This window comes from Narcine bancroftii, chromosome 1 (genome assembly GCF_036971445.1).
Source record: "Narcine bancroftii isolate sNarBan1 chromosome 1, sNarBan1.hap1, whole genome shotgun sequence".
NCBI classification, from domain to species: Eukaryota; Metazoa; Chordata; class Chondrichthyes; order Torpediniformes; family Narcinidae; genus Narcine; species Narcine bancroftii.
Window position 1 is genome coordinate 60839741 of NC_091469.1, and position 144179 is coordinate 60983919.

The window sequence follows — 144179 nt, forward strand, 5'->3', positions numbered from 1 at the left end:
ATGGCATAGGGATTGCTTAAGGTGATAGGTGAGTGGAAAGGAAAAAAAGTTTGAAAACTACTGATCTAAATGGACAGGTATGAGGAAACTTGGAGGCAGAGGATCTCCTTTGAAAGTTTGGCTTTTACTCCAGTCAGTAATCCAGGCAGACTTACAATGAACCTACACAAGAGCAAGAAGTCTCTTTCAGACTACAAGGGTTCCAAAGTAATGAGTAATCTAGTTCAATTCAGCAATATACTCCTGAGCATGTCTGCAGAATTTCGAGGAGCCCTGTGGTAATCCCAGAAAGATATGCAAGAGCAAGATGAAGGGGCAGAGGGAAAAGGGGGCAAAGTGAATGCTAATGTGCTGCCACCTGTCCAAAGTGTAGGCTATTCACCCCCCTCCCCCGCAGCAAGCACCATCTTTCAGTTTGATTATCAACGAGCTCGTTGTAACCAGGCTGACATGGCTGCTGGATCCATTAGAGCCCCCTCTAACACCATTCCTTACCCTTCCCTATCCCCTTACTCCTCTCCTTATTCTATCACTTTTGAGCTCACCCTTTCTTCCCACTCCTCTAACTCTCAGGCCCCCTCATCTCCTCCCTACTCTCCAGTGACATGCCTACCCTCCACTTCCCTCTCTAAATTCCCCCACCCTCCACTTCTTCTTCTGACCTCCCTTTCCCACAACTTCCTCCCTCTGATCTCCTCGACCTACCACCTCCACCCTCTGACCACCCCAACCTTTCACTTCTCCTTTCAGGTTTCCACAAATCTCTACTTCCCTCTTTGATCCTCCCAACCCTCCTCCACACTGACTTCCATTTTAAACCCTACTTAGTCTTTATCATCACCTCTGACCTTCCCTCACGAGATAGAGGCCTTACTTCTGTTCTCTTTCATGAGCCAAGATGCCAAAGTCTTCTTTTGTCGCCTCTGCCTCTGTGCCAACTTTCACAGCCAGGATTCTCTATCCATCACTTAAGACACCTTCTCCCACTTTAAGCTTTCTTCCTCCTCTCAGACACCTCATCCTGGCCAACTGCCCGCTCTGGATTTTTTTATTTCCAATGGCCGCCGAGACATCAACCTTCTGAACTTCACCACTCCCCTCCTTATTCAAATCTTACCTCCTCCGAACACTGTGCTCTCGATACTCTCTGCAACAATCCAAACTTCATGATCAAACCTGCAGACAAAGGTGGTGCTCTTGTGGTCTGGCACACTGACCCCTACATTACCAAGGCCAGACAACAGCTGTTAGATACCTCCTCCTCCTCCTTACCCCTTCAATAGGACCTCATCCATGAAATCAAGCCACTGTCTTTGGTACTCTCTCTAACTTAATCACCTCTGTTCATCTCCCTCCCACTGCTTCCAACCTCATTGCTTTCCATCCCTGTACTTCCCAGTTCTATCTTCTACTCGAGATACACAACCCAGTTATTTAGGTAGGTTTCTGTTTGACCCACTGAACCGGTATCATCTTACCTTGACTCCATTTTATTTTCCCTTGGTCCAGTCCCTCTCCACCTATATCTGTGATACCTCGCATGCTTTCAATCTTTTCAATGACTTCCAATTCCCTGTATTTAACTGCTTCATTTTCATTATGGACATCAAATCTCTTTACATCAGCATCCCCCAAACAGAAGGTCTTAAAGTCCTTCATTTCTTTCTTGACATGACACGTAACCAGTTCCCCTCCACCACCACCCTCCTCCGCCTGGCAGAACTTGTTCTCACCCTTTATAACTTCTCTTTTCATTCATTTCATTTTCTCCAAATCAAAGGAGTAGCCATAGATATAGCCCCAGCTATACATGCCTGTTTATAGCCTTTGTGGAGTAATCCATACCACAAACCTATGTGGGCAAGGGCCCTCAACTCTTCCACTACATTGATGACTACATCGGTGCTGCCTCATACACCCGTGATGAGCTCGTCAACTTTACACACTTTGCTGCTAAATTTCACCCCAACTTCAAATTCACCTGATCCTTCTCCAGTGACACTCACCCCTTTTTCTATGTCCATCTCAGGAGACAAACTTTCTACAGACATGTTTTACAAGCCCATTCATTCCCGCAACAACCTCAACTACACTTCTTATCACCTATTCCCTTGCAAGAATTCTATTCCTTTCTCTCAATTCTTCTGTCTCTGTCATTTCTGTTCCCAAGATGACGTCTTCTAGTCCAGATCATCCGAAATGTCCTCCTTTTTCCATAAATGTGGCTTCCCCTCCACCACCATCAACTCAGCCCTTCCCCACATCTCCTCCATTTCCTGCTCTTCTGCCCTGGCCTCCTTTGCTCCCAGGCACAATAAAAAGAGGATTCTCCTTGTCCTCACCAGCCACCCGCCAGCCTCCACATTAACCTCCATAATTTACATCACCTTCAACATGATCCCACCACCAGTCATATCTTCCCCTTTCCTCCCCTCTCTGCCTTCTGCAGGGTAAGCTCCCTCATGACTCCCTCATCCATTCATCCCTTCCCATTAATTGGCCACACAGCACCTTCCCTTGAAACCGCAGAAAGTGCCACACTTGTGCTCAAACGTCCTTTATCACCACTATTCGGGGCCCTAAAGAGTCCTTCAAAGTGAAGCAACACCTCACTTGTGAATCTGCAGGAGTCATCTACCACATTTGGTGGTCCTGTTGTGGCCTTCTCTACATCAGAGAGACTGTGTGCAGACCAGGAGATCACTTCACTGAGCACCTTTGCTCTGTTTGCATCAGTGACAGGGGTCACTCATTGGCCAACCATTTCAATTCTGCACCCCACACCTATGCTGACATGTCTATCTATGGCCTCATGTACAATCCCAGCAAGACCACCCGTAATTTAGAGGAGCAACATCTAATTTTCCATCTGGACACTCTCCAATCAGATGGCATTATCATCATCTTCTCCAGTTTCTGCTAGCCTACTCCCCATTTTTCCTCTCTCATCCTTCTGTCTTCTTTCCTCCAGCTCTCCAACCCCTCCCCTCTCCATTCACAGAGCCATCCCTCATCCCACTGTTTGCTTGTACCCTCCCTCCCTGATCCATCTGTGGGACTCTGTTTCTTCTCTGCTCCTCCCTCCACCATTTTGTTCAGGTGCCTGTCAACATTTGTCATTTATGGATGACGGGCTCAAACCCAAAATGTTGATTATGTATCTTTATCTTTGTTACATAAAGTACACTGTTTGACTTGCTGAGTTTCTACCAACATTGTACTTTTGCATCATGACGCTGTAGATTTTCGTGTTTTTCTCTAGCTGTAACCTTAACTCCACATTCCCTTGGATGGCAATATTTTACCCCTTAAGAAGAATTAATCTCCCTCTGTCAAAGAAATATTAAGACTCTGATGTTTTGGGAGTAAAAAAATAACAGCTTCCCCACAATAACAGCAACATCCCCACAACATCACACAATACTCCCTCCCCCCACAAATTCTGTCACTTGCAACAACATCTATTTCTCAAGACGCTCAACCTTTAATTTGTTTGAATTGTCTCATCTTTCTCTTCTAAACTGCAGTGGTTGCAAGCTAAACCTGTCCAACCTTTTCGCTTAAGAAAACACACCCAATGCAGGTATTAAGTAATGGCAACTTTTTCTCTTAACTGCTTTTAATATATAAATTTTCTCCCTTCAATAAGAAGATTGCAAGTTCAACTCTTACATGGTCTCACCAATACTTTATATAACTGAACATAACTTCCTTACTTTTGCATGGAATTCTACTAGTGATAAATAATTACATTTGGCTTGCTTTCTGAATAATTTGGGGATTTGTGAATCATGTATATCAACAATGCCACGTTCAATTTTTATCTGCCAAAGGAGACAATTCCATTTTTCCCATATTATGTCCAATGGACAGATCTTTACCCACTTCTGCATCATTTTGTAGCCTCCTTATAACCTCCCTAGACTTACTTTACAACTTATTTTGAATTATCAGCAATTTTAGCAACCTTTGTCATTGATTAGATTAGAGAGATTGCTTTAACCAAAGTCTCTCTATACCTTGCAAACCAAAAGTATTATCATTACAATTCAGTGTTTCCTCAATTTCTGAAAGCTCTCCAAGGCTATGTCCTCTGAAATAAAAATGGAAAATTCTGGAAATACTCAGCAGGTCAGACAGCATCTGTTGCAGAAGAAAAGGGCTAACATTTCAGGTTGAAGACCCTTTGTCAGTACTAGGAAAGAGACAAAAGAAGTGTGTTAAGTTGTAGGGATGGTGGGGGTGTCTCTGATGGGATCAAACTGGGGTGAATGTGAGGATGAAATATAATGTTGAGAAATGTACGGTTGTACAGGCAGATTATTATAAGGATGGGAAGAAAATTCAAAATTTGGAAGTGCAAATTGACTTGGGGGTCCTCATGCAGTATAATCTAATGGTCAACCACCAGGTTGGATCAGCAGTTTAAAAAAAAATGAATGCTATGTTGGCATTCATTTCAAGAGGAATAGCATATAAGAGTAAAATGGTGGTGTTGAGGCTCTCTGCGGCACTGGTGAGACCTCATTGAGGGTACTGTGTGTAGTTTTGGGCTCCTTATCTTAGAAGGGATGTAATAATATTGGAGAGAGTGCAGAGAAAATTTACTAGGATGATTCCTGGAATGCAAGGGTTAACAATTGAGGAATGTTTAGAGGCTCTTGGACTGTATTCATCGGAATATAGAAGAATGAGAGGAGACCGTATAAAATCATATTGAATGCTGAAAGGATTGGACAGAGTAGGAGTGATTAAGATGTTTCCCTTGGTAGGTGAATCCAGGACAAGAGGGCATAATCTTAGAATTAGAAGGTACCCATTTAAAACTGAGAAAAGGAGACATTTCTTTTGCCAGAAAGTCATGGATTGTGGAATTTGTTGCCACATATATCTGTGGAGGCCTGATCTTTGGGGGAGCTTAAAGGGGAGATTGGCAGGTATCTAATTAGTCAAGGTATCAAGGGACATGGGGAAAAGGCTGACATTTGGAACTAGATGTGAGAACAGTTTATCTCAGTGTGGATTTACAGAGCAGACTCAATGGGCCAAATGGCCTACTCCTGGTCCTTCATCTTGTAATCTGCTTTGTGGGGAAGTAGCCATGTGTTGAGTTAATAGCTCATTATCTCTGAGCAGCAGCCCCTGACATTACACAGCAAGTCCAAGATTTTCACCACTGAGAAACTGAAAGGAGGAAATCGATTACTCGGCCAATGGTTTAATCTTTCTCTTAGTTTTTAAAAATTCTATCTGTGGTTGTAATCCCAATATTGACCCAATATCTGCTCGTTACTAACATGGTGCCAGGTACGCCAATGTCAATGCTCTACATTGCAAACCTGAGCTGTTTCCCTATGATCTCCTATCTCTGTGTTGATCTTTGATTCTCCGTTGAACACCTTTATTTTAAAATAACCATCCTTATTTCCTTGTGTGATTGTATCTCAGAAATAAGAACATGGAAAAGTTTAAAACAGACTGTTATTTCACTCCTATCCTTCTTCCACTCTTACTCAAAGTTTTCAAGCTGTTCCACATTAATGCTTTTATTAAACTAAAATTAATACATTAATACTTTGTATTCATTTAAATTTAATTGCGATGTTAAATGTTGTTATTGCTATCAGAAGGGATAATGAATGATGTAAAAGCTGAGCTATTGGCAGTTAACAAAATACAATGGGGGTTTCTGTAAGGGAGTAGGGCAATCGAGATTGACAAAAACATTAATTTAACAGCAAATCTCATTTTGTACTGCTTTGGTGTGACCAGCTGGGAGAATAGTCTGCTAATTCAAATGGCTTCCAGCTTTCAAGTTTCTGATGAAAATGACGATAACCCTGAGGCAGTCAAATTTACACATGATTGCTATTATTCTACTCTCCAATTTAAACATTATTTCAACGCTTCAGATCAATGGGATTATAGTAGTTGGTGAAGTAGTTGTGAAAACCGTTCAAAGTCTTTTCACATCCATCATGTCACATCCATACATTTCCATCATTGTACATTCATTCTCTATTTAGCACCATTGAGCATCATTTAGCATCACTGTGGCAACTTTTGCAGTTGCTCTCCCCTCTGTTGTTTGAAGAACTTCACCTTGGTCTCAGTCCCTTAATGCCTGATAACGGAAGGGCTCCAGACTGTGGTCCTTCCCCACAGTATCCTTGTGTTGGCTGCACCAAGCCTCAGTGCATTCCTCAGCAAGCACCTCCCCATCCTGGAATGTGACAGATGTAGCCATGGAAAGCTATTGGCCCAGGAAAAGTCCCAGAATTTGTTCTGAGATCCACAACTCAACTAGCAGTGCATTCGCAGATATCTTTAAGCTCTCCCTGCAACAGGGCACAGTTCCCACTTGCTTCAAAAATGCCACCGTTATGCCCATACGAATGAAAATCACAATAATGGCCTAAATGACTATCAGCCAGTGGCCCCGACATCCACATGTTTTGAGAGCTTTGTCATGGCTCACATCAACTCTAACATCCCAGACAGGCTTGATCCACTTTAATTTGCCTTCTGGATAAACAGATGAATGACAGACACCATCTCCCTTCCTCTCCACTTGACCTTGGAGCACTTGGATGACAAGAACACTTCTGTCAGACTGCTACCCATGAACTACAGTTTCAATTCTGTACAATATTCTCTGGAAAGCTCATTCTCAAACTTTGAGATCCAGTCCTTAGTGCCCCTTTCTGTAAACAGGCTGCAATCAGTGAAGATGGGTAACAACATCTCCTCCATGATTACACTCAACACTGGCACTCCTCAAAGATGTGCACTCAATCCCGTACTATATTCCCTATACACCCAAAGCTGTACCGTCAAATATTGTTGCAACTTCCTCTTCAAGTCTGCTGACAATGCCACAGTAGAGGGCTGGCTATCAAATGATGGTGAGATGGAATACTTAAAAGACATTGAAAGTCTATTGAGATGGTGCCAAGATTACAACCTCTCAATAAGACCAAGGAGGTGATCAATGACATCAGGATAGGGTAAAGTTTACACCCCTCTCCACATTAATGGCAATAAAATGGAAAGAGTAAATAGCTTCAAGTTCTAGGGAATAAACATCACCAATGACCTGACTTAGGAAAAGCAATCATGAACATAACAGTAAAGAAAGTGAACCAATGCTTCAAATCTTACAGTAGAGTAAGAAAGTGTTGCATTTCCTCTTGTCCCTCAACAGATTCTGTTGTCGAACCATCAGAAGAAAACTTGCTGGATGCATCACAACATGATATGGGAGATGCTCTGCTCAAAATCAAAAGAATCTATGAAAGGTAGGAAATGTAGCTCAGAAAGCCACACAAACTTCCCTCCCTTTTATGTACTCTATCTACATCTCCACATATCTAGGAAAGACAGTCAACATACTGCACGGCCCATCACACCCAACCTACATCCTCTTCTTCTCCTCTCATCAGAGGGAAGACTCAAAAGTATGAAAGTGCACACCAACTGACTTAAAGACAGTTTCTTTTCCACAACCATCAGACTCCTGAATGAACCCAACATCAGTGTATTCATGCTGCCCATGCTTGGTACTAATTGTTATTTCTTATCATGATAAATGCTATATAAGTTGTGCCTTTTATATGACTGTATGACTGTTAGTGCTAACTTGTTAAAGGTTCCATTATTGTCAGTAAAACTACATTTAGAATGTAACATACATGAAATTCTTTAACTTTGTCTACTGTAAGGAAGACAGAAAGATGCTACTTTGTCCAGTGCCCCTCTCAGAAATGAGGCCCCAGCGAGGAACAAACTCATGATCCCTGCTTTACAAGACCAGTGCACTAACCTCTGAGCTCTCAGAGGCATGTTGGACTGCTCACAGAAGAAATCTTCCCTGCATTCATGTGACAAATAAACAAATGTTCCTTTGATAGCCAAGCACCAAACTGAATACAATAAAACTGAAATAATCTATTATCCCATTGTTGTTTAGAAATCCCTAATGTTCAGCTGTTTTCTGCATTCTCTTTAAACTCACCAGGATATCATATCCTGCACTTAGTTTAAACTTAAAAGAAGCTCAAATTCCATGTTCCTTTTCAACTCAATGGGCCTTGTTTCTTTTGCTTTATTTAAAATCAGTGCTATCAGTGTTTCATACTGAGATTCACAGTACTCCCAGGTATAAAATAAGACATGGAAGGAGAGATTTCAAGCAGAGTAAAAAGATTCAAAGACACATTTGATGCTTTCTTGAAGAAATGCAACTTCCCCACTGACTCCTGGGAACATCTGGCTCATAAATGTTCAATGTAGATCAAAATAATTCAGGAATCTATTGAGACCCTCAAGGACCCGTGTAAGTTTACCAATGAACTGCACCTCCACACAAACTACCAGTCACTCTGCTCCTTATGGTCTCCATTCTCTGGTTCCACATTGACCTCATCAGCCATGTTAGAAACAGTTGAAGTGGAAGTCATTCCTGATCCCAAAATGCCAAGATATAATTGTCATAAAACCTTGACTCTGAGCCTCCAATCTTTTGTAATGAACTCAAAAATATCATTTGTTTGCCTTCTTGTTTTCTGCACTTGGACAATAACTTTCAGTGACTGGGCTGGAAGGAAACCTCGGGGCTTTCAAATACATATATATTTCTCCCTCTCTTTCCTTTCTATTTCTCCTACTAAAGTTGAAACTTCTCATTGTCTTGTCCTTTCTTGTCCATTCACCTAACCTCTCTGTAATGCTTCACAGCTTCTCTACATCCTAATTATCTCAGTTTCCCAACAAGTGTTGCATATCAGAAAAAAACATACAATAAACTCACTTCCCTCATGTGTCATTATTACAGAATATACAGAAGGGGACCCAAGCACAGATCATTTGCAGATAATATTATAGATACAATTTGCAGACCTGAAGGTGAGCTGTTTATTTTATTGTTACACTACTAATGATCAAGATTCTATTTTAGTGCCATCTTCAAGTTTTGTGTTTTAGTGAATAATGATAAATAAAATTGAAATTTGAATGGGAGATGCTTAAATGAAGTTGCCACTTCTCTTATCACCCATTTTATATTTGTGGACAAGTTTAAATAATCCCCAGTGAATCAGCATGAGGGATGCTGCTAGTCAGTTATGTAATGAAACTGTGAGGTGAAGCTGGCCTCTGTCAATATCACAAAATGTAGAATAATGAATTGGCAGTCCATTTTCACACCGCACCCGATTTTCTTTTCCATTGAGGCTGATGGCATGCTTTCCAGGCACTTCTTGAGAAAACCACACATGTTGGTTGTGAAATCTATGCTAGCTGACATGTGTTGAAAGTTCCTTGGCTCATTCTTCCAATTATTCGTCCAGTCTCTCATGCTCCATAAACTTCCTTTCTAAAGCAATGCTGCATGCATCAGGATCTCTGTCTTCTCTGTCTATGGATGAATGTAGATAATACTTGGTCAGGTGCTCTTGGCTCTTCCACGTCCATCCACACCAATCCCTGCTATACTATTCTTTCTTCTTCTTCTAATCTTTTAGCCTTCATGTTTGAAACCCCCAGTCTTGATGGATTGCTGTAGTTCTATTCAATAAGGCTTGAGATATCTAATCCATAGAACCTGAAAACAGATTTTATCCACCCAGTTTACACTGAGGAAAAGGAATATTCCCTGTCTTTATTTTATTCTTTTCTGTTCAAGCAAGCGACACACCATTCTTTAAAACTTCAGCGAGTACAGAGCAGCTTTTTTTTAAGTCTCTCCACGTAGGACAGCTCCTCACCACAGGAACTGTTCCCATGAATTTATTTTCTGCTACTTCCAAAGGAAATATATCTTTCATTAGATCCACCACAAACCTTTGCAAATTTTTAGCTTCCTCCTCAAGGTTATCTCTCCTCATAGGTATCAAATAAGTGACAAGGAATACAGTAAAGAGATTGAACATTAGTTTGAATGCTAAGCTAAAAAACTCTATGAATAAGATGAATAATCATTGACTTCAGGAGAAGGGACAGAGTCACAACCCTGTCCATGTTAATAGCACTAAAGATGAAAGAGTAGATAGTTTCAAGTTCTCAGAAATAAATATCACCAATTACCTGGCCTGGGACAAGCACGCAGATAAGTTGATGTGATGGTCAATAAAGTGCTGATATGAATTAACAACCCTCTCAATTTTGTTCAGGACTAAAAATACTTTGTTAGCACTAAAAAAGGAACAGCAATAGAAAAAATTCACCAGACAATTGTAAATTCCAAAGTAATATTTTTATTAAACTATTTATAACATGACATTTCTAACTTAACTCTAACTGAAACCCTACCTTAAAACCCTACTATGAGCAAATGTAATTGTTTGTGTGTGTGTGTGTGTGTGTGTGTGTGTGTGTGTGTGTGTGTGTGTGTGTGTGTGTGTGTATTTTAAAGTCCCAAACTCTGAAAAGTCCATTTTAAAACTTCAGCATAATTTTGGTCTTGCTTGAAGGTCTCAACTTTTCAGTTCTGAAATAATTGTAAAGTCTTTTAAACATCATATCTTCAGGCCTCTTTGAACTCACAATTCTTTCAATAAGTTGTCCTTCAGAGAGATTTTTCTTCCTATGAGTGATTTCACAAACTTCCTCTTTTCTTGCCCAAGAGTTCCAGAGTCTGTTTACTTCTCTCGAATGAAGACTTTTGGAATCTGTGTTCCAAATGTTGAAACTGCCCTCTTTATCTTAAAGAGACAGTTTGAAGTGGCCATACTTATTCTGGTTCTCCTTTTCCAGGATTAACATAGGCAGCTTTATTCCCCTCTGCAGAAAATATTGCTACTGGCGAGTTCTGCATCTTAGCAGAATGGCAGGTTTTCTTCTACTGAACTTTTTGTCTCTCATTTCAATAATATATTTCTGGCAAATCTCTGACATGTGACATAATTTCTGCCTTTGAAGTTCATGTCTTTTCACATGGATGTGCTAAAAGTATCTAAGTTCACTTATGTCCGTGATGTCTGCTCACATGAGAGCAAAATGGTCATGCTTCTTAAATAACATCTATTGTTTTCAGTATCTCAAGAACCATCATAAATCTTTTAATCTCTTGGCTTCAACTGCAATCAGCAGCCATTCTATCTTCAAACTGGCTTCTGTGGTTAAAGGTGTTTAAAATGCAAATGCATTTGATGAAACTGGAGCCAATGACCAGCTGTAAAGGACCATGTGTCTCTGTTAAAATGCTAATGTGTTGTCTTTGTTTCCCTGACCACCCAAAACTAAATTATTAAATCATATCTCAGTAAAATATAGTTTTAACATTAAATTAAGAATTAATATTAACATAGATCCATTACAGTGCACCAAATGGATCTACTTCCTCAGAAGACTAAGGAAATTTCCCATTTCCCATTTCCCCTCAACTACCTCTACAGAAGCACCAGTGAAAGCATACGTTCTGCATCGGAGCATGATGTGTAGCTCGCTCTGCCCAAGATCGGAAGAAGGTATCGAAAGTAGAAATGCAGCTGAGAACATAACAGACATTTTGCTCTCCTCCATGGATCCCATCTACATCTCCCTCTATCTAGGAAAGGCAGTTAATCTACAGAAAGACCCTGGAAATGCTCTCTTCTCCCTCCTCCCATTGGGGAAAAACTTGAACAGTGCGAAAACACGTTATCAGGATTAAATAGTTTTTTACCTGCAGCCATTTGACTCCTGAATGAACCCTAGAAAATTGCTGTCATGTCCTTGGTGCCAATCAATCTTGTAATTCAATATTTCAGAAATTGTGCTCCTTAAATGGCTGTTTGAATGCTGGTGATAACTTGTTAGATTGGCCACAGAAGAACTCTTCTCACTGTACGAAGCATTTGGTGACAAATAAACTTAAACTCTGACATCTAATTTTACATCACCAAACCTGGATGCATTAAAATTCATCCTTTCATCTATGCCTGTCATCCTGGCTATGCTGTCTTCTTTGTACCTTCAGTTAGGAAGGTTCAGAAGCCTCAGATCCAGAAGCTTATGAACAAGTTTTTTTCCAACAATTATCAGGCCCATTACTACCCAAGGCATAAGACTAATTCATGACCACCTAAGATCTAACTTCCTGACTGATGCCGACCATGTTTTTAATTTTATGATCTTATTTTATCGACCTGAGAAGTTGCTGCAAGTAAGACTTCAATTGCATCTGTAGATTGTTCTATAAACTATAAACTTCATTCATTCATTCCTACTGCTGAAGGTTCATTGCTGATTCTTGTGACATCCTACTGGTAACTAACTACCTGCTTATAAAAAAAACCCTGCCTCATTCTTCTTTCTGTTCTTGTTACTGGGCTAATCTTTGTTGAATGTCAATATATTATCCAAAAACCTGTGAACCTTTTATGTGGTACTTTATTGAATTAATTGTGAAAAGCCAGTAAAACCATATCCATTGGTTTCTCTTTGTCTAACCTGATTGTACATTTTCAATGAGATATGGCCGTCATGATTCCTCTTTCATTCAACTATGTTGAGTTCATCTAATCTTAAGAAACAGATATTAGTATTTTGCAATTTTGATGTGAGATTAGTTGGTTTCTTCTTCTCTAATTTTTCCTTATCTCCTGTCTTGGGTAAACTTATACCTCTCATTTTGTTCATTTTAGATTGGTCACAGTGTCTGAGCTACCAAAAGGAAATAGACACACACACTGAGAGCAGTTCAGTTTATACAAATGTTTATTACAAATTCAAAAGCTGATTTCAAACTACAATATGCAAGCCCTTCCCAACTATACTTATCAACGCCTGGACTGGTCCCAAGTGCCGAAGCGAGGCAACGACTGCACACTTGTCAGGGCGCCGGTAGCAGCTTCTTCACCACCCCCAACCGGGACGTTGGCTGGACTCTAGAAGTTCTTCTTCTTCCTGAGAGATGTTGCCACCTCTCAGAGAGTCTCAACTTCAGCAGTGGGACCATGGCTTATATTACCCAAAAACTGCTTACCCAAGCACCTATTCCCAGCACAGCAAGAAAGATAAGCGAGCAAGCTAGCATGCTAGGTTTCTATCGAATAACATAATTTTCAGCTTATCACTTTGAATACAGTGGTTTATTTTGCATCAAGGCTAGGCCTCTGACAGTCTGTGACCAAAACAAGCAGGAAAAATGTTCTTGGTACACAGATGTCCTTTCGTCAGATAACAGCATCTCTGGCCCCTCAGTGGAATTTAGCTTATGTCTGCTGATTCTAAAAAAACAAGCAGGTTCTCAGCCTTGTAGAAGCAAAGGCTGCAAAAGTAAAAAAACAACACAGTTAGAATCTTCCATTACATCTCCATTCTTAAATTTCTGTGCCATGTTTGCTAATGTCCAATCTGCTGCTATTATTCCTTGGAATTTTGCAGTTAGTTCATGTTCAAGTTTATTATCATCTGACTGTATATATACAACCCAACAGAACAGCCTTTCTCCAGACCATGATGCACACACATACATGCTCAGCGGCAGCTTAGCCTAGAAGATGGAAAGGTGTGTGATCATGAGTGGCTTAATAAAAAGATCTAGCAATCAAAGGAAAAGTATTACAGCAATGCTTGAGGCTCCAAAGCAATTTTGTGCACAGCAGTGGATGTAGATTGTGAAGTTGGAACATAAGTAGCGGTGGTTGAACAACTACCTTTTTAAAGAAGTGCACTGCCATTTAAAAATGTACATTATATTCATACCAAATTTTAAGTTAATTCTTTGTCTGGGAACAGCCATTTAAAAAAAAAGTCAGATTGGAAATAATCCCCCTTCCATCACCGTCTGAAAAGAAATGCACCTGGAAATTCCACGGTAATTGTTTGTAGGGGAAAACAATCGTAATCCATGGAGAAGTAACATAGCCAACTAAACAATCCCATTCATGCAATTTCTCCAAGAGTTTGGCCGATCTCCTTCTGAACTTGCAGCAGGGGAGCTTGGAGGATCCCCATGGAAGTTCGGGGCCATAGTTTATTTCAAGAAGGCAGAATCATTATAATTGTTTGTGTTGCAGCAGGACATCACTTCTGGGGTTAAAACAGAAATGCTGGAGGACCTGGGCAGGTCTCACAGCTAAAGATATATAACTGATGTTTCAGGCCTGAGCCTTTCTTCAAGGTATATCTTTACCTCTTATGGTGACTGTAAGACTTGCTGAGTTCCTCCAGCAGTTCCAAGTTTTTGCAACAATCACAGAATGTGCAGACTTTTGTGTTTCACCTAATTCCTAGAGCTTTCAGTTTTCTTTTGTAGTCTGTGAGGAATTGCAAAAAAAACCCAAGTTTTTCAAAAAAACTCTTTTGCAATGTGAGCTGTGACAAAGGCTGTATAAAAAAGGCAACACCTCTTGTTTGGTGGTGTGGTGCGCTGTTAGACAGAATCAAACACACACAAGGTAAAGACTGTACAACAGGCTTTAATCCACAAAGACTTCCATAGAGCCAGGCTGGCTGTGGCTGCAGCAACTCTGAGTGAAGCCTCAGGAGGCCGGCACAGGCTTATATCCTGAAGGGTGATTGACACCCGACTGGGTGGGGCTTGATCCATTCAGGTCGACTGATTGACAGCCGGCCAGGTATTGTCCTATCCCCTTACACTCCTGCAGGTACAGAGGTTGCCCCCTGCAGTAGGCCGGTGGTGTACCACTACATTCACCCCCTTCTTTAAAATTTTCCTGGGGGGGCAGTGACAAGGAATTGCACCCACTATGTACTCAAAATATTTACAGGTTGAGACGATTCAGCGGCCGCTGGGGTCTCTGTGACCATCGTAGGACTGGCTCCTGGTCACTGGTCAGAGGGGAAGTGGGGGGGCTAGTGGCAGGGGTGTGTGTGGCTGGTGTGGTGCCGCGTGGAGGGGAGGCCAGGAGGGCCGGGGTCGACACATGCAGGTCGTATTGGATGGGTGGGGGGGGGGTGGGTTCGTCTCCTAAGGCTGAAGTGGGCCCCTGGTGGTCAAGGAGGCCCTGCGTACCCCATAGCTGCCTGGGGACGGGAATGTTTGCCCGGTCAGTGTCATCCTGGATTGAAAGGTGGCGTACTGTGGTGGGTGCTCCTGCTGGTGCAAGGTCCCTGCTTGAGACGGTGTCCTCCCTGCCACTGCCGAACCTAACGTAAGCGTAGTTATGGTTTGCATTAAGGAGTAAAACCTGCTCTACCATGCAGTGTGTGTCCGGACATGCTTAGGCAGAAGCACTGGTCCCGGGGATGTGAGCCATGCTGGGAGTGACATTCCAGTCACTGACCTCCTGGGGAATGAGAACAGATGTTCGTGAGGGCTCTTGTTGGTAGCCGTGCACAGCAGTGACCGAATGTCATGGAGCGCCTCAGGCAGGGCATCCTGCCAGTACTCAACGGCCCACCCTTTTGACCTGAGAGCCAGGAGGACTGCCTTCCATACCACCCCATTCTCGTGTTCCACTTTCCCGTTGCCTTTCAGGTTATAGCTTGTCATGCAACTGGTTGTGATGCCCCTCGCCGTCAGGTACTGCCGCAGCTCATCGCTCATTAATCTAGACCCCCGGTCGCTGTGGATGAAGGTGGGGTAGCCAAACATGGTGAAAATCTGCTCCGAGGCCCTGATGACAGTGGCTGTGTAGGAGTCCGGACAAGGGATGGCGAAAGGGAAGCGTGAGTACTCATCACTACCGTGAGGAAGTAGATGTTTCGGTTCATAGAAGGCATGTGTTCTTTGAAGTCCACGCCAAGACGCTCGAAAGGCCGAGTATCCTTTACAATGTGGGGCTGGTGTGGAGGGGTGGTGCGGAAGAAGCGGGGTTTACACTCCGCACAGACCCGACAGGCCTTGAGCATGTCCCTGACATCCCTGATGGTATACGGCAGATTTCGGGACTTAACGAAATAGTACAACCGGTGACACCCGGATGGCAGAAGGACTCATGCAATGCCTGCAACCTGTCACCATGCATAGACGCGCAGGTGCGAGAGAGGGCATCAGGGGAGTCGTTAAACTTCCCGGGGCGGTACTGGATGTCATAGCTGTAGGTTGCCAGCTCGACTCTCCAGCGCAGGATCTTGTCGTTCTTGATCTTGCTCTTGTGGGTAGTGTTAAACAGGAACGCCATGGCCTGCTGGTCTGTGAGGAGTGTGAATCGCCTGCTGGCCAGGTGGTGGCACCAGTGGCGGACGGCTTCCACAATTGCCTGGGCCTCCTTTTCAATGGTGGAGTGCCCTAGCTCAGAGCCGTGGAGGGTCCTGGAGAAGAAGGTGACAGGGCGCCCCCCCCCCCCCCTTGGTTGAGGGTAGCAGCAAGGGCCACCTCGGAGGCATCGTTGTCCACCAGGAAGGGGGAGTCCTTATCCACAGCCTGCATCTTGGTGTCCGCGATGTCTTGTCTGATGTGGGTGAAGGCTGCGTGTGCCTCAAGTGGAAGGGGATAAGTTGTGGCTTGGGCCAGTGGGCGGACCTTGTCCAAGAAGCAAGGGACCCACAGCGAGTAATAAGAGAACAGGCCCAGGCACCTGTGGAGGGCCTTTAGCGTGGGGGGAGGGGTAACTCCATTAATGGGCACATCCTTTCCGGATCTGGGCCGACGACTCCATGGGCCACGATGTACCCCAGGATGGCGAGGTGGGTGGTGCTGAACACACACTTCTCCTTGTTGTACATGAGGTTCAGCTCTGCAGCCATCTGGAGGAATGTTTCCAGGTTAGCATCGTGGTCCTGCTGGTCACGGCCACAGATAGTGACGTTATCCAGATACCAAACGTTGCCTTCAGCTTGTGCCGGTCTACCATGCGATCCATCTCCCGCTGGAAGACGGAAACCCCATTCGTGACCCCAAAAGGAACCCGGTGGAACTGGTACAGGCGCCCGTCCGCCTCAAAGACAGTGTAGGGCTCGTCCTTCGGGTGGATAGGGATTTGGTGATATGCCAACTTCAGGTCAATCGTGGAGAAAATCCATTGACCATGTCAGCGATCCTTGACGGGGGTAGGCATCCAGGTGGGTGTACCGATTAATGGTCTGCAGTAATCCACGACCATCCTTGGCTTACTTCCCCCTTTGACCACCAGGACTTATGCTCTCCAAGGGCTGTTACAGGAGTTGTCGCATCTCCACCTTGATGAAGTCCCTGTGTGCATTGCAATAACGCCTAGTTCTGGCGGCAATCAGCTTACAGCCTAGTGTAAGATGTGAAAAGAGCACTGGTGGGGTGATACGCAGTGTGGAGAGGCCACAGGTTGGCCAGGGCTGGTAGGTTGGCATGCTGTGCTGTGGAAGTTGGGGCCCGCTGAAGGCAAAGGTGACGCTCTGCAGGTGGCATTGGAAATCCAGGCCCAGGAGGAGTGGTGCTCCGAGTTTGGGCATGACCAGGAGCCTGAATCCTGTGTAAGTCTCCCCCCACCATTATATCGACTGAGCAGCACCCGAGGGTACCAACAGTCTTATCCTTGGTGGCGAGGGCGATCGAGCTGGTGATGGGGTGGTCCTTTAACTTTAGGGAGTGGGCCACGCTCGGGTGAACGAAGCTCTCGGTGCTGCCACTGTCCAACAGGCACTTTGTTACCTGCCCGTTGACTCGCACGTCCATCATCAAGCGTCCGAGATTTTGAGAGATGTCCCTGGTCAGCGTTGTGGAGGCCAGGGCCATCTCGGAGTCGGAGTTGTTGCTCTCCCGAGGGATGGGGAGTGTTGATAAGGCGGCCTGTTCATTGCCGAGTTGACCTCGTAGACATCGGTCGCTGGGTGCGGCATGCGGCAGCTGATGGCACCCGGAGACGTGGGGAGCGTCAGTAGGACAGCCTGGTCATTGCCCGTGTTGACCACATCGTTCTCAACGTCATCGGGGGCTCTCCGTGTCAGGCACTGCCTGGCCCAAGATGGCCTCCTTCCCCAGCCATGGCCACTGCACCGGGGAAGTGACGTCATCGTGGCTGGCAGCAGTGACATCGTTACATCAGCCGAAAGTGATGTCATGCCATGAGTCAGAAGGGACGTTGCTGTAGTTCTTAGTGAGTGGCACCGGCGAGGGTGGGGGCTGGTGCAGATGCTCGGGGCACACGTTGTGACAGTCGCTGGCGGGGCTGGATGTTGTGTGGTCGAAGTCGGGGAAGGGGGTATTCATTGCAGAGATAATGGTCCTGCCCGGCACGCACATGTGGGGGGGTCTGCAGGGGAGGTGGGGAGGTCATAGAGGGCCGCTGAGCTGCTGACAGGTTTAGAGAGGCACACTTTTGCATAGTGGCCTTTCTTGCCGCATTGGGAACAATACTAGTTCCTAGCTGGGCAGTTTTGTTGCGATCATTGATCTGACCGACATCAGGACCCACAGTACTTATAGGGGTGCTGGGCACCTGGCGCAGCAACATTCTCTCCCCAGCTAGGCCTGGGGCTGCACCTGCAGTGTGAAAAGGCCACGAGGGAACCTGGGGGAACCTGGAATCGAAGGCCTCGACATGCAAGGCTGTTGCTTCCAGGGTTTGGACCACTTTCACAGTCCTGGTTAGGGCATAGATGTTGTCTTCCAGCAGCTTCTGCCAGATTGGCCTCGAGCATAGCCCTTGGACGAAGGCATTCGGATCAGCCTTTCGCCCTCCTCTAAACCTACCCCAGATTCAGACAGACATGGTTCGGCCAACTCTCGCAAGTGTCCCAGGTAAGACTCAGCCATCTCCCCGGGTTGCTGGGTTCGGGTGTTGAGGAGGTACCTTGCACAGACCACATTCATGGAAGGCTTGTACAAGTTCTCGAGAGTGTCCATTGCGCTCTTGTACGAGGAGCAACCTTTGGTTATCTGGAAGGCGCGGGGACCCAGCTTTGACCGGAGTAGGACCAATCTCTTCCGATCGGAGTCCAGGATGTCACCCTTGTGTGCCTCGATGATTGCCTCGGACACCTGCTGCCAGATCTCAAAGCATGTCTGGGCTTCCGGGTGGCGTGGGTCGACTTCAAGGCACCCTGTGCACAGGAGTTTTTCCATGGCAGCCATGGGAAAATTTTGTGGATTAAATTGTGGTGCACTGTTAGACAGAATCAGACACACACAAGGTAAAGACTGTACAACAAGCTTTAATCCACAAAGACTTTCACAAAGCCAGGCTGGCTGTGGCTGCAGCAACTCTGAGTGAGGCCTCGGGAGACCTGCACAGGCTTATATCCCAGAGAGTGATTGACACCTGACTGGGTGGGGCTTGATCCATTCAGGCCGACTGATTGACAGCCAACCAGGTGTTGTCCTGTCCCCTTACACTCCTGCAAGTACAGAGATTCCCCCTGCAGTAGGCCGGTGGTGTACCAGCACAGGTGGTGAAACTTGAAATATGAAGAAAAGACAGAATAGTAAATTAATAAAATAAAGTATACTTCTAAGTCAATATCTGGTGAGTGTACAATTTATTGATATGCTGTAATATGCATTCGCTCACCAACAGTACCAGGAAACTCATTACTAGCCTGATTAACCACCTTCAGATGGCAATAAATCTGATTTACCTTTGAAAGGTGAAATCCAAGCCTTGCTGAATTAGCACAAATGTCAGTACAGGAAAACCCCTGGTATCTGGCACCTATAGGAATTGGTACATGCCGGATAAGTGTATTTTCCAGTTGCTTGAGTCTTAGTCTTACAATGCCTAACTAATACACCTGCATTAATAATAAACAGTTTAAAAGACAAAAATACTATACTGTACTTACAGTGAACAAATTTTGTTTGCATGAATAAATGAACCTTAAAGCATTTTACCTTATTTAAAAACATATAACTGTCATTACATCTGCAGGTTCCTTCCCCTCCATGGAGCTCCCTGAAAGACAAACCATAACATTATAGCTACTAAACCCTTCCTCCCCCCACCCCACCAAATTTACAGATAAAGCATCTGACCAGTATGACTCTTACTAAACAGAAACAAAGAGGCACGTTAAGTGAGTCGCCCCAATGGCGAGCAGAATCAACCAACTCTTCATCCTGTGCAATACCATTGCCGTTTTGCACAACTTGATTCAAACAGCTGCTGTGAGCAAAGCATGACCAAGGCCATCCACTGGCTGAATATTTGCTCCCATCTTCATCAAAGGTTTATGTGTCACTTCACAGAACATTTATTTTTACAGTTTTAAACTAGCATATTTTTTGCCTATTATTTCATTCTTATATATTTTAATTTTTAAAAGTTATTTTCCTCAGCCAGTAGCAGGGTTTTGCTCTTTTTTTTTATTTCACAAATTAATTATTAATCTTCTCTTTTGGATGAATTCAGAAAATAGAAAGCTAATGCCATGGCAGAGGGTGGCATCAGTCCATGAATATTAAGGAGTAAACATACTTGAACTAAGCATTTTAATGTTGTAGGAATACGCTATGAAGTGGTCTTTGTTTGTTGAGGGTTAGTCCCTTCTTGCCTATAAAATGTTCCTATTTTTACTGCCAAGATGGAAAAGAAAAAGTTCCAAGCTTTCCTCAAATCAATATTAGCGATGTCACTCAAACATGAGATTGTATTACTTCTGGTGCAGACTTTATTTTTGTACTTTCAAAATGTTGTAAATGTTGTACTTCAATAAAGTCCACCTATGAGAATACAAGGTACTGGCTATTAAGATAATGGATTTCTACTGCTTGAACATGTTTTCAATGAATTAAATCAAAGTGGTTCTATGTATCCAAATTTTCAATATTGGCTTTACAGTTTGAAATTGGCAGTTATTGTAAATATAAAGAGCATAGGCAGTAACATCAATGCAACTGTTACTTTCAAGATTTGTACACACACTTCTGTAAATTTCAAACTCCACCTTTGAAAAGCTATATGTGTGTGTACACACACACACACACACACACACGCACACACACACACACACACACACACGCACGCACACACACACACACACACACAAAACTTGAACAATTTGTGACAAGTCTGACTTTGAGTCTGTCTACAAATATCCCCACGGTTAGCAGGTGGCTCATCCAAACCAAGCCAACAATGTGGACTAACTGTACTATTGATAGCTCATACATCTTGAGGAGAGGTCAGACCACCCACTTAGAGAGCAAATAATTCACTGGGGAAATATTATGGAGTTGGAAGCTGACAAAGATTAAAGGGCTGGAACTCAACTTGGAAACAAAAGGAGTGCAAGGCAGCAAATAAACTATTTCATCTTAATACAGTGACTTAGGGAGGAGGGGTGATTTTGCAAGGTTATCAGCTATTGTCCAAGATCTGATTATTTTCAAAAAGCAATGTTAAGAACTGTAGATAAATGAGAAATTTCATGAATTATTAAATAAAATCTATGCATAATTAAAAGCTAACAAAAATAAATGTAATAAATCAAAGGCGACATTTACTGAGAGAGAAAGCTTTTACTTTTCAGCTTGATGGATTGTTGATCAGAAAAGTTAACTATGTTTTTCTCTCCACAAATTCCTGCCAATTTTTTTTTGTATTTGCTGTTTTAAATTCAGATATTCAGCATCTGCAGTTATAAAGCTTTTCAACTATTGATTAAACTGGTCTTTATCACAAAAGGTCCTAAAGTCATTGATGTTTTAGTTTGGATCCTTTTTCAAGATGAAGGTTTGAAGGGGAGATCACAAGTATAAAGGTGAGGGGAAGGGCTGATGGTGGGGGGGGGGTAGATGTAAGAAGGTGGGAGGTAGGGGAGGAGATCAGTGAGGTGTGGGGTGTTAAGGGCATAAGTACTGGAATAGAGTCAGAAAATAGGAGCAATACCATGTACATATGCACCAAAATGTATCAGAAAAATAGGCAGGTAGGGAGAGGGAGCAGCGTGGCTCTACTGGTAAGCAACAATATTAAATAGTAAATCATTGGAAAGAAGGGACATAGGATTAGAAGTGGAAGAATCCTTAGGAATTGAGTGAAGGAATAGTAAAGGTAAAAAGACATGAATGTCAGTCATATAAAGACCTCCAAACAGCAGCTGGGATATGGACTACAAAATAGAGCTGGAAATCTTGGAGCCTCATTGTATCTGCTTCCACCACCATCCCTGGCACCCCATTTCAGCTACGTCTCCTTTAAATTTTCCCCCTCACCTCAAATGCATGTCCTCCAGCTGTGACATTTTTACCCCAGGGGGAAAAGAAAACTCTCCCTGTCTGCCTCTCATTATTTTATAAACTTCTATCAGGTCTCCTTCAACAACCAACGCTCCAGGGGCCAACAGCTCATTTGACTAATCCCCTCCTTATAGCTCATACTCTCTCATCAAGGTATCAATTCCTCCATATCCCTCCTGTGATGGGGGCAACCAGAATTGCACAAAATACTTCATGTGGTCTCACCAAAGTTTATAGAGCTGTAACATGACACCTTTATTCTTATATTCAATGCTTCATCCAATGAAGCCATCATCTTTACCGTCCTATCCACAAGGAGCTTGGAGCTGTACCCCCCAGATCTCTGCACATTAATTTTTAAGAGTTTTAGGGTCCTGCCATTAATTGTTTACTTTCCTCTTACATTGGCCCTTCCAAAGGGCAACAACTCATACTTGTCTGGATTAAACTTAATTAGCTGTTCTCTGCCCATATCTGGACTAGCTATTTCTCTGCCCATATCTGTAACAGATCAATATCTCATTGGTAAACACAATCTGCTGGAGGAATTCAATGGATCAAGCAACATCAGTGGGAGAAAAAGAATAGAGGGTGTTTTGAGCTGAAACGCCTTCAGATTGTGTTTATTCCAGGATCTGCAGTCTCTTGTGTATATCCTGTTGTATGCTTCGTTAGCCCTCTACACTGCCCACAACTCTACCAATCTTAGTGTCATGTAAAAACTTTGTAACCCACCCACCTACTTTTTCATCTAAGTTATATGTATCACAAACAGCAGGGGCCCAAATGCCGATCCCTGCCAGTTGTTTTGAAGCTGAAATAGCTGTTAGAATAGTATCCAGTTCATTCCCTCAGACCCAATCTTTCCCTGTCATGATATAGATACATAAATACAATCAGACCAGGAAACTGTAATTAGCGCAGAGATTTCTGAGGTCTTTGCATAATGCTGAGTCCATTTCAGATCACATAATTGTGTCCCTGCACAAAAGTTGTGATTATGCTAGTCTTGCAGAGAAAATAAACTCCCATATCTAAACCTCATTTTTCACATTGCCTTTACATGTCAGATAGTGGTGTGCACATTTCACAAAATAATGAAGTCGTCAATTATAGAATGATCCAAAAAGATGTGTAAAAGAATTTTGATAGATGACTAAAGCTGATCCAATTTTGACTTATAATTTAGTCATTGCCATTCATTTCTCAGGAAACCATACTGGAGCCTGAACAAATCCCTCGTCTACACTAATGATTTAAGCAGCTGCACACATTGATAGAGTTGTTTTTCTCTGGGGACAGCGACATTAATATAACTAGAAGACCGCAGAGCCCACCTCACTGACAAAAGACAAAGGAGGAAAAACCCAACACCCAACCCCAACCATCCAATTTCCCCTTGCAACCGCTGCAACCGTGTCTGCCTGTCCCGCATCGGACTTGTCAGCCACCAACGAGCCTGCAGCTGACGTGGACATTACCCCTCCATAAATCTTCGTCCGCGAAGCCAAGCCAAAGAAGAAAGAAGACTTTCAATTGGATAAGCAAGAGTGTGAGAATCATCAGTCACAAAATTTGCAATCTACATCTGAAAAAAATGGCAATTCAGTTGTACTATTTCTTCTGCTTGAATTTATTGTTTTTTTTAAATTCTCTCCTGTTTCTCCCACCCCCCCCCCCATCACTTCAAAATTCCTTGATAAACCTGCCAGACAATTTTGACATGACAATGGCTATACTCTCTTTTGTGAATGTAGCTTGTGTAAAAGTAATGAAAAAAATATTACATGCCCCTACTTTGGGGTTTGGTGTAGGGCGCAAACATTCACAGATTTCATAACATTCTTACAGGCTTCATGGCACCATTGAGTGTTGACTATAAACAAAGTCATACTCTGGAAGAAGACAAAAGAACAATGGTTGTTTATCCAAGGAAAAACAGATGGGAAACTTATAGAGAGTCATATGATTATGAGTCATATATTTGGGACACTTAAAGAAACAATATGATCAGAACGCGATCTAAAACCACATAGGTAATAAAATGAGTCTGTGTGAAATGGACAATTCTACTGATTCTTCTTGTCAGAGGATGATCATTTTGATTGCCCAGTATCTGAGTAAAGGAAGCAGGATCATTCTTGTATTTGGATTGAGACTATTTTTATGGTGATTTCATCTGACCCCTGCCTGGATTTTGGGAGTTTATCATGGAAGTCACATGTTTTGTTTTCCCTACACAAGGAAGAGGGGAGTTGTGACAACCATTCATATGAAAATAATTTCTCTGGAAGAAACTCATCAATCCTTGTTGTTTTCTGCAGTCTGATCACACAATCTCTCTCTCACACATCTCCTCTGTATACCAGTCTAAATGTCAGAGTTTCAACACATTTCTAAGACTGAAATTTGAATTGACTTTCCCGAATTGTGCCTAAGCTGTAATGGTTTGGGTATTTTTCTCACACACACAAACTCATATTTATTTGTACGTAATTGTGGTCATGTTATATTATTAGCTGTTAATAAATAGTATTAAAAATGATATTGTCTTGGGGGTATATTTCTATTGCTGTTGGTCTGTGATGTAACACAATCCATTGCTGAAAATAATATCTATCAAATATCATGTTCAGTGGGGTACATGAAATGTCAAGGCAAATTGATAAAGGCACACTGGATATTGAACTTTTAAAACAGAGGTCTAAAATGTAAGTCCAAGAAAGTCATAATAATTTTTATAAATTATTGGTTTGGCCACAATTGAAGTGCTTAATCCAGTTCTGAACATGATATCTGTCATGAGCCGCTGCCGGTGCTCAGCTTGAGAGATCCACAGCAGACTGTGCCACCCAGGTTTCACAAGATTTTTCCACTACATAAGGGCTAACAACCTTCCTTATTCCCTTGAAGTCAGAAACTAACTAAAAGCTGTCCTGTTTGCGCAGAATGCCAACCGCAGTATTTTAAAGCTCCGGAAGCCACTCTCATCAAGGCAACCTGACCTTTTGAGAGGATCAGCTTAGATAGGGAACTGTATCCACACCACCAGTTCACGAGCTATGTGTCAGAGGGATCATTTAACCTGCCAGGTCTGTAAAGGATCTCATAATTGTAAGTTGAGAGTTCTATTCACCAGCGTGCCATCTTATCATTTTTAATTTTACTTTTGTGTTTAGTACTAAACATGTAGGCTACAGATTTCTGATCAGTGATCATGGTAAATTTTCTGCTGGCTAGAAAGTTTCTCCGGTAGCAAATAGCAAACAACTTCAATGATAGCCAGGGCTTCTTTTTCAATTGCCGGATGTTTTAGTTCAGGTCTGCGTAACGTGCAGGAGAAGAATGCCACAGATCTGCCCTTTTGATTCAGGGTTCCTGCCAAGGTACAATCTGAGGCATCAGTTTCCACTTGGAACAGGACATCCTCGTCAATGGACAAGAGTGCAGCTTTGGCAATATCTGCTTTAATTCTCTCAAAAGCTTTCAAAGCTGTTGGAGAGAGAGGGAAAGATTTTGTGTCAAACAGAGGGCCTGCTTTTGTAGCGTAGTCACATACCCATTTGCAGTAGAAGGAAAAGAATCCCATAGACCTTTTAAGGGCTTTTGCTAAGTCTGGGGGTGGTAACTTCTTAAGGGGAGCCATTCTTTCAGGATCTGGGCGGATTTCACCCTCGTGAACAATGTACCCCAGAATGGGTAACTCTGTTGCGTTGAAAACACATTTGCCCTAGTTGAATGTAAGGTTGAGTTTTTAGCTGTTGCTAGGAATTTTTTTTAAGTTGTCATCATGTTCAATCTGGGTCTTCCCACAGATAGTGACATTATCCAGATAGGGGAACGTACCCTGTAACTCATACATTCTAACAATCTTATCCATCTCCCTCTGAAACACTATACACCATTAGTGACTCCAAAAGGTACCCTTTTAAACTGGTATAACTCCCCATCAGCCTCAAAGGCCGTATAGGGTTGTTCCTTTTTTTAATAGGGATTTGGTGGTCAGCTGCCTTGAGGTCGATAGTCGAGTACACTCTGTATTGCGCTATCTGATTAATCATTTCATTGATGCATGGCAGGGGGTAGGCATCCATTAGTGTAATTGTTGATTGTCTGGCTGTAGTCAATAGCCAGTCATTTCTTAGTGTGATTTTTCACAACTACTACCTCGGATCTCCATGGACTCTTACGAGTTTCAATCACCCCCTCTTTAAGCAGTCTCTGGGTCTCAGGTTTAATAAATTTACGGTCCTCTTTGCTGTAAGAACGGCTCTTACTTGCAATCGGTCAACACTCAGGAGACAGATTACTGAACAGAGAGGGAGCTTTGATCTTTAGTGTGGACAGACCGCAGTAACTAGTGCGGGGGGTGGGGGGGGGGGGTGGTAATTGTGGGTAGTGGCCCATTGAAATTTAACACTACACTTTTCATCTGAGATTGAATATCCAACCCCAGTAACACAGGAGCACAGAGATCAGGCATTACAGAAAGCCAAACATCAGCAATCAATGTCCTTGCAAGTTCAAAGTAACTTTACACTTTTCCCTTATAGTTTTTGTAAGTTCACTACAAGCCATCGATATCTTTTGGTTCGGTGGATATCTCCACAAATTTAAGGCTTTGACAACCTTCTCGTGGATGTAGCTGTCAGTACGCCCTGAGTCTATCAGGCAATCGAGAGTCTCACCATTCACCTCCCCCTTCATGGTCGACCGTTCCAGTCTGTAACAACCTCCAAGCTTTACAGTCAGTTGAGCTATCACAGGGAAACTTTGTGTTGATCTCACCTCATCGTCACTTGAAGTTGATTCAGTTGGCTCGTCTGAAGATTCCTCCCTTTCATAGTTGTCTTCCATTCCTGCAGCTCCAGGTCTATGGGATTCTTTTCCTTCTACTGCAAATCGAGCCGGGCACTTCTGTCTGGGGTGCCAGCTCTTATCATAGAAGTAGCATTTGCCAGGGGTTCACCCCTTTTTCCCCTTTGGTGTTCCAGCACTCCTGGATGCTTCCCTTTCAGTTTCCAGCATTTCACCGGACTGTATAGCACTTCTCAGTGTTTTGGCTAGAGTGACTGCCTGGTCATAGGTTAGGGGCTCCATCTCTAGTAGCCTCTGATGGATGTAACTGGAGTCGATTCCATTGACAAAAGCATCCAGCTTCAAGGCATTGCAGTGTTGTTGCACATTGACTGCTCTGACATCGCATTCGTTTGCCAGCAAGTCGAGGGCCAGTGCATAGGCAGCATCACTTTCCCCGGGTTTCTGGCATCTGGTCAGCAACTGGTGTCGAGCAACACCACATTCCGTGGCACCGCATAGCAAGTGGTCAGACGTTCCCGGGCTATAGCCAGAGTTGCAGTTCCTTGCATTACAGCAAAAGGGATCTCACCCAGCAGCGAATTCAGGTGGCCCCACTGTCTCGCCTTATCGACCATATTGTTTAGAGCCATGTAGTAATTGAAACGAGCAATCCAGTGGTTTGAAAATTTCTCTGGCCCTCGGGGCAGGCGGGTCAATTATCAGTCGCTCTGGCTTGAGTGCTGCATCCATTTCTGCTAATAAAATTCAAGTGCCAGTGAAAGAAGTAGGCAAAGGTGGCATAGTCAATCAATAATCATGGCTTTTATTAGCAGAAACTAATGGTACAATAATGAAAGACAATGGGTGCATACACAGTTATACCTAAGAGGAGTGTCTTTAATGGTAGAGATAACACATGGCCAATGTCAGTAAAGCAGGGCTAGGCAAGTGGAAGGCTGACAGCTCAACATAGATTCACCACAATACCTTAATAAAGATAGAATTTAAGGTGCACAATTGTAGTTTTTTTTTAAATCATGAAGTACCTGTTTGGCTGTGGCAAATAAGAATATTGGGGTATGCAGCAACCTCCTTTGAAGAAGACCGCGGAGCCCACCTCACTTACAAAAGACAAAGGAGGAAAAACCCAACACCCAACCCCAACCAACCAATTTTCCCTTGCAACCACTGCAACCATGTCTGCCTGTCCTGCATCGGACTTGTCAGCCACAAACGAGCCTGCAGCTGACGTGGACATTTACCCCTTCATAAATCTTCATCCGCGAAGCCAAGCCAAAGAAGAAGAATATGACAATAAACTTATTATCATTTTTATAATTACAATTGAACCCAAATGTGACAGTCTGAATGATCTCCTTTCATACTGAAATGCATGGTCTGTGAAATGTAGATTCCAATTCATGGGAAATTGGCACCAATGTTGGGGAAGGTAATAACTGTTCAAAGGGGATCGAATGCATCTGAACAGTGATAAGTCCTGGATCCTGGCGAATGGCATAACTAGGACTGTGGACAGGGCTTTAAACCAAATAATAGGGGTTGTGGATAGGGGGGGGAGGGGGGTGGGGATTCAACAGATTGGAGAGGGATGGATAAAGTGAAAGAGTGTGGATAAAATAAAAGCAAAAGTAAAAAAAAAAGAGAAAAGTAACAGGGGGATAAAAATCAAGTGCAAAAGAGGCAAAGATTACCAGATTTTTAAAGCTCAATGGGTTGAAGGTCACATTATCTGAATGTCTGTATTATTTGAAGCAACACCAGTGAACGTGGCACAAATCAGCGCAAAGAGGTATAATTTAGTAGCCATGACAGAAACATGGGTGCAAGATGGAGAGAATTGGAAATTAAATTTCCAAAGATATCAGATGATAAACACGGACAAGCAGGAAGGTAAGGATTGAGACCACCCACAAATTGGAAGAACAACACCTCATCTTCCAAATGGGCATGATCTATCGACTTCTCTGATTTTCGTTAAACCACTCCCTCCTCCCTGCTCCCTGCTCACTTCTACACCCATCAGCTTCCCCTACTTTCTCTCTCCCTTCCATCTCCTTTCACACAAACGTGAAAAAATTCTTACTTCATCCCTGATCATATCCAATTAACACCTTTTGTTGGTCTGCATTCCTCCCCCAGCCATCATTGACTGAATTCTGACTGAGAGTTCCTGCTTCTGGCTTATTCTGCTTATTCCTTGAAGAAGGGCTCAGGCCCAAAATGTCGACAACATATTTTTAAAGCCCCTTTTACACCGCCAACCCTCCTAGGGAGCAGTAAACATACCAGGTATGCAGTACCCAGTAAGCCATTCACACTGGACCATGATTTTTCTGGTTCATCTGGATCTCTTAGATCTAAGAGGGGAACCAACTTCCAGCAGTGATGTCACAAGAGACATATACATTCTCAGGGCAGTGAAATTGTAGAGGAAATAAAGCACATATGTGCACAATTTATAAAAAACTAAGGGAAAAACACACACACAATTTAATAAGACATATGCGCTCAATGTACAAAAGACCATGGGAAAATCGACCACAGTCGGCTTCAGACTGTTCAAACCTAGGATAAACCCACAGACCGGCTTGTCATGATCCCCTATGCAATAAAGTATAACAACTATTTACATAGCATTACATTGTATTAGGTATTAAAAGTAATCTTGAGACTTTCAAATTCATCCCAATAAAATTAACCCACTATCAAATTCACTGACGGAAAAATTATTGACCATCAAATTCACTGACTTAATATATATTTTTAAGTTATTGTGAACTGTCCTTTAATAGAGCTTTAAATTAGGTATGCTTAGATCATTACTCCCACAGCTGTCCATGCTAGTTCTACTCCCTTGCCCCCCTCCCCCATGTGCACAGGGTAGTTTGCTGCTCTTTCTCCCCTCCTCTCGGGTTTGCATGGCTGGCTGCCAGTTTTGGACTGATTTTGTGCCACGGTCCACGTCTCCATTGATCCCCCTACCCCTAGTCTCTACGGTCGGGTGTCAGAAGGCAAGCCCATGGAAGAGCACCCTGTCAGCTTCACCTGCTGGAGAGGTGGTACTGAGAGGATGCACCGAGGACAGAGAAGAGCTGGCATGCATCCCCAGGGACCGTAGGCACTCTCCCCCACTCTACCCCCCCCCCCCCCCACACGCCAACCAACCTAATTCTTGTTTGGAGTGAGCGTTGATCTATCAACTCCGGATTTGGTTGGCCAGATGTGAACTGTCGACAATGGTTTGAGCCAAGGGAAGGCCGTTTGCTGCACCTCATCTCCCTTCTACTGCATCCCAGCTGAAAGGTGAAATGTAATTGATCATGTAATTTTTAAAACATTTTTAAATAACCTGACCAGTGTGTAAAAACTTATTAAGAGTGATAGCTCCTAATAGATCATTTAATTTTTATTGAATTTTTAAGTAATTCTGTGCACAGAGACAGGCTGCCAGGAGTATTCCCTCTCTCCCTCCCTCCCTCCCCCACTAGTCACCCCAAGAGAGATAGCTCTGTATTCGGGATGAGAGGGTGCACTAGTTTGCATCTCTCACGGTCCTAGTCTCTAAAGATCCAGAATTCTGCAATCGGAAGACAGCACATATCTCAACTCCAGAGTACATTGAACAGATGACAGGTAAATATTTTAATAAATTTTGAAGTTAATGAATTCAATCGTCAGTTATCTATTTCATCAGTAAATATTTATTTGGTGAATTATCTATCGGTTAATTAAATTGTTGGTGCTTTTTCTCGTCAGTGAATTTTTTCGTGATGAATTTTCCATCAGTGAATTTTCCGCATACCTTGAGATGATTTAAAGTACAAGGACACACTGACAGCCCTGCCGGCCATTCTCTGACAGCCCCATTGGCCTCCCTGTGAAATATTACTGTGCAGTTATATTTCACAGGTGGATAGTGGAGCTGACAGCACGTACCTGTTCTTTAAATCATCTCAAGGTTACTTATAATACTACCAGACTGACGCCCACACAGGTACTACATCATTAATGGTACCTGGTAAAGCTGGTTGAGCATTCACACCACCACAGAGTGAATAAAGGGTTAACTCGGCTGGGCTCTGATACTACTTCCCACCAAGAGTCAGAGCCCCATTGATTTTTATTCACTCTGCCTGGTAGGGACCTTTCACACCACCAGATTACTCGCTACAGACCTGCTAAATTGGCCAGTTCAACCCACTTTATTTGACAGTGTGAAAGGGGCTTAGACTCTTAAGGACACTGAAAAGACTGGCTGAGTTCTTTCAGTATTTTGGAGTGTTTTCACTACAATCACAGCATCTGTAAGGGAGGTGGGGTAATGCTTGGGCCAGTGCTCTTAGTTAAAGATGAGATCAGGTCAGTAGTGAGAGAAACACTATGTTGAATCCATTTGGGTAGAGATTAGAAATAGTAAAGGGAAAAAATAATCACTGATGGGAGTTGTTTATAATATTACAGTGGCACAGGCATGTAAGGATGGAACAGCAATTATCATAGAGGACTTTAACATGCACAGGTTGGTCATTTGGGGAACAGGGGTTGGTTGAGGAACAGTGGAAGACTTTCGGAGATTTTTTACGCTCCTCAACATAAGAATATTCCAGTTAAAAGCAAGGACAGTAAGGGTGGGGACAGCCAGCCCTGGATAACTAATGAAATAAAGGAAGGCATCAAACTAAAGGCTTGTATGTACAAGAGCAGTGGGAAACTGAAAGATTTGGAAAATTTTAAAAAGCAACAAAGAACAACGAAGTGAGCAATAAAGAGAGGGAACGTAGACAGTGAGAAAAAAAAAATGAGCAGAGAATATAAAAACAGACAGTGAATGTTTTTATAATTATAAAGCACAAAAGGGTGGCTAAAGTGAAGGATGGTCCCTTAAAAGAAGAGAAGGGAGAATTGATATTGGGTAATAAAGAAATGGTTGAGGTTTCGAATGATTATTTTGTGTCATTCTTCACAGTGGAGGACATGCCAAAGACAGATGTTATGGATGTGATGTGAGGTGATGACCTGGATTTAATGGTCATCACAAAAGAGGTAGTTCTTAGAAAATGTAAGGGTCTAAAGATAAGTCTCCTGGCCCTGATGGATTGCATCCCAGGGTACTGGAAAATATGGGACAAATCTTAATTGAGACTTTGGTGATAATTTACCAAAATTATCTGGACTCTGCGCAAGTCCAAGTGGATTGGAAGATGGTGAATTTCAGGTCACTATTCAAAACATTTGAACAAGGTGGACTTATAAAGTAGCTCAATTAAGATTCTTGTTCTCCTATTATCAAATTGGTGAGAAAACAGCTTGGGTTCAGATTGAAATGAATAAAATTGGAGAAACTATTCCAGAGCAATTTTTGTATAAGTGGAACAGTGAATTACTAAAAGGGAAAATAGAAGTACCGATTTTAAAACATTTATTGAAGATATGGAATGGGATCCATGTGGAGAGAGGAATTAAAAATTATCCAAATACCTAAAATAATGCTAAGACAAAATCAATTTATTCCTTTTAATTTGAATAATTCTTTATTTGATAGTTGGTACAGTAAATGCATACAGAGGATAAAAGATTGTTTTTTTACGAATTTCTTTTGACTTTTGAACAATTGAAGGAGAAATATGACATACAAAATAATATAATTTTTGCATATTATCAACTTAAATTATATTTAAAAGGAAATTAGGTATGAATTTAAGACTTCCAGAGCAAAATCAATTTGAATATTTAATTACAGATACATTTATTGAGAAATTTATTACCAATTATGTATATAAAATTGCAAGATACTATGGGGAAAAAGGAGCTAGATAAATTTAATCAAAGTTGGGAAAAATATTTATATATACAAATTCAAGAAGAAATATGGTCAAGATTGTGTCAAGAGAGTGTTACAAATATGATTAATGCTGGGTATCAATGGTTCAATCTAATTTTTTACAATTATATTATCCTCCTTATAAATTAAATGGTCTTAATCCCAATCACTCTGATAAATGTTTTCCATGTAATAAGGTAATAGGGACTTTCTTATATTCGGTTTGGTCTCGTGTAAAAATGGAAGAATTCTGAAAGGATTTGGGTATATTATTAGGACAAATTATGAAGATAAAATAATACAAAAAGGTCCGAGAATATTTGAGCTTGATAATATATATGAAGCAGATATGAACTTGAAGTTGGAGAAATATCAAATAAAATTTTTGAGTATAGCAATAGCTGCATTGAAGAAATGTGTAGCAATAACATGGAAAACTGAGAATTTTGTAACAATAGATAGATGGAATACTGAATTGCAAAATTGTATACTATTAGAAAAAAATACTTATAGTTTGAGGAATCAGGTTGAGTTTTTATAAGATTTAGGATTTTATATGGATTTTGTGAATAAAAGTCCATCCATATCCTTCACATCACCTGCTCCTCTCAGTTAATAATTACTAGTTAGAAAAAAAAACTATGGTAATAATAGCAAATGTTTCGGTTTGTGCTGATTTTAGATGATTCTTATTTTTTTCCTTGGGGGAGTAGGAGGAAGGGGGTGGGGGAGAACATGGAAAAAAATATTGTATAATTTTGTATTATGTTGTTATATTATTTCTATTGAGTTAATGTTTGTATTAATGTAAATGATAAATAAAAGTTTTTTTAAAAGGCAGGGAATTATAGGCCAGTTTGTTTTACATCTGTTGTTGGGAAATTGCTTGAAGATACCATTAAAGAAGAAATAGCAAACCATCACGAGCTCTTGCAGCCAGGATTCAAAAAAAGGCAAGCCCTATTTGACAAATTTACTTGAGTTTTTTAAGGATATAATGACTGCAGTAGATAGAGGGGAGCAGATGTATGTTGTTTACCTGGATTTCCAAAAGGTATTAAAAGGTGCCACATAAAGACTTAAACAGAAGGTAAGGATGCATAAGAGTTGGGAGTGATGTATAGAGGATTGGTTAACCAGGATAAAGCAGAGAGTTGGGATACAGGGGTGTTTTTCTGGTTGGAAATCAGTAGTGAGCAGTGTGCTGCAGGGGTCGGTGATGGACCCAGAAAGAGTTTAGTGTATCTAAGATTGATGATGACACTGAATTGAGTGGAAAACCAAATTGTGCAGAGGATACAGAGTCTTTAGAGAGATAAATATAGGTTAAGTGAGTGGGCAAGGGTCTGGAAAATGAAGTATAATGTTGGTAAATATGAGGTTCTCCACTTTAGAAGGAAAACTGGAAGATCAGAGTATTATTTAAATTACAAGTAATTGCAGCATGTTGCCATGCAGCAGGACTTGGTGGTGCTTGATCATGAATTGCAAAAGATTTGTTTGCAGGTACAGCAGGCTATCAAGAGGGCAAATGGAATGTTGGGCTTTATTGCTAGAAGGATTTAATTTAAGAGCATTGAAGTTATGCTGCATATGTACAAGATACTGCTGAGGGTGCATCACAAGTAGAGCGTGCAGTTCTGGTCTCATTACTTGAGGAAGGATGTACTGCCTTTGGAGGCAGTGCAGAAGCAGCTCACCAGGTTGATTCCAGAGATGAAGGGGATAGCCTATGAGGAGAGATCAAGTCATCAATGGAATTTAGAAGAACGAGAGGGGATCTTATAGAAACATATAAAATTAATTATGAAAGGTATATATAAGATAGAGGTAGGTAAGTTTTTTAAATTGGTGGGGGAGACCAGAACTAGTGGACATAGCCTCAAGATGCTGCATAGTAGGTTGGATTTTTGTAGTACTTTGAATAAATAATTCCATTCTACTCTGTCAATGGCTTTCTCTGTGTCTAAAGCAACCGCAACTGTTGGAGTTTTGTTTCCTTGTACTGCATGGATTAAGTTCTTCCTTCTAAGTAATATAAGAAATAAAGAATTTGGACTCGATTTGGATGGAGCACAAAAAATATTTATTATGATAGCCCTAGCTGTAGCAAAAAAATTTATTATGTCAACCTGGAAATTAGAAGACAACTTAAGAATACAACAATGGTACATAGAAATAAATAAATGTATTCCATTAGAAAAAATAACATATAATTTAAGAAATAATATCACAATATTCAAACAAATATGGGAACCATACATGAAATACAATAGAGAAATCCTACCATGAACCTCCACCACCTAAAATAACAGAAGGAGAAGACAACGAAATGAACTGACTCAGTATATAAAAGTAAAAGATAAAAATTTCTTGTTTATTTTATTAAGTGACCGCATTGTTTAACGGATTTAATGTATCTTATAGATTGAACTTTGAATAAATGGGAAGGGGGGAGAGGGAGGGAGGGAAGGGAGGGGGGAGAAAGGGGAGAAAATGACTGTATATATTCAAGAGAAAAATGCCTGTATGTATTTTGGTCATTATGGTTTATTGTGTGAAAAATTTTTAAAAATTAAAAAAGATGCTGCATAGTAGATTTAGGACAACTGCTTGTACTGTATCTCGATACACGTGAGCATAAACAGTTAAATTCAATACAACCTGAGCAATTTTTTTTTCTTCAATCCAGAAATTTTCTCTCTTTCCCTCTCTCTCTTTCTATTAGCGAACTAATAGCTGTCAAAATTGAATATGCTCAAAACTGCTGGAAAAATTAATCTCCCATGTAATTTGTTCCCCCGAATCTGACTGGCTTTCAGTCACTAATGGTTTTCAACCTATGATACTTATAATAGCATCCACTGGATTACACATTTATCAGCAGGGGTGAAAGCAACTTAAATTTCTTACCAGTTCAATAAGATTGCTAATACTATGATTTAACACATTTGTGTCCATTGTGTTACCCATACTGGTCCATCCTGGCTGAAATCTATTAGCTCATTGCCACCTGAAAATCTGTTGATGGTTGGAGGAAGTTGCAGACAGTGTTTATATGTAAAAATGGGATCTAAGTGTGAGGCTTGGGGGTATGGACTATTTAACAATACAAATTGCAGACCTACTGCTTTACATATTATAAATGTATCTCAGTATCACTTGAGAAGAATAGCAGTTAAGAAATTTCTCACATGTATTTTGAAAACAAGAGCCCTTGTCAAAGCAGATTTATTGAATTTTTTTGGACAGTTCAAGGTTGGATAATGAAGCGTGAAACACAAAATTCTGCAGATGCTGAGATTGTAGTAAAACACACACAGAAATGGTGAAGGAACTCAGTTGGTCTAATAACATCCTTAGTAGGTAAAGATATATTACAGATGCCTGGACATCTCCCTCTCCCATTCTTTCCCCTTTCTCTCTAGTCTTTAATTAAGATGACTGCCTGCTTTTTACTTATACCTTGAAGAAGGGATCAAGCCCGAAACATCAGTAATATATCTTTACCTCCTATGGATGCTGTGAAATAGGTTGATTTCCTCCAGCATTTCTGTATATAGCAACCAGAGAGATATATATATGGACTTACAATATGTTTTCAGTAAAGACCCACATCATATTAAATGTGATTGAATTCCATGGGATTCATGCTGAGGTTCCAAAGTGAATTATGCGTTGATTATATGTGCTTAGATTGGCGTGATTATCAATGGTGATTGTTTTATTTGCTGGTCATTAGCCAAAGTGCATGCTCTAAACAAAATTTATCATTGCATTTACGAAGACAATCTTTGGGAGTATTTGTAACTTTTACTGATATGTAAATTGGGTAATAATGGATCAGCTACCTTTCTTCTCAGATCTGCCTTTCTATTGCTTTTGTTGTACAAAATCAGACAGCAAATGGACAGCTTATCCAAAATGTACCACTTGGAATAACTGCTCATTACCTATTTAATTTTCAGCACTCATAAAGACAAAATCAATTGCACTGTTCTTGTTATTAAGTTCAATATATCAATATCTGTTCATGTTGTTACGTTCAATGTAATATATTTGACTCATTTTAAATTCAGACGTTTGATTCAGAACTTTCTTGCTGAATGTCAGTAACCTCAATTGCTTGACTTCAGAGGAGACAAAAAGGAAATGTATTTAGGGAAATGAAGTACAAAACTAACAGTATTATAGGAAAGAATTTTAAGATACCTGAAGGCCCCATCTTGAGTACAGTCCCAGTTTTAGTCCCCTCACAAAGTGTTGAATATTGAAGCCCTGAACTCCGATGACTACTTAATTATTGGGTAGGTTTAGGGGACTGAGGTTTTCTTCAGCATTGAACATAGAAGATTTCACAGTACAGACTCTGAAGCCCATGGTGTTGTGCTGACCTGTGTTTACCTACTTCACTAATTTTTCCCTACTTCACAGCCACAATTTTTTGTATATCGTACATCCATGTGGCCATCTAAGAGTCTTTTGAATGTGCCTGAGGGAGGACGTGACTGAAAACCTCAAAATAATGCACTCTGGTTGAATAATTTGACTTGCCTTGGTGAGGATTGAAAATCTAAGCACCCTCCATGAATCTTTTTTTTATGAATTTCCTTTCTACCGACATTGGTGTTGGGTTGCAAATGCACAGCAATCCAAAATTGGGTACTTGGATAATTGCCAAGGTTCAATATGGACCCAGGAATAGACAATAAATGCTTGCTATACAGCAGAAAGAATTGAAAATACATGGGAAAATACTTGCTTCTCACAGAATTGATAACTTTGGGATAGATTTCTTGGCTACAGGGATTCACAAACTGCTTTGAAATGGGAAAAAAAAACACACAAATGCTAGAGAAATTCAGCAGGTCAAACAGTGGCTTTATGTAGCAAAGGTGAAGATACATCACCAATGTTTCAGGCTTGAGCTCTTCATCAAGGTGTGGGGGAACATGAGAGATGTCTGAACAAAAGAGGGAGGGGTGGTGGTGAGGGTAGGAGATGATAAGTGGGGGGGGGGGAGAGGACTGCAGGAAGTGGGGGGAGGAGTCTAGGTGGAGAGAGAAAGGAAATTGGAACTGGAATAACTAGTTAAAGTGGGGGCGGGAAGGCAAGTTGATTAGTGGAATGCAGTGAACTGAATGTTCATGCCCTGGGGTTAGATGGTGCCCAGATGTAAAATGAGGTTTTGTTCCTCCAATCTGAGGGTGTTCAGGGTGGGGTCGTGTGAAAAGCTATGGACAGACATGAGCTTGAGAGTGCGACTGAGAATTGAAATGGTTGACTACTGGTCCTCCCACCCCCCCCAATCATCTCCCACCCTCACTAACCTTCCCGACTTTTGTTCAGACATTTCTCATGTTCCCCCACACCTTGATGAAGGGCTCAAGCCTGAAACATTGGTGATGTATCTTTACCTTTGCTACATAAAGGCACTGTTTGACCTGCTGAGTTTCTCGAGCATTTGTGTGTTTTTTCACTTAACCAGTGTCAACAGTATCCTGTGTTTTAGCTTTGAAATGGGAGCTCAGTGTGTCCCAGCAAATAGAATACTTTTTATTAGAAATGGAACCAAAGGATCGGAATTGGAATTACAATGGTTTCTGTGTCAATTACAGAAGTTTCCTGAGCTTGATTGTTTGCCTTAAAGGCTTTCAGATGAATTTCTCAGCATTTTTCTTCAAATTGAAAAGAAGAAACTTGAGAACATTCACTGTTAGGTGATTGTGTGAATCCGGTGTGGTTGATGGTGCAGCCATGGTCTGCATGTTAGTATAAGCCAGGCCCAGATCAGAAAGAAAACAAAGATATGCAACAGTTGATCCTTTGGCTTGGCTTCGCGGACGAAGATTTATGGAGGGGTAATGTCCACGTCAGCTGCAGGCTCGTTTGTGACTGACAAGTCCGATGCGGGACAGGCAGACACGGTTGCAGTGGTTGCAGGGGAAAATTGGTTGGTTGGGGTTGGGTGTTGGGTTTTTCCTCCTTTGTCTTTTGTCAGTGAGGTGGGCTCTGCGGTCTTCTTCAAAGGAGGTTGCTGTCCGCCGAACTGTGAGGCGCCAAGATGCACGGTTTGAGGCGATATCAGCCCATTGGTGGTGGTCAATGTGGCAGGCACCAAGAGGTTTCTTTAGGCAGTCCTTGTACCTATTCTTTGGTGCACCTGTGTCACGGTGGCCAGTGGAGAGCTCGCCATAGAACAATATCTTGAGAAGGCGATGGTCCTCCATTCTGGAGACGTGACTTACCCAGCGCAATTGGATCTTCAGCAGCATGGATTCGATGCTGTCTGCCTCTGCCATCTCGAGTACTTCGATGTTAGGGATGAAGTCGCTCCAATGAATGTTGAGGATGGAGCGGAGACAACGCTGGTGGAAGCATTCTAGGAGCCATAGGTGATGCCGGTAGAGGACCCATGATTCGGAGCCGAACAGGAGTGTGGGTATGACAACGGCTCTGTATACGCTAATCTTTGTGAGGTTTTTCAGTTGGTTGTTTTTCCAGACTCTTTTGTGTAGTTTTCCAAAGGCGCTATTTGCCTTGGCGAGTCTGTTGTCTATCTCATTGTCGATCCTTGCATCCGATGAAATGGTGCAGCCGAGATAGGTAAACCGGTTGACCGTTTTGAGTTTTGTGTGCCCAATGGAGATGTGGGGGGGGGGGGGGCTGGTAGTCATGGTGGGGAGCTGGCTGATGGAGGACCTCAGTTTTCTTCAGGCTGACTTCCAGGCCAAACATTTTGGCAATTTCCGCAAAACAGGACGTCAAGCGCTGAAGAGCTGGCTCTGAATGGGCAACCAAAGCTGATACATCAAATGAAACTGACCAATTGTGAAAAATATAAATTGCAGGAAGAACTTTGTAACTCTAGTGACATTTCTGGAGTTAAATGGAAGTTAACATTTCAGGTCAAGACCCTACTTCTTAACTCAGCGTGTAGAGACAAGGTTGGTGATATATAGAATTGACATCAAGAGATGAGACAAAGGCTGGTAGGCTATGGGTGAAAGCTGATAAGGGACAAATGATAGGCAGATGGAACGAGATGAAGAAGGGCAATGAGACTAGATGATCAGGGCAGGGCAGATGGGAGAGAGACCCTGGTTGAATTAGTGGGGAATGGGAAAAGGACGTAGGGTGAGTGGGTTACTTGAAATTAGAAAATTCAATGTTCAGATCATTGGGCTGTAGGTAATCTAAGCACAATGTCAATTTAGTTCTTCTTATTTGTATTTGGCCTCACTGTAGCAGTGCAGGAGGCTAAAGAAGGACAGGCCAGTGTGGGATGGAGGGGGGAGTTAAAATGACATGCAACCGGAACCTTGTGATGGCTATTGTGGAATCTACAAACTGGTTAACAATCTATGTTTGTCTTGCCAATGTAGAGGATGCCACAACACAAGCACCGAATGAAGTTGACATGATTGGAGGAGGAGCAGTATATATTTGCCTTACCTGGGAGTACTGTTTAGGTCCCTAGAGGGTGCTGGAGGAGGTATAATCACAAGTATTGCATTTCCTGCATTTGCAGGGGTAAGTGCCAGCATGAACAGGGATGAGTGGACTGGAGAGTCACGGAGAGTGTGATCCCTCCAGAAAGCAGAAATAGTAAGGTGAGGGGAGATGAAACCAGTGATGGGATCCTTTCATAGCTGTCGAAGTGGTGAGAGATATTGCATTGGATCCAAAGGCTAGCAGGGTATAAGATGAAGACCAGAGGAGCTCTACCTTTGTTCTGACTGAGATGGAGGGAGGGGTAGAGCCAATGTATGGGAAGTAGAGGAAATGCTCTTGTGGGTTACCTCAGTTACAATTAAATGGAAGCTACATTTCCATTTGGTGGTTATGAAGTCCATCCTCCATATATAAACAGATACTAGGTGGTCATTTTGAAAGTACCAGCACCCTGTCCACAAAGACCATCCTGAGCTTCTGGTTGCATATCTTTTCAAATCTCATCTCATTCCTACATCAACCTATCTGTTGTTATAACCCAATGGTGAATTTTTCAATTTCCGGTCACCCACTCCTCTGCATTACCTTACCTTTCCCATCAGCTTCTTTTTCACCTTTTCTATCCCTGTTCCATTCATTATCTGGATATCATCCTCTCCTACCTGGCCTCATCTGCCTAATTAATTTTTTTCTTGTATTTTGACCTATTGCCTTCAAGCCTCTGTGCCAGCAATCCCCCCCACCCCATCTGTCTGTCATCCCTCCCTCACTTAGTTCCACCGATCACCTGCCAGTTTCTCTCTCAAACTTTCTATTCTCACTTTTATATTTAGTCTCTCTTCCCTCCACACATTCAGTACTGGGTCAGGGTCTCAACACCGAAATGTTGACCTTCATCAATGGAGTTTCACCCATTGAGTTCTTCCAGTAGTTTATTTTTTGCTTAACACAGTCTCCTGTGTTACCAGTCTGGTCTGGTCTGGCATAGAAATTGTTGTAAAGAAACCAGCCTTTCATCCACTAGGTGGTGCGTTAGATATACTTGTTAGCAGAATCAAGCATTTACCATTCCACCCATGCTGTATTTCACTGGATATTGAACTGCTTTATGTCCCGTTCATTTAATGTAGGATTTATTGGCTCTGTTTTACTTTTGCAGTTGGAGGTGAATTTTATGAAGAGAACATAAATATATTCATAAAATGACTTTGCAATCACTCTTAGCGGTCTGCTCACTCTGTTAACATGATAAAGGACTCCATCACAAGGTGCAAGAAGCACCTCCAGATTGAAGAACAGTTTTTATCTAACAGCTATCAGGCTTCGGAACTAATCTGACACTAACCATACCCTACTCTGGGACCACCCATTTTACATTGAAGTTGGTATGATATGCCTGTATGGCTGCAGCAAGTAAGAATTTTAATGTGTACCTGACAATAAATTCATGGTGAATATTAACTCCTGCATCAGTGGCCCTCATCCTTTTTTTTCCCCACTCACATCCCACTTTAAATAATCCCTTACTAACCACAGACGTGAATGGGGGAAAAAAAAGGTTATGAACCACTGGTTTGAGCCATTTCCAATCCTTGGTGTCTGCAGACGGGCATTATAAAAACTAATGAATTTTGTGGAATTTTTTTTGGCATTGTAGCACAAAACCTGAAACTGCATTACTGTTCTTAGTACTGAATCAGTTCACATAGATCCATATTGAGGTTTATGCTTATACAAATAGATTCATAGGAATAATTAATAAAAATAGATTTTGTTTTTACATTGTTCCTTTTGTGAATTGATGGAAGTCATCTTTAAATGAAGAAGCTAGCAAAGAAAGTTCATTCTCTTGGTCAGGATATCAAGAAGTGCATTTAATTTGATTTATTTTCAAATGATTTTTACGCATTTTCTATGACTTTGTGCTTCTGTAACTTTTATTTCACAAGCAAATGTTTTATTTACTCTGTAACATTATTGACCTAAGTAGTTGCTTCAAAAGTTGGAAGTGAATGACAAATGAAAAGAGCCAGCTTAGTATCTTAAATTTGTAAAAAATATACCTTGGTGTGGTTTGTTGATACAAAGCAATGAATCCAAAATGAGATTCATTCCTTGACACTTGTGGTATCATAAACAGGATAACTGGATATTGAGGTTTATATAATCCAATCCAGTACTTGTATTTTATAACAATACTGGTAGTAAATGGGCTATTCCTCCTTTTAGAATATAATAACAAATTTTCAATGTTACTGTTTTAGTTGGTTAATCGCTTGAAACATAATGTATCTTGCTCATACTCCAAATGATAATGTGTAAACTTTTGGGAAAACATTTTCCAAACTTTATCATTGATGTTTAAGATTAAAATAGAACCTTTAATTGCCTTGTTTGGCTTTTCTCATAAACTGGATATATCTCTTTCTGCAATCCTGGAGAAAGTTTTAGCCTTTACCATGCTGATAGGCAGACGAGCAATTTTATTGAAATGGAAAGATGAATCTTCACCTACCCATACACAGTTTGGAATGATGTAATGTCCTGTTCAAGCTTTAGATACAGCATTAAAGATAGAAAGTTTCAATTTGAAAAGATGTGGGGCCCATTCATAGAATACTATCATGACTGGAAGGTTTAAGGAGTTTGGATGCTCCAGTGATTCTCTGTCTAGTTTCTGAAGGTTTTTATTTGATTCAATATCTTTTACATCCTTTTTGCCATTTATTCAAAGTTTAGAAAGCACTGCACAAGGAGACGCAATGATTCATTCATTGTTTAATACAGAACTAAAAATGGTTCCCCAGGACATATTATATACACAACACTCTTCTTAAAGCACTCTTAAAATAATATTGTCCATGTAATAATTTGTCCATGACTGCTTGAAATATGGCCAGGACTGCTGATATTCTATACGACATTCTAGTATAAAAGAATAACCCCAAATGAGTCTTGATCGCCACATATTTCTTTGAGTCATCATCCAATTCTACTCATTGGTATGCTTGCGATAAGTCTAACGGTGAATTTCTTTCCTCTGTTCAATAGTTGGAATAGTTCTTCTGCTTTGGGTATTGTGTGTTCTGGTATCTGTAAAGTCTGGTTAACAGTGTGTTTGTAATCATTGAAAATTCAAATTTCCTTGTTGGCTTTGCACACTGGTATGATGGGGGCTTCCCAATCACTGTATTGGATTTTTTCCAATATTCCCTCATCTTCTAATCTGTTACTATCCACTTCATTTTTTTTCTTTTTATGGAAAAAACTTAGGCTCAACATCTCGCTTCAAGTTTAATTTCACCTGGACTCCTTGGAGTTTTCCCAGGCCTTTTTTTGAAAACCCCCTGATACATCTTAAGAACGTTCCAGTTGTGACTTGTTTTTATCTTCTAGGCACAAGTTCATTATGGATCCAATTTCCATCCAATCTAGATGAATATAGGATAGCCAATTTCCTCTGAACAGTGCTGGCCCTTTGGTGTCATCGATATAGAGGGGTTGTTGTCTTGGCATTTGTTTCTTATATTCCACATTTACGTTGCCTTTTCCAAACACCTTGAGTTTCTCCCTTGTGACTGTTTTTAATACTGTGTTGGGCTGTTTAATGGTGAAGTGAGGCAGGAGTCATTGTTTTAGACTTAATGTCATCAGCGAAACTGTTGTTCTTGTGTCCTGCACCATTCAGAGAGTCTCGTTGTTGATTTTCACCTTGACATAGAATTCTGATTTTCCATTATTAAATCCATGAATATATGAGATTTCCCCCACCTTATCTTCTTCTGAGTCATTTGTTTCAGTGCTGGGGCTTTCGTCCTCTTCTTCCATCATTCTTATTCTGTTGGGGTGTTTTTTTGTATCTCTGGTCCCTTCTTTTTATCCTTTTTACTTTTGTTTCTTGGGCTCTTGGCATTGATGTGCCCTTCTTTGTCACATACTTGGCACTTAGACCATCTGAAATAACCCGTTATCAGGCATATGGTTGCTTTTTCCATAGTGGAAGCAGTTTTGGTGGGAAGATTTGCCTACTTCTAGAGAATCACCTTGGCAGATGTCCACATTGTTATCAGCCATCTTGGAACCCAAAGCTCTCTCATATGCAGAATTAAGTCTTTTTGACTTCATAATTTCTGTCTGGCACTGCAGTCGGATAAGCCTATTGTTAATCTGTCTCTTAATGTATCGTTTAAGAATTGACCAAATTCACAGTGGCATGTAAGTTTACATAAATCTGCTAAATTTTCACTTCTGGATTCTCCTCTTCTCTGTTTTCTGTAATAAAATGTTTGCCTTTCTGCTATAATGGGTGGTTTGGGACTTGGATGTTCCCCTATTATAGTACACAACTACATAAGTTTTAGATCTAGGTGTATATGGAGTTATAAGATTTTTTTAACTGCTGAAAAGTCTTACTGCCCATTCATCTTAAAAATAGTGATTTATTTCTGTTAATACGCACAGTATCAATAATTGGCCTCAATGTGATGATCAAATCATTCCAGATAGTCATATCAGTTTTCTTCTGAATCCACAAACTGCCCAAACTGTGCTTCTGCCATTTTGAATCTTATTTTCTTTGCTTTCTGTGGCTGAGCTTGTGGGGTCCACTGTGGAATGAACTTTTGTTTCCTTTTTAAATCTTCACTCCAATGTCCAGAGCATCGAGGAGGTACATTTTGATCCTCGTTGCCAATCTGTCATGTATTTGACATTCAGAAAGCATTGCATGCAGAGACGTGATGCTTCATTTGTTTAATACAGAACTAAAAATGGTTTCCCCAGTAAACTGTATATATGATTGATGCAGGCATTATACATAAAATGTTTCTACAAAGTAACCTTGATTAGAGGTAGGGGATAGATTAGATTTAGATTTAGGTTTTTTGTTTTATTTTTTATTCCTTTTTTTATAGTAACTTGTTGAATATGGATGTCAAAGATCACATCATTAAATTAAACAGAATTTACCCATTGTTTACATCAAGGGATCATCTAATGTGGTTTTACTTATTTTCTATTCAGATTTATTTTTTAAGAAATATTGTTACGTAAACTATGTGGATAGGTTTTTGATTTACATTTATATTAATGTGTGATATGTATATGATATGACATGTTATTTGTTTACCTTGATGATTTTGTATGTAGGAATTATATGTTAAACTCAATAAAAATATTTTAAAAAGAAAGAAAGGAAAATCAAGAAACTTTTTTTCAATTCTGACATTCACTGTTAGATTTAGTACATGCCATAAATCCAGCTCAAATGTTCATTATTACTTTTTCAGTGTTGGTTATGGAAACCTACTCCATGTGTTTATAGGTATATTTGGTCTGCTTGAAGATTAGTCTTTTAAATCACTTTAAGAATTCTACTTTATGCATGTCTAAAGTGAAACATGATGCATTCAAAGCAATTCTTTGATATATTGGCTTAAACTTTCTGCTCTGCAAAGTAGAGGAGAAATGTATGAATTGACTGCTAGATTGCAAATCTGTTTCTAATTTAAGGATAAACCTTGTCTGTGCTCTTCAGTTACAAAATTGCAAATTTCCAGAGGCAAGTTTCTCTTATTTCTATTGCTCCCTTGTGTTATGTTGCATTCTATTGGTGTACATTTCAGATAAAAATCAACTTGAGACAGGCAGTAAAATGGAATTTGGTTTGCCAGAGGGTTTGCTTATAAAGATAAACATCTCACAGACCAAAAACCAGTACAACAAAGATTTCATATCCTAGCCTTTGTTATTCAAGAATAGAAAATATTGAAAGAGCTAGAGTGTTGAAAAACAATGGCATAACTTAACAACAACCTTCGAGCCATGAGTATCAATGAGCCTAGACAATGAAAACCAAAGAACTCAGGAAACTTACATTTATTGATATCTGCATTTATAATGTATTTTTTTTTCTGTTTAAATTTCATGGTCGGGCAGTTTGAAAATATGTGTTTTGAGAATTGTTGCTATTTAGGTAGAATAAATCCCAAATCACCCTACCAAGGTTCTTCAGTAGCTTTTATTGCTTAGAATAACTGCCAATTTAACAAGAGCTTTAGTTTAATCTGCCAACTACTATAATGTAACCCACAGAGTAAAATATCTTTGGTTAATCTTCATGTAAATGAAGGATCTTAAACACCACTTTAGCAACATTAATTGCTTTTATTTAGAGGTATGATTTTGGTGACTTGTATAACATTCCTGTGATGGATATGCACGTTACTTAGAAATCTACTCTCTCAGCTGATAACCTCTTGAAAAGACTAAATTGTGAAGCTTAGGAACACTCACAATCAATTATTTCATTGTACATACAGTGAGCCATACAGTTTTTGTCTGGCGCAAATACTCTATAATGAATGATGGCAGTAGCATTACATGGGTCAACAATTTGAAGTGCTCCATGAATGTGGATGGAGGGAGTTCAGCTGAATTTTTTGTGTTACATTGGTTCACGTTAATAAAGTTGGTTTGTTAGTAAATTTGTGCATGAGAAATGTATACTTTATTTACATAATTTATTCTGAAACAAATGCTGAGTGTTTCATTGTTATATCTTTTTTTGAACCGTGTGGATATTTTTACAAAACGCCAGTGATTTGGTAACACTGGTACATCCAGAAGACTGGAGCAATGTAATAGGTATCCTTCAGATACCTAAGTTACTTTTATTATTTCAGCGACCCTTTCTATTCCAAGCAGTCAACATCTTCTTCATCAACTTTTTATTCTTTATTTTACTGTGACATTGGCAACCCTCTCTTTTTTTTTTAAAAACGTCAGATGTCCAATATTTAGTCTTTCATTTAAGCTTTCAACAAAAAGATCTATTCACAATTACCAAGTGAAATCTGTTATGCATGATCCCAAAATGCGGTAAGAAATCTGGTATATACAGTTTATATACTTTACCTATTTAATCATTTGTGCCATCTATCCCATTACTTCTTTTGTGTCATGCAGGCATTTAATCATTGGTGTGATTTCATTCTGAACATTGCAAATCTCTGTAATGTCTTAGATAACTCCTGAGTCATTGATATGAGTGAGTTTAGGCAGGACATTCAACTGCAAAAAGTGTGACTATTGAGCATAATACGATTTGCACATTATGCTCAAGAATTTCAATTAGTTGTTGCTGGATAGCAGGGTAGAAATTATTCCTAATGTTCTTCTCTGGAATTGAGTTTCGACAAAGCCAATTATAGCATCAATAACACTGTCTGAAAAGCCAATTGACTTTTGAACAGAGTAAAAATTAAGCTACAGGCAATTCCTGTTAGCAATTGAGCAACAGACAATTTCTGGTGGAGATTAAACCAAAGATAATTCAAGGGCCATTAACCTGAAACATTCACTTTGTTTTTTTTCTCTCTCCGGGCAACAATGAGTATTTCCAGAAATCTTTTATTTTTCAGTTTTCCAATATCCACCCTGTTTTGTTTATATAGAGATAATTCTTAATGGCTCAGCTGTTTACAAGAAAATATTATAGATCTGTTGAGGGAGCTGTATTGATCTTTATTTATTTTAAGTGAAAGGAATGATTTTTCATCCCCGTTTTTGGGCAGGAATCAAGCCAAAAATTGCAACATTTGCTGCTCTATTTTGCTAACCTCCAGCAAGTTCCAATCTTGCCACAAACTAGGATATAGCAGAGTTGCAAAGAATAAGTCAGAAATCCATTTACATTATTCCAATCTTGCCCCTTTTTGGATGTCAATTCAGTTATGGGTTTGACCATGCTCTGCTCAGATCCACCAAGCAGCAGGTAGCTGAAGCAGCAGTTTTTTTTTGTTTTACAGTGACTGAAAATGGGCTACTTCCAAATAGGTCCCTGTGGCAGGAGGAGCACCAGGTATGTGAGCTGCTCATCAACAGTTGTTCTACATTAGCACGGAACAGAGTTTGCATGAAACTCGGTCAGACCAGGAACCTAACAAAGCAAATAACAAGGGCCATAGAGAAACTTATTAGTGTTGAGGAGAGGGTTTCTTATGTGGGGACATTTTGAAATTTAAAGAGAAAAGATCATGAAATGGATAATGATAATCAGTTTTTTTTTTAAGGCAGGGTCACAGGAAAAAAATACAGAAGTTCACCAACTAGAATCAGAAAATAAGAAAAATACCAAACTTTTACCTGAATAAGTGTAATATGATGAATTAAAGGCAAATAATTAAATAAATATCCATTGCAGAAATGTGTTTGTAAAGTGAAGAAAGAATAAATTGTTCCAGGATTTTTAGCTGGAGAAAATAAAAATGAATGCAAGTTCAGATTTCAGATTTATTGACATCACATAAAAACCTGAGATTCTTTTTTTTTTCTGTGAGCGAGGCAGAATTCCCTCTTATTGGTGGTAGAAAATAAACTGCACTCAAGAAGATATGTGTAACAAGTAAACAAATAAATGAAATATTGCGATCGATTACATCATATTGTATATATAGATATACTTTTGAGGGAGATAGATTGTGGGTTTTTTTTAGTCTAGGACACAAACAAATACACACTTCACAAAACAGATCTCATTTAAAATGCAAGAGCTTTGCTGAAAGTGAGTCATGCAGGCACCGAGAGCCTTTGGAAAACCAAATAAAACAAGGAGACTGCCTTGCTAAAGAATGTCAAAAGCAGGTGTAAATGGATTATTGTTTTGAAAGCAACAGATGATCAGACTCAGAAGTTTGGGTCTGGTGCCGCAATCTGTCTGGTTGCAGTTTGCTGTTCTAAGAAGGTCATGTAGTTTTGTAAGGAGAGAGAGAGAGAGAGAGAGAGAGAGAGAGAGAGAGAGAGAGCAAACTTTTTCTCTAAGAGAGAGCAAAAGAACTGGTTTCTGCAGCATGGTAAGCAGGTAGATTGTTGAAACCCCATTTTGAAGCTGGATTGTGAGTTCTGAGTTCAGCCTGTTGGTCCATACAAGAGGAAATGGCTGGCTAGTGTGTTTCACTTGAAATAAGGGAAACAAAAGGAACTCTGTGGTGACCTGCAAAAGAAGAGGTTATCATTTGAAAAACCCTGATGGGGCAAGTTTCTTCAGCAAGACACTGAAGTGGCTGATCAGAGGGAATTGTATTCAATGAGGAACAAATCTCTCTCTGAAACCAACAAGAATCTTCCTGAGTGGTAGCCAATTACTTTTAAGTACCAGAGCTGGTGAAAATTCATAAATATTAAATTCTGTGCATAGTATTAGAATTGCCTGATACCAGTGAACTTGGAGGAGTGAGAAGTGAGATTGGACTGTAAATCAAATAACTTTTCTGAACTTGTGCACAGAAAGTTAAAGTTTGATCTTTTTTTATGTTTAAATAAAATTAAAAATGACTTTTGTTTAAGAAACCATTTGTCTTGGTGAATTTCTATTACTGCTGGGTTTTGGGGTCCTCTGGGCCCATAACAATATAAACAAACTGACTATGCAATACAGAGAGGAAAAAAAAATAAAGTGCAAAAATAAGATTTCTTGTATGTGTCTCTCAATGAGTTTGTTGTTAAAGAGTCTGATGGTGGAGGTTTAACAGCTGTTCTTGAACCTTGTGGTGCGAGTCTTGTGGTACTCATACCTCTTTCTTGATGGCAGCAGTGAGAACAGAGCATGTGCTGGGTGGTTTGGATCCTTGGCGATTATGCTGCTCTCTGACAGCAGTACTCCCTGTAGATGTTCTCGATGGTAAGGAGGATTTTGCCTATGATATCCTGGACTGTGCCCACTATCTTTTGCAGGGCTTTCCCTTCATACGTATTGGTGTCCCCATACCAGACCACGATGCAGTTGGCCAGCACATGCACAACTGTAGAAATTTGCTATGGATTCCGCTGTCATACTAAACCTCAACAAACTCTTGAGGAGGTAGAGGTGGTGACATACTTTCTTCATGATGCCATTAACGTGTTGGGACCCCAAAGATAGTGACTCCCAAGAACTTAAATTTTCTCAGCCTCTCTACCTCTTATGATCACTGGATTGTACGCCTCTGGTTTTCCCTTCCTGAAGTCAACAATCAACTCCTTAGTTTTGGTGACATTGAATGCAAGGTTGGTGCCAAATTTTCATTCTGCTTCCTGTGTGTTGACTCATCTCCCCTTTTTATACAATCCACTACCATGAATTTCTGAATATGTTGTGGTCTTTCTGAGCTACAGAGTCATAGGTGTATAACGAGTAGAGCAGAGGGCTAAGAACCTGTGGTGCTTTGGTAGTGATGGAGTTTGTGAAGAAGATCTTCTTTCCAATTCTCACTGATTGTGGTCTGGATGAGAGGAAATCCAAGATCAAATTACACAGTGAGGAATTGAGGCCCAGGTTTCCTATTCAATTTTCAGGGGATGATGGTGTTGAATGCAGAATGGTCATTGATAAAGAGCATTCCGATGTATGCACCTTTGTCATCCAAAGGTTCCATGGGTTGATGGAGAGCCAGTGAGATGACATCAATCATTGACCTGTTTCCACGGTAGGAAAATTGGGACCGATCCATATCCCCATTCAGACAGGAGCTGATATGCTTCAACACCAGCCTTTCAAAGCTCTTCAACACTGTGGATGTGAGTGAGCCTTGTTCGTAAAGGATGGGATAAAGGTAGCAGAGAGAGAGGATCTTGGGCTCAGAAAATCAAGGAGTAGCAAAGGTTTGAGTGGAGGGAAGGGAAGAGGTGGATAGGCATGTGGTTGTATCTCCTCCAGTCACAGGAAGGTGCCTTGGCAAGGTAAGTGGTGGGTGGGGGCAGAGGAATGGACTTGATACTTATGAAGTTTCAGCTGTTCACAAACTATATTGATGATTTGGCTAAGGGAACTAATTATGTTCAAATGCAATATAATGTGAAAAATATGTGCAGTTGCCCACATTGGTAGAAAAAGGAGAAAAACAGTTTTTTTTATAAATTGTGAGAGATTGAAACGGCTTGGTGTTCAGAATGTTCTTGTGCATGAATGATTGGACGCTAATATGCAGGCAGCAGTAAGAAGACAGACATGTTGGTGTTTAGTGCATGAAGATATGAGAATAAGAATATAGATGGCTTTCCCAAATTATAGAGAACTCTGATGAGACAACATCTGGAAAATTGTTTATAGATCTGGTCTCCCTATCTAAAGAAGGATGATGGGAGTACATCAAAAATTCACCAGGTTAATTTCTGGAATGGTCATGTGTGGAGAGAAAGGTAAGACTAAGGAACATGTGTTAAAAAGAATAGGAAATAACCGTATTGAAACATAAAGAATTCTTATTGGCCTTGATAGAGTTTCAGAGGTGATGCTTTCCTGGCAAGGATGTCGTAAACAGGATTTACAGCCAAAAAATGTATAGGCCACTCAAAACTCAGAGGATATAAAATTTCTTTACGCAGGGGATAGTGAATCTTTAGAATTTAGAAATAGGAGAAATTACTTGAGCATTCAAGAAAGATTGATTATATTTTTATATGTGAAGGGAATCAAGAGAAATGAGGTGAATGCAATAAAGTGATGCTATACCAAAGATCAACCAGAATTTTATTGAATGGCATAACAGAGGAGAGGCTGGCTGGCCTATGTCTATTACATATGTTATTAAGCGTATTGAAATCAATTGGAGATATCAGCTGCTAGAAGCAAGGAGAGGATTTTAAAAATTAATTTAATAAATTTCATTTAATATTCTTAAATTGTATAATTTGGTTTGCACTGTTTTACTTGTTTAACATTTAGAGTCATCCAAAGTGAAAAAGGCCCAGAGGCCCATCTTGTCCACACCAAACAATGTGGCCTTGCAATTAAGATCATTTGCCTACATCAGGCCCTTATCCCTCCAATCCCATCCCATCATATAATTATCCAAGTGTTGACCTGCACCCCTTGGTCCCTCTGCTCCATAACATTCTTTAGAGCACTGCTGTTAACAAAGTATGTCCAATCCTGATCCATTTTACCAAAATGCAGTTCAAGTTCAACTGCATCTGCTATTCCTTCCCCCAATTCCCTATCTGATCTGGATTCCGTTTAAACCTTCTTTACTATTCATTGTGTCATCAGAAAACTTAACTTGCCACAAATATTATTAAAATATTTTTAACATTATTTTAAAAATATAATTTTAACTTTTCTAACATTAAAGTTTTGGCAGATCCTGTCTAAAATAGCTGGCGTGAATGTGTGAGTCATGGGCACAATACTTGCTCAGACCAATGCTGTTCTTGTCATTGCTACTTGCCTCAGAAGATCCTGGGTTGGGCAATGTGAGACTAATCACTTGCATGCTGTTAGGACCAGCATGAATATCCATTGTTCTCCTGTAGGGGAACATGTCTCCTCAAATCAAATGATACAAATTTAAAACATCAAAAACCATATTGTTGCCTACTTTCCTCATGCAGACTCCATTTTCTTTCAAATGAATGGGCTCTCAATTCTGTACCAGGTCTGAGGAACTCAGCAGACCTGAAGACCTGAATAACTTCTCTTTTGAAATATGGGAACCAATATGCCTGCCTTTTTGTTGGCCATGTAGAATAGTCCTTATTCCAACCAATCCCAGCATCGCCGCAAACTCTTCCTCCGTTTCATCATTGATTGCACTTGGGGCTGCTTCCAGCACCCCTGCAGATCCAATCAATTTTATAGGCTAACTTCCACTCTGTTCTCAAATTCACAAACAATTTCTGACACTTCTCTCCCTGTTTTAGATCTGTCTCAAACAACTCTGTTTTGCTCCAGATTCCAGCATCTCAGTGTCCTCTATATAAAGGCTACTTCAATGTCAGATCGCCAGGCAGATTCTGAAGGATGAAGGATGAATCTCAACAAACCTACACTCCACTGTTAGCCTTCATAGGGAGTTTATTACCTGAGGGTAATGGGTAACTGCCAGTGGGAGCTCAGTGAGTAAGTTGGAGACTTTTTCAATGATTTGTGAGTATTGAACTTTCTTGCATTCCAAGCAGGACTGCGACCAAAGCATAAAAATATTTAGATCATTGTAAATTCTCTCAGCAAATATTATGTTGACGTGTTGGAGACTTATGCAAGATAAGAACAGGGTGTTTACTGTTCCCAGATATTCACATTCTATTCAGGATCAGTTTTCTTTGAATTGCTATTACAGGCCTCGTCTTCTGCAGTGCAAACCAGATACAGTTTTCTAATACTCACTCTTTGACCAAAGTTTTGACACTTGTTCTAATTTCAATTGGTATGACCTGATGCCAAATTTGATCAGATTACAGTCCTGTAAATTGCTAAAGGACATTCACTACATTATTGGTACTAGATAAAGAATGCAAGAACATAAGAAATTTATGCAGGAGTAGGACAAATGTCCTGTCAAGCCTGAGCCGAAGTTCAATAAGATCACCCTGATCTGGCCATGGACTTGACACCCCTATTTCTCATAACTCTTAGTTCTCCTATTCTTCAAAAATCTATCTGTATCCTACATTAAATGAGATAGCCTCCACGGTTTCGTTCCGCAGAAAATTCTGTAGATTCACAATTCACAGAGACAAGTTACTCTGCATCTCCATCTTAAATCTACTTCCCTCAGTCTTGAGGCTATATCCCATGGTTCTACTCTCATTATAAATGCAAATAATTTTTTTTAATACATGGAGATAAAACACAGCATCAGCCCTTTTGGACCACAAACCTATGCTGGTCTAAATGCACCCAACCAACCGACCAACCCTATACACTTTTGGAATGTGGGAGGAAACCGGAGCACCCAGGGAAAACCCATGCAGGCACAGGGAGAATGTACAAATTACTTGCAGACAGTGCCAGATTTGAACCTAGATCGCTGGCACTGTAATAGCCTTACACTAACCACTACACTAACCGTCCCATTATTATTGAACTGAGGTGATATATTTTTACCTAATTAGCCATCAGTGACTTTATTTGGGCTTAACTCCCTGAGTGTATTTATAGCTTATATTTTAGTGAAAAAAAAGTTTCTGAAACCCAAGATGGCATTTACCCAATTCTGGTTTCTAGATCTGGGATCAGGATGCTTAACAACAGTGTGTCTGTTATTTTACAGTGTACAAAACAAAACTTTTTAAAAAACTGACAACTCCATGTTGTGTGTTGGCAGAAACACCATTGAAAAGATGGTATTAACTTTTGGCTTGGACTAACTATTGAAATTTGCTGGCTATTTTGGTATTCCATAGAACACTCGGCAGCTTCCAAAGAACAGCACGGTCCAATAGTATGGGCTGTAAATCATTAGAAAAAATCTAATGGAAGTAGCTTGTGCTTTTTGTGTCTGGAGAGTGTTCCAGACAATTGGAACTTTAGGCATTTCAAATTTGTGTTCAGATTTCTGAATTTTCCTGGTCCTATGAGAGTTGATATTTGGTACAGTTCATCTGAAGGATGCACTAATCTCTTTGAAATTTAATTTAATATTTCCAAGCTTATACAAATATTTCTGCTTTGGTCAGCTCTTATTTCTTGAAAGTAATGTATGGATCAATTCCCCTCTTTCAGCTGAAGATATTTGATTTGCACTGATTTTTCTCTGCGTAAGAGGACAGGAATCTATTTAATGTGCTGCATTTTTGCAGTTTTCTCAAAGATCTGTAACAAAATGCTGAGGAATAGTGCCAGGCAGGTATTTTTGTTTTGTTTTATGAGGGAAGAGAAAACTATTTATCTTAAAAGGTTGGATTAAAGTGATATTGGAAAAGTTATACTAAGCAAGCATAATCCAGCAACAGAGAGAAGCAGGAAGCTAAGTCATTCCAGAGAATGTTCCATGTGGATAATTATGCATAAAATTTAGAATTGTTTACCAAAATAAATCTATCTCGTTTTATAAATTTAATACAAGGCAGAGATTTACTCGAAAAATGGAAGGGAATACAGCAACAACATGGATTTATAAAGCAGGTCAAAACTAAAGCTATTAATTCCTAGGATACATAGTGTCACAAATGGAGAAAAGCACGTGATTTGGAGGGTTATGAAAAACACTTATTCTGTATTTATTGAACAATAAATGTATAATTTTAATGAAATGATACAGTAAAATCCCTAGTATCGGAATTCAAGCAACTAGCAGCCTCAAGCAACCAGAGAGAAAAAAAATAATTGAAAATAAATAATAAAAAAAATGAAATAAATGAGAATAAAATAGGTCAAAATACATCAGTGTAAAACTGTAAATGTTTTCTGAAACAACAAACATATTCAGCTAGCGGAATGCCTTGGTCGTGCTTTGCTCGGAGCAGCTGTTTGAATAAAGTTGTGTGAAACAGCAATGGCGTCGCCCAGGATGAAGAACTGGTAGATGTCACTCACTGTTGGAGTGACTGTCTTAAAATGCCTCCTTGTCCCTTCTTAGTACAAGTCATCCCTGTAAGTTGAGCACATCAGTGAGAGGATAGCAATGGTTGATGTTTCAGCCTGGAACTCTTCCCGAGGAAGGGCTCTGAACTGATGCTGCTCAACCTGCTAAGTTTCTCCACCAGATTGTGTTTAGTGATGAATCATTTTGAAATATGGTGGTTATTAAACATATTTTAATGTCAGGGTGCACAGAGATCTAACAATTCACTATTGTTTGAATCATTTTAAATATGATTAAGGACATTTTTGGTGGACCATAGTTGTTTTGCATCAGATTAATCTGAGGATAACTTGGAAATGTGATAATAGTTGTCTTGGCTGAAAATCATCAAGGTATAGGAGTACAGAGTGTTCATTTAGGCAATGATTAGGCCTGATTATATAATATATAATCACACTCTTCCACAGGGTCCTACTGCCCAGCCATCCTAATGGATGGCCCCATATAGAATTTAAACTGCCTGTAGAACTGGGCTGGTTGCAGATTTTTTTAAAACATCAAAGTCTCACGGGGATTGGCAGCTACAATCAACTGCCCTGACAACAAGAGTTGCAGGCTCCAGGGAAGTAACAGACTGTACATGGTGCCAGCCCAGAAAAATAACCTCCTGCTGCCAACAAGGAGAAGCTTGGGAGAGGATCCGATGGAATAAGAAAGCATAGCAACAGACCAGTGCAGGCTTGTTAGAATGAAGGTGACTGGTGAGTGGGTTTGAGGAATCATGTGTCAGGACCAGGATCCGTGAAAGTGCTGAGACATTGCGTGGCTCCTGAAGGGCCCCGGGCACTGACAGCTTCCTAATCATGTCTGTGAAATAAGCAGGCCAAGGAGAGCGACTAGGATGGCCCAAGCACACTGCTGGAACAGACAGGAGGCCGTGTGGCTCCAGAGGTTGTGGGAGCGCAGGAGGCAGTGGCATTGAAGGAGATGGTGAGGTCCACAGACGGAATCTCTGAAGGGATCTTCTTTTGTTTCTCTGTCTTATCTTGATAGGGCCACATTGGTGCCTCTGTGTGCCATTGCAGAGCAATGAAGGGAAAACAAATTTTGTGTTAAATAACAAGAGCCAGAATCTACTGGAGCAGTCTCAAGTGGCAAAATGGAGTATTATTGTATTTAATTATTTCCCACAATCTGCTGTTTATTTCTTCTCCAAGGACACCAAACTCTTTGAGATGAGATTTGGGGAGATGAGAACTGATCCAAATCACAAGCTGCTCTATTCAACTTTAAACAAACAACAAAAAACTACAGACATTCAAATGTAAGTCTTGAATGTATACAAATAAGCTTGATGGGTAAAAAAAACAATAAAAATAGAACTTACCGTACCAATATATCCTCAGTTAAACAATGTGACATTTGACTGTCCTCAAATATAGCTAATCTCAAGTTTAAGAATTAAACATATTTTACAAGTTGCTTTGGATTTGGAATATAAGTTTAGTCTTCATGAGGTTACATGAAGGTTAGCTTTCTTCCAGCAAATGGTTATGTTAGCTCTTTAATCTGAAGCATCACTGGTGTCAATAAAGTTCATTGGCCTAATATTGTGAGATTGCTCTTCTCTAATGTTTTTGACTCTCAGTGAACACTGCTGAATGTTGAACATGGGCAAGTATGATAACAAATTAAAAAATTGAAACATTCAATGACCTCCATCTAAGATTAAGGAGTCAGACCACTATCTCTTCTGGTTTCTAACTTCAACTGAATATTTTTTTTGCCAGTACATAGACCACAGACAGTCAAACTTGGAACCCACCTGTCCTCCACCCGCACATTGAGCACGGGCTCCCCACAAGGCTGTGTGCTGAGGCCTTTGCTCTTCACTCTTTACACTGCCGACTGCAGACCTGTCCACGCCAGTAACACCGTGGCGAAGTTTGCAGATGACACCACGGTGGTGGGGTTGATCACAGGAGGAGATGAGTCTGCCTACAGGAATGAAATCCTGAATCTGACCGAGTGGTGCCGGGCTCATATCCTGATCCTAAACACCACAAAAACAAAGGAAATCATTCTGGACTTCAGGAAGCACAGGTCTGACCCGCTCCCCCTCTACATAGATGGTGACTGTGTGATGAGGGTCCACAGCTTCACCCTCCTGGGCATCAATATCTCAGACGACCTCTCCTGGACTGTAAACACTTCAGCAGTCATCAAAAAGGCCCAGAGGCGCCTGTACTTCCTGAGAATGCTCAAAAAGAGCAAGGAGGGTCAGAAGCTGCTGATTACCTTCTACAGTTCCACCATACAGAGCATCCTGCTGTACTGCAGCACAGTATGGTTCTCCCATTGCACTGAAGAAGAGCAGCAATGACTTCAACGGGTGGTGAGGGCAGCAGAAAAGATAATTGGATGTCCCCTACCTTCCCTGAAGGATCTCAACACCTCTCGTTGCCTCAGTAGAGCACAAGCAATAATAAAGGATCCCACCCACCCTGCCCTGCATCTGTTTGACCTACTACCCTCTGGCAGACGTTACAGGTCAATCAAGACAAGAACAAACAGATTCAGAAACAGCTTTTCCCCCAGGCTGTCACTACACTGAACACACATATCCACAAATTCCCCTCTCTGTCCTCCACATCTATTATACATACAGCCGACACCCCCCCTCTATTCACATAAAGGACATATACGGCACTGTAAATTAAATTTTTTATTTAACTTCTGTGGTGCTGCCTGTGGTTGCGTCGCTGCATTGGTAACCTTGTACTGCTGTCATAAATCTCATTGTATAACTTGTACAATGACAATAAAAAGCTATTTGATTTGATTTGATTTGATTTGATTTGATTTGATTTGATTTGATTTGATTTGATTTGATTTGGCTGTGCATGCACTGAGTTGGTCTAATGTTACAAACACAGCAAAGTAAAATTAAATGGGTAACACCACTTTTACTGTGAAAGGAATGAACCCAAGGACAATATTAAGGAATCTAGACATGGAAATGTTCAAAGATTTCTACCCTAGTTTTCAGTTCACGGCGGCATGTTATATTGTGAGTCCATCCAGGCAGTATACACATTAACTGACTGCTAAACCATCAGGTGTTGATCAGGATATTCTGCGTGTGGATATCTGTAAACAACAGTAGCTTATATTAAATACACAAAATAGCTGGAGAAACTCTGCAGATGCTGTAACCTTCATCTTGAAATTTTGGTTTATGCATCTTTGCTTCCCATAGACATTGCTGGATAGGCTGAGTTTTTTGAGCAATTTTGTGTACAATTACAGCATCTGTAGACTTTCTTGTTTCAAGCAGTGTTGCAAGGTATCAATTTTCTCAAAAGACACATCATTCTGTAAATTTATCAAGTAGAGGTGCTTTAAACATTTTTAACAACTTGTTCAAATGTTCATTATAGCTAAAATGATAATGCCATTCCATACACATGGAAGCAACTAACTCAAAAGTGTCCAATACACTCTGTGGTCAATTATGCCTACATCCAACTGTTGTAGCACAGACATTCTAGAGAATTGTAAATCCCAAGGAAGTGTAAAAATGGCAGTGTAATCCTCACTTGAACACAATATGTTTTTAATGTACATCGCAGCTGGATGGACCCAAAATGTACAAACTTTGGCTTGGCTTCGTGGACGAAGATTTATGGAAGGGGTAAATGTCCACGTCAGCTGCAGGCTCGTTTGTGGCTGACAAGGCCGATGCGGGACAGGCAGACACGGTTGCAGCGCTTGCAGGGGAAAATTGGTTGGTTGGGGTTGGGTGTTGGGTTTTTCCTCCTTTGCCTTTTGTCAGTGAGGTGGGCTCTGCGGTCTTCTTCAAAGGAGGTTGCTGCCCGCCGAACTGTGAGGCGCCAAGATGCACGGTTTGAGGCGATATAAGCCCACTGGCGGTGGTCAATGTGGCAGGCACCAAGAGATTTCTTTAGGCAGTCCTTGTACCTCTTCTTTGGTGCATCTCTGTCATGGTGGCCAGTGGAGAGCTTGCCATATAACACGATCTTGGGGAGGCGATGGTCCTCCATTCTGGAGACGTGATCCACCCAGCGCAGCTGGATCTTCAGCAGCGTGGACTCGATGCTGTCGACCTCTGCCATCTCGAGTACTTCGACGTTAGGGATGAAGGCGCTCAAATGAATGTTGAGGATGGAGCGGAGACAACGCTGGTGGAAGCGTTCTAGGAGCCGTAGGTGATGCCAGTAGAGGACCCATGATTCGGAGCCGAACAGGAGTGTGGGTATGACAACGGCTCTGTATACGCTTATCTTTGTGAGGTTTTTCAGTTGGTTGTTTTTCCAGACTCTTTTGTGTAGTCTTCCAAAGGCGCTATTTGCCTTGGCGAGTCTATTGTCTATCTCGTTGTTGATCCTTGCATCTGATGAAATGGTGCAGGCGAGATAGGTAAACTGGTTAACCGTTTTGAGTTTTGAGTGCCCGATGGAGATGTGGGGGGGCTGGTAGTCATAGTGGGGAGCTGGCTGATGGAGGACCTCAGTTTTCTTCAGGCTGACTTCCAGGCAAAACATTTTGGCAGTTTCCGCAAAACAGGACGTCAAGCGCTGAAGAGCTGGCTCTGAATGGGCAACTAAAGCGGCATCGTCTGCAAAGAGTAGTTCACGGACAAGTTTCTCTTGTGTCTTGGTGTGAGCTTGCAGGTACCTCAGATTGAAGAGACTGCCATCCGTGCGGTACTGGATGTAAACAGCGTCTTCATTGTTGAGGTCCTTCATGGCTTGTTTCAGCATCATGCTGAAGAAGATTGAAAAGAGGGTTGGTGCGAGAATACAGCCTTGCTTCACGCCATTGTTAATGGAGAAGGGTTCGGAGAGCTCATTGCTGTATCTGACCTGACCTTGTTGGTTTTCGTGCAGTTGGATAACCATGTTGAGGAACTTTGGGGGGTATCCGATGCGCTCTAGTATTTGCCAAAGCCCTTTCCTGCTCACGGTGTCGAAGGCTTTGGTGAGGTCAACAAAGGTGATGTAGAGTCCTTTGTTTTGTTCTCTGCACTTTTCTTGGAGCTGTCTGAGGGCAAAGACCATGTCAGTAGTTCCTCTGTTTGTACGAAAGCCGCACTGTGATTCTGGGAGAATATTCTCGGCGACACTAGGTATTATTCTAATTAGGAGAATCCTAGCGAAGATTTTGCCTGCAATGGAGAGCAGCGTGATTCCCCTGTAGTTTGAGCAGTCTGATTTCTCGCCTTTGTTTTTGTAGAGGGTGATGATGGTGGCGTCACGAAGGTCCTGAGGCAGTTTTCCTTGGTCCTAACAAAGCTTGAAAAACTCATGCAGTTTGACATGCAGAGTTTTGCCGCCAGCCTTCCAGACCTTTGGGGGGATTCCATCCATACCTGCTGCTTTGCCACTTTTCAGTTGTTCGATTGCCTTATATGTCTCATCCTGGGTGAGGACCTCATCCAGCTCTAGCTTTAGGGGCTGTTGAGGGAGCTGGAGCAGGGCGGAATCTTGGACTGAGCGGTTGGCACTGAAAAGAGATTGGAAGTGTTCTGACCATCGGTTGAGGATGGAGATCTTGTCACTGAGGAGGACTTTGCCGTCTGAGCTGCGCAGCGGGCTTTGGACTTGGGGTGATGGGCCGTACACAGCCTTTAGAGCCTCGTAGAAACCCCTGAAGTCGCCAATGTCCGCGCTGAGCTGGGTTCGCTTGGCGAGGCTAGTCCACCACTCATTTTGGATCTCCCAGAGTTTGTGCTGAAGATGGCTGCATGCGCGACGGAAGGCTTGTTTCTTCTCTGGACAGGATGGCTTTGTAAGGTGAGCCTGGTGGGCAGCTCGCTTCTTTGCCAGCAGCTCCTGGTTTTCCTGGCTGTTTTCGTTGAACCAGTCCTTGTTTTTCCTGGAGGAGGAGCCCAGTATCTCCTCAGTGGATTGCAGTATGGTAGTCTTCAGCTGATCCCAGAGGGTTTCAGGGGACGAGTCCGTGAGGCGGATTGCATCGTCGAGCTTTGCTTTGAGGTTTGCCTGGAAGTTTCCTCTCATTTCGTCTGACTGCAGGTTTCCAACATTGAACCTCTTTCTGGGGGCTTTACTGTTCCTGGGCTTTGGCTTGAAGTGAAGGTTGAGCTTGCAGCGAACCAGCTGGTGGTCAGTGTGGCATTCCGCGCTGGGCATGACCCTGGTGTGCAGCACATCTCGTTTGTCACTTTCTCGCACCAAAATGTACAAGAAACAGAAGAAAATACAAGAAAAGTTACAAGAATACTGTCATCTTTGTAAAACAACAACATTCATTGTTGTACAGGGTAGTAGGTTTTTCATGGCATTTAATTGGGTAGACCTCAGAACTGCAGGCATTGCAAGCAGGGTGGCCATTCCAAAGGAGGACATGGTCATAGGTTTGTGTGTGTGTGTGTTTGCAAGCTCTGCCTAATGCTAATGACCCCAGTGTTTACATTGCCTCCTCATTTCCATTATCAGTGCATTGATCCAATGCAAACTTTTTCATTGAGTCTCAGCATAGGTTAATATAATGCATGGCTGGTACCACATCAAGCTAGCCTGAAATATGTAAAGCCAACCTATCCCTCTTAAAGAAGACAAGCGATGTGACTGTAGAAAGTAGTGGCAGTTTTAGAATTTACTTTGAGAGAGAACATAATAGCTTGACTGGGATGCTATATGTTTTCTTGATGCTGCACTTATTATTGAATTGAGAATGGGGATTGCAATTATTGGTAGCACAGTTAGATGAATTTCTCATGACCTGCCCAAATGGAAAATACAATCTAGGTTGTCTCTATTCTCCTCTCCTCCTCGACAGCTTATTATATAATTAATTTCAAAGACAGTACTCTCACTGAAATTGAGATAAACAGATTTCAATAAATCACCACAAATCTTGGCAACTGTCTTGCTCCATCCTTTGGGGCTCCCACAGATTGTTTCAGGCAGCTGAAGTGTTATTTCAACACCCTAATGATGAAGATAATGAGTAAAAAGTCATCCATATAAGTATGGTGTACATAGGCATCAAAATTCTTACTTGCTGCAGCTAAACGGACACTTGTTAACTTCAATAATATGCATTAAATTACTCCTAGGGCTGGATTAACATAGTAGTGAGAGCAGCATATGCTATGGGCCCTGTAATTTCAAGAGCCCCATGTTTATGAATTATGAGAAACATTTTCATCTTTGTGCAGTGGCTATGTTATACCACCACTGATAGTCTGTGTTAATAACACCAATTAAAGGTGACAATTGGCTAAAATTGCTAAAATTAAATTTAAGATGAGCAATTTTAGCCAATTATCACCTTTAATTGGTACAGTCTATGGGTGCATTGCAAGTTGTGCAGCGCCAGCGGCTAAGAGAAACCATATTGATAGTCTGTGTTATTAACCCCGATTAAAGGTGATAATTGGCTAAAATCGCTCACCTTAAATGTAATCGAGGTTATTAACACAGACTATCCCTGCCAACGGTTTAATATGGGAGCAATGGATGTCTTGGTTATACCCACAAACCCCCACTGGAATGGCTCTGCCAATGTCAGCACCAGGGAAATGCAGAGCAGTTCCAGCTGCATGGGGGATTACAAAGACAGCCATTGATCCCGCATGCCACCAGAGTTACCGTAAGTTTTAGTTTTAACAAAATGTGTAGGGGAGCAATTTCAATGTAAGTGTAATTTTAGTGTAAGTGCTTCCTCCCTCACCATGCAATGTGCCAGCTGGCACTATTTAGGAACATGCATACGTCAGCCAGCACAATTTTGGGCCCCTTTAAAATATTTCCTACCGGCCCCGCCATACCTTAATGTGGCACTGACTACTTCAAGACGGAAATAGATAATAAATATTTACAGTTACAGTTAGTGCATGAAAATGTGGCATTCAATAGTGCAGAGAAATCTTTTGTGGTCTTGGAATAGTTCATGGCTAGGGTAATAAGGGAAGTTTCAAGAGCCTGACAGCTTTTGGGAAAAAATATGTACCAAGAGGTGCTTGAACAGGCTTTTGTATCTTCTTTCTGAAGGTAGCAATAAGAAGAAATGTGACAAGGGTGAGGGGGACCTTTATGATGTTGGTTACCTCCTGAGGCAGTGCTTCACAGAGAAGTCTTAAATGAATGTGAGGCCAGAGCTTATGATGTACTTGGCTACATTTTCTACATCCTGTAGCCTTTTATGTATTTGGGCACTCAACCTACCAAATCAAGCTACAATGCAACCAGTCAGTATAGTTTCAACAGTGCACCTGTGGAAATTTAATAGAGTATTTGATGACATGCCAAATCTCCTTAAACTTCTAAGATGAGGCATTAGTGTGCCTTCTTTATAGTTATCTCACTGTACTGGTTCCAAGAGAGGTCCTCTGATATATGGTCTCCCAAGAACTTGAAAGTACTAAACCTCCTCAACTGAAGACAGGTGCATGGACCCTTGCCATCCTCTTCCAAAAATCAATAATGAGTTCCTCAATCTTGTTAATGTTTAGAGCAAGATTGTTGTTCTGGCACAAACCATCCAGATTGTCAATCTCCATCCTATATTCTGATCCATCATTTCCCACAATTTGGCTAACAACAACGGGCATCAACAGCAGATTTATAGATTGCATTAGGAGCTCATTTGTTTGCATTAAAATTCAATTTCACAAATTCACCAATTACTTTGGTCAAGTTTCACATTACTGAAACTTCACCATGTGCTTCCTTATCCAGGGACATGCACATACCTGAAGTGTACTTGTCTAACTCACAACATATGAGTTCTTTCTGTAAAAAAAAATGTTCCCAATTGCCCAAGTCCCTCCACAGTTGTAGTTGCTTCTGCCATATAGAACTTGCCATGGGTTAGCTAGTATTTTCCTCACCACCGATCACACAAGGCATGGTTGCTACCTCCAGTGTATCGTCTTGGCCTTGCATCTGGTATTAAACTTGATTTTTTAAATTTTAAATTTAGACATACAGCATGAAAACAGGCCATTTTGGCTCACAAATCTATGTCATACAAATTACACCCAATTAACCAACAACCTTGGTACATTTTGAATGGTGGGAGGAAACCGTATCCCCCAGGGAAAACCCACACAGACATGGGGAGGAGGTACCAACTCCTTATAGACAGCAGGGGATTTGAATCCCATTCCCGATTGGTAGCTCTATGCCAACCCTGCCACCCCTTCCTCTTGACAAGTAGGAGATTTTTGAAGATTTTCATTGCTCTCAAATATTCACCCTCTTTACAGATGTATAATTTAAGTTCATTTTACTTGTCCTAGCTTTGTGCAATCCAGGGAAATTGGAAGATGCAATTGGTTAATTCAACTGTCTAATTACGGTACACTCTGAATATTTCATAAGTAGACACAAAGATGAAAGTGAATTAAGTGAGGCTAGCATGGAGCAGATGTATCCAATTTGCCACAATATTCATTTCTTCCCTTCCAGTATAGTCAGAACAAGCTTTCTCAAAGGGTGGGATAGTCAGAATCTCAGTTTATGGCCACAATTTGGGTTTACATACATGGACACTACACACATCCTGAGGCAGGTCCATACAAAGGATTAGAATGGAATTGGGAACATTCTTTACCCCTTTTTCTCTGGGTTTTGTGCAAATTATAATTACAGATATGCTCAACCTTAGACCTCTATGCAAAGGGAAGACCATGACAACTGTTCTTTAGGCAATAGGCTACATTTGACCATACAGATCAATATGGCAGGCTTTTGAGAACCTCCCATAAATATCTCACCTGCTATTGAGACAATGCAGGGAACCTGCAATGCACTCAACCAGCTTTTGTTTGGCTTAGACAAATTTTTTCTCCCAATCTTTGCTGCAAGCAGGTGCATCTACTAGCCCAGAGGAAAATTGATGAAAGAGAATTGAAGTGGAAAGCATGTGCCAGAGACAGAAAGTCTTGGTCCTGAACAACATTACACTGATTAAGAACTAAGCCCTGACATGCTCAAACAAGTAGTCCATCGGTTTTATTCTATTAATGCACACCATCCATCAAACACCTGAATTAGATCTAAAATAAATATCTTTACTTATAACAAAAAGGTACTAGAATTCTGACCACCATTCCATTCAATATCAAGCCTTGATTAAAGTAAAAAAATTAGCATAAATATCCTTTCAGCGGCCAGAAATATCCTGTAATACAATAAATGGTAATTTCTCTGAAAATAACACAGAACAACAAAGATTTTGCTTTCTGAACACTTTTGGGCTGCTCATCACAAAAAAATTACCTTAAAATATTCCAATAACATACCAACATTTTTTTAAACAAACTATTTTTGTGATTTTATGTCTACTGGTATATTGCCCACAAAACAAGCTGGACAGGTGCTATGCAAATGTTGTCTAAGATCTGAGCATTACACATTGATATGTGAGACTGATATATATGTTGATGCAAATGTTCTTCAGGCAATAGCATTCATTGTCTTCTTGAAGATTCAATACAGCAGAAACGTCTCGATGATGTTGCAACAGTTGCGATACATTCTGTTATATTTGTGGCGAGTATACACTTAAGACTCAAGGATGCAGCATGACTGCACTTATTAAGAAGGCCTATGAGCTCTACTTTGGTTGAAAATTTGGTCACCAAGACAAATGCTGGGCTCCTCACAATGCTGTGCAATATGTACAGCCAACCTGAGGCCTTGGCTCGGAAGTACTCTGAAGTCATGCCAATTGCAGTTCCATGATATAACAAGAATAGGAGGATCACATGATGGACTGATCCTTCTGTCTGACCAATGTATCTGGCTATCTGCTAAAAATGAGAAATCTATTGTATACCCCAATCTGCCTTCAGCCATGAGGCCAGTGATGCATGACTATGAGTCTGTAAATATTAATAAAAACATTTAAAAATATATTAAAAGTATAAACAATTGAAAAATATAATTAAAATAAAAGTATTTTGTTTTCCAAAATATGAGCACAATTCAAAAGTCCAAAGCACATTGGTACTAAAGCATAACATAAAAAAAACCCAAAAGAGAAAAAAGATATGAAATTATAAATTCTTTTCAAGAAATTATTAAAATTTCCTTTTATAAAATAGTTTACAATTCTCTTTCCTTCTCTTCTCCTTCTACAATAATTTTATCGATGTTTACATTATTCACAATTGAACAAAACAGTTATCAATATTATGAAAATCAAAAGGAAAAAAAAAGAAAATCCCAAATAAAAAAAGAAAAACACCTTATAAACCAAAACCTCGACCACTAAGCAAGATTTAAAAAAGGTGGGAATCAAGTGACACCAACCTGGAACCAGACAGCACCAAAGTATCCAAACACCCTCATTTTTTAGGTTATGATAATACAGGTAGACCTCAATTTCTGACCTACTCAAGTTATGTTCACCTGCACAAACTACCATTTAAAAAAAAATACTGTACATATTCTGAAATTCTTCACTAAAGGTTTATTTCTTTAATTTTTTTGGAAAAATTGTTTTACTACAAAAATTGGTTATTAAGATATGCAAATTTGATTTACGACCAATCCATGTTATGACTGATCCTTCATTTCTAATTAGGTCATAGGTTGAGGACTACCTGTAGTCCATAAATGTGGCCCACGTCTTTTGGAAGTTAATATTTGAATATTTAATAGCATCTCTCTTTTTTCTAGACTTAGCTAAGACCTGACATCATTGAACCATTGTGTAGGTGGAGTATTGCTTTTCCATTTAATCAAAATTGAATGTCTGGCTACCAATGAAGTAAAGGTAAAATCCAATTTTGAGTTGGAGTCAGTAAAAGTTTGCTAGTTCTGAAGCCACCAGAGACATGGAGCCTAAATGAGGCAGATGAAGATGCCACAATGCATGAACCAAATGTGGAAAATGACACTGATCTAGATCTTGAAGAGTTTATGCCTGGTTTTCCACATCTCATAACACTGTCAGAATTAAATGATCTTAGTTTTCTCAAAAACAAAAGCAGAACTATTTGGTTTAAGGCTGCAAGGATGGTGTTTGCCATCACCAGATATGAAAATTTCTGTCTTTGGAGCCATCAAGAACATTTGAGAAACTTCTTTATACAGGTTGATAATCTCTGTTTCGGCACTGTCTGTGATGGGTTGTTCATAGCTTTGGGTTGTGTACATGTCTCGCCACAATAGTGTCTTTTTTATTGATTCATCAAAATTAAGCCAAAAAGCTGTCATGTTACACAATGGCAATGTCCACCCTTCAGTACCTATTTGTTATGCAGTACATATGAAACCTATGAAATGGTTGTTGAAATACTACAGTACAACAACTGGAACATCTGTGGTGCTCTAAAAGTATTGGCTCTGCTACAAGGAATGCAGCTCAGATAAACCAAGTTCAGTACTGTTGTTTCATTTGTGAATGGTACAGTCGTGCTAAAGAGTCACATTGCATTAAAAAATGAATTGGCCGCTCTGCAAGTATTTGGTTGCAGGTCCGAAAAGTATGGCACATGAACCACTTGTCAACTCAACCAAGATATTTCTGCCTCCTCTTCATATAAAACTCAGATTGATAAAAAAAATTGTGAAAGACATGAACAAGGTGATGGATTTTGCTATTGAAGACAAACGTTTCCAAGAATAACTGATGCCAAGATTAAGAAAGGCATTTCTGTTGGTCCACAAATCAAACACGTTATCAATGACAGGTGGTTCAAAGATCTGCTGGTGAGGCCGAAGAAAATAGGATGGAAGGCATTTAAAGATGTTGACAATTTTCTTGGCAAATACAGAGCACCAAACTACAACCAGCTGATTGACAATGTGCTTCGTGCTCACAAAAGCAGGAAGTGCATCATATCACTGAAAAGTAATTTTCTGCATTCAATTTCAAACTTCTTCCCTGCTGATCTTGGTGCAGTCAGTGACGAACATGGTAAAAGGTTTCACCAGGATATTGCGACCATGGCAATGCAGCATCAGGGCATCTGGAATCCATCAATGTTGGCTGACTATTGTTGGACACTGACACAAGAGGCATCAGATGCTGAGTACAAATGAAAATCAGTGACAAAACATTTTTAAATCAGTTGAACTAATGCAATGTGTCAGCATCATTATCAAGTAAACATGATAAATTCAATAAACATGCTAAATTCTCCAACTTGCTACGTGATATATCAAATCTGAAATTACCTTTGTGTTTAGCTTGCTTTTATCGATCATAATTCCCAACATTTTTTCAGGAAGCAAACCTTTTGAAAGAATTTGTTGTCCAGTGTAAACATTTGTAATACCCAAAATAAAATACTCTAATTGCTCATCCAAAATCTTAACTTTCACACACGATTCTAACATTGTAACAAATACCTATATACTGTATTATTTTCTGATATCAACATTCATATGCTGTTACTAGTTATGCTGTGACCAATTAAACTTTGGCATGTCTGAAATATATTAATATATTTTACATTGGAAAAAGCTCGACTATTTCATCTTAATTGTACCATAAAGACACACGCAGTGGCCATTGGTTATATATTTTTAAGAGCAGGCTAGCAACTAAATTTATGTAAATCCGTAAAAAGAAAATGTATCCTTGTAGATTTTAAATATTCTGTACTTTTTAAAAAAAAATCAAACGTACACGCTCTGCTTGGAATACAATTAGCCAAAAACTTTGGGAATTCTTTTGAAGGTTATCTGTATTCTGACCTAAGTGAAAGATGGCCATTTCAGATGAAATGTGCAACAAAAATATTTATTGCACCACTTAAAGTGAGGCCTAAATTATTGAGTTATAGGACTTAACCAGGGCTGGTATGCCCTATAGTCAATGACCTTACCTCATTGGAGGCAACCTATTTCATTAAGTGAAGGAATATTCTGAGTAAAAGAGCTGGATCAGGGGATGGGATAGGTATCAGTTGGATAACTGTGGCTGAAGATGAACATAGAACATTACTGCAAAATTCAGGCCCTTAGGGCCTTGCTGTTGTGCAGACTGACATATTCCGAGCAAAAAATATATACTAAACCCTTCCTACCTCATAATTCTTGATTTTTCTTTCATCTGTGTATCTGGTTGAGAGTCTCAACTGCCCCTAATGCTTCAGTCTCCACCATCATCCCTGGCAAGGCATTCCAGGTACCCACAACTCTCGGTGTTAAAACTAACTCTGATGGTTATCCCTAAGCCTTCCTCCCTTCAGTTTGTACAGATGTTCACTACTGTTTGTTATTCCTGTCATGGGAAAAAGGCTGACCATCTTATCAATGCCACTCAGAATCTTGTAGATGGCTATGAAGTTACCTCCCATCCTTCTTTGCTCCAAAGTGAAAAGTCCTAGCTCTGCTAACTTTGCCTTATCAGACTTAATTTCCAATCCAGGCAATATCCTAGTAAATCTAAAAGTTCGATGCTAATAAACCCAGCAGGTTAAACAGTGTCCTTTATATCTTCTTTTCTTTGGCTTGGCTTTGCGGATGAAGATTTATGGAGGGGTAAATGTCCACGTCAGCTGCAGGCTCGTTTGTGGCTGACAAGTCCGATGCGGGACAGGCAGACACAGTTGCAGCGGAAAATTGGTGGGTTGGGGTTGGGTGTTGGGTTTTTCCTCCTTTGTCTTTTGTCAGTGAGGTGGGCTCTGCTGTCTTCTTCAAAGGAGGTGGCTGCCAGCCGAACTGTGAGGTGCCAAGATGCACGGTTTAAGGCGATATCAGCCCACTGGTGGTGGTCAATGTGGCAGGCACCAAGAGATTTCTTTAGGCAGTCCTTGTACCTCTTCTTTGGTGCACCTCTGACACGATGGCCAGTGGAGAGCTCGCCATATAACACGATCTTGGGGAGGCGATGGTCCTCCATTCTGGAGACGTGATCCACCCAGTGCAGCTGGATCTTCAGCAGCGTGGACTCGATGCTGTCGACCTCTGCCATCTCGAGTACTTCGATGTTAGGAATGAAGTCGCTCCAATGAATGTTGAGGATGGAGCAGAGTCAACGCATAGCAAAGGTAAAAATACATGACCGATATTTTGGGGTTGAGCTTTTCACCAAGGTATAGAAAAATGTCGTCAGGCACCCGAACAAAAGAGTAGGGGGGAACGGGGTTGCAAAGGCAGAAAGTGAAAAGTGGAGAAGGGGAGTAATGTAGGGGAGGAGGGATGGCTAAGTGAAGGGAGGGGAAAAGGGGTGAAAAAAAACTGGAAATTGGAAGGGAGTGGGGGGCATGGGGAGAGATGAGCAGGTTAGCAGAAACCAGAAAGTCAATGTTAATGCTATCTAGCTGGAGAGTTCCCAGATGGATAATCGGGTGTTGTTCCTCTAAATTGCAGGTAGTCTTGGTGGGATAGTGCACAAGGCCATGGGCAAATATGTGAGTATAGGAATGTGACACAGAACTGAAATGGTTGGCTACTGGAGTGGACAGAATGAAGGTGTTCAGCAAAACGATCTCCCAATCTGTGCTCAGTCTCTCCGATGTGGAGAAGGCCACAAAGGGAGCACCATCAGTCCTGTGGATACATAAGTGAAGTGTTGCTTCACTTGAAAGGCCTGTTTGGAGCTCTGGACTGTGGTGAGGGAGGAGATATGGGTGCAAGTGTGGCACCTCCTGTGGCCACAGGGGAAGGTACTGGGGTGGGGTGGGGGGGCAATTGGTGGGGAGGAATGAGTGCATGAGGGTGTCACTGAGGAAGAGGTCCCTATGGGAGGCAGTAAGGGGGAAGGTGTGTCTGGAAGTGGGATCTTGTTGAAAGTGCCCTCAAAGTTGAGTCACATGTAGATAGGCTGGTGAAGAAAGCATTTGATATGTTGGCCTTCATAAATCAGAGTATTGAATACAGGAGTTGGGATGTCATGGTGAAGTTGTATAAGGCACTGATGAGGCCAAATTTGGAATATCATGTGCTGTTTTGGTCACCGAATTATAGGAAGGATATAAACAGAATAGAGAAAGTGCAGAGGAGATTTACAAGAATGTTGCCTGGAGTTACAGTGAAAGGTTGAGCAGGCTGGGAATTTATTCCCTGGAGTGTAGATGATTGAGGGATAATTTGATAGAGGTAATTAAAATTATGAGAGGAATAGATAGAGTCAATGTGGACAGGTTTCTTCCATTGAGAGTGGGGGAGATTCAAACAAGAGGACGTGGCTTGAGAATGAAGGGGGAAAAGTTTAGGGGAAACATGAGAGTGACTATGGAATGAGCTTCTAGCTGAACTGGTAGATGTGGGTTCGATTTTAATATTTAAGGAAAACTTGGAAAAGTATATGGACGAGAGAGGTGTGAAGGGTTATGGACCAGGTGCGGGTCAATGGGACTATGCGGGAGAAAGTGTTCGACATGGACTGGAAAGGCTGAATTGGCCTGCTTCTGTGCTGTAATTGTTATATGGTTAATATTATATGCCGGAAATTCTGGAGGATAATGTGTTGGATTCGAAGGCTGGTGGGGTGGTAGGTGAGGATAAGGGGGGATTCTATGTTTGTTGCATCTGAGGACAGAGAGGGGTCAGGTCAGAGGAGTGTGAAATGGGGTAGATATGGGTGAGCTGAGTTAATATTGGTGGAGGTGAAGCCACTTTTGTAGAAGAAGGCACACATTTCGGAATATCTGGACTGAATGTCCTCATCTTGGGAGCAGATGTGGCAGAGATGGAGAAATTGAGAGAAGGGGATAAAATCCTTGGAGGGGACAGGATGTGAGGAGGTGTAGTCCAGGTAATTGTGGGAGATAGTGGGTTTGTAATATATGTCAATGGAAAACTTGTCTTCCAAGATGGGGACAGAGAGATCCACAAATGAGAGAGAGTTGTCAGAGATAGTTCAGGTGAGTTTGAGATTGGGATGGAAGTTATCAGTGAAGTGAATGAAGATGACAAGCTCATTGTGGGTGCATGAGGCAGCTCTGATGTAGTCATCAATATACCAGAGGAAGGGTTGAGGGGCCTTGCCTGTGTAGGTTTGCAGCATGGATTGTTCCACAAAGTCCATAAACAGGCAGGTGTAGCTGGGATCCATGTGAGTAAACATGGCTACTCCTTTCATTTGGAGGAAGTGGGATAAGTTAAAGGAGAAGTTGGTTAAAGAGAGGACAAGTTCTGCCAGGTGGAGGAGGGTGGTAGTAGAAGGTGATTGGCCAGAAAGAAGCGAAGTACCAGGAATGATCATTTCCACACAATTGCAATTTGTAAGATTCATACAATTCTGAACCAGGATCTCTGTGCCAACCCATGTTCATGCATGCCATTTTTTTCCCCCAACATTTCCATTAACTGCCTCCTGAATTCTATCACCACCCACACACAAGGGGGAATCTACAGCAATTAATTTAATTTATCAACCTGCACATCTTTTGGATTTGGGAGGAAACTGGTGAACACTGAGGAAACCAGCACAGTAGTACGGAGTAATGTTTGTTTATCTTCCAAGAAACAAATGATACTAATAAGTTTGATTTGCATTAATTCACAATACTTGTACAACTAGTTGGTACTTACATTATGTGCAGACGTGTCTGTACACAAAAGTTTTGTAGTTTGGCATGCGAAAAAGGAAATCATCAACCTGCATACAATTTACTTGACATGCAAATGGTTTACTGTTGCTACAGTACCAGCAAACAGCATTTAATAAAACAAAAAAAAACTGCACCTGCCATTTATTTAGATAGTAAAAACATTCCAGTGTGGCGGCTCACCGCAAGGCAGGCGAACCGGCCCCGCTTGTAAGCTACGCGGTGGGGCAGCCAGCAAAAATGGCGCTGTCGGGGGGTTTCCATCCCTTCCAGCATGGAGCTCAGAAGCCCGCGCTGGGGGACCACCTGATGCCCAGGTGAAATCAGCGCCCTCCAGCGTGGTTCTCAACCAGGTCCGGGCTGGGAGCATAAGCGCAGCCCAGCAGCCTGCAATAAACCAGTCTGCTCACTGAACTCAACCCATCTGGTTGTGCGTGTTCTTTCAGTAGCAGTGTAGCCGCCGCTACAATTGGTGACCCCGACTGCTTCAAACGTCTTTAAACTCATCATGAATGAGCCTGGGATCAGCGCTATAGCCGTGAAACTGTCTGAATTCTGGGTTCAGGAGCTAGAGACTTGGTTTAGCCACACGGAGGCTCAGTTTCATCTCTGCCAGATTTTGTCCAACACAACCAAATTCTACCATGTGGCTGCTGCCCTGGACCAGGCCACTGCCAGACGCATGCTGCACCATGTTCAACACACACCCGCCGAGCACAAATATGAGACCATCACGCGAGTGCTCACCGGGTCCCTCGGACTATCCAGACACCAGTGTGCTGCTCAGATGCTGCACCTCGACGCCCAGGGTGACAGGTCCCCAATGGAGCTGATGGACGAGATCCTCACACTCATGGGTGAGAACACCAACTGCCCACTCTTCAAGTGCATTTTCCTCGACCATATGCCCAGGGACTGGTCCAGGAGAGTTTCACTGACCCGAGGAAGGTCTCTCAGAAGGCCCAAGAGCTATAACTCACATGATTCCCAGGGAGCTCAGTGGTCCAGTAGGTCATGAGGCACAGGCACAACCACACTAAGCCCACCCCTAGTGCTGCAGTAGAGCACTTTGCCCCTGCAGGGGCCCCCAAGAGCATAACTGAGGCCACAGCACCTGCTCCAGGCCTCTGCTTCTACCACCAGTGCTGGGAAGCTAAGGCTTGGAAGTATTGTCAGCCCTGTTCGTTCCAGGGAAATGACCAGGCTGGCCGCTGTTAATGGCTATGGCGGCTGGCCAAGGACACAGCCTCCTCTACCTGCGGGACTCAGTCAGCGGCCGGCAGTTCCTCATTGACAATGGAGCCCAAATCATCGTCAGCCCAGCCACGGCCTTTGAGTCCAGGAACCGACCTCATGGACCTCCCCTCTGTGCAGCCAACGCAATAGGAATCCGGACTTATGGAGACAAGACAGTCCACTTCCAGATCACCGAATGGAGTTTGGCGTGGAGGTTCACCATCTTGTCCCTCCTGACTGCCATCCTGGGAGCAGACTTCCTCCTCGCACACAGGCTTCTGGTGGACATTCGAGGTAAGCACCTGGTGGACACCTATACCTTCCAGGCCATTTGCCTCGATGGCTCCCGCTCGGAGCAACCGCAGATGGCCACGATTAGCACGCCCAGAGATTAGTTCCACCGAATCCTGGACGAGTTCCTGACACTCCTCAAGCCACATTTCTCCACTGCCTCCCCGTGCCACAGGGTGTTCCACCACATCCCACCCAGTGCCCACTAGTTCATGCTAAGGCATGCCAGCTCCCGTCTGAGAAACTCCAGATGGCAAAGGAGGAGCTTTCGCACCTGTTGGAGCTGGGGATCATTCGCCTCTCCACCTGGTGTCCCTGTGGAGACTATCGACAGCTCAACGAGGCAACAGTTCCTGACCATTACCCCATCCCTCACATCCAAGACTTTACGGCCAACATGCACGGTGCGAGAGTTTTCTCCAAGGTTGACCTGCTGCGCGGATATCACCAGATTCTGGTGCACCCTGAGGACATACCCAAGATGACCATCATCACCCACTTTGGCCTGTTCGAATTCCTGTGCATGCCATTTGGGCTCAAGAATGCCGCTCAGACCTTCCAGCGCCTCATGGACTCTGTGGGCAGGGGGTTGAATTTCATCTTTATTTATTTGGATGACATCCTCATTGCCAGCAAGGACCGGGCGTAACACAAAGCCCACCTATGTGCCTTTTTCTCCCGGCTGGCCGACTTCAGCCTTACCATCAACCCAGCCATGTGCCAGTTCGGGAAAGATTCCTTGCAGTTCCTGTGCCATACCATCACGGCTAAAGGAGCCATGCCCGCTGCTGTGAAGGTCACCACTATCAGGGAGTTCCCACGCCCTGACAGTCTCAAGGGGCTGCAGGAGTTCATGTGTATGGTCAACTTTTACAACCGCTTCATCCCAGGAGCTGCATGCATCATACAGCTGCTCTTCGCCCTCATCACAGCCAAGCACAAAACACTTGCTTGGAACCCAGAAGCCTGCAGCACATTTGAGACCACCAAGGACGCCCTCGTGAAGGCCACCATGCTCTCCCACCTGCACACCGACCTGCAGTATGGCACTCTCTGTCGATGCCTCTGCCACAGCCATCAGTGCCATCTTGGAGCAGCAGGTGAATGGACATTGGAATCCACTGGCATTCTTCAGTCACCTGCTCTGCCCGCTGGAACGCAAGTATAGTGCCTTTGAGTGCGAGTTACTGGGTATATACCTGGCAATGTAGCATTTCCACTATTTTTTGGAGGAGAGGACTTTTACCATCTTCACCGACCACAAACCCCTGACCCAGGCACTCGTGATGGCAAAGGATCCCTGATCAGCCTGCCAGCAGCTTCACCTTTTCTTTGTGTCGTAATTTATCACTGACATTCGGCACAAGGTAGGGAAGGACAATGTGGTTGTCGATGCACTCTCGCGACCGGCCATCTGTGCGCTGACGCCCGGCCTCAACTTCGACCAGCTCACCCGGGACCAGAAGTCTGATGAGGAGACAAGGGCTGTCAAGACTGCCATCACGGGCCTGCAGTTTCGAGACCTCCCGACTCTGAGCAGCAAAGGCGCTATCCTGTGTAATATCTCCTTGGGCACCCTGCGGCCAGTGGTTCCCCAGCAGTGGTGCAGGCAAGTCTTCTGTCACATCCACAACCTTTCACATTTGTCCATCAGGTCCATCAGGCAGAACGGTTTGTATGGCATGGGCTGCGGAAGCAGATCACGGGCTGTGCCAGAAAATGCACCCATTGCCAGACATCCAAGGTGCACAGGTACCCATACAGGAGTTCAAGCATGTCCGGGAATGGTTCAGCCATATTCACATGGACATCATCGGGCCCTTACCCATTTCCTGGGGCAATCGTTACCTCTTTACGGTGGTGGACCACACCACTCGCTAGCCTGAGGCGATCCTGATGCCAGATGCTTCCATCGATTTCTACTCCCGAGCACTGTTGCATGGTTGGGTCACCTGGTTCGGCATCCCGGGTCACTTCACCAGCGATCAGGGCACCCAGTTCATATCTGCGCTTTGGGTACAGCTTGTCAACAGGTTGAGGATCCAACTACACAGCACCATGGCCTACCACCTGCAGGCCTATGGACTAGTCGAATGTCTGCACCGCCACCTTAAGTCGGCACTCATGGCCCGCCTCACCATTCCCGACTGGGCAGACAAACTGCCTTGAGTGCTCCTGGGCATCCGCTCCACTCCCAAGGAAGATCTACAGGTGTCATCAGCTGAGCTGGTCTATGGTGTACTGCTGGCACTACCTGGTGAGTTTGTCAACGCACCTCACAATCCCCAGCAGTTGCCGCATGAACTACTTCCTCACCTCAGGGCACACTTAGACTTGTTCGAACCCCCACCGCCGACCAGGCATGGCACCCACCCGTCTCACGTTCCCAGTGAACTGCTTTCCGCGGAGTATGTTTTCGTTCGGCGGGGCCCGACCGCGGCACCTTGGCAGTGACAGGGTTGTACAGCATTCTGGCTCTACGTTCATGCTCGACATTGGTGGCAGGCGGTAGCTGTTTACCATGGACAGGCTGAAGCCAGCGTACCTCAACCCCATGAGTCCGTGGTCATAGCCCAGCCCAAGAAGCGAGGCCGCCCAGCGAAAAAGGACATTAGCGCTGGTTCTGGGGAGGGAGGGGGCTATGGGGTGGCACACCATGAGGCAGGCGAACCGGCCCTGCTTGTAAGCCATGCGGTGGGGCAGCCGGCCAAAATGGCGCCATTGGGGCTTTCCCTTTCTTCCAGTACGGGGCTTAGAAGTCCACACTGGGGGAACCACCTGATGCCCGCGTGACGTCAGCGCCCTCCAGCGCAGTATTCAGCCAGGTCTAGGCTGGGAGTATAAGTGCAGCCCAGCAGGCTGCAATAAACCAGTCTGCTCACTGAGCTCAACCTGTCTGGTTGCGTGTGTTCTTTTGGGAGCAGTGTAGATACCGCTATACCAGCACATATTTTGACATGGACCTCTGACAATTTTAGTGATCAAGTTCTGTCTGATGTAAAGTTGCTGTCCCTCATATACCATGAGTGGAAGAAATAGGCCAGCAGGAAATATGGACAAGGATGTAGACATTTTTAAAAAAATTATGTCCAGTATAAAAAAGTGAAATAGCAATAGTTTGGTAATTTTCGTGTAGTTGTGATGGTCTTTCATTACCAAACATCATCTTTGAAATTTGCATGATGTTGCAGGCTCAGCATGGAATCTAATTAATTAACTCTGATCTAGTGTTGGAACCATTAAAGTCTTATTTACAGACTCTCAGAAAATTAACTCTTTGCTTGCTAAATACATTTTTCAATGAAAAATTGCAGCCAATTTTTTTTAAATACACAAACTTGACAGAGTTTAACAACACTTTTGCCCCACAGCTGAAGAAACAAGTTTGCAGAAAAGTGATCCAAGTAATGACACCTATCGAGAAAATGGAGCAGAAACTCAATGAAAGTATAATTTGAAGTGCCATATTTAAGACATAACTATTGGTGATACTTATAGCAATCCACTGAGATGTCAGTTGAAAAAAATTCAACAGCATTATCTCAACTAATATTCATGGAAACCATATATTTACTGCAGTTAAACTTGTCTTCATGCTGCTGTCATTTAAATCAAAAAGTGATATTTTTAAAGACCTGGGATCACACATTTGTTTGGCTAATTCCAAGTGGTAGGTAGAAAAGGCAGAGAGGTGGACATGAGTTGACCATTAGATTAGCCATGATCTCATTGTATGGCAGAGCAGGTTTGATGGGTCGGATGGCCTACTCTATCCACACTTAGTGCATGCATCTAAGATCCAGTTAAAGGAGAATTCATGGACCAATTCCCTTAAAGAATAATAAATTACATTACTGCAATCTACATTACTGCTAAACAAATGCCTTTGATTAACATGCATTTTATATTGATATATTTAAAATATTGAATAACAAGGTAAATAAGAAATAAACACATTACAATAGATGAAAACACAAATTAATTAAAATAGTGCATGCAATCCAGTTAGGAACAAAACTTAGCTGCATTCTCTTTTCTGGTCAATTTGAAAAGTTTTTGGACATTCAGAATTATGAAGCGATGACAGAGAACTGAAACAATGATTTGATAAGGAAGTCAACAGCTACTGCTGTCATTGCCCATAAATTAGAACCTAAAACTCATTTAAGTATTTTTTTTGGTGACATCACTTCACTAAAAAAGATGCTTTGTTTCTGTTGCATTCTGCTGCTGTGCAACTGTGAGTGGGTTAGGAGTGGATTCCTCCAGTTCCTGACAGTTCTTCATTTGTCCAGTCCTCCCCTCCACTGGGTGCCATAGCAGTGCTGCATGCACAGAACCTGATGTGAAGTTCTGTGGAGATCTGCTAGGACTCCAATAACTAAATCTTAATCAATTAAATTCACACACGTTCTCTTGGAACTACTGCTAGAATTTCCTAGGATATACTGAGGTAACTGCACACTTCCTACAAAAAAAAAATTCCATTAAATTGTTCATGGAAACAGCAGTGAAACTGATGTACTAATTGTCTGATTACATTGACAACTCCAGACCTCACATTCAATGCTGCAGCTCTGTTGCTGGAGTTTCCAGGCAAGTATCAGGAATCTCAGAAAGGAAACATGCACTCCCAAGTCTAACTCATGAAATGCTTTTAACCTCACTCTAAGTGCAGGATTAATGATGTTAAATTTGCAACAATCATTCTGAGGAGGTTCTCCAGATTATTTTTTCCAACTTTTTTCTCCAAACTATTCCTTTACAATCCTCTTGTCCATTTCAAGCCCTAGTTGTTCTCAGGGAGTTACAATTCTCAGTAATACATCAATTAAAACAAACAATCAGTTCCTTTCATAATATGATGTTAACCTTGGCTGTGACCAGCTTTCTCTCAATTCAACTTGAAACAAATCTACACTTATTTTTACAAAGATTTTGACTGAACAAATTTGCTTGTAACATTTTGACTAACCATGGGATTTCATGGTTCCCTTATGAAGGATCATCCATACTGTCATAAATTATCTGCATATTATCTGAATTGGAAATATAAACAGAGGTACAAAATGGCTGTTAATGGGATGACTGCATTATGCTATTAATGTTTTCTACCACTTAAAATTGTAAGCCTATTTTTCAAATTTTAAAGTGATGTTCACAAAAGATGCTTTGTAATTGTTCCAAATATAGATAAAGTCCTTGAAATTGAATTTCTGAAATTGGTTATCTCAGGAAGTTAGGGAACTGGAAACTCTTCAAAAGACACAATTCCTTTTTGATCTGCCACAGTTCTGGTGACCATAACATAATTACACAGAAGTAGTGAATAACTAAATGACCTGATCTGTGAATGAGTACTTTCTTCAATATTTCTATACTTTCCTCAAAGCTTTTTATGCCTTTGAACTAAAGAGAAAGTAATAATAATTCTGCTGGTCAATAAAGGAAGTTCTTTAATTTATAATTATAAACTTTACCATGTTGTTGGAATGTCCCTAAAAGGTTTCTGTTTGTTAATTGCATTACACAGTATAGAATTACACATAAATAGTCATCCATAATTTTATTGTTAAAATACAAATCTATCAGTTTAACAGTGGCAGTATAGTCCCACATCTCATGGAGCAGCTGTCTCATTGTGCCAATGACCCAGGTTCAGTTCAGATCTTTGGTGCTTTTGTGACAGATTATAGATATGTTTTTGGGAGATAAATTGGGGCAGGTTTTTTTTTATTTAGTGTAGGTCACATACAAACACTTTCAAACAGATCTTATTTAAAATACTGAAGGTCTGCTCATGCTAGACAGGTCGGCTCCAAGAATCTTTGCAAAAGCTTTGGAGAGTGCCCAAGAGACTTCACTAATGGATTGTTGTTTACAAAAAAGCAACAGATAAAAGAATTCAGAGCCACAGGATGTCTGGAGTGGAACTTGCTGTTCTAAGAGGGTCATGTGGTTTTGCAAGCAGAGAGGAAAAAAAGCTTTTTCTCAGAGAGAGAGAGAGAGAGAGAGAGAGAGAGAGAGAGAGAGAGAGAGAGAGAAGAAAATTCAGTTCTGCAGCAGCAGCAGCAGGGACTGGAGCAGGACAAGCTGGAAAGCTTGTGGAAAAACCCCATTTGAAAGACAGGTTATGAGTGCTTAGTTCAGCCTGGTCAAAGCCCTTATGGTTCATACAAGAGGAGAGGACTGGCTGCCTAATGTTTCACTTGAAATAAGAGAAACAAAAAGGAACTCCATGGTGACCTGAAAGAAAGAGGTTATTATCTGGAAAACCCTGATGGGGCACCTTTCTTCGGCAAGACACTGAATTAGTTGGTTACAAGAAATCAGTTGTGGGTGTCCAGCAAACAACAATTCTCTCTCTGAAAACCAAGAACCTTCCAAAGTGGTAACCATTTATCTTACAAACACCAAAGCCTGGTGAACTTCATAAATATTAAATTCTGTGCACAGTATAAGAATTGTCTGCAACCAGTAAACTTGGAGGTATGAGAAGTGAGATTGGACTGTGAATCAAATAACTTTTCTAAACTTAAACACATATGCACTTATAATTAGAAGGGAGTTAAGTTAGGATAGTTAAGTTAATAGTGATAAGATAAAGTTTGATCCTGGTTTCATGTTTAAAGATAATTAAAAACAATTTTCCTTTTAGTAACCATTGGTGAATATCTATTGCTGCTGGGTTTTGGGGTCCTCTGGGCTCATAACATTATCTCTTTGGATTTTGTGTATTCTCCTTATGGCCCTGTGGGTTTCCTCTAAGAAGTGCTTAGATTTCCTCCCACATCCCAAAAATGAATGGCATAATCTGGGGAAGTGAGAATTTGGAAAGAATAAAATGGAGTACTAAAGTACTTGCCAAGTACTAAATGGACCAAAGGACCTGCATAGGTTTTGTATGATGTAGGCACTCCAGAGAGAGAAAAAAAACCAGGCAGAGGTCAACTCTTAAGGAAAAAAAAACATGCAAAATAATGATTCATTCATGCAGTATTGTATACAAAGTGTAATTTTAAACTGTCCAAAGGTTCTTTGGAGACACTAGAAATTCACTTCAAGATGTGCACTGCACTGATATAATTTCACCTAAAACTATTTGCTAACTGAGCTGCAACAACTTTCCTGCATAATGTACTAGTAGGTAATTTTGTTCCAGAAATTATGCATTTATGCATAGAGTCCAAAGAATAACTTCAATCATCTTTCAAACATAATGAACTTCACTTATATCAAAGTTTTCTGTTCAGCCCTGGCTGTCTAACTATGGGAAAGATGTGGAAGCCTTGAAAAGGGTCCAGAGGAGGTTTTCCAGGATGCTGCCTGATTTGGAGAATGTGTCTTATGATTGAGTGAGCTAGTTTTTTTTTTCCCTTTTGGAGCAAAGGAGGAGGGGAGGTGACTCAATAGAATGGCCAGCCAGCACCTTTTCCCAGGGAGGCAATAGCCAATACTAAAGAACCTTGGTTAATAAAAGTAGAGGAAAGTTTAGGGAGACATCAGAGGTATTTCTTTTTACATAAAAAAGTGTGGTGGCTGTCTATATTGTGTTTTCAGGGGTAGTGGTGGAAGCTGATACAATAGAGACTCTTAGGTGGGCACGTGGTTGTAAGAAAAGTAAAGGGTTATAAGCTCTGAGGGGTAGAAGGGTGATATTGATGGTGGAGTAACAGCACAACATTTTCTCAAAAGTTTCTCCATCTCAGGGGGGTGAAGATGAGAATCTCCTGCTCAGATTCCCTGCATAAGTTCACTGCACCCCCAGAGTCCTCAACCCTCGAAGTCTGCACTGCCAAGCATGGGTGCCACCATCTTGGGCACAGACCTCTGTGGTATCTGATTAATAGAAACATTGCTGGCTCCATTACAGCCAGCTTAAACCTGTATGAGGCTGCCTGCTATGCTATCTAAGCAGTAGGATCTGCAGAGGAGCACTGGACATGTGTTTCAGTCTCCTCCTGGGTTTGCGCCAGTTCTACCATTACATCAGTTGCATTATCAATAAACTTACTGTTGTCATTTTTTTGTTGGATCATTCAGTTGATAATCTCCCCATAAAGTAGATCCATCTCCCATTTAATAGTTCAGATTTGCTAATATACTTGTAAAGTTCTCTTCTCTCCCTTTATATTGCTGACAGTTATCTTCATTATAATCTTACTTTCTCAGGTTTTTGTTTCCTCACATCTTTCATTTGCTTCTTACATTTATCTTTCTGCTTCTTCCTTTCCCCTTTAAGGCAATGACTGTGTTCTATTCTTACACTTGTATGGGATTGATTTAGAAGTTCTACACAATACCTCTTTACAAACTTCAAATAGAGTTAAGAAAATCGGCAGATGCTGGGGTCTAGTGCTGAGTTTCTCCAGCACTTTGTGCATTGCATACTCCAAATGTTAATGTTTTAACTGATGAGAAATGGACTAGACACATACGTACATGATTACATATGTTGCAGAGATTTCTTCAGGCGTTGTAAGCAGGTTGCTGCTTGAATCGATATATGGTTCCGTTATGAACAAGGTGCTGCCTGTTACACCATGGATGCAGCAAAAGTGAAACTTGACTGTTCAGCAGAACAGACCATTCAGATGCAATCAACTCAATGCTTTCCTGTTATGTAGTCTGGGTGAGTGATTAGAATGTTACAGAATTTCACTTGCAGCTGCTACTCATCTTCATTTAATCACCTCAGCTCTTTAACCTTGAAATCGTTAGCTAAAAGCAAACTCTCTTGATCTGAGTCTTGAAAGCACGAATTATCCCATCATTCCCACATGCTTGAAGTAATAAACACAAGCTTTCCCCCATTTTGTGCTGGAAAGAAATAAAATTGTTCTTTTACAGCCAAGGTATAATTTCAAGGTTGTAGCCTCAAAGTTCGAGACTTTCATAGGTGGATAAGGTACAAGATCACAAAGGGGCTGTATTTTACTGAACACTATCCCAAAATTGCAGTGCATGGTGAAACAGTAGAACTGATGATCCTGTTTTTGAACAACAATTGCCTACATGGTAATAAATTCTGAGATGTGCAATATTGGGAATGGAAGAGCTTAGAACGATATGCCAAATGCAAACAAATTGGATTAGCCCAGAAGGCCAATTTCGTCAGCATGAAGTGGCCTTTTAAAATTTAAATTTAGACATCAGCACAGTCACAGGCCATTTCAGGTCATAAGTCAGTTCCACCCAATTTACACCCAACTGACCTACACCCCTGATATGTTTCAAACAGTGGGAGGAAATCAGAGCCTCCGGCGAAAACCACACAGTCACCGGAAAACGTAGAAACTCCTTAAAGACAGCATAAGATTCAAACCACAGTCCTGATCGCCAGCTCTGTAAAGCTGTTGTGCTAACCGCTATGTTAACTCTGCCGTTCTTCACAATTCTACCTCCGAGCATAACGAGAAGGGAAACAGTAAAGAGAAAGATCAAGATCAAGTTGAGGAGCAGAGTTGATGATGAATGGAAGAGCCATTCAGGACTGAGGAGGGAAGGAACACTTGTAGGTAGAAATTAGGGAGAAGATTGCTGAGGGGAACAGAGAGAGACATCAGGATGGTTGGGGGCCGAAGATTGGAGAGAAAACAATTAAGGTTGAAAAGAGTAGGGCAGATGAGACAGTGACAAAGAGGGGATAACTAAGGGAAGATCCATGGCAAAGAGTAGTGAGGGGATCAGATGGATAAGGTCAGGGAAGAGATTACAGGGGACATCAAAGTGATTATTGAGAATACCAGAGAGTAATGGAGGTGGGGAGGAGCAACCAGCCGGCAGCAACCAACCAGAGCATAACAGTGGTTTACTACATTCATCACTGCTTTGAAGAAAGAGTCCTGTGGGGTGAGAAAGAAAGGATGAAAAAATTATACATATATACCTTTTACAGATAAAGTCTGTCGGGGGTCTCCTTTGCCACAGCAAATGACGTGGTAATGGTTGGGCCACTGTTGTAGCATCCTGAGCAGTTATCATCGGTTACAGTTTGTCGGGGGGGGGAGGTGGAAGAGACAAGTGAAGGGGTAAGGAGGTGTTATGCTGGTGCATCACGGGTGACAACAGTAGCTGGGGATTAAGAGTGGTCAGCTGCAGGCTCAAGGACCTGTAAGGTAGCAGTTGGGGGGGTGGGGGGGAGTGTCTGTGGTGGTCAGTGGTGGCTGTAGGGGTACCCAATGATGCCAGATCCTGGAGTGAAACCATGTCTTCATGCCAGTCAGACATGGAGGAGGCTGACCCTCTCGATTAGTCTTAGATTGCTTGGAGTGCTTTCAAAACAGAACCTGTCCTGGGGATGTAAACCAGGTGGGCAGCATAGTCCTTGAAGCAGACTTCCTAGGGAAAGAAAACATCCATCATGAGGTGTGTGGTTAATGGCCATACATAAAAGTGACCAGACAGAGAGGAGTGCATCTGGAAGGAATTCTTTCCATTGAGGAACAGGGAGACTCCATGACCTCAGTGCCAGGAGGATGGTTTTCCAGACCGTGGAATTCTCCCTTTCAACTTGCCCATTTCCTCTAGGGTTGCAGCTGGTGGTCCTGCTCGTGGTGATGCCCCTGGCCAGCAGGTACTGCTGCAGCTCATCACTCATGAGCCAGGGTTCCCAAAAAGGCATGAAGATATTAGTGGAGGACATTGATAACTGTTGCCATGGTCATGTCCGGGCATGCAATGGCGAAAATGAAATGGGAGTATTCGTCAATGATTGTAAGGAAGTAGAAATTTCAGTTGGAGGAGGGGGGAGGCTTCTTGAAATCATTGCTTAGGCGCTTGAAGGGGCAGACAGCTTTGATCAGGTGTGCCTTGTCCGGTCGGAGAATTGCGGTTTTCATTCAGTGCAGAGCTGGCAATTTTTAGTAATTGTCGGGACTTCAAGGTTCCGAGCTTTGATAAATGGAAAATCTAGTCACTCCAGGGTGACAAAGATTATTATGGAGTGCCTGCAGTCTGTCCATTTGAACACTGGCACAACTCCCACAGGATGGAGGGTCCAGGGGCTTGTTAAGTTCGCTATGAGGATGTTGTTGTTGTAAGTTGACAGTTAAATTCTCCACCTGAGGATCTTATCGTTCCTGATTTTGCCCCTCTGTTTATTATTAAGCATGAATGTGACCACTCTCTGATCTGTGAGGAGAGTGAAACATTTTCTGGCAAGGCAGTGCCTCCAGAGGTCTACTACCTCTATGATGGCCTGGGCTTCCTTCTCGATGGAGGAGTGGTGGATTTCAGGGCCCTGGAGGGTGTGTGAGAAAAAGGCAACAGTCTTCCCCCTTAGCTAAGTGTGGCAGCCAGGGCAAAGTCAGATGCATCACTCTCCAATTGGAAAGGTGTGGAATCGTCTGTGTTTGCCTTGGCAATGTCATCTTTGATACGGTCAAATGCAGCTTGGACCTCTGCCGGCAGGGGGAATGTGGTGGATTTGACCAATGGGTGAATTATGTCCGCATAGTTGGGGACCCATTGAGCATAACATGAGAAGAACCCAAGGCATTTCTTCTGTGCTTTGACGGTATAATGTAGCTCCAGCAATGGATGCATGTGGTCGGGGTTGGGCCAATAGCACCGTCTTTGATCACACAGCTGAGATGGCCACTTGTGTTGTCTGGAACACACATTTGTCCTTGTTATATGTAAGTTTCAGGCATTTTGCTGCCTGGAGGAATTTACAGAGATTTGCATCATGATTTTGCAGGTCATGGCCGCAGATGTTTACATTATTAAGGTGTGGGAAAGTGGCCTGCAGTTTATAGTGGTCCATAATGCAGTCCATCTCCCATTGGAAGACAGAGACCCCATTGGTGATCCTGAAAGGGATCCGGAGGAAGTGGCAGAGGCAGTCATCCACCTCAAATGCAGTATAGAGGCGGTTCTCTGGGCAGATCTAGAACTGGTGATACACCGACTTCAGGTCAATCATGGAGAATACCTGATATTGAGCAATCTGATTGACCATATCGGATATACAAGGAAAGGGGTACATGTCGAGCTGCGTATACCGGTTGATGCAATCTATGACCATCCTATTCTTTTCCCTGTTCTTTACCACAACTATCTGAGCCCTCTAAGGGCTATTGCTGACCTCGATGATGCTCTCACCCAACATGTGCTGAACTTCCGATTTAATTGTCTTCTGCACAATACCGTCTACTCCTGGTGGCCACCAGCTTGCAGTAGGGGGTGAGATTGACGAACAGAGGGGAGGTTGACCCTGAGGGTTGAGAAGCCACGGGTCGTACCCAGAGGGCCATCTGTGAATTGTTCATTGCAAACATTTAGGGGGGATGGGGCCCATCGAATTTCAGTGTAACTTTCTGAAGTTGGCACTGGAAGTCCAGTCCCAGTAGCTAAGGGGGAACAGAGTTGTGGCATGACACGTAGCCTGAAATGTTTGTAAACTATGCCTCCTACCCAGGACCCATGGATGTCTGCCATATGAGAGTTGGATGCAAGCAATATTTTGTGTTTGGCAGGCATATTTTAAAGGATAGTGGCTTAGCGGTATCGGGTCAAATAATACTTTCTGTACTCCTGCTATCGAATAAAGCATTCATAATGCAGCCATTTACCTGGACATCCATCATGGACTTAGTGAGTTTGTGTGGTGCCTCGTGGTTCAGGGTGATGAGGCCAGTATAGACTCGCTGTCTGAGTCTGATCCCAAGATGGCCGCCTTCAATTCCAATGTGGCCGCCCTTGCTATTCCCCCATGTTGTATGCCTGAGAAGATGCTGTTTTCCGCATGGTCCACTGGTTTGTAGAGGAGATGGCATTGATCTCGCTGTCCGGAGTGGCGACTGTCCGCACACAGCACTGCTAGGTTTATTAGATGGTGTGAACTGGCAAACTTTGGCATAATGTCCCTTTTTCCTGCACCTCGTATATACTGTCTCCTTAGCTGGGTAGTGTTTCCTCGGGTACTTAACCTGCCCACAGAAGTAACATTTGGGGTGATCACCCACAACAGAGGTCAAAATCAGGTCACTAGAGGAGTGGGACAATGTGAGTGACCAGTCGCTCAAAGCACGGGATGATCCCATCCCAAGATAGTGACACCTGTGGCAACCAAGAGGAAGCCAAGTAATCATCTGAGTTTTAGAGGGCCACCTCCATTGTCTCAAGTACCTTTTGTTCTAGGAATGTCTGTCTTATGTACCCTGAGTGGATACCAGCCATGTACACATCCCAGAGGAGGTCCTCAGTGTTCTGGGTGGCTGCCATGGCCTTACATTCACGTGTTCTACATAGGTTGAAGAGGGCCTGCAATACTCGGCATTTGACTCACTGGGTCACTGCTTTCATGTGGCAAAGAGGTGCCTGGCATAGACCTAATTTACTTGTGATAACGAACATTCAGAGTCTCCATGGCTGTCGGGTATGAGCTAGTGTCGCTGATCATTGGGAAGAGTAATCTCAGTCAGTTAGCATCCATTGTGATAACACCTGCTAGTGCCACTAGTAACTCATCAAAGCAGCGTAACCAGAGTTCGAACATGTTCAGGGCATCAGGTGATCAAGGGTCGCTGGTAAGCATCTCATCTTCAGGTATGTTTCATTTTTTTTTAAATATGGTTAATAAAATTGATGCACCATCAATAATCACAAAAAATTGAAATTGTGAAATGGATTGGCTTTTATTAACTATAGTCTAGAACAGCCATCAACCTCATTGACCGATCAAGACAGTGGAATGGAGAGAATGCAAAGGACTATGGGTAGGATTGGTCTTAGGTGGCGTGTCCAGCTGACAGCAGCTAATCATAGCACAACAGTGGTTAACTAAAAGCCCTTTGGCCATTGATATGCTGACTGATATATTCCTACAACAAAAAAAAACTCTTCCTATCTCATAACCCTCTATTTTTTCCTCTTGTCATGTACTTAAGAGTTTCTTAAACTTTCCTTCTGTTTCATGCTGCACCATCATTCCTGGGAAGGCATTGCAGGCACCCACAACTCTCTGTGTAAGTTCCCCTTTAAACTTATCTCTCTCACTTTGTAGAAATGACACCTGCTGATTGCTATTCCTGCTCTGGGGAAAAGGTGCTGGCTGTCCAACTTATCTCTGCCTCTCAGAATCTTGCAAACATCTATTAAGTCTCCACTCATACTTCACTCCAAAGAGAAAAGTCCTAGCTCTGCTAACCTTGCCTCATAAGACTTGTTTTCCCATCCAGGTAACATCCTGGTAAATCTTCTCTACATTCTCTCCATAGCTTCCACATCCTTCTTATAATGAGGTTACCAGAACAGAACACAATACACAAGTGTGGTCTAACCAAAAATTTGTAGATTTGCAACATAACCTCTCTACTCCTGAACTCAATCCCCCTATTAGTGAAGCCCAGCATCCCATAGGCCTTCTTAACTATCCTATCAACCTGGGCAACAACCTTGAGAGATGTGTAGATTTGGACCCTGGGGCATGTCTGATCCTCCACTCTGTTAAGTATCCGACTATTAATTCTGTACTCAGCCTTTTGATTTGACATTCCAAAATGCATCACCTCACACTTATTCAGATTGAATTCCATCTGCCATATTTTCTTTTGTAATCTACAACAACCTTCAGCTCCATTCACAATTCCTTCAAACTTTGAATCATCTGAAAACTAAATGACCCATCCTTCTGCATCTTCATTTAAGTCATTTATAAAGATCACAAAGAGAAGAAGGTCCGAGAACAGATCCCATGGAACTCCACTAACCACCAAGGCAGAATACCTTCCATCCCCTACTACATTCTGCTTTCTACATGCAAGTCAATTTTTAATCCACATTGTCTAGGTTCCATGGATCCCATACATCATGACTTTCTGAACCAGTTTCACATGGGGAACTTTGTCAAATGCTTACAAAATCCATATAGACCCCATCTAAGTACCCACATTTATCAATTTTTTTTGTTACCTCCACTACTCAATTAGACTCGTGAGACATTGTTTTCCCTTCACTAAGCCATGCTGACTATGCTTGAGTGGATTGTACTTCTACAAATGCTTGTAAATCCTATCATTAAGAATCCTCTCCAATAATTTGCACACCACTGACTGTAAGACATACCGGTCTATAATTCCCAGGATTCTCCCCATTTCCCTTTTTGAAAAAGGGGACCATATTTGCCATTCTCCAATTCTCCGGCACCTCCCCTATGGTCAAGGAGGATTCAAAGATCATAGCCAATGTGCCAGCTATCTCTTCCCTCACTTTCCACAGCAATCTGTATTATATCACGTCCAACCCCAGGGACATCAATGTTAATGTTTTTAAGAAGTTCCAACACTTCCTTTTTCTTAATTTCAATATCTTACAGCACAAAAGCCCATCTATATTGACCTCACCATAAACAAGGATCTTTTCTCTGGTGAAGCAAAATATTAATTTGGGACCTCTCCATCCTCCTCCGCCTCCAAGGACATATTGCCTCCTTTATCATTATGTGGCCCACCTTCATTCTCATCATCCTTCTGTTCTTTACATACACAGAGCACACGGGGTTCTCCTTAATCCTACTTGCCAAGGCCTTCTCCTGGCCCCTTTGAGCTCTCCAAAAATCCTTTCTTAAGTTCCTTCCTATCTACCATATAATTTTCATGAGTCTTTTTTTTCTGCTTCCTAAATCTAATGTATGCTTTCTTCCTCTTAACTAGCTGTTTTGTCATCCACAGTTCCCTTTTCCTACCATCTTTTCCTTGTTTCAGTGGGACAAATCTATCCTGAATCCAATGCAAGTGGCCCCTAAACATCTTTCTGTGCTTTCTCCTGTGAACATCTGTTCCCATTTACTCTCCCTCATTCCTACTTCATTCCATTATAATTCGCCCTTCCCCAATTAAACATGTTCTCATTTTGTCTGCTTTTATCTTTGTTCTTAGTGACTACAACTGCCTTAGGTCTAGCTTAGCTATCACGAAAATGTTCTCCTACCAAGAGGTCTGTCACCTGACAAAGTTCGTCAACCAGTACTAGATCCAGTATGGTTCCTCCTCTAGTCAGCTGTTCCACATACTGTGGCAGGAATACTTCTTGGATACGCCTGACAAATTCTGTCCCAGACCTGACAAATTCTGCCCTATCTATCCCTCTTGCAGTCATCATTAGAGAAGTTGAAAGATGTTGAAGTCTCCCATGACAACACCCTGAAAGTTCTGCATCATTTTAAAATCTTCCTGCTTATCGGTTCCTCTGTCCCAATGGCTATTTGGGGCCTTAGGACTACTCCCAGTACAGTGACAGCTCTCTTCCTATTTCTGATTTTCACCCACACTGACTCACAAGACATTCCCTTATAGCATCCTCCCTTTCTATAGCTGTTATACTATCCCTGACCAGTAATGATACTCCCACCCACTCTTCTCTGACCTCCCATACTATTCCTTTTAAAAGCCTAAACCCCAGTACTGGCATTAACTAATCCTGTCCTTCTGCCAGCCAAGTCTCTGTAATGACCACAATATCGTAATTCCATATATTGATCCATGTTCTAAGTTCATCTTATTTATTCCTAATACTCCTTGGATTGAAATAGACACATTTTAAATCCTCTATGCTCATACTTCCTCCCCTGCATATCCTCACAAATTCACAGCATCATGCTGTTCACCTTCTGCCTTATTATCTGCACTCACATTCTGGTCCCCATGCCCCTGCCAAACTAACTTAAATCTTCCCAAACAACTCTCGCAAATCTGCCTGTCAGGATATTGGACCCCCTCCAGTTCTGGACCAGCCCATCCTTTATTTTTTAAAAACAGGTTAGACCTTCCTCAGAAGATCCACAAATCTGAACCCCTGCCCCCTGCACCAACCTGTCAGCCACACATTCATCTGCCACATCTTCCTATTCCTCCCCTCACTGTCATGTGGCACAGGCAGCAATCCCAAGATCCTGCTTTTTAGCTTCCTATTTTCGCTCTTCAGGACTTCATCCCTACTCCCATCATTGATACTCATGTGGACCATGACACATGCCTGCTCACTCTTCTGCTTTAGAATGTTGTGGATGTGATCAGAAACATCCCTGATCCTCATATCTGGGAGGAAACATACCATCTGGAAGCCTTGAACTCATTCACAGAAACTCTTATCTGTTTGCCTAAATATAGAATCCCCAATCACTATCATCCTCCTCTTCTCCACCCCCCCCCCTTCCCTTTTGAGCAGAAGGACCAGACTATCCAAAAGATGTGACCACTACTGCTGTCCCTGGTAGATCATTCCAGCCAACAGTATCCAAAATGGTATAATTATTGTTGAATGATGACTGCCTAATTCCCTTCCCTCTCCTAACAGTCACCCTGCTCCCTGCCTCTTGACTTTTGAGGGTGACTTTCTCCCTGAAGCTCCTGTCTATCATCCACTCTGCCTCCCAAATGATCCAGAGTTCATCAGCTCCGGCTCCTCCTTAACTCGGTCTGTCAGGAGCTGCAGCTGGATGAATCTCTTGCAAGTGTAGTCATTACCGGTCTCCCAGAGTTCCCACATCCTGCATTCAGAGCATTCCATTGCCCTGGCAGCTGTCTCCATTACTTATTCTTTGATAATATGCAAAGATCTTACCTGATTTTAGCTTACCTGAAAGAACCTTGTCCTCAGCCTCTTCTCATCAAAGCCTCTTGAGCCAAAGCCTCAAAGTCCCACTCCCACATCATAAATTAATGGACAATTTTTTTTGTTTGCATTTGCACCCCAGAAAAAGTAATCCTGATGCAGACATCTGAAAACACTGAAAAATAAGACTGAGACAACTTAACTATTGGTAAGCTGCCATGCATACTCATAGCACAGTACCTCCTTAAGATGTGACAGATGCCAAAGAAGTGATGTGATGTCTCCCCTTTAACGTTTGTTTAGCTAGAGACTCATAAGGCCTGGCAATAAATGGAATTTGGGCAGCTGTTTATACTGTCCTAAGTTATACCAGCAAATAAGCTCACCTCTCCAGCTGTGCATACTCTGGCAAAGATCTAGTGATATTTTATGTTGACCCTAAAATGTATTTACTGGAGAATATAACTTTGACAAATAAATTAAAACAAACAATAATAAATGATTTGGGTGAATAACATCAACTCCGGTTAATTGGAACAAGGAAAGGAGTCTCCAGAAAATCAAACACAGAATGAATTGAAGAAATGGTCCTGTTATTCCAGGTTGACAGATCTCAAAATTTCCATAGTGCAGTGAATGCTTCATCCAGGTACAATGGAGTTTAAGCCTCCAGTTAAGCACTTGCAACTCCAGACAGAAGTTTGAACAGTGATACTATTTGTGAATGAATACCATCATCAGATGTGATTTGTGAGCCATTGCTGAAGACATTTTGGAATTGGTATAGAACCAGGAAATAGTTCTAAATGTCTTTTCGATTTTAAGTTCCAGTGCAAGCAACAGTGACATGGTAGAACATAAAGACCCAGGCATGCCTGTATGGAATTTGTACATTCTGCCCATGACTGCATAGGTTTCTCCCAGGTGTTCTACTTTTCTCTCGTGATGCAAAGATGTGCTGGCTGGTACAGTAATTGGCTATTATAAATGACCCTTGGTGCTGGAAACCAGCGAGACAGTTGGGGTGGGGTTTCTTTATAGGCATGTGTGTAAGAATAGATTAGAAGGCAATGTCGGGGAATAGGATTGCTCCAACAGCTGGAACAAATTTAATGGGCTGAATTACCTCTTTCTAAATCACAAGAAATCTGATACAATATAAAATACATGATTTAATTGGTGCAGGTTTCTGGAGAAGGCTTGGATCCTAAACTTTCCAGCATACAAGTGGTAGCCAACTCCATAAACACTGTGAAACCAACTATGACGCAGCAGTTGATGTCAATACATTGGCTTTCATTGTAGTCTGAACACCTTCCATCAAAGTCTGAGTCCTGTATTAGAATGCACGACTTCTGCCTTGCCAGTTTAAAATATTGTCACCACTTCTCTGTCAAAGGGAGCGGAAATATGGAAAAGAAGTATAATGGGTTTGCACTACCTTACTGTGTGACAGGTTTCTATTCCTTGATCCATGATGACATCCTCTGAAGCAATGAGCAGTTTCCTGGAGAGAGCGCAGCAAAAGTCATTGGCTTGACAGGACTGATGTAAAGGATGTAAAGAAGAGTTTGGGATGGTTGGGGTTATATTTGCCAGAGATTAAAAGAATGAGAGGGATTGTCATAGAAACTTGTAAAATTTTGATGAGACCAGATGTAGGAAAGCTATTCCTGATATTGGGAAAGTCCAGAACCAGGGGTCACAGAGAAATGTCTTCATCTGAAGAGTGGTGAAGTCTCAGAATTAGAGTTATAATGTTGTACCACATTGTAATGGAACCCTCCTGCCCAACTCTTCCAACGCCAACCATGATATCCAGCACAAAATTTTCTACCACAGAAATCAGTTGAGGCTGCTTCATTAAATATATACGGTATTCAGGAAAGAGTTAGATCTGGTTACAAAGGCTAAAGTAATCAAGGGAATTGGGAGAACACAGAAACAATGACTGATTTACTTGGCCCAAAACATCAGTTACCCTTTACCTCCCCAGGATAGCCTGTGGCGTGCTGAGTATCTCCAGCACGATTGCATATTGCCCTTGACTCCAGCATCTGCAGGCTTTCTTATTTAACAACATATGAATTTGGAGCAGGATCCAAGTGCTGACAAGTCACTTCTCTTGCTGCTTCCCAAGTTTCCATATTTCACCCAGTATCCATTTGTGCAACAACCACAAAGAAAGCAGCTGTGAGAGCACCAGGAAAAGGACAGAAGATAGCTGCCAGGACAATACATTATTGATTTTAGAGAATTGTACTTGAACTTGGATTCCCTGGTAGCTTTTAGTTTTGTTTTGCCAAAATGAATCTGATGTGATTGTCAATAAGTAAGGCAACATGTATGGCACAATGGAGACTATAGTTTATTATTGCCAATATTTGAATAAACTGATTGCAGAGAACATAGTCAGAAAGGGCCCATCTTCACTGTAATTTTCATTCCTCATCTGTTTTCTCCATTTTGCCTCGTGCCTCCTTCTCTTCTTCCACCTTTTAGCATCTAGACCTATTCTTTATGATCTCTCTTTATTCTCCCTGACCCCTTCCTTCAGTTCCTAGAGGAAGCTTAACCTTCAGCATATACTGACATCCAACATCTTATGGCACAATATTTTACACACAAAAAGTTCTGTAAGACCATTCAGGGCACCCTGCAGAGTGCTTATATATCAGCCAAGTATAGGAAGCCTCCAAGAATGCACACATTTGCACCAATGCCAGAATAAATAACCCAACCACTAACCTCATGATCCTTTAAATGGTGTTGTTGGTGGGCCCTTCATTCCATTTAATATTGTGTTCAGCTGTTCAAGCTTAAGTGAGATTGATAGGGTTAGGCATTTGGAAATTGGTTGCAGCAACTATAGATTAGCCTTGCACCCTTACTCCATGTTCATCTTGTGACCCTGTATGCTTCATAGTCATAAGGTGCCTGCAATCAAATGTTTTCACCATGTTAGGACCCTTTGTGCACATGCGTCACGGCTCTGGTTCTGAGTCTTTAGTGTGATTTAGTGCTCAGTTAAACTGGTGCTTCTTGCTGTCAATTAGCTCCCAAATCCTCAGGTTATTAACCATTGGAATAGCACCTTTATCACGATGCTGTTAATATGCTGTATTCTAACATAAAGAACACCAAAGTTGAGTCCTGTTGCCCAGCAATATTTAAGGTGAGCAGATTGGAAGTGCACTCATCAAACCCAAAGATTTGGCATCCCTTTGTTCCCTTGTGTTAACTATGTGGTTTGCTCCTATTCCTTTAGGTCATGCTATTGTATGCAAGGGGAAAGAGCTCTGGGTGTGAAAAATGTACCTATGAAGGACTACGTGGAGGTTTTCAAAAATGTAGTGCAAATTTTCAAGATAAATTAATGTGGAGAATTTAATTTTCTGTGCAATGTTGGGAGTGTTGATTCAATTTTTAATTTACAGAAAAGAATGTGAATTAAATTTTTTCTGTTGTCACCCGATTGTACAAGTACAATCCGATGAAACAGCATTCTCCAGTTTTCAGTGAAAAACATGCAGACACACATACATAGACAAGCAAACATACATATGCAGGACAAATATTTCATCTCTACAAATAAATAAATAAATATATTTTTTTTAAAAACTTATGAGATCTCGGATGGTTAGTGTAAGCAGTTTCTTTGGTCATTCAGCATTCTCACTGCGGGTGGGAAGAAGCTGTTCTTTAACTGCTGGGGGTGGCTCTGATACTCCTGTACATCTTCCTAATGGGAGCAGCTGAAAGATGCTGCGCGCAGGGTGGAATGGGTCCGGAATGATTTTACGCGCCAAATGACACCATTTCAACAAAAAAGGACATATCAAAGTGATATGTCCAAATAAAGAAACAGTAAAATGCAGGTGGACTCAAAATTGTGATAAGCACCCAGCCGAGATCAAAGTGCCAGCAGAAAGAGAGAAACCCCAACAACAAGCATTGCAACAGCTCTGAAGACAACAAAACAACAGCTGCAGTCTTACACATCCAAAAGATAAATGAAGAAAGCACAGCAATTTATATTCAGCTGAAAATAAACAACAAACCTCTGAAAATGGACCTCGACACATTTAAAACAATGCTTGCTACCAAACCTTCTGGTGAAAACAACAAGTAATACTGAGATTTGTTATGGAGACAATATCAAAGAGTTTGGAAAATGTCCGGGCAAGGTAAAATACAAGCAACAACAACCAAAAGCATTACATCTCTATGTCGTAGATACCCAGGGATCAGCACATTTTGGAAGAAACTGGCTACAACACATTCCCCTAGATTGGCTGGAAATCAGTTCAACACTAAATATAAACCACAAAGTCAACACCCAATCCGACCTCAATCAGATTCTCAACAACCACACCATGGTTTTCCAACAATACTTGGGAAATATAAAAGGGGTCCAAGCCAAACTGCAATTAAAAGAGAATGTGGAACCAAAGTTTATCAAAGCCAGAACAGTTCCATTTGAAATGAAAGGAAAATGAAGCTGAATTAAATAGATTAAGAGATGAAGGCATATTAGAGCCAATAGAATACAATGATTGGGCAGCGCCCATCATACCTGTATGGAAAGCAAATGGTGAGATTCACATTTGCGGCAATTACAAAATCACCATCAGCCAGGTACGAAAGGTACCAGAACACCCCATGGCCAAAGCAGAAATATTCCAAGCACTAAATGGAGGGCAACAGTTCACATAATTAGATTGGTCACAGGCATACCAAGAAATAGAGATGGATAAAGAATCAAGACAATATATGACAATCAATACCCACCTGCGATTTTACAAGCTACAATGGAGAAATTACTACATGGAATAGCAGTGGGATGTTAGCTTGATGATATATTCATCATGGGACGAAATGACAAGGAACACTTACAAAACCTTGAAATGGTCCTAAACAGCCTACAACAAGCTAAGGTATGATTATGATGGGATAAGTGTGTCTCATTGCTGCCCTCAGTGACATACTTGGAATTTACAATCAACAAGAAGGGGGTATGAATGGATCCAGAAGCCACAGAAGCAGTTGGCAAAGCCTCATATCCAACCAACAAGTCGGAATTACAGTCCTTTCTTGGGCTTATAAATCACTACCAAAAACACATCCCTAACATGTCTACACTCTGCAGCTCCCTAAACCACTTACTCAAGAAAGATCAAAAATGTTACTGGAATATGGAAACTAAAAACAGAGTTGATCAACTAAATTAATGTCAACAAATGAGGTTCTAATCTATACCACCCGAACAAGGAAGTGACCCTAGCCATTGATGTTTCACCAGTAGGACTGGGAGCAGTATTGTCCTAAATCACAGAGAAGGGTGAGCAACCAGTGACATCTGCTTCACGAACATTAATCACAAGCAAACACAATTGCACATAACCAGAAAAAGAAGGAAAAACAAATGTTTTTGGTGTAAAAAGATTCCGCCAATATCTCTATGAAAGAACTTTCACCCTAATCACCCTCACAAAGGGATACCAACATTAGCTGCAGCCAGAATTCAAAGATGGGTCATGCTACTAGCCGCATACAATGACGAGGTAAAACATAAACCGGGAACACTCAGCAGCCATGCGGATGTATTATCGCGCTTACCACTACCTGAAACTGAACAAAGAGATGAAATTATTAAATGAACAGCAGAAGCAGCAACTATCAACCAAGAACAACTACAACAACTGCTCGTTACAGCTGAGATGATCGACAAAGAAACCCGAAAGGAGGCAATGTTAAGCAGTCTTGTACTTCACCCTTAATGGATGGCCATAATCTGAGGTCATACCAGAAGACTTGAAAGCTTATTTCACACACTGCCATGAACTATCAGTTGAAGAAGGATGTTTACTTTGGGGTACCCATACAATTATCCTGGCCAAATGGCAAAACACCATAATATCAGAGCTGCACCACAACCATCCAGGAATGGTCCAAATGAAAGCGCTGGCCTGGATGAATATTTAGTGGCCATCAATAGACAGAGACATTGAAACAATAGTGAGAGAATGCAAAATATGCCAGTCAATGCAGCCAAAATTGGCGCAAGCTGAGGCCACCCCATGGAAATGGCCTTCCAGACCCTGGCATCGGATTCATATAGACTTTGCGGCACCATTCATGGGAGAGACATTCCTTATAGTGGTTGACCTGCATTCCAAATGACCACTAGTTTCGTATATGAAAAACACCAAAGCCAAATCCACTATTGAACACCTATGGGCTAAGTTTGCCATATACAGATTATCCCACAAATTGGTCGTGGACAATGGACCCCAGTTTACATCAGAACCTTTTAAAAAGATTTATGTGCAACAACATATTTTGTTGGCACCTTATTACCCAACTACTAATGGGGAGGCAGAACGCTTTGTGCAAACATTCATAAAGGCGATGAAAACAAAAAAACTCCTAAACGCCTTCTGATTCACAAAATTATAGATTTCCTATTGGTGTACACTGTATTCTACCACAAAACACACCCCAGCAGAATTGATTTTTGACTGCAACCTGCAGACAAAACTATCCACTGTTCTCCCAGATCTGGGCCTCTGTTTAGAAAAATTCACATCGCCACAAACTTTACCTAAAACACTGGAGGTGGGCGAGAGTGTACTGGCACAAGATTACAGATAATACAAAGACCCGCGGGTGGTAGGGTGATCCTACAAAAGTTGAGCCCCTGTTATTTTTCTGTTCTAGTGGGAGACAGACTGTGGAAATGACCAATTGCAACCATTGTCTGACACTAAAGTCGAAGAACAACCTCACGACCTGGAGGAGGTAGAACCAGACTGGCCGTGGTCTGCCATGGCAATCCAACCCCTTGGGCCAAGTGAAGGAGGGGTGGAGACAGGTAGCCCAGTAACTGTGACAAGCAGCCCAGCACATAGAACCCCGGAAGCCAGCAGTCACCATTGACCCAACTATCTATGAGTCCCACCCTAAACAGCCCTGAGCAAATACCAGTCCAGCATGCTATGCCAAGGCAGTCCAAGAGAGAAAGAAGACCACTCGAGTGCTTTAAGGACTAAGTTCCATATTATTAAGTTCCTTTCCGTATTATAATCACTCAATATATGTTCTCTAATTCTCACTCGTAATCATGGGCCTGATGTAGTAATGAGAGTTAGAGGGGGTCCATTCAACATTTATTGCATGGGGGGGGGACAAGAGTGTTGTGTATAAGCCCGCCCTGCTGTACATCATGATGCGCACATCACGATGTCACCCTTCTATCTATATATCTATAATCTGTATGTCAGTAGCCATCTTAGTCTGATGGTATCAAAGAATGAGAAAAGCACCATGTCTCCGAGTCCTCATTGTGTAGGTGCATACACAACAAAAAACATTAAGCAAACAATAAAGAAAGGAAAGATAAATTATTAAAGTAAACTTGCACAAAATATAAAAAGATAATAAATGTTGTTATACATATATACACAAGCAGAAAAGGGTAGTTGAAGAAAATACACTTCCCTTGGAATATGTGAAAGGGGAATTATTATTAAGTAATGTAGAAATAGCTGAGGTCTTGAACAACTATTTTGTATCAGTCTTCTCAGTGGAAGACATCCAAAGGGCGATGGGAGGTAAGGACCTCAATACATTTACCATCACTAAAGAGATAGTAATGGGCAAACTTGTGGGCTAAAGATTTTTTTAAAAATCCCTGGTCCTGATAGAATACATCCCAGGCTATTGAAAGAAATTGAGGAAATTATATCAGATGTGCTTGTGGTAATTTACCAAGATGCTCTGAATTCTGGGAAGGTCCAGTAGAAATAGAGAGACAGCTGGACAGAAAATTGCTCCATCAGGAAAATGCAACATGGATTGAGAATAGGCAGGTCCTGTTTAACAAATTTAGTGGAGTTCTTTGAGGTCATAACCAGTGCAGTGGATAGAGGGAACAGATAGGTGTGTATTTAGATTTCCAAGTGTTTGAAGGTGCCACACAAAAGACTTCTGCAGAAGATGCAACTGCATGGAGCATGGTTAGAGGATTTGTTAACCAATAGAAGACAGAGAGTTGGGATAAACAAATGTTTCTCTGGTCGGCAATCGCTAGTGAGTGAGGTGCCACAGGGGTGCTTGGCTCATAAATGTTCATGATGTAAAAAAAGTGATTTGGAGGAGGGGATCGAGTGTAGCATACATGAGTTTACTGATGGAACTAAATTGAATGAAAAAACAAATTGTGCAAAGAGGTTTAGAAAAATGATCTAATCCAGTGGTTCTCAACCATTTTCTTTCCACTCACATATCACTAATTAATCCTTCTGTCATTGGCACTCTGTGATTAATAAAGGATTGCTTAAGGTGGTCTGTAAGTGGTAAGGGAAGGTTAAAAATCACTGCTGAATTGTTATTGAAATACTTTGCTTGATAAAAATTGTCATTTGCCCATTTCCTTTGGAGTTATGAAACTGTGAACATCACAACTCAATTAGGTACGATTAAAACAGTGGTTTTCAAACTTTTTTCTTTCTACTCACATCCCACCTTAAACAATCCTTTACTAATCACAGAGAACCTATGGCATAGGAAATACTTAAAGTGGGATGTGAGTAGAAACAAAAAGGTTGAGAACCACTGATCTAAAGATAAGCCTCTAGCAGATGGAGTAGTGTTGGTAAATGTGAGGTCATCCATTTGGAAGAAAAATGTAGATTGAATTAGTATTTAAATGATGAAAGATTGCAGCATGCGGTTGTTTGGAGGCATTTGGGAGTGCTTGTGCATGAATCACAAGGTTGGTTTGCAGGTGCAACAGGTTATCAAGAAAGCGAGTCGGATGCTGTCTTTCATTGTGAGAGGATTCAAATTTCAGAACAGGGAGCTCCTGCTGCAACTGTACAGGATACTTGTGAGGCTGCACCTGGAGCATTTCTGGTCTCCTTGCATGAGAAAAGATTTACCAGTACTGGCTTCAGAGGCAGTGCCAAGGAGGTTCATTAGTTTGATTCCAAGGATGAGGGAGTTACCTTATGAGGAGAGGTTGAATCACCTAGGAGTGTATTCACTGGAATTTAGAAGAATATAAATGGATTTTACAGAAACATGTTAAGTTTTTATGAAAGGAATTATGAAAGGAATAGTTAAGACAGAAGCAGGAAAGTTGTTTCCATTGGTAGGTAAGACTGTATCTAGGGGAAATAGCATCAAGATTTGGGAGAATAAATTTAAGACAGAGATGAGGAGGAACTGCTTCTCCCAGAGAGTAGTGAATCTGTGGAATTCTCTGCCTAAGGAAGTAGTAGAGGCTGCCTCATTAAATATATTCAAGACACAGATAGATGGATAGACTTTTGTTTCATAGGGAAATTAAGAGTTATCGAGAAAAGCCAGGTAGCCAGAATTGAGACCATGGCCAGATTATGCATGATCTTGTTGAATGTCAGAGCAGACTCAATGGTCTGTCTTTTCATCTCTCTATTCACGAGAGCTGTAGATGCTGAGGCATTCTCTAAATTAAAAGCGGAGGAAGATTCCTTTGGGAAATCAAGGTTTATTGGAATCAGGAAGGAACATGTAGTTAACACCAAAGATTAGATTTTGTTGACTCGTGGTGCAGAATCAAGAGGCCAGCTGGCCTATTCTGGTTCCAATTTTATTTCTTTTCTTCTAACATGCTAGGATATTAGATCGTTCTTTTTAAGGCATGGCATAACCATATGAATCCATATAATTTCTCTCTGCCACATAATTCTTAGGATCCTATGATTAAATGGATTTGAATTTTTCCAAAAAAAAGACAACTTAATGAACTGGTAGCCTGGTAACAGCAGCAGATTCCGCAATGAGCATAGGATGATCAGCAACAAACTTGTGCTCTGTGATTTTTTGAATACTATCTGAATTGATTATTGATTTAGAGTGAATCTCCTTTGCAAGTAGATAGATATTAGGATCATTTTTTCTCTATAAACTCACTCAAAACTCTTATACTAAAAGTAAGAGCGTGGTGTTGTTAGTTGTTATTTCACTCTTGAAAATGCATAGTTCATTTCTGCACTCGACAGTGTACTCATTTAAATATATAAAAGAAGACAAAATGAAAACGAAGATCAGGCATGGTGAATGCTGGAAACACCGAAACAAACAGTTTAGGAACAATTTTAGGTTTTCAAGAGATTTTAGAGCAGATGTTAATTACTATGATTTTGGTCAAAGAGATTTAATTTAAAGATTTTAAAGAAAGTGAATGTGTAATGAAAGTTCACCGTCATGTACACAAGTGCAATGCACAGATGTGCTTAAATTTTTTCTTGCTGCAACCAAACAGGTGTGCAAGATGTATCAACTGATATAATATATGTTAAATTTCCACAATATGTTATGACAGAATAGGATACAATATACAAGGTGAGGACGATAGATAAATATTCAGTTCTTCTTTTTCTTTGGCTTGGCTTCGCGGACGAAGATTTATGGAGGGGGTAAAAAGTCCACGTCAGCTGCAGGCTCGTTTGTGGCTGACAAGTCCGATGCGGGACAGGCAGACACGATTGCAGCGGTTGCAAGGGAAAATTGGTTGGTTGGGGTTGGGTGTTGGGTTTTTCCTCCTTTGCCTTTTGTCAGTGAGGTGGGCTCTGCGGTCTTCTTCAAAGGAGGTTGCTGCCCGCCAAACTGTGAGGCGCCAAGATGCACGGTTTGAGGCGTTATCAGCTCACTGGCGGTGGTCAATGTGGCAGGCACCAAGAGATTTCTTTAGGCAGTCCTTGTACCTTTTCTTTGGTGCACCTCTGTCACGGTGGCCAGTGGAGAGCTCGCCATATAACACGATCTTGGGAAGGCGATGGTCCTCCATTCTGGAGACGTGACCCATCCAGCGCAGCTGGATCTTCAGCAGCGTGGACTCGATGCTGTCGACCTCTGCCATCTCGAGTACTTCGACGTTAGGGGTGTAAGCGCTCCAATGGATGTTGAGGATGGAGCGGAGACAACGCTGGTGGAAGCGTTCTAGGAGCCGTAGGTGGTGCCGGTAGAGGACCCATGATTCGGAGCCGAACAGGAGTGTGGGTATGACAACGGCTCTGTATACGCTTATCTTTGTGAGGTTTTTCAGTTGGTTGTTTTTCCAGACTCTTTTGTGTAGTCTTCCAAAGGCGCTATTTGCCTTGGCGAGTCTGTTGTCTATCTCATTGTCGATCCTTGCATCTGATGAAATGGTGCAGCCGAGATAGGTAAACTGGTTGACCACTAACTGGTTCAGTTAGTGCAAGAAAAAAAAACATTTCAACAATGTAAATAAACCTTTTGGTGGCCACGGACGTTTAAGGTATCTCTGGGTGATTCAGGGTCTGTAGAAGAAACCATTCCAGGGATGATGCTATAGCACTGTTCTTCCACTCCATCATGACCCACCTGGAGAACAATGCATCATATGCCAGGCTGCAGTTCATTTACTTAAACTTGGTGTTTAACACATTTCCCAGAGGCTGAGGAACTCATCACCCCTCTCTGTAATTGGATTCTTGACTTCTTAATGGAAAGACCACAGTCTGTCCAGATCTGCGCAGAATGTCAAGCATTGTTAAGCTACTGACCCACAACTGTATCACCCGATCAAGCTCCAACTGAGTCATCAAGTTTGCAAGTGACACAACAGTAGTGGCCTCATCAGCAACAATGAGTCACACTACACAGAAGGAAAATCTTGTGTTATGTTGCAAGAATGAAAACTTGAGTCTCAACATGGACAAGATGAAAGAGATGATCATGGACTTAATCACAACCAGGAATAACCACCCTGCACTACACATGGATAACTCAATAGTGGAGAGAGTAGAGAGCACCAAGTTCCTCAAAGTCCACTTAACTAGTGACTTATCGTGAACACATAATATCTATTTACTTGTCAGTAAGGTGCAACAGTAGCTTCACTTCCTGGGAATAATGAAATGGGCAAGGCCACCATTATGCCAACCTTCTACATGAGTTCTACTGAGGGTATGTGAGATACAATGGTCATGGGTTAAGAGCATAAGGGGAAAGGTTGAGGAGGAATTTCTTCACACAGAGACCAGTGGAAGTGTGGAATGTCCTGACAGCTGAAGTGGTGACTGTGGGCTCTATGTTAACATTTAAGAAGAATGTTAGATAGGTACGTGCATAGGAGAGGTCTGGAGGGCCATGGATGAGGTTAAGGTCAGTGGGACCAGGTAGAAAAAATAGTTTGGCACAGGATCATTGATGTCTCTGATTGAGTATGCAGCATTCTAGAGGGGGAGGGTGAGCAGCCAGGTGTCGTGGTCTAGGCGGGGACCAATGACATAGATGGAAGTCGGGATGTGGTACTAAAGAATGAATATGTGGTGTTCAGAAAGAAGTTAAAAAGCAGGATTTCAAGGGTTGTAATCTTGGGTTTGATGCCTATGCCACGTGCTAGAGAAGGTATAAATAGGAAAATATGGTGGATGAATGTGTGGCTAAAGAGTTGGTGCAGGGGTTCACATTTGTGGATCACTGGGATCTCTTTTGGGGAAGGTCTGGCCTATACAAAAGAGATGGGCTGCACTTGAACTGGAGGGGGACCAATATCCTGGTGGGGAGTTTGGGAGGGTTTAAACTAGTTTGGCATGGGGGTAGGAATCAGAATGAGAGTGTGGAGATTAGGGTAGAAGAATACCTAGAAAGAGGAACCAGAATGTTAAAGTTAATGAATGGGGGGGGGTTAAAAGTAGATGATAAAGGAGTGTATGCGGGGATATTTTCTCAATTGTATATATTTTAGAGCAAGGAACATGGTAAGAAAGGTAGATGAGCTTAGAGCATGAATTGACACATAGAAATATGATATTGTAGCCATTAATGAAATTTAGTTGGCATTTAAATACACCAGGATTCCATTGTTTTAGGTGTGATAGAACTGGGGGGAGGGGGGTAGAAATAAAAGGTAAAGGAGTCGCATTGCTCGTTAGAGCAAAAAATACAGCATTGCTTTGGCAGGATAGATTGGAGGGCTTGTCCAGTGAGGCTATTTAGGTAGAAGTGAAGAATAGGAAAGACATGAAAACACTAATGGGAATGTATTATAGATCATCTAATGGACTGAGGGAATTGGAGGAGCAAATTTGTAAGGAGATAGCATATATTTGTAATAAACATAAGGTGGAGATGATAGGATATTTTAACTTTCCACATATTGTCTGGGACACCCATATTGTAAAAGGGCTGGATGAGTTGGAGTTTGTCATATATGTTCAGGAAAGTTTTGTAAATCAATACATAGAAGTTGGGGGAGTGTGGGATCTCCTCTATTAGGGAACGAGATGGGTCAGGTGACAGAGGTTTGTGTTGGGGAACACTTTGTGTCTAGTGATCATAATATTATTAGTTTTAGGTTAATAATGGAGAAGGATAGAGCTAGGCCTAAGGTTGAGATTCTTGATTGGAATAAGGCAAATTTTGAGGAGATGTGAAAGAATTTAGAGGATGTGGATTGGGATAATTTATTTTCAGGGAAGGATGCAACAGATAAATGGAGGATATTCAAAGGGGAAGTTTTGAGAGTTCAAAGTCAGTTTGTCCCTGTGAGGATTAAAGGAAAGATTAGAAAATATAAGGAGCCTTGGTTTTCAAAAGATATTGGGAATTTAGTTTGGAGGAAGAGGGATGCGTTCAAAGATACAGACAGCAGGGAACAGATGAGGTGTTTGAGGAATATAAGGAGGGTTGAAAAAAATAAGAAAGTAATTAGAAAGGCTAAAAGGAGATATGAGGCTATTTTAGCAGGCAAGGTAAAATAAATAAATGCAAATGGTTTCTACAGGTACATTAAAACTAAAAGAATAGTGAAGATAAAATTGGGCCCCTTGAGGATCAGAAGGATAGGCTATATGAGAAGTCAGAAGAGATGGAGAAATATTAAATGATGTTTTTTTCTTCATTATTCACTAAGGAAAATAATATTGACCTAGATGAAGTAAAGAAATCTGGTAGTGAGGTCATGGAAAATATGCAAATTAATGAAGAGGACGTATTGGCTATTTTAAAGAGAATAAAGGTGGATAAATCTCTGGGTATTGACAAAATATTCTCTAGGACACTGAGGAAGTTAGTATACAAATAGTAGGGACTCTGACAGAAATGTTTAAAATGTCACTGGCCATGGAGAAGGTGCTGGAGGATTGGACAGTAGCTCATGTTGTTCCACTGTTTGAAAAAGGCTCTAAATGTAAAGCTGGTAATTATAGGCCTGTGAGTCTGATGTCAGTGGTGGGTAAATTAATGGAGATTGTTCTTAGAGATAGTATACACAATTATTTGGAAAGACAGGGATTGATTTGGAGGATTCAACATGGTTTTGTATGGGGTAGATCATGTTTAACAAATCTTACAGATTTTTTCAAGGAGATTACAAAGAAAGATGACAAGGAGAAGGCTGTGGATGTTGTCTATATTGACTTTAGTAAGGCCTTTGACAAGGTTCTGCATAAGAGGTTAGGAAGGTTCAATCATTAGATTTTAATGTTGAATTAGTGAAATGGATTCAACAATGGTTGCATAGGAGATGCCAGAGAGTAATGGTGGATTTTTTTTGTCAAACTGGAGACCAGTGACTAGTGGAGTGCCTCAGGGATTGGTACTGGTTCCATTGTTGCTTGTCATATATATTCATAATCTAGATGATACGGTGGTAAATTGGATTAGTAAGTGTGCAGATGATAAGAAGATTGATGGTGTTGTAGAGAGTGAAGGTGGTTATCAAGTTTGCAGTTAAATATAGCACCATTAGGGCTGAAAAATGGCAGATGGAGTTAAATACTGATAAATGTGAGGTGTTATATTTTGATAAGACTAATCAGCAAAGGTCATACACATTAAATAGTAGTCAATTGAGGAGTGCAGTAAAACAAAGGGATTTAGGATTAATGGTACATAATTCCCTGAAAGTTGAGTCACATGATTAAGAAAGAATATGGTATGATGGCCATCATAAATCAGAGTATTGAATACAGAAGTTGGGATGTTATGTTGAAGTTGTACAAGGCATTGGTGAGGCCAAATTTGGAACATTGTGTGTAGGTTTGGTCACCCAATTATAAGAAGGATATAAACAGAATAGAGAGAGTGTAGGGGAGATTTACGAGAATTTTGCTTGGGTTTCAGGGTTTGAGTACAGGGAAAGGTTGAGCAGGCTGGGACTTTATTCCCTGAAACATAGAAGATTGAGGGGTGATTTGAAAGAGGTATTTAAAATTATGAGGGAGACAGATGGAGTCAATGTTTACAGACTTTTTCCATCGAGAATGGGGGAGATTCATACAAGAGGATATGGATTGAGATTGAAGGGGGAAAAGTTTAGGGGAAACATGAGGGGGAATTTCTTCAGAGGGTGATGGGAGTGTGGAATGAGCTTCCGGCCAAAGTGGTAGATACGGATTAGATTTTAATATTTCAGGAAAGTTTGATAGGTATATGGACGAGAGAGGTGTGGAGGGTTATGGCCAGGTGTGGGTCAATGGGACTAGATGAGAGAAAGTGTTCCACATGGACTGGAAAGGCCGGTCTGGCCTGTTTCTGTGCTGTAATTGTTATATGATTATATGACTAGAAGGGCCAAAGGGGCCTATTTATCTGCTGTAGTTTTCTATGGTTCTAAGGTCATAGAGATTATGCAAATCCTTGTTTGAAGCCTCTACTCCAAGTCAAAGATGTAGCATGGGCCGCAGCTATGGCTGTCTTTTAACTGGTTACATGGAACAATCCATGCTACAAGCCTACACATGCAAGGCCCCTCAACTCTTCCTCCGCTACTTCGATGACTACTTTGGTACTGCCTCATGTACCCATGATGAGTTTGTTGACTCTGCTGCCAACTTCCACCCTGACCTCAAATTTACCTGGTCTATCTCTAGCAATACACTCCACTTTCTCAATCTCTCGGTCTCAGTCTTGGAAGACCATTCTTGACAGACATCTTAGACAAACCCACCAACTCCCACAGCTACATCGACTATACCTCTTCACAACCTGTCCCCTGTAAGGATTCCTTTCTCTTACTTCCTTCATCTCCATAGCATATGCTACATGATAAAGTCTATCATGTCTGATCATCTGAGATGTCCTATCACTTCAAAAGATATGGCTCCCCTCTACAATCATCAACACACTCTCCACAGACATATTCTCCATTACCGGTATATCTGCTTGGTCCCCTCTGCCACCATCCACAACATTAAAAGGATTCCACTTATCCTCACCTACCATTTCACCAGCCTTCACATCCAAAATATCATTCTCAACCATTTCCACCAACTACTCTGTGATCCAACCACTAGAAATAACTTCCCTTCTCCTCCCTTCTCGGCCTTTTGCAGGGACTGCTTTGACTACTCCTCCCAACTATTCCACCAATTGTCCCCGGCACCTCTTTCTGTGATTGCAAGAAGGTGCACTTGCACCCACACATCTTCCCTCACCATCATTCAGGGACCCAAAGAGTCTTTCCAAGTGAAGCAGCTCTTCACTAATGAATCTGTAGGGGTCAACAACTGCATCTGGTTCTTAAGTTGTGGTCTCCTCTACATCGGGGAGACTGGACACAGACTCTTGGGTCTGTCCAACACAATATTGGGGATCTCCCATTTCAATATCCCTCTCCATTCCTTTGCCAACATTTCTCTCTATGGTCTAATGTGCTTCCAGACTGAGACCACCTGCAAATTGGAGGAAAAACACCTCATATTCTGTCTTGGGACCCTCCAATTGGAAGGAATTTACTTCTCCACGTTCCATTAGCTTCTCTATCTCTTTGTCTCCTTTCCTCTTGCTCGGTTTGTCTCTCTTCCATTCCCCCCCTCCTTTCCTCAGCTCTGCATTCAAAGAGGCCCAAACACCATCAACTCTCCTGTTCTCCTCTCCATATCCAATCATCTCCTTTTATCTATTAGTCTGCAATCATCCCCCAGCCCTTTCTTCTAATTCAGACATCTGCATGCTCTTTCATTCATACTCTGAAAATGGGCTTAGGCCAAAGAAGTTGGTTATCCTTACCTTCTATGGACCCTGTGAGACCTGTTGAGTTCCTCCAGCATTTCTGCTTTTACTACAATCGCAGCATTTGCAAACTTTTGTATTTCACTCAAATAGGAATCAACTAAATCCACCAGTTATCACAAAGAATATAAATAAATTGGAAGTGCATTGTGCCTTTCTATACTTACACATTCTCTCTTATCCTACACCTCTTTGGATTATTTCTTGATATTAATCACTTGTAAATAGATTTTAAAAAACTCAACAATTAAAAGAGGTATTAAATTAACTTTTATATTACGTTGCAGTGGGTCTGTTTGAATTATAATGTTTATTTTCCTATATTATTGGGTTAAAGAATCTATTTATTCTGCTGAATATGTTTTCCCATCTATATACCCTTTTTGACAAGTTTTAGATACAGTAAATCTTAAATATTTTGGTTCAATCTCTTTGCAAAAATCCTTCCATGCTTAAAGAGACCAGATAAATTTACACTTTTCTTGTATCTTATCAAATAAATCTCTGAAACTAAAATTTATCAAAGTACATCCATTTTTAACATTCATTTATTTGTTTCACAATGCATGAATCATTTGAGGCAGAAACAAGCATATCTTGTCTTGAATAATAAGGGGACATCAGAAAAAATAACAAAAGCAACAATTTCCATTCTTGCATTGCCTTTAATTTTGACAAATGACTCGGTCTTTTCTGAAATAATGTAAGGGGATATTGTTAAGGTGGCTGGTTTTAAATTTTGAGTTATTTTCTATTTGCAGTAAAAATTCATGACTTCAAAATTTTCAGGCTTCAAAACATTGCATTTCCTTTTTTTTAAATATCCCTCTCCATTCCTTTGCCAACTTCTCTGACTTTCACATAGAGTCAGTGTTGAGTCCAGTGTGATACTGACAGGCTGTGAGGAATTCATCGCAATGGTTATTTTGCTACTCTAGACAATTCTCTTTCCGGATTCCTCCTCAATGCAGATTTTAAGGATGAATTACAGGGACATGGTTCTGACTTTCAAGATAGAATACCATAAGGTTAGGTACATTTTCTGGACCAAGACTATATTTCCTGAGATAAAGAATTGAGATGGCAATATCCAAAATAACCAGATGTAACCTGATTATTTTGGATTTTGCCAAAATTCAGGCCTCCTTCATGCTTTATTGGGTACATTTTATGCTCATTCCAAGAAGATTATAGAAAAGGGGTGACCTTGAGGATCAGGCTCTCAGGGATGATTTAGAGGGATATGAGTCAATTGCAGGCAAAGGAGATGATCTTAAAATGGCAACACAGACAGCATAGACAAATTGGGCCAAGGGGCTGGCTTCTGTGGATTGCACATGTCTCTGATTCCATGACACTATGTCTCATGATGTGCAAACCTTACTGGAGGTTACACTGACAATCATATATATTAAATCCTCACAACAAAAAAAATACAATCAGTCATGTAATTCACACTTCCAAGTGATGTTTTTTTACCTCCTCATTTTGCACAAGCGGAAATGTTGCACAATCATTTAAATTAGTATAAATTGAGAAAAAGAAAGTTACCTATGAAAAAGAGTCCTTATTTTTAAAATGCAAGAGCAATACTTAATCAGTAATGTTTTGTTAAATTCTTTACTCTCCATCCAACTCCTCCCAAAATCAATCTTCTGTTAGCCAAACTTTAAAGGTCTGGAATCATTATGCCCCGATGTTCAGTAAACATTTTCCTTGGCTATATTTTATTATTACTAAACAATTGGGGGTGAAGGGGTTTTTACAGGAATTGTTGAATTTAAAAAAAAATAAACAAGAGGAGGTCTTAAAGAGGAATCCAAGATGTTTACATTATTTACCATTATTCAGGCATCCTGCCTGAAAAATTAGCTGCAAGCAAGAAACTTGAAAGATTCCTGCTTTCTTCCATGTAAGAGAGAAACACAAACTGTTCCCTCTTGACAGCCTCCTTTTGAACTTGGAGGAATTGAAATTGGAATTCTCCCAGCACATAACTTTCACAGGAGCCAAATTCCAGACTGTCTTAGATCTAGTATTCCTGTCAGAGGAATGTTTCCTGGACATAAAGAAACAGCTGGTATCTTTTAGGCAGGGCCACAGAGTTGTAGCCAAAGCCTACGTTTCTTTGGAACTGGTGGCGCGACCATCATTGTTGCACCAAATACTACTTTTTATGAGGCCATTACAACTGGTCATTAGTAGCATTATTCATCTAATGACCATGATATATTTAGTTCTCCCTCAGAGGGTGGTTAAGAGACAAAGCCATTTTTTTTTTAAAGTTGGTGTCTCAGTGAAACAATCAACACCATCCTATATGCAATTCACACCTCCTTTCCGGCTTTGGGAGCACATCTGGAGAACAGATGGTTTCAGAGCCCATGGGCCTTCAGCAGTCTCAATGACACACACATTAGCTTTAAGAAAACTTTGCTCACCTTGCTACATTTTTAATTTTAGCCCAACAGGCCCTCTGATTTTCTGTCATCTATCTGGAGCAGTTGATAAACTAGCTCTTCTACTTCAGAATGAAGAGCTTTAGCACTAAAAAGAAATCAGTCCATCCACTTGGGAAGTATATGAGTTGCATATCTGTTACCTAGACATTTGATTGCTGTTTTATTTTGGAGAGAATGAAATACCATTTCCAATTCATTTTGTGACAATCTAGGAATTTAACTGGATAGTCTCTGTCTTAAATCAGTTTGATGTATATCATTGGTTACTCCTTGAACAACCATGTTTCCATGTTGTGTCATCATATTAAGGCTCCATGTAAGCATTTTCTATCTTTTTATTCCCACCAAACAGTTTTCCTGACTAGGTATTGATCCCAATGTCAACACTCCATAACCTGTATACACAAACCCATTCACTTTTCCAACCCAACTCTCCATTGCCCAGCTCCACACCCAATCTTCTGATCACATTAAGTACTAAAATTCCAAATTTCTCAGGCCACTTAACTTGATATCATCAACCCCTTGATGGGGCTTGTTTTTCACTCTAATCACTGCCCTTCTCTGCACCTTTGTCACTCATGCTACACAGGAGCCCATAGTATAACAGGAAACATACTAGTATGGGTAGAACATTGGCTGATTGGTAGGAAGCAGAGTCACCATAAAGGGACCATGTTCTGATTGGCTGTAAATTGATGATAGTGTTCCACAAGGGTTGGTTTTGGGGCTGCTTCTTTATGTGGTATATTAATGGTTTGGATCATGGAATGAATGACTCTGTGGGGAAGTTTGCAAATGATAGAAAGGTAGGTGGGGGAGCAGGTATTGTTGAGGAAATAGGGAGGCTTCAGGATTTAGACAAATTAGGAGAAAGGGCAGAGAAGTGGCAAATTAAATATAACGTCAGCAAGTGTATGGTTATGCACATTGCTAGAAAAAAAATGGAAAGATTATTTTTTTAAATGGGGAGAAAATTGAAAATACCCAGATGCAAAGAGATCTTGAATTCCTCATGCAGGATAGCCTGAAGGTAAACTTGGATGAAGAGTCAGTGGTGAAGAAGGTAAATGCAATTCTGGCATTCATTTCAAGAGAAATAGAATAATAAGACCAGGAATGTGATGTTGAGGCTTTATAAAGTACTAGTGAGACCTCACATTGAGAATTGTGAGCAGTTTTGGGCTCCTAATTTAAGAAAGGATGTGCTGACACCTATTGGAGAAGGTTCAGACGAGATTCACAAGGATGATTCAGGAATTGAAAGCATTATCAAATGAGGAGCATATGATAGCTCATGGAATTTAGGAGAATGAGGGTAGATCTCGTTGAAATATTTTGAATATTGAAAGGCATGGACAAAGTAGATGTAGAAAGGTTGTTTCCCATGTGGGAGAGTAGAGGACAAGAGGGCACAACTTCAGGATTGAAGTCATCTGCTTAGAACAGAAATGCGGAGGTATTTCCTCGGCCAGTAGGTGTTAAATCTGTGAAATTTGTTGCCACAGGCAGTTGTGGAGGCCACATCATTGGATGTATTTAAAGCAAAGATTGATAAATTCTTGATTAGCCAGAGTAGCAAAAGTTATATGGAGAAGGCTATGGGGGTGGCTGTGAAAATGGATCAGCTCACAAGGTATGGTGGGGCAGACTCGAAAGGTTGAATAGCTAATTTCTGCCTTTATGTTTTATGGTCTTGTGCCTCTTTTGGATCCTTTCCTAGTGTTCCAGTACTGAACTTTCTCATTCATATTTTGCAGCCATGGATACAATCTAAAAAGCAACCATTTTCAAATTTCAATCTTTTTCTTTTAAAATCTAGAGTCCTAGAATTCACAAATGACCATATGGTAACAATCACTCCCACTTCTCTGCAATGTTCTCCCTCTCCTCCCAAGATCAGCCAAACCTCATGCCAATAAGATAAGTGTGTCAAAGTTCAATTCTCCTTGAATGCAACGCTGTTATAGCGTCAGTGACCTGGTTTCGAAACTTGCACTGTCTGTAAGGAGTGCGTATGTTCTCTCCGCATCTGTGTGAGTTTTCTCCAGGTGCTCTGATTTCCTCCCACCTTTATAAATGCACAGGGGTTGTGTATTAATTGGGTATTTGGGTGGCATGGGCTCATGGGCCAGAAAGTCCTGTAACCATGCTGTATGTCTAAAATTTTTAAAAAAATATACATTAAGGTTGAGTTGTCCATTGAGTCTGGACCCTAAAACAGAAGTAGACAAACTTCAGTCCCATACTTCTCAGTTTATCTCTCCCTTTTAAAAACAACTAGCTCCTTATTCAAAAATACAAGTTTTTGATGTACTGTTATGCTCATGGATAATTTTCATCACTACATCATGTTAAACCATTGCAGGTCAAGAAATAGAAATACAATAAGATTTTAAAAAAATTCTGACGCATCTTCTTCCCTGAACAAAATCAATGAAAATATTGAAGGTGCTTAGTAGGTCAGGCAGCATCTATGGACAGAGAAACAGAGTTAGCATTTCCGATCAGTGATTTGTAGACCATCTGCGACAAAAGGCCTCTTTCTGTGCTGAAGGACATTCACTCGAAGACATGTGTGTGGTTTATTCCTCAACATGGTATTTGAACTATTGTCGCCTTTGTTTATTCTTGTTGTTTCTGGTCAGTTGTCCAGCCCACAGTGGTCAGTTGTCCAGCCCACAGTGGTCAGTTGTCCAGCCCACAGTGGTCAGTTGTCCAGCCCACAGTGGTCAGTTGTCCAGCCCACAGTGGTCAGTTGTCCAGCCCACAGTGGTCAGTTGTCCAGCCCACAGTGGCAATTACATGTTTTGCATATTTGCACCTCTTTGACTATTTAGAGAATATTTTACAGACTGGGTCTGTTCCATGTGAACAGGATTATTATGTCTAAGTGGATATTTTTTATTGCACTGAATTCTCATCTACCCTCCTCAAAGATCAAGCTGGGATACACATAATTTACAGCACTGGGAAAATAAAGAGTTTCTTTCAATAGTAAGTGTGAACTAGACATGGTATTAATTTATTAAAAGATAAACAGATAATATAGCTGGTGATAATTTATATATATATATATATATATATATAAAATAAAAACAATATGTATTGTGCTGAGTTGTTTTCTCTTTCATTTTTGTTGTGCATCTGAACAAATTTAAGCTAGTGAATAGGCCACATTTTTCTTCTATTTCCCCTTACAGAGGTTTACATTGCTCACTTGGGTCCTCCCATTGAATTTTTAAAAAAATTGACATACACTAGCCTGTGCTGTCCAATTACACCCAATGGACTTGCAACACCTGGTTCATTTTTTTTAAAATGGTGGGAGCAAATCAGAGTCCCATGCAGACATGGGGAGAATGCACAAGCTCCTTACAGACAGCGTGGGATTTGAACACTGGGCCCATTGCTGGCACTGAAACAGTGCTGCACTAACTGCTATGCTATCTATGCCACCCAGGAAGTTGTCTTTCCATGATCATATTCTGCCATTATCTTGGTTGAGTGTCTGCTTTCTAATGAAGCTGAGGAGATTTGGCTCATCATCTGATACTCTATCAAACTTCTGCTGGGATACTGTAGAAAGTATACTGACTGGTTGTTTCATAACCAGAAACACAGATGGCTGCAGAAAGTAGAAAATGTATATAAATCCATCTCAGGCTCTGGCCTCCCACCCATTGAGAACATTTATGGGAGGTGCTACCTCAAGAAGGCAGCCAATATAATAAAGCACCCCATCACCCTGGTCACAACCTCTTCTCATTGCTACCTTCAGGCAGAATGTACTCAAATCCAGCACTTCTAGATCCATGAACAGTTTTTATCCAACAGCTATTAGTCTCTTAAAATTCCCTGTACTACAATAATCCTAATTGTAAACCATTTGGTAGCACTTATACAGTCCTTCCATATTATTTGACTGTACATATCCAACCAGATAAAACAGTGTTTCTTCTGACCACAGTGCACACACATGCACCATGATTGCCATGATCTGGGACCTAGCATAAGGAGAGAGGAGATGGGAGGGAAAAAAAGCTCTGAGTATGCAACCTGATCTGAAATCAGTAGCTGGTGGGGAAATGTGCAGACAGTGAATGGACATTTGGCACCTTGATGTACTTAAAGGTTGCACTATTGAATCTCATTTTTTAGCAACTAAAGGTTTTTTTTTAATGCACAAAAGCTGCATTATCGCCTGCTCATGTTTAAAAATTACTGTTTTTACTGAGGACTGAAAAGTCGCATCGCGCAATCCTTTTATGTCGCCCAGATCAGAGCGCCAGCTTCCCAGGACAAAAGGTGTGAGATGTGTAGCACAGCCGCAGCTGCCCTGTGACAGCCCCACCACCTGGCTGTCTGAGTCCTGCTACCCTGCTGCCTGTTAGTCCCCTATCCCACTGCCTGACAGCACCCACCCTGCTGCCCGAGCTCTGCCGCCCCACTGCCTGAGCCCTGCCACCCCACTCCCTTCCTCCTCCATACCCCTCCCTCTCCATTTCTCTCTCCCACCCGCTCCCTCTCTCTTCCATTCCCCCTTCCTCTTACCTCACCTCCCCCCTATCAGCTCCACATGGATCACACCACCCCACTCCATCCCTACAGCCCCATCACCTCGCTGCCTGACAGCCCCATCAGGAGCAGGGAGACATGAGGGAGTGAGCAGTGTGAGGGAGGCAGCAGGTGAAGGGAGTGGAGCAGAGTGAGTGTGCGCAGCCTGACAGCTCCACCAGCAGCTCTGTGACTGCGCAGGAGGGCAACAGGACTATCAGCATGACGTCAATCATTTTACCTTCCTGTTTGGAGCAACTTTCAAGGGCAATCCTTTTACGCAGGAAATTAAGTGACTTAATTCCACCTCCGACACTACCACCCTTGGCAGAGGAGATCTGGATGAACCCGCCAGTCCACCTTTGGACCTTTTATGCAGGTAAGTGGAGTGTCTTAAGGCAGAGGAAACCTGTCTTTACAGATCACTAATTTTCACCATAAAAGATTGAAGTGATCACTTGGAATGTCTTTTGCCCTGCAACAAATAAATAACTTGCTTTGCTCATTAGGTACATTTTATTTATTTTATGACATTTTTTTAAGCTTTTTAATTGATTTTTGTAAGAGATACAATGAAGAAAAGGGAACAAAACTGAAAATACAGTTTCAGACATGTGTGTGTATGTATATATATAAATATATAAATATATGCCTGTCCCGCATCGGACTGGTCAGCCACAAACGAGCCTGCAGCTGACGTGGACTTTTTACCCCCTCCATAAATCTTCGTCCGCGAAGCCAAGCCAAAGAAAGAAAGAAGAATATATAAATATATATATATATATATATATATATATATATATATATATGATAAAAATTTTAAACAGTATATATATATATGTGTGTGTGTATGTATATATATATATATATATATGTATGTATATATATATGTATATGTGTGTGTGTGTGTGTGTGTGTGTGTGTGTGTGTGTGTGTATATATATATATATATATATATATATATAAAACACCCCACCTAACCTACTCTAATAAAAAAAGACTAACAAAAAACAGCTGAGCAGCTTATCCTGAGGGTCACACATATTTTGTAGTTTTTGGTTCCTACCGTAAATAAAAAAAAACAATGGTAAGACTGTATCTCCTCTTGAAGAGTAAATATATCTAATCACATTAGAAACATTTACATCAAATGAAAATAAGTCATAAAAGGTCACCATGTATCTTCCTATTTCATCGATGAATCAAATACATGATATGACATTGAAAGGGAATTTATTTGCATCACTGACATCTTTAAATACGCACAAATGTGGTTTTATTTTCAAAGAACATGCATCAACTACTAAGGCTCTGAGCAATATAGCTAAGTAAGGTGATTAACCCATCTCAGGAGGCCGTTTCATTCATATTGAGAGACAAAATGTCTGATCCACCTTTAAATGTTTCTCCTTTTTTTTGCTCTGGTCTATTTGATCCATAAATTGTTTAGTCTTTAACCCAACTGCAACCAATTTCAGCAATAAGATGTAAGCTTGCTGGATCCTGGTAATAACATTTCTTCTGCTTGTCATGTAAATTAATTTTATCAAATCTGTTGTCAATTTTCTTCTTTATTGGGTATGTATTTAGGTCTGATTCAAAATGATGGAACATTCATCCCAGCTACTCCAGCAGCACTTTCTAAGCCCACGATTTTTACCACGTGAGGACACTGCTGCCAACAGTTTTCCTCCAAGTCAGACACCATACTCACTTGGAAATATGTTGCCATTCCTTCACTAGATCCAAATCCTGGAACTGCCTCCAAACAACATAATGGGACGACATTCAGTGGAAGAAATTTGCCACAAACCTCAAGAGTTCTTGGGCATGGCAATGAAAGATGGCCTTCCCAGCTGTTCAAAATTCCTTAATCGTCATCTACACAAAATTTGTTTTCCTTTGTCTGTCCTCTAATAACACACAAAGAACTGCCACTCATCCAATGCCCCTCTCAAAATGTGAAAGTTAATCAAAATAATATCCCTTCAGAAATAATGAGCGTGTGCGTATCCCAGCATCTTCTCCAATGCCACTGCCTCTTGTGCACCCATAACTTCTGCTTAGTCTAGTGATATACTTGAGGCATCCAAGTCGCACTCCTTGGCCTCCTGGATCGGAACTTCCATTGCAATTGGGAAAGTCTCAGTGCCTGAGGCCCATCAGGAGTCCTGCTTGTTGTCAGGATTCTCACAAATCCTGGTCCTGATAACCAGTCCCCACCAGCTGGTCAGCAGCAACCTGAGGCCTGGTGTGAATCCTTAGGCTACTGAGCTCCTTGCTGGTCTCCTGCTGTGGTCTCCTACCCTGTAGGGACCTCTCCCAGGCTTTGTTTCTCAACAGGATAGGATTCTCCCATCCTGGAGCCCATAATCCTTGTAGTCTAGGCTGCTCAGCATGGGCAACTTTATCTTGGACACAGATCTTCATAGGTCCTCAATGTACAAAAAGAGTTCCCATTTGAAAGGTGCTTTAAAACATTAAAAATAATGTATTAATGCGTGTCTTAAAACAGTTTTTAATGAATATTTAAAAAAAAAATCAAAGAACAGAATATTAAAACACTTACCTTTCCAACTCAGGTTTGCTACCCCAATCAAATGAATGGGGTGATCAGTTGAGAAGTAAGATGTCAGCATTTCTTGCCTCCAGCTCAGCATGACTGAGATCTACTCCTGGAAATAATACCCAGGTCAATGATGAAACTAGCTGTTTAAGCCAGTAACATGCTGAATCCATGAAGAGTGTTCGGCCACAAAATTGCCAACAAAGGTATATTTTGGCCTGCAGACCACAAATGGCAACATAGTCGAAATCATAGATAAAACCCTCAAGGACATAATCCTTACAATTACACATTGCTGGCTCAGCCTGTGAACCACATCCATTGAATTAATAAATAAAACAATCAATCTTCATGAACAGAATTTATTCTGTCTTTTTGCCCTTCTATGTGTACTTACTCAGTCTGTTTGCCATTTCATTTTATTCCATTTCTTTAACCCTGTTTTATTGTCTCCGATGTAAGGTAAAAACATCATGAGATGGGACCGGAGAAGGAGTCACCCAGTACTAAGGAGTAACAGAATGCAGATGTGACCTTGTACACTCAAGATAAGCTTTGCACTAACAAGAATGATGAGCAGCAGACTAACAGAGAAGGGTAGCAACAGTTTATTCATTGGACAATGTCATGGTATGATAATTTACTAAGTACGTATCCTGAGGTATAAAAAAACACCATTTTGCTGATAACGGCAGAATGCATTCTCCGACTAACATGGTTAGTCGCAAGTGTTACAATCCGGTAATAAAGAACAAAGAACCCTGATTTTGACTCAGTCTGGTGTTTGTCTCACTCATTCATGAACAAAGCAGACCTAACACCGACCCCTTCCACCTGTAATTGTTTTGTTCTCTGTGTTTCTCACAATGTGACTCCTCATCTCATTGACCACCTTTCACTGATCTATTGAATTTATGCTTTTTTGGATGTTTTTAAGAGAGGAAATAGACTCAGGCTGCTCTGGTGATCTATCTGGAGTCAAGAGAGGATACCCAGAGAATACTGGGGTGGGGGGGGGGGGAATGGGACCAATAGAAGTGGGGAAATGGTGAAAGATATGTAGAAATAAGTTCAAGTAGATTTCACCTTTCCAAGTTATTAAGTGACAAGTGAAGGATCTGGAATGGAATGTGAAGATGGCTGATACAGCCAGCATTTAAGACCTATCCCCTAAAGACAAAATGGCACTGGTGGAGCTGCTGTATTGACAGCACTGTCACTATTGCGGACCCACTGAATACGGAACGGAAACATAGTGCTCCCAAAGAGTCAAACCATCCAGTCCTACTGCCATCTGCAGCACACAGGCTTTATCAGTGGTTCTGAACCTTTTTCTTTCCATTCACAGACCACTTTAAGTAATCCCTATGCCATTGGTGTTCTGTGATTGCTTAAGGTGGTCTGTGAGTGGGAAGGGAAGGTTGAGAATCACTGCTCTAGACCCAATTGTTACTGAGATATTTTGAAAGAGAAAAAATTGTCATTGGCCCATTTCCTTTGGAGTTTTGAAACCCTGCACATAACGAGTCAAGTAGGTATGATTAAAACAGTGGTTTTCGAACTTTTTCTTTCCACCCGCATGCCACCTTAAGCAATCCCTTACTAATCACAGAGCACCTACGGCATAGGGGATACTTAAAGTGGTTATGTGAGAGGAAAGAAAAAGAGGTTGAGAACCACTACTTTAAATGATTTGTTAATGGTATAAAATAAACACTGATAAAGCCTGTGTGCTGCAGATGGCAGTATGAAACCATGAAGATCCATCTGCGCTGGGTAGGTCACGTCTCCAGAATGGAGGACCATCGCCTTCCCAAGATCGTGTTATATGGCGAGCTCTCCACTGGCCACCGTGACAGAGGTGCACCAAAGAAGAGGTACAAGGACTGCCTAAAGAGATCTCTTGGTGCCTGCCACATCGACCATCGCCAATGGGCTGATATCGCCTCAAACCGTGCATCTTGGCGCCTCACAGTTCGGCGGGCAGCAACCTTCTTTGAAGAAGACCGCAGAGCCCACCTCACTGACAAAAGACAAAGGAGGAAAAACCCAACACCCAACCCCAACCAACCAATTTTCCCCTGCAACCACTGCAACCGTGTCTGCCTGTCCCGCATCGGACTTGTCAGCCACAAACGAGCCTGCAGCTGACGTGGACATTTTACCCCCTCCATAAATCTTCGTCCGCGAAGCCAAGCCAAAGAAGAAGAAGAAGGAGGCAAGGGAGGGGTTGTTGAGGTATTATCATCATTCTATTTCTATTTAGAAATATATTTGAATGCAATGTATGGTTACAAATTTTAAATAAAATATTCAAAAAGGAAGACAAAAGCAAATTTTGTGTGGTATTTCACGGTCTTTATTACATGACAATCAAGGAATCTTGAAAGTTTGAGAAAAATGTGGCGGTGGTGAGTTTCTTTATTGATCTCTTTCAATTATATCTAGTAGACTTAGCAAGTGTAAGGAAACTGCAGAACCATGTACAATTCTGACCAAACAAATATCTGCGTTCCTTCAGCACATCCATTCCAACATCTGCCGCAAAAGATCACAACACCACATCCCCAAGACAACAAAGGCTCCACTATTGTCCAAAATCCTGATATGACATTTTAAAAAAATACCAAGTTCATTCCATAGTTTATTTTAAAATATTTTGTAGATTAATAGAATTTCAGTTTTATTTTGTAAATGTGTTTTGCAATTGTATTGTATTCTTCTTATTTAAAAAAATATTAGACATACAGCACAGTAACAGGACCTTTTGGCCCACAAGCCCGTCCTATTACACCCAATTGACCTATAGTCCCAGTAGGTTGATGAACGGTAGGAGCAGAAAGGAAATTACAGACCAGAGAACCTGAAGGAAACCCACGCAGATACGGGGAGAATGTACAAACTTCCTACAGACAGCGCAGGATTTGAACCCAGGCACTGAAACAGCATTGTGCTAACTGCCACACTAACTGTGCTGCTCTATATTCTTAGATCAGCATCAATACGAGAGTATAAATCTGTGGTGTGAATGAGAGGTAGATGTTACATTTTCCAAAAGCTTATTGAAATAGATAAACTATAACGTTAGATTCTGCTCTGTCCAATCTGTCACAGATCTGTAATTTCAAGAAGTATAGGTTTTATAAATAGTTTGCTAATCATATGGGCCAGGAGCATCTGAGGCCTTTTCAACAATCACTACAAAATCGTGGCAGATAGACCCTGTAAATGAACCAGATGCTACATCTGCATATAAAATATAAGATTACATGGGTTGAAGTGTACGCCAAGTTAAAGATGACACTTTTATGATCCTTTGCAGAGCTTCATGCAGCCTACAACACTTTCATTGGATACAGTAGCAATCTATTGCCAAAAGAACATGTGGGAGTGTGATAGTACAGACCTATCACCAATGTATATAGTTACAGTATCTAGAGTGTAATGACTGTGCTTACAGCGATTGGATGAGAGCTTAGCCACGCCTACTATCTGGGCCTTAAAGGGTGTGTCCCTTTTGCTAATAAAAGCCTTGGTTTGGATCAACAAGTCTTTGGTTCTTCCGACGAGCTCTACAGGGAGAGAATGGCTTTGTCTTCTTTCAATGCATTTTGAAAAACTGTTCATCTAGTTGCTTATAAGAAAGGGGTAAAGCAATGTACAATTTAAGGAAGAATAAGGAATCATATACAGGGGAGCAGAGACACACCACTCACCTATGGGTCCCGGACAATGTGCCAAATGCTCCATTCAGGATTTAAACAGCCTGTAAACAGAGCCTGAGGTGTTTTAATTTGTATCTATGAAACCATGAAGGTCCATGCTCAAGGTGGTGGCACCCTCATCTGCATTTTGCTCACATCTTGAGGAAGGGCTCAGGCGTGAATTGTTGGTAATATATTTTTAACTAGAATAAATGCTATGAGACTGGCTAAGATTCTCCAGCATCTCAATCATAGAATCTGCAAACTTTCATGCTTGCCTCCTTGACACTACCTGCTCCTCCACCTACCTTCGTATCATCCAAATCATTAATATACCACATGAAAAGAAGCAGCCCTAATACTGATCCCTGAAGAACACCACTAGCAACTGGCAGACAATCAGAATGTGATCCCTACATTCCAAATCTCTGCTTCCTGCCAATCAGCTAATGCTCTACCCATACTAGTATGTTTCCTGTTACAATATGGGTTCATATCTTGTTAAGTAGCCTCATATGTGGCAGCTTGTCAAAGGGGTCCTTGTGATAGAACCACTGTATAGCTATTATCACTGTCGGTATAGGTTGGCCCACACCCTGCACTTGTGACTCCTCCCCTCAGAATCCCCATAAAGGCTGTTATGCCCAAACCCCTCCCTCAGTACCTGCCTTGGGACGAGACCAGTAACATGTGTGACGTGCTGATGTTTTATGTTGATTAAAGCCTATTAATCACAACTCTCAGTTTAATGTAGTTAATCAGTACTGCATCAATTTAATCACCATAAATTTTGTGCCATGGACAAGGCAATATGGGCAGATAAACAGGACACTGAGCTTAAAGAACCGGAGGACTCAGTCAAATTCAATCATGGTTGCACTCCCTCAACGTCTTCATGAGACGTAACAACGTGCAGAGTGAGGAAGATAAATGAGACCTACTCTTCACTCGGCCACCATGTTTTTCAAATGATCAGGGTCTGCAATACTTACTCAGCCACAATGAGATCCTACAGAGACAGCATCAGACTCCGAAGAATGTCATCTATACCAGGTACCTTCTGGGCAGCCGCAGACAAGCACCTGGAGAGTTGGTGGATGATTACATATGGGTCCTGTGCCTACAGCTGCAGAGATATCTCTGCTGCCATTCACTTAGAGAAACCAACACGTGATGCACGTGTGGCTGGTTTCAAGTCCAATCATATTTGACTGAGACTCCAAGAAAAGGGCGATCAATGTCTGCAGGAAGTCATTGACTTGGCAAAAGTGCTCGAAACAGAACAGCTGAACGCAGAGATCTTCTTGGAAAATGCGGCCACCATGTGGGGAACAAGGGATGCCGCCATCTTGTGGCACAGATTTCCAAGTCACCACTGCAGCTATCGAGCACTCTAAGTGCTACTTCTCCAACTACGCTAAACATCCCTGTAAGAGCTGCCTGGCCCAAAATGCCACAATCTGCCTGCAGGAAGAAGAGGCACTACAGGAAGATATGTAGGTCCCAACCTTCCTCCAGCAGTTCCGGTGCAACTTGCTGGCAGAACCATGGAGACAGCAAACTAGAATAACACCATTTCTGGCAGCAAGGAGCAGCACTGAGTGTGCAGTATGGGTGCAGCCATCTTGGCGGGGGGGGGGGGGGGCACCCCCGAACCATTACTACAATAGTGATTCAGACAGTGACCAGACATTCGCCTCGATTACTCTGGATCAGGACAGCCCACATCAACTAGCCAAGGTAACGATAGACATCGAGGTCAACAGTTGCATCACTGACTACCTATTTGATGCCAAGTAGCATGAAGAGCTCCATTCACCCGGGCACAGTACAGCACTACTCCCTCGTGGTAACTCTGGCAAAGTGTAAAGTTGCCATTGCCTCCAAATCCCACTCAGCTGAGATCCACAGCAACTATACCATGACACTACCCGTGGGTGGCACTGAGTTCAAGAACTTTAAGTTCCTTGTGCCACAGCTCAGCGAGCCAGCTCAAGAGCATTCAAATGCAGTTTGATGGGCCACAATCCCTCACACTCCACAACTACATATTTTTAAACCACCCACCCTCCCTTCTGAGCACGATCTGTGGCCTGTCCAACCTCCAGGGCCCACTGCTGCTCCTGTTCAAGAACCTCACCCCCGACTGCAAGCCAGCCCTAGGGACAGATCCTTCATCCAAGCAGGTTAATTGATTTCTGGGTGAAGGGATCATAAAACCCAGCACCAGCCCCTGGAGGGCACAGATGGTAGAGGTTAAGAGTGGGGAAAAACACCACATGATCATCAACTATAGTCAGACCATAAGCCAATTTACCCAACTGGATGCCTACTCCGTCCCACGTATCACCAACATGGTAAACGAGATCGCCCAGTTACTGGTCTTCTCAACCTCTGATCTCAAGTCAGCTTACCACCAACTCCAGATCTCCCCACAGGACAGCCCATACACTGCCTTCAAAGCATACGGCCGCCTCCACCACTTCCTCTGGGTCCCCTCTGTGTCACCAATAGGGTCTCTGTCTTCCAAAGGGAGATAGGCTGGATAGTGGATGACTACGGGTTAAAGGCCACATTTCCATATCTGGACAATGTGACCATCTGCAGCCATGACCATAATCTACAGAAATTTCTACAGACCAAAAGTTTCAATCTCACATACAACCAGAAAAAGTGCATGTTCACCATTTCACGTCTGGCCATCCTTGGGTGCATGGTGGAGAATAGCATCATTGGGTCTAACCCTGACCGCATGCACCCCCTGCTGGATCTACCACTGCCCCACAACCTCAAGGGTCTGAATAGGTGGTTGGGGTTCTTTTCCTTCTACACCAAATGTATCCTTAATAATGCAGACAAAGCCCACCTCCTGGTGTAAACAACCCGTCGGCAGCAGCTCAAATGGTATTCTCACGCATCAAAAGTGATATTGCCAAGATGGCGATGCACGCTATAGATATATCCATCTCTTTCCAAGTGAAGAGTGATGCATCCAACTTTGCCCTGGCTGCCATGCTCAACCAGGCAGGCAGGCCCACGGCATTTTTTTCCCAGACCCTTCAGGGCCACATCTCCAGCACTCAGAAGGAGGCCCAGGCCATAGTGGAAGCTGTGTGCCACTGGAGGCAGTACCTGGCTGGCAAACTGTTCACCCTGCTGACTGACCAGCGTGCAGTTGCCTTTATGTTCAATAACAAACAGCATGGAAAAATTTAAGAATGACAAGATGCTGAGGTGGAGAATTGAGCTATCCACCTACAACTACACAATTTTGTACTGGTCCAGGAAGCTCAATGACCCTCCCAATGTTTGTCCCAAGGGGCATACCCAATGTACAGTTGGACTACCTCCAAGCCCTCCACAACAGCCTCTGCCACCAGGCTGTACCACTTCATTAGAGCTCACAAACTCCCTTACTCGGTTGAGGATATCAGGGAGCTGACCTGGAGCTGCCTGATCTGTGCCAAATGTAAACCCCAATTCTACTGGCCAGACAAAACCCACCTGATTAAAGGCACTCACCCTTTCAAATTCTTGAGCATGGACTTCAAGAGATTCCTCCCCTCCACCAAAAGGAACGTAGACTTCCTCAACATTATCGATGAATAATCGTACTTCCCTTTCACCATCCCCTGCCCAGACATGACCATGGCCACAGTCTTAAAGTTACTACACAGCATATTCCCTATTTGGATACCCCTGCTATATCCATAGCGACTGGGGATCCTCCTTTACGAGTGAGGAGATGAGCCAGTACCTGCTGACCAAGAGCAGGACTATGAGGTATAATCCTTGAGGGAATGGCCAGATAGAAAGGGAGAACATCACCATTTGGAAAGCAACCTTCCTAGCCCTCAGATGGAAAGGCTTGCCCATCTCTCAGTGGCAAGAGGCCCTCCCTGAGGTGCTTCACGCTGCCAGATCCCTCCTCTGTACCGCTACTAATGTGACACCACATGAAAGGCTATTTTCCTTCCCCAGGAAATCAGTGTTGGGAACCACACTTCTGACTTGGCTGACTACATGTGGGCCTGTACTGCTCCAGAAGCAAACCAGGAACCACAAGATTGACCCTCTGATCGAGAAGGTCCACATCCTCCACGCAAACCTCCAATACACATGTGGAGTACCAGGATGGGTGGAAGGTCACGGTTTCCATCTGAGACCTAGTGCATGCAGGGGACCCCTCGACCAATCAATTAATATTCCCTCATGGTAACCATGGCCAACTGGCGCCACTAATTGCACCTGGCGCCGTGCCCCAATCCCAAACCGAGCAAACCTAGAGTCCTATTAATCCCCCTCAACCACCGGAGGCACAGCCTGTCATGCAAGACACCACCCAGGAACCAGCAGCTGTGCCACAGAAAACATTATGACAGTTATAACGACAGATGAGACCACCAGACAGGCTGATCCTATACAAACACTGACTTACTTCATCCCGCTGGACTTTGTTTCAAAAGGAGGGGTGAATGTAGTGGAACCACTGTATGTATGTATTGTATGAGCTGGCCCATCCGCTGAACCTGTGACTCCCTCCCAGAAATCTTTATAAAGGCGGTTACACCCAAACTCCTCCCTCAATACCTGCCTTGGAACTGGGCCAGCAACATATTAGATGTGTTGATGTGTTAAGGTGATTAAAGCCTATTCATAACAACTCTCAGACTAATGTATTTGATCAATAGTGCTACAGAAGGTATCTCTGGAACCAGTAATGGGGTCAGATCCAATGTGTCATTGTTGACATAATCCCAATCGGAATTTGATGTGTCAAAGAGAAATGGACCATGGAGCATCTATCGCTCTCAACTTGTCGATGTGTTGTTTCCATATCATTTCTCCCACCAGCACAGAATATGAACATGGGCTCAATTTTTTTTTTAAGCATTCCTCTTATCCATGTTTCTTTATTCTCTCAATAATCTCTCACAAATACTTGTCCAATTTCTAGAGTTCTGGTTGTTTTATCAAGAGATGCTGACTGCTGGATGCAAAGCCCCATATTTGGGTGTACCATGGAGAGTGTGTTTCATCCAAACATCAGTTCTGCTGGCATGTGTTCTGTTGTAGAGTGCGGGTTTGTCCTGTATAGCAGAAAATTTGCAATCCTGTGTTGCCACATTATGTTTGATGATTTCTGGGCCTTCATGGCTTTTTTAAAAAAAGTCTGTATAATGATAATGCATACAGGATCTCCATTGGTACTCAGATGATAGGGTGCCGATAAGATGTGTCTTATATTGCTTTTTTTTGTTGTTGCAGGAATTGGCTGAAAGTGTCAGGCACAAATCGTGGTCTATTGTTGGAGACCAGTTCTATTCGCAACCAAATGTTGTGAAATCCTCCTTAGTCTCTCAATTGTTTTTTGTCCTCTCTCCTGTTGTTGTCTGCATCTGGAACACCGTAGGCTATTTGGAGTGTGCATCCACCACATTGAGAATTTTTTTGCCCATAAATGGACCAGCAATATCAATATGAATTCGGTGCCGGGGTGTTAAGACCATTTTCAGGGATTAGCTTCAACTTGGGGTGATTAAGGTTGCATTTCTTGGCAAATGTGACATCTCCTCATGGTCTGCTCAATCTCCATATGCATTGACGACCACCAGACATGCATGCACATGAGAGACTTTATTCCTACCATTCATGGATGAATGTTGTGAAGTTCAGCTAACATGATTGCTTGCCAATTTTTTGGATTGATTATTCTTGCTCCCCCATAATAAACAACCCTCTTCAATCAATACCTTGTTGCGTCGCACATACTAAGTTTTAAATTCATGCCTAATCCTCTTGGCTTCATGCCATCCATTTAATGCGAAGTTCAGGATCTTTGAACCTCTTTACTGTTAGTTTTTGCTGTTAATGGCAAATGTCGAAGTTGCCCTTAATTAATGGCGGTGGCCTCTACTGTCCAGTTGATCAATCCTTCTATTTGTTCTGTCTCTGGTGGAAGTAGTCAGGACAATGCATCTGCATGACAGTTTTCCTTCCCACAACTATGTTTTAAAAAGAAATTGTATGCTGGAGCTGCTGTGACCATCTTTGAATTCTTGTGGCCACTAGTACTGGAATGTCTGTGTTCAGGTCCAAGATTAAACTCAACAGCTTGTTGTCTGTCACTAAGGTGAACTTTCTATCATGTAGGTATTGATTAAATGTTTTGGCATCAAAAATTATGGCCAGTCCTTTCTTTTCTAGTTGTGCATAATTATGTTCACAGGGTGTTAAAGATCAAGAAGCGTAAGCTACAGGTTGTTTTCTTTTTTCTGTGACAACATTGCTCCTAAACCCACTGGTGATGCATCAGCCACTAGGGTTACTTTTTGCCTGGGTCATAGTGAATGAGAGAATTATCTTTAGAGGTCATCGTTTTCTTCAACCACTTGAAAACTTTTCTCTCTTTCTGTAGTCCAACACCATTGTTGATCCTTCTTTAGTAGTTGGTTAAATAGGTTGCACAATGTGGACATGTTGGGGATGTGTCTTCAATAATGGTTCACAAAATCTCAAGAATAACTCTAATTCCACTCGATTCATGAGGCAAGATGCGCTGCAGATGGCTTTGGTAGCTGCTATGTTCATCCACACTCCTTCACTGTCGATTGTAAATCCTAAATATGTGACTGAAGGTACCATATACATATATTTGTCTTTACATGGTCTGACCTTGGCGGGTTAGTATTTTTTCCAGGTTTGCTAAGTGCTCCACATCATCATGACCAATAGTGATAATATTGTCTAAGTAACAGGCCACATCTATTCCGTGCAACAACTTATCCATTATGGATCAAAATATTGCGGGTACTGCTGATAGTCTGTACGGCATTCTGGGATATGTGAACAATCGTAAGTGAGTACTGATTGCCACCTATTTTCTCGACTCAGAATCCAATTCAACTTGCTGGAATACTTGTGAGAAAGCCAATTTTGTGAACTTCTTACCACCATTCAATGTTTAAAATAAGTCTTCTGTTCTGGGAATTGGATGTTGGAGTACTTGATTGCTGGTGACCTAAAAGTCACTGCAAATTCAAATTTCACCATCGGATTTTCTAACAGGAACTATCGGGGTGGCTCAATCTCTATACTGCAATTTCTCAATGATTCCTTCATTTTCCAATCCGTCAAATTCAGCTTCGATTCCTTCCTTCATCACAAAAGGAACTGCCCTTGGTTTGAAGAATTTGGGGTTGGCCTCCACTTTGAAGTGAAGTCTGGCCTGGACTCCTTGGAATTTCCCCATCTTTTCCAAATACTACCTGGTGCTTTTGGAGCACTTGCTCCAGTTTTGACTTTGGTTCTCACTCAATCTCTACATTTTTTATTGCCCAAATGTCCTTCCAATCCAATTGGATTTGCGACATCCAATCTCTTCCAAACAAAGTGTGTCCCTTTGTGTCCACCATGTAAAGGGTAATCTTTTAGATGTCTGTCCCTTGTATTCGACACCTACCTTGCAATTTCACAGTACTTTGATTTTCTCTTCAGTGACTGTTTCCATCACCATGTCAGATTGTCCCACCTTGAGATCGGGTAATACTCTTGGTTTTTAAGCTCATTGGGCATTAAGGACATCGTGGCCCCAATGACCAGTTCCATCCAAACTGGTTTGTTGTTAATGTTAACAAGAATCAAGAATTTTGAATTGCAGTTTGTCACATCATTAACATTTACATTACTTCCATCGCCTTGCCCTCTTCAGAACCACTTGGATCATTGCTCGGACTTTTGTTGGTATTTCCCTCCTCTTCCTGGAGGTTCCTCGCTTTTATTTCTCAACCTGATTTCTCTTCTTGGAGTGATGCTCTTTTTACTTATTTTCCCTTTTCTTTGGGCTCTGGACTTAATGTTCCCCTCTTTGTAGCAAAGGTAACATTTGGCTTTGAAAGAAACAGTTATCTGGACTGTGATTACTTTTTCCACAATGAGAACATTCTTGGCATTCCATTTTCTTTATTTGATGCTCCTGCTGCTCTCATTGTTTACCTTGGTTGCAGTTGGCTATTTCACAACTCAGTGCTATTTCACATGCAGCATCAATGTCTAATCGTCTTTTACTCAGCAATCATTGTTGAGCATTGTGGTCGGCCAAACCAATGACCAGCATGATCTTTAAGGCTTCATTTAAGAATATTCCAAACTCACATGTTTTTGATAACCTGCACAATTCAGCCATATATTCACAGTTTTGCCTGCTTTCTGTTTTCTAGCTCAAAACTGGTATCTTTCTGCCATCACTATTGGTCTTGGGGTCAAATTTCCTCCCACTAGGGCACACAAAGCGGATTACAACATAGAATCTGGGCTTGCAGGTGCTTAGAAATTTTGCCTGTTTTCTTAAATTGCCCTTTGTATCTCTTATTGCCCAAGGTGGTACAGAACAAATTGAATCTTTCAACATATTCATCCTAGTTTTCTGATTCCCTGCACTCTTCGAAACATCCTTCTGCCATTTTTGGCTTCTCCTTTGCTTCACTGTGACTGAGCTCAAGGTCAAGGTCCTTGTAGTATCATTTTTAAATCTTCTGTTTTCCCCCTCCAACATTTGGAGGGTGGGATAACATTTATTTTTAAGCTCACCACCAATTTGTTGTATATTCCTCCCACAGTAAAGCATACTCATACGAGACGTGGTCAATCCTTTGTGTTCTTTATTTAATCTAAAATAGTTCTACGTGTTCCACAATGCAAAGTTGTTATCTGACATCACACACATGCATGTTCCATAACAAATCTATATCTATTGTCATTTTTCATTTACTATCTATATACTTGAAAAATCATTTAGCATCCTCTTTGATAGTATTTGCTAGCCGACTTTCATACTTCATTGTTTCCTTCCCTATGAGTTTTAGGGTTGCTTTCTAAAACTTCTTAATCCTCTAGTTTTCCACTAATTTTTGCTTCCTTGTATGCCCTCTCTTTTGTTTTATGTTGGCTTTGAGCTTCCTTATCAGCCACAGTTGTGTCATTTTACATTTGAATATTCCGTCTTTTCTGGCACGTATTTTTTCTTGCATGTTCTTTATTCCTTGCAGAAACTCCATTCACTTCAGCTCTGCTATCTTTTCTAAGCGTACCTCCTTCCAATCTACTTTGGCCAGTTACTCCCTCATGCCACTGTAATTCCACTTACTCAACTAAAATACCAACATATCACCTTGTTAAATTTCAAATTGATCTCCATCATATTGTGATTTACCTATTACCTCGCGCTCAACATCAGCAAAACCAAGGAGATGATTGTGGCCTTCAGGAGGAAGTCAGGAACATGACCCAGTCCTCATCGAGGGCTCAGTAGTGGAAAGGGTCAAGGACTTCAAATTCCTGGATATCAGCATCTCTAAGGATCTATCCTGGAGCCTCCATGTTGATGCAATCTCAAAGAAGACTCACCAGCAGCTATACTTTGTGAGGTGTTTGAAGGGATTCAGTACATCACTGAAGACTCTTGTAAGCTTCTACAGGTATAGGGTGGACTGCATTCTGGCTGGTTGTATCACTGCCTGGTATGGAGGGACCAACTCTCAGCACAAGAATAAATTCCAGAGGGTTGTTAATTCAGCCTGTGACATCACAGGCACTAGACTTCACTCCATCGAGGACATCTACATGAGGCTGTGCCTCAAAAAAACAGCCTCTATACTCAAAGACTTCCATCACCAAGGCCACATCCTCTTCAGGGAAAAGGTACAGGAGCCTAAAGATGAGCACTCAATGGGACAAGGTCACTTCTTCCCTCCCAGTATCAGATTCCCAAATAATCAATGAACCAAAGACATTTTTCATGCTCTACTATTGTTTTTTTTTGTTAAATGGTTATAATATGAATATTTGCACTAAGATACTGCTACAAAACACTGAATTTCATGACTTGTTTATGACAATTTCATGACTTGTTCTGATATAGTTCCTTTACTCTAAGCTCTCTAATCACCTCTTGTGCATTACACAACACCCAATCCAATACAGCAGATCCCCTAATGGGCTCATCAACAAGCCGGTTCTAAAAAGCTAACTCAGAGGCTTTCTACAAATTTTCTCTCTTGAGATCCAGTTTCAACCTGGTTTTCCCAATCTGTTTGCATGTTAAAATCCACCATGACTACCATAACATCACTTTTCTGACCTACCTTTTCCATTTGTTCTCCACATTCCGGCTATTATTTGGAGATCTGTGCATCATTGCCAACAGTATCTTTTTACACAATCCACACTGATTCTACATCTTCTGATCTTCAGTTAGTGCAGCGCATTTACAGTGCCAGCAACTGGGATTCAAATCTGCAACTGTCTTTAAGGAGTTTGTGCGTTCTCCCCATGTCTACATGTGTTTCCTCCAGTTCAAAAGGTACCAGGGGTTGTAGGACAATTTTGTAATTGGGAGGTGCAGGCTTGAGGGTGAAAAGGGACTGTTACTGTGTCTTATGATTAGATTTAAATTTTATTTAAACCTCTTTCTAATGATTTAATGTTATTCCTTACCAATAGAGCCATACCACCCTTTCTGCTTACCTGCTATTCTCTTGATGTGCTGTGTATCCTTGGGAATGAATCTCCCCAAGACATCCATCCTTTGTGATGGTCACATCATACCTGCCAATCTGTAGCTGTATGAAAAGGTCATCTACATTAATTCTTACACTGGGTGCATTTAAATATAAAACCTTTAGCCCTTTGTTAATTTTGAGTATGACCCTTTTGCATTGTAACTCAAATCACTGGCTACAATTTTGCCCTAACTGCCTGTCCTTCCACAAAATAAAACTTCCCACCAGTTGCTTCTTCCTCTGCCTACCCCCTTTCCAATCCCCCCACCTCACACCCAGGTATTGGCAATCCTCCCTCCTAGGACACTGTTTCCTCTCCAGTTTAGGTGCAACCTGTCCCACTTACAGGTCACCACTTCCCCAGAAAAAGTTCCAATGATCCAAGAACTTGAAACCTTGCCCCCTGAACCACCTCTATCCTGTTCTTACCTTCCTGACCATGTTGGAAGTACTGCTCTTCAGACTCTTTCCTAACTCCCTAAGCTCACTTTGTAGGACCTCTACCTCACTTATTGTCAATGGTGCCAATATGTACCACAACCTCTGTCTGCTCAGCCTCTTCCTTAAGAATATTCTGCACCTACTCAGAGATATCCTGGACCTGAGCACCTATGAGGCAAAACACTATCCTGAAGTCTCTTTTGCAGCCACAGAATCTCCTATCTGCTCCCCTAACTATCAAATCCTCTATGACTATCGCTTTACCTTTCCCTTCTGAGCCTCAGAGCTGACCATGGTGCTACTGGCCCAGACAGGTCATTGCCTTCAGCAGAACCCAAAAGAGTATACTTGTTGCTGAGGGGAATGGCCACAGGGATATGCCCTGCACTGCCTGTCTGTTCCCTTTCCCTCTCTTGACTGTCACCCAGCTACCTTCCTCCTGCCTCCTAGGTGTGATTGCATCCATGTAACTGCTGTTTACCTCCCCCTCAGCCTCCCAAATGTTCTGGAGTTCATCCAGCTCAGGCTCCAATTTGCACACATGCTATGCATTGTTCAATGGAAAATGTTCCATCACTCAGCAACTCAACACTTTTTAAAAAAATGAATCTGGACTCCTACCTAACTGCGTATACTTTGGCACACTCAGTAATACTATTGTTCCAATTTCACATATACATCTCAGATCTGGCACTGACATTTCCACCTTTTCAATTCTGGCAAACACTTCTCTCAAACTCATTTCATGACACCCACTGATATACCTGCCATGACTAAAGGCTACTTCACACTTGCAGGCAAGGTGCCATATAGAATAGGGTTACTGATATGGCAAGCTATGGCCACCAAAAGAAATGACATTAAAGGTACCTTTGATCCTAATCTTCATTCCTTCACCCCAAAACCCCTCATCAAATCATCTTTTCATTTACAAATAGGAGATTATGTTAACTGGCATCTCTTCTTTTCTCCTGATCCTTTCCTACAATCCTACCCTGCACCTTTGCTCTTTCAGATAATTAGGAAGATGAAGACGCATCACTTCAATTATCAGTAAAAGCCATTGTTTCATGTAACAATACTCCAAATTATTGAAAAATAGACAAAATTTGGCTGTGACCATGTATGATGGATGAACGAGGAAATATATCTTGTCTGTAAGCTTGCTGGATTTCAGTTACAATGGTATAAAGTTGGTGTAGGTGTCTGATGCCTGGTTTGATGTAGACCAATTAACATACACCCGTAATTTTACATTTGGCTGATACATAGGAGAACATCTCATGGTCTTGTCAGTTTGAGTATTCTCCTATGTATACAGCACTATTTAATACCAAAGCTATTGGCAGAATCACAAATGGTAATGAGGAAGCATACAAGAGGGAGATAGATCAGCTCGTTGAGTGGTCTCATGCCAACAATCTTGCACTCAACGTCAGCAAAACCAAGGAGCTGATTGTGGACTTCAGGAGGAAGTCAGAGGAACATAGCCCGGTCCTCATTGAGGGCTCAGTAGTGGAGAGGGTCAAGAACTTCAAATTCCTGGGTGTCAACATCTTCAAGGATCTGTCCTGGAGCCTCCACGTTGATGCACTCACGAAGAAGGCTCACTAGTGGCTATACTTTGTGAGGTGCTTGAGGAGATTCATGATGTTACCGAAGACTCGAAAACTTCTACAGGTATATCACGGAGAGCATTCTAGCTTGGTTGCATCGCTGTCTGGTATGGAGGTGCCAACTCTCAGGACAAGAAAAAAAACTCTAGAGGGTTGTAAACTCAGCCTACTATCCTCAAAGACCCCCACCACCCAGGCCATGCCCTCTTCACTCTATTACCATCAGGAAAAGGCAGGGAGCCTAAAGACGAGCACTCAGCAGCACAAGGACAGCTTCTTCCCCGCTGAATAATCAATGAACCAAAGTCACTGCCCTACTTTTCATGCATTTTTTTTAAATCATTGCCAGGTGGCTTATATGAATGTTTGCACTATTGATGCTGCAACAAAACACCAAATGTTTTGACTTGTTCATGATAATAAATCCTGATTCTGGATAATTTTAAAGCTGATTACTGCTTGTAATGCAATTTGAACAGATATTTTCGAGGACTGGTTTTTGATTGTATTAATGCTAGCCATCCACATAAATCCATAGCTCCTGAATAATTTCAAATAGGGAGCCACCAAAATGTCACTCATCACTTTGGATGGATTAATAGTTCTTGGTGTTCAAAAGCTTTCTTGGCACCTGGTCAAGCCAGAGGGTAAAGAGTTTGTACATTCTACCCATGACTGCATGGGTTTTCCTGAGGGGTTCCTATCCCGCCATTCAAAAATGTCATTGGTTAATGGGGTGGAAAATGAGAAGCATGGACCCATGGGCTGAAATGGCCTGTTACCATGCTGAATGTCTAATTTTAAAATGAAAAATAACTTCTGGTCCAGACAAAGCCTAGAGGAGAGTGTTGTCAAGATGTGATTCCACTGACTGGACCACTGGGATTCCCCAGACTGTTCTACAGGGATGTGTGAATGGTTCACTCTCACTGACTGCATTCTAAGGAATCTGATATCTGGAAGGTTACAGTTGTTGTCTTCTGTAAGAGCAGGCCACAAGATGTGAAGGTTAAAAAGAGAGGGGCATAACAACTACTGATGGAGAGTGCTCTTCTGAGGAGGTTCCATCAGGATGTACTTTACAATTCTGAGGATTGATGAGGATCTCATTCTAACAGATCACATGATATGAGAGGCAGCCCATGCTCGAATGCCACAGGATGAGATTAAATTCTTGACCTTTCAATGACCACATGGGAGCCTTGAAATTTCCTCTACAAATCGAGAGATTTACCATTGCCCATTCAGGGACAGACTGGACATTACTGCCAATCAAAAAATTGTATCTAAATCAAATACTGGGCATCAATATGTAATCAGTATTATATAGTACATGGAGGATGTTAACTCATCACTTTTGTGACTGCCTGGAAAGGGGTTATAACGGGATAAGATATTTTGAGCCAGTAATAATATTATTTGTACAGTTTCTACAGCTGGAATTTGATGGCCTTTTCACTGACCTTGACCATGTTTGAACTCATGAAGATATGACAGGGTCCCTGAGTGATCATTTTATGGTATTCAGAAGATTTCTTTGGCTATTCATCTCTTTCACCAGATCTCAAGGTCAGTGGTAATGAAGCATTCCTGTAACTGAGCTACTATTGATGATCTTTGAGCTACTCACTGACTTACTGCAACATGCAGATTTAATATTCACCATGGTACTCATGAAATGACTGAAGTTCAACATAATGAAAAAAATGTTTTATTATTCCCAAACAAATCAGTTCTTGTAAAGGATTCATGCTTAGCACTTATATGCAACCAGGACAAAATGAAGTGGAATCCTTGCATTGAATCATTTTGGTGCAGATTTCCTTTCACTCAAGACCTACCTGAGCATCACTGGTATTGCCACAGTGGACTTAAAAAGTAGTGTCATGTCTGGGGGCCTGGGCTTGGTACTGAGTCATTGTGTGTCATTGAGTTTTTAGTTCAGAGAACTGAGAAAGGTACTGACAATGCTGAGGATTAGAAATGAGAAGGGAAAGAATATGTAAAACTAATTTCTTTGTCTTTGGATATGAAATCAGTATTCAAGTCCAAGACTAACAGAAACATTTTTTTTCTAAAAGCCTAGCTTTTTGTCAGCTTCCACTTTGGCAATAAGTTTCCCACCCACCATGATATTTAGCTATGAGAGAAGTCATCTGATGTAAGCATGCACCATGGTTCCTTCTGCTAGAGAGAATCATCTAATCCTAGCACTGAAATGAAGCAGATTGAACTACTTCTTTAGGTGAATAATAATCCCCATAATTGCACAAACTTTAACCTCTTTTACCACATACTCGATTAATTCTTTGTCTTTCATCACTTTTACATCAAGGCAAATTACTTATCTCAATTCACCAATTGTTTGCTGTTCCATTAACTTGTCTGTGCATTTCAAACAGTGTTAATCACATGAATCTGTGCATGCAGCTTATGTCTAAAATGGGACACGAGGCCTAGGGATTCAATTGTGCCTGAAAATGCTTGCACAAGAGGAGAGTTTGTGGTGCACAAGTCTTTTTTTAATGAGGTCACCAGCTTTAATTGATGTCAGTGCATCAGTGGCATGAGCCATTTGGGTAGCCAGAGCTATTTATTGAATTAGTTACTGTTTTGTGATGTGGGGTTTGGGTAATGTGAAATTGGTTTCATCCAAACATTCTTTAAGTACCTCTTATGTGAGGCACCCTCTGTAAACATTCTGAAAAATCTGTAAATAGAGAACCAGGTGTGAGAGGTCTTGCAGCTGTTTGTCTGGCACTTATTTTCTGGTGTTTGGCAGGGAAAACAAACACCGGTTTCAAAAGTGAAAGGGCGAATGAAGGACGTTTATCCACAATAAGGAAAAAAATTGCAAGATTCTCACCTTTCAATTTAAATCTTACTGAACCATAACCAATTCACTATTCATCATTATCCTCTCTCCTTATAACTATTTGTGCCTAAAATTTAAAGAGAACCCAAAAAGGACAAATCAATTTAATTAATCTACAACCAATACATGTCTGCTTAAGAGCCCAAATAAATTTTGATGAGCATTTTATTTAATTCAATTTTGAATGCCACGATGGAACATTTTCATAATTGTTGGTAAAATCAAACAGGATTCTTGCTTATGTATAGTATTTTGAATGATTCCAACCAACATCTTAAACAGTTAAAATGAAGAAGAGATGAATCCAATATACCAGCTGCACACATCTGTCATAATGGATGCCAAGGTTCAGACTTTCATTGGAAGCTAAATGTTTCTTTCTGAACTATCTAACTCATTTTAGATATTAACGGAGAGTAAATGAAGAATTGAAGCCAATGGAATAACATGTGCGTAAAGAATTAAAACCTCAGATTGTTCCTCTCATATATTTGGTGCAAGTGACCAGAGGTGAAATCCTCCTCCCATGTTCTCATCAATGCATGCACTTTCCTTTTATCTCCTGATTGAGTCTCCTTTTGGGGAACATTTATTATCCAATCCTCTGGTCTTTCTGGACAGTGCTAGATTTTTATAAAAGAATTTGGATCTTTGAATAAAGATTTCAAACTGGATGATAAGTTTGCATTCCAAGATGAACAATTCCACCTCGTGGCCAGAAAATTACTGGTCTCCTACTGCAACTGAAGCACCAAGGGACAATATCTACTGTACATATTTACCACCAACAAGATTCTCAGCTTGTGGAACATAATATAAACATTTGTAGATTTTAGCTGCGTTAATATGCCCCAGTTTTTACAAGCCTAGATTTAGCTTCCAATTTTGAGCCAAAAGATGTTTGGATGGATGTAAAGAAAATTATTGGTGTAAGGTAGGGAAAATTAGATTGTTGTGGAGTAGGTTTACATAAGTAATCAAAATTGTGGACTGAGAGGCCTACACAGTTTATGTTCTATAATTGCCGTGATTTAGACTTGCCCAGGGTCCTAGAATTATGGGCTACAGATTTCATATCTTGTTCCAGATTGGTAAGAATTTGTTATGTCCCATCTTTTAAGGGTATTTCTGAAGAAAGAAATCCAAATTTCAAAATATTTCATTCAACTCCCTTTCACAGAGCCCAGGCACAACCTATACTTCACCAACCAGAAAAGTCATCAAACATGCAATTGTCAACACATTCATTCAAAGTCACTACTCATCCTTACTAGAACAGGACTACACCTGACAGATTTTAGCAGAGCCTGTTGCACTGCATGGAGAAGCACAAATACATGAAATCAGTCCCTTCAAAGAAAGGGTGCTGGTGGCAAATTGAGGGCCAGACAATTTTGCAACAGGTTGTGTCACCATGTGGCCATTCTAGGTTCCCGCTATATCCACAGTTAGTTCTGATATTCATACTTACATCAAGTCCCATCACAATCATCCTACTTCATAGGACACTGGGATGATATTCCAATCATTTTAGTTTTAACATTGGAATCTATCATGAAGTAGATCCACCTAGACTCAATGAAGATCTGGAAGAGGAGGAAGTGGTGTCACCGCACCAAAAATTGGAGGATGTTGGAATAAAAGTGAGCACTGTGAATCATCGCACCATCATTGGAGCCAGCTCAGAGCCTGGCACCACAACTCAGTAGGTTGGAAGCTGGTGTAGATCAAGAATTGTCACAGAGACACTGATGAACTACCAGAGATCAACAAGCAGGCATGTATCAGCAATCAAAGAGCAAATGTCAGAATAAGACTCTTGGGCTGACAGACAAATCGGTTTGTGTTGTAGACAGCCTATCGTACAATTTACAGGTCATTGCTGGGGTCAAAGGAGGATTAAGGCTTTGTGAAAAACCCATGACCCATCATGTGAAGTCCCTTTCTTAATCTCCGAGATGTGTGATAATCCCTCAAAAGGTCCCATGGAATTGTTCTTTTGAATCCAACCAGCATGCTAAGTGATAATTATATAATTATTTCTGGTACAGAAAATTGACTTTTACGTGAAGATCCCATTCCTTCGGTTTTAATTATTGTTGGATGTTACATTCATATTGTCCCTCTTATTTCTCTCTGAATCCTATTTTCTTTCCCACCTTTAATTGTGTTTTCTATACCTGATTTACCATTGAATCCATATTCATTTGGTTGTTCATATACTACGACAGATTTTACAATTTTTCAATTGTTTGCTTGAGCTGGTGCAGAATTGCTGGCTCAGTTTAGAAAGGTTCAACATCTGCTCAAGGTGCTGGGCATTCTGGATGATTTATAGGCAGGAATCTGCTGAGTAAACTTTTTGATGAGTCTATTGTAACTGCAATATAAATAAAATGACTGATACCATGTGTTCATGAATGTGGAATAAAAATCCAGTTCAAGGCAATGACAAGGATGCAAAATGTCACAGTAATTTGAGCATCCAGAGGAATACCCCAGGGATCAGTTTTGCAAATCGATTATTTACTTTGCATATTTATGGCCCAAAGGAGAGAGCAGAAGGTAAGGTAGCCAAGTGTGTCAATAATATGAAAATAGGTGTAAGGGAAAGTTATGATTGAAGAATTTAAGGCTTGGCAATGGGATAAAGATAAATTGAGTGAGTAAACTTAGCAAATATGCCAAGCTGCTGTTCAGCTCGGTGTTTACTACGATTAATCCCCAGAGGCTGGCGGAGAAGCTGTCCTCGGTGGCATTCAACACCTTTTTCTGACACTGGATTCTAGAATTCCTAACAGAAAGACCACAGTCTGTCTGGGTCAGCAGCTAAACGTCCAGCACCATCACACTGTGCCCTGGCACACCTCAAAGTTCTGTGTTCACCCAGCTCCTATTCATGCTACTGACACACTTCTGCAATGCCAGATCCAGTTCCAATGAAGTCATCAAGTTTGCAGATTAAACGATAGTCGTGGGCCTCAGCAACAATGATGAATTACAACACAGGGAAGAGGTGGAAAATCTCATGTTATGGTGCAAGGATAACAACCTGACTCAACGTGGGCAAGACAAAGGAGATTGCGGACTTCAGGAGGACCAGGGATGACCACTCTCCTCTGCACATTAATAGCTTGGTAGTGGAGTACATCAAGGTCCTCGGAGTCCACAACATCTCATCACTTGTCAGGAAGGCAAAAGAGCAACTACATTTCCTGAGAAAACTGAGGCAGCCGCAGCTACTGGCCACCATCCTGTCAACTTGCTACAGGAGCTCTTCAGAGACTATCCTGGTGGGCTGTATCACAGCTGCTGTGGATCAGAGGTCAATTCACAACACTATCAGAGCTGTAGACATAATCACAGGAGTCTCCCTCCCTGCCATCAATGGGATGGTTATTTAAAGAGAGCTCATAAAATCATTGAGGATCCCTACCACCTGTACACAGCATCTTTCAACTGCTCCTGTCAGGAAAGAGATGTAGAAGTATCAGAGCCAGAACCACCAGGCTGAGAAACAGCTTCTTCCCACAAGCAGTGAGACTGCTTAATGACTGAAATGAACTGCTCATATATACCCCCTAAAACTCCACTATTTATTAAACAATATTTCTTCATTTTTATATGTGTATAAACATACTACATATGTTTCATTTTTCTATATCTATGTCTGGATGTGGGTTTGCACCAAGGACCAAAGAATACTGTTTCATCAGGTTGTATTTGTAAAATTGAATGATAATAAAATTGAACTTGAAGTTGAAATGAGATTTAATGAGAAAGGGAATAGTCATGCACTTCAATTGGAGGAGTCAAAATGTAGATTATTGCAGCGCAATCGATGACCACTCAGACACGAAGTAAGGGCCAAAGGCTTTATTGATCTAAATATCCAAACATGCCTCAGCATGCTGCTGGCTCAAGTCTAAGGGCAGGTATGAGGGAGGAGACTAGGGCTCTCGGCCTTTATTAGGAGTCTTAAGGGGAGGGGCTACTGGTTCAGCAGGCGGGCCAGCCTGCCCAGCTCAGTGGGGAACGTGCCTGCAATACCATGTTCCACTACAATTATTATCTAAATGGAAAGCGTCTACAAATTAATGATGTACTGAGGGATCCAAGTTTTCTTGTGAATGAATCACAAAAAAAAAATTAGCATGCAAGCACAGCAGTTAGTTCAGAGGGCAAGTGGCATTTCAGTCTTTATTGCAAAGGGATAGGAGTTTAGAAATCAGGAAATTCTGTCATAATTGTGCAGGATGTTGGTCAGGCCCAATTTTCTTCCCCTTACCTAGGAAAGAATAAAGTAGCATTGGAAACAGTCTAAAGGAGATTCACCAGATGAATTACTGTGATGACAGAATGTTCTGATAAGAAGGGCTCAACAGGTTGGGTCTGATTTTCTTGGAAGAATGCAGGCTGAACTTATTGAAGCACATCAGATATTAAGGGGGTATGACAGGAGGAATTTTGATTTGTTGGAAAGTCTTGAATGAGGGGACGTAGTTTCAATACAAGGGCCAAGTTATTTAAAACATAGGTACATCAAAGTTTCTGCTCATAGAGGGTAGTAAATTCTTGGAATTCTCTATGTCAGAAATTTGGAGGTTAGATGATTCTAAGTATTTAAAGTGGAGATAGATAGATGTTTGAATAATTGGGGGTTTGAGAGCTTGCACGGAAGAGGTGTTAAGACCAAGGATAGATCAATCAGGGTTGACTATATTAAAAGGCAGAGCATGCTTAAAGAGCCAAGTGACTTTTTATCTACTTTTTTAAAATCTCTTATGTTCTTACATTAGAAACAAAAGCTTGATACCTCAGAACTTTCACCTAGATTGCATGCAAAGTTTATTATTATCCCACTTCTTAAAATTTAATCTTACTCCCCTCAGTAATGTGATGTAGGTGCAAGAGTAATGTTTCAGATAGTGCAAGTTAATCACAATCAATTAAAGTGATGGTACAGTGACACTGTAGGATGTGCAGCCAACTGAGTTTGGGTAACCCACATTCAGTTCTGACTTGCATTGCTTTCTGTGCAGATTTGTTCATTTTTTTGTGATTATGAGAACTTCCCCTAGATCCTCTGGCTTCCTCCCACATCCCGGTGGTTAGTCGAAGAATTGGCTTCTGAAAATTACCTATGTAGGTGGGAAGAAAGAGACTGGTGGGGGGGGGGGGGTAAACAATGGGCATGTGTGGGAGAATAGGTTGCAGAGAAAATACTGACTGAATGGAACTGAACTAAATCCTCAAAGAGTTGGCATAGAGTCCCCTATGTCATCAAGAAACGTGAGAAAAAAGGAGGCTGAAGTAACGACAGTGCTATCCCTCCATTCTCCAGGCTAATTTTTTTCCCTTTATTATAAAACTTTTTTTTTGCTTACAGTCCAGTTTTTGGAGCAGGTCTGTTCTCTAGTTAATAAACACATGAATACAACAATGCAGGAAACCATTGTAATTTAGAACCTGTGTGCAGGGGGCTCCAGTGTTCAGGTCCCTGACCTTCAGGGTAGATCTAGTGTTTTATGGCAGGCAATACACAAACATACTGGAGAAACACAGGATTTCACCCAACATCCATAGAAAGTAAAGGTGACCACAATTTGAGGCTGGTCCCTTCATCAGGTCTAAGCAAAAAACAGGCAGACCTGATGAAAGGCCCAGGCCTGAAGTGATGGTTACCCTTTACTTCCTATGGATGATGCATGGTCTGCTGAATTTCTCCAGCCCTCTTGTATAAGGCACTCGACACCAGCATCCATAGACTTTCTTGCTTAACTAGTGTTGACCACCGCCAGTGGGCTGATATCACCTCCAACCGTGCATCTTGGCGCCTCACAGTTCGGCGGGCAGCAACCTCCTTTTGAAGAAGACCGCAGAGCCCACCTCACTGACAAAAGACAAAGGAGGAAAAACCCAACACCCAACCCCAACCCACCAATTTTCCCTTGCAACCGCTGCAGCCGTGCCTGCCTGTCCCGCATCGGACTCGTCAGTCACCAACGAGCCTGCAGCAGACGTGAACATGCCCCTCCATAAATCTTCGTTCGCGAAGCCAAGCCAAAGAAAAAAAGTGTTTTATGAACTTGCCCAAGTACTTCAATGACTTGATTCTGCATTATAGTGCAGGTTTTTTGCCCCATTTTTGAACAGGAGGTTTCATTAGTAATAATTTCATCAATCCCACAGTGGAATTCTATTGTCAGATCATATTAGTTTTTAAAAAAATGCTTGGAAATTTGGCACTGTTCATTGCATGTATTACTTTCCTTCTTTCAACAGCAAGTTTACAATCAGTGACAAAATGTCATATGGTAAGATCTTTGAATTTAATTCGGAAGAGTTAATGGAGTCAGCAGCAAGGG

At 41.5% G+C, this 144179-nt stretch overlaps 1 long non-coding RNA gene across 1 annotated transcript; it reads right to left on the reverse strand.

Moving 5' to 3' along the window:
- Positions 1 to 12744: 12744 nt before the first annotated feature.
- On the reverse strand, positions 12745 to 118790 carry LOC138736999 (uncharacterized). Its single transcript, XR_011340718.1, has 3 exons — positions 118620 to 118790; positions 19694 to 19754; positions 12745 to 13249 (listed from the first exon to the last, which is right to left on the reverse strand). It is a non-coding gene; the product is annotated as an uncharacterized lncRNA (long non-coding RNA).
- Positions 118791 to 144179: the final 25389 nt, after the last annotated feature.